Raw genomic sequence first — 144,179 nt, forward strand, 5'->3', positions numbered from 1 at the left:
ATTTAAAGGGCCAACTAAAGAAAGGGCATGCTGGGGGGAAAATTTCTTGTAAGAGGGAAACCTTGCACTAAGGAGGCTTAGCAGAGACCATGAAAATGCAAAGGACAGTGTTCCTGAGAAATGGTTGTTTCTGCCTGTTGCATATCACCACTTTAACACAGGGAAATTACAGCCTTCATCTTTTTCTTACAGTCTCCCTCCCATTCTTATCACTTTCTAGTTGTCCCTTTCTTTTTCTTGGGTAGCTTTCCCTGAAATGCTTCTGGCTTCATGCAGAGAACAGGTACAACTACAGGGTCTGAATCTATGGAGAAGAACATGGTATAGGAGGGAGGGATGCAAATTTATGAGGCACTGGGGAATCCTTTGAGGAAGATTCTTTACAGAAAGCGTGGACTCCATTTTAAACAAAGTGGAGCCAGATTGCTGGCACAGAAAATTGGGAAGATTTGGGGGATTATTTAAACTAGGTGGTAAGGGAAAGGCTGACGGGTTCTGAGAAACATTTAGGTCAGACAAAGACATCTGCTAGGGATGTCAGTAACACGAGAAACTATGCATCTAGCAGTAGAGGAAAGAATTACAACAGCACTGCAGGAAGCAGAAGTTGAAGTCATTGAGGTACAATCCAAAATGATAATGGTGCAGATAAGCATGTTATATTAAGAAAGTACATCCAGGAATAAAGTCTACAGATGTCTATGTGCTAATACAAGAAGATTAAAGGCAAAAATAGCTGAGCTTGAATTCCCAGCAATAGAAAGGACCTCACGAGAACAGATATTTCAAGAGTGAAGTAAGACAATCTAGTTCCCTATGCACAGTGTGACATAAGGCCCCATGTGACTCTGCCCCTGTGGCCCCACCCCTCCACTATGATCCCACTCCCACATGCAATACACATTGGAAAGAAACATTTGTATGACTCATACACCTTCCAGGTTTCTAAATTAACTGTATCAACTCAGGAAAGTGCATAATTGTGCATGACGGAATGAAGACGTCTGCTCAGTGTGCAGCTGCAGTCTGGAAAGCAAACAAGAAGGTACAATGTATAAGGGACAGGATGGAAAACAACATGATAAATATTATAATACCATTATATAAATCAATAATACTGTCTCATCTGGAATATTATGTGCTCCAACCCCCCGAAAGTATATTGTGGCAATAAAATGGGTTCAGGTAAAGGTAATAAAATGATTAAGGGCATAGAAAAGTTCTTGTAGGAAGAAAGGAGAAATATAAGGAGGGACATGATAAAAGTTTATAATATATTGAATGGGATAGCAACGGTAGCTTGGAACCATCTGTTCTCTGTGTCTCACAATACAAAAACAAATGGGCAGTCAATTAAATTAAAAGGTGGCAAAATCAAAACTGCTAGGAAATCATTTTTCCAGGCAACGTATAATTAGAGTGTTGAACTCATTACTACAAAATGTCACTGAGGCCAAACATTTGGCAAGCTTCAAGGGAATGGACATTTATATAAATAACAAGAATGTCTAGTGCTGCTATAATTAATGCCAATAAACTATGGAAGGGATATTAAACCTCATGTTTCAGGGTTTAAACCAATCTCTACCAGTTAGAAATTAGGCGGAGACAATGTTGGGGGCAGATAAAACAAGTATGTTTCAGTCTAGATGATTTATTTCAGATTAAGAAAAACAACAAATTACAGAGTTTCCATGTGAGAGTGAGAGAGTGACTACAGTGAGTGTCCCTGTATCTGTACTGAAATACAAAATGGCAGCTTTCCCCCATCAGCAGGGAGGTGATCTCCCTACATACACACACAACACAGAATGACAGCATCTCCTTCCCGTTACGTAGCTTTATAAAGAACAAATTGGTTTGGGAAGGAAACAATTCAGAACTGACATGATAGAGGTATATATTGTTTACCCTCTCTCATAAGGCAAGAAAAAAAGGCCATCCAATGAAAGAAAAAGGTAATACAGTTACAACTGAGAAGAGAAAATATATATTTTATGTCATGCATGATCAAACTGTGGGACTCACTGTTAGAGTTTACTGGGGCCAAGAAGTGACATTCAAATAAATTAGACACCAACAGGAATAATAAAACTATCTGCAATTATATTAGCTTGCTAAAGTAAACACTCATGCTTCAGGACATAAGCCAACCACTAGCCTTTAATGCATGCAGCTAGGAAGAACATTTCCCCCATAGGCATGTTAAAGTATAATTTTTAATCATATGGATTTTACACCTTCCGCTGAAGCATTTGATTTTTGCCCCTGTCAAGAGACAGGATACTGGATCAGATGGCCTTTTGTTTCGAGTGGTTCTATGCTCCTTTTGTTTCAAGGTCTCCCTTCCTGCTCTACAGGGGTGGTCCCCTCCATATTGTGAACAAATCTCTGCCAAGTTATTACATAGTTATTTATTTTTCAAATGGCTTTGTAGAGCAGATGTTCCCATGTGAGCATTAGCTCTTCTTTTACTTACATTTGCTGTGCAAATTGAACACTGAACCTAACCCAGATCCCATGGAAGTCAATGGCAAAACTCCCACTGAGTTCATCAAGATCAGGATTTGGCTCACTGACTTACATTCTGCTGCCCCAGAATGAAACTAGCAAGCAGTAGACATCAGGGGTGCTGGAACAATTTATATAGTGGGGGTGCTGAGAGCCATTGAACCAAACTGTAAACCCTGGATATGAGGGAAACCACTTCAAGTCAGGGGGTGAGGCAGCACCACCATCATCCCTAGTTCCAGCACCTACGGTGGACACAGATGTTAACATTACTTATGCTACTTTTCAGGCTGTTTAACATGAGAGTTCACAGGTCTGACTCTTGCTTTTGTCTTCCTCCTGGATGAAAACCCTTGTAGCTATTTTAACCTGGTGGTGCTGGACAAACCTTTAAAGATTCAGCAGCTCAGTTCAGATAAACGCTCTAAAATTCAGAGGCCTAGCTGAAGCTTATCTAAAATAGCTAAACTGCTACAAAATTGGACTGGAAATCTAGTCACAACTTGCTTTCATGGGATTTTCAGTAGTGATTGGTTTGGTTGGTCCAGAAATAATAATACATGGCACTTACATAGCACTTTTCACCCACAGGTCTCAAAGCACTTTACAACGGAGGGCAAATTTGATCATTCCTGTTCTATATACGGGGCAACTGAGGCCCAGGGACTGTAAGTGATGTGTGACATTGGACAAAACAAATCAGTGGCAGAACCAGAACTCAGGTCTACTCACTGGCCCACTGCTCCGCCCACTGAAGAAACAGTCTGCCTTTGGGTCTCTTTCAACACTTCTCTTTCCATTTCCATCTTGAAGAAAGAAGTTCAGAGGCTGCAAAAATTAAATTGCTTTTTTTTTTCAAACGTTAACCAAATGTTTCTGAACTTCAAGATCCTCAATTCTAATTTAGCTAGACGTATGAAGAAAGGTCAGAGTATGTTATTGTTTTATATGAACGCATTAACTGGGAGCAGTACCTTCTATTCAGGCATTTTCATCCCTATTTTCTTCAGAGACCCTGTATTTTTGCCATGCTGTTATTAGACTTTTCCTTTCTCCGAGGCTATGTGCCACAGTATACCAAAAGAAGCCTTTGCCTCTGCAGCCCAAACGGCAGTCAAAGCTAGAGACAGATAACTCTCCACAAGCCTGGAGATCGGAATCAGTTCAGATATGCTTTCAAAAGATTTGGGGGGTTTAATCAAAAGATTCTATGGCTTTCTTGTGTGACGTTTCTCGTACTTCAGATCCTATCTAGAAGTGTCACCCAAAAAACCTTTTGTTTCCTATCCCCATTGGAACACCAAATTGGAAAGGCACATGAAAATTAAAGTTGGGGGTGTGCAAGCCTATTCAGAAATTTAAAGAAAGGTTTGGTTCAGGTTCATTTCGCAAAGTGTGCGAAGTTTTGGCATGATGGGTGTTCTTGTTTTCTCTAAAACAATTCACCTGCCCCCATCTCCAAATGATTGCAGCTCATCGTCTGGCAAAGCATTGTTGTGTTGTTTTGAGAATTTTTTCTCATTTTTTGTGCTCATTCCTGAAACCGTTGATTGTGTGGGTAATCTTTATTCACACTAATATATCCCACTGACTTCAATAGTGTGTGTGGGAGTAAGGATTATAGGATCAGCCTATACATCTGTTCAATTACGCTGGCCAAGATCCAGTGCAGAAACCTGTGCATTTGTCTGGCAATGACAAGAAGCAGGAGTGAATTTCTCAATTATAGTGTTAGAAATAAAACAACTTTGGGTGGTTCACCAAGAGATTAAATGGCTCAAATGGAATTATGGCTCCTGTCAATGAGCCCAGGAAGCCTGCTGTTACATCCTTAAAATATACTCAATGATTTGTAACTAACCAGCAGATCTGTTTGACTATGAAATGATTTTTAACCAAGCAACAGGTTTGTTTAGATACCAGAGAGTTTCAGGGCATGGTAGCACTTTCTTTCTTTCTTTTTTAAGAAACATTTTTAACTATAAAAAAGGTAAAGAGATTTTTTTTATAAAACCTTTTTACAGTTTATTTCCTATCATTAATTGTTAAAATATAAAAAATGATCTAACTAAATGAAGCAGGATGTTAAATGGTGAATTTTGACTGTGTAAACAAATAAATAATTATTTACAATCTTTGGCAAAACAAAGTGAAGTTTCATTGATCTCATTCTCTCCCTCCTTTTCTCTCTCACAGGCACACACACACGCGCAAAGAAAAAAGGAAAAGAAAAAAGAAAATCTTCATAAATAATTTACATAGAATAGGAAAATTATGGTACAATCTAAATATTAACATCTTCATCCCCACACTGATGTCTTGCTTTCACAAAACCAAACCAAAAAACCCTACATGTCCATCACAATCATTACATTTAATGAAGTCTCCCCACTTTCTCACTGGGACTTGGGGATACAATTTGAAACAACAAAATATGAATTGCAACAAATTCAAAAAACCTCATAAGGAGGATTTTTTAAAGGGTTTGTTCATATGAAGAGACTGTAAAATGTGCAACTGAATTCTTTCTAATGAATATAGCAGTAAAATCTATTTAAAAGGAAAAAAAGAGCTGAGTCAACATTTGGCTCACCATGCCCTATGATAAGGCAAGAGATACTGTATTATTCCCTTAGTAAACCTCATCTGTGATTAAAATTACACCAGCATGAGTTTTTTTTTTTTTTGTGAACAAAGCTCATACATCTTAAACAAAACAAAAAAGTGTTAAATACTTGCATACTATTGTATAACTGAATAACTGTTGTATCTGGTTAGAATAAACACTGGTATCCCTTCAGCATTATTTAAAAAATAAAACAGTTCTATATACAGCAGACATAGGTAACAATACAAAATACTAAAATTAGGATAACAGTATATATATTAAGGTTCCATTTATAAATTCCTCATTATTATTTATTTAATCATGTGCTACTTTAGAGAATGCTGGATTGTCATGACATAAAACCGCATGTTTAAACAAGTGTGTACATTGCTACAATGATAGCTTCATGGTGTGATACGCTTTAACAGATTGTTCTAGCATTATTTGTTAATGCATTACTAATGCACTGTATGACATGCTTTAAAAATAAATTATCAGAGAAGGTAGCAGTATGTGTAATCATGAGAAATATTAACAAAATATTTATAACTGGAACCTTAATTTCTGAATTACCAAATTAGGTAATGGTAGCGTGGCTACCTTTTCATAACTCTAGATCAGGATTCAGTATGTCAAAGTGCTTTTTGCAGCAGAGATGGGAAAGTGATGCAGGTTCAACTTGTTCCAGATGGTCGTGAAATATGTTTATGAAGAGGAAATGCAAAATAAGATGTACACTGGCCAACTGGAAACCATTTTATAAAAGCCACAGTGGATGGCCTTAAGTGCTTAACTGAATTGTTATGCTTTCTTATATTGATGTTTAAGTTCTGGTTCAATTGTATTTGTCCTGATTTAAGTCCATACAAATAACATGCATTGTTATTTCTAGTGAGACATTATTAGAAACTAAAAATCTGAAGTTTCAGCAACTTCTAATCTTAAAAGGTATTTTTGAAAGAGTTAGTAAAAGCATCTTTATCAGCTGAAAGATCTTTTTGCATCAAGCCATCTTCATATTATGTGGCCTTCACTTTATTCTCCAATGGCTTCTTCATTATTAGGCTAGATATTGTTGGTGTTGTCCCTTTGTTATTTTACCGAAATTAGGCTCAGAGGTTTTGTGTTACTGAGGTCCAGCCCTGATCGGAGCAAGGGAAGTGTCAACCCTAGGCATAAAAAAGTGTTTTTTACACTTTTTTTCCCCACTTGTTTAAGACAATGGATGATACTCATCCCCTTTTTCTCCATATATATATAAATACATTAAGTAATTACACTTTATATGTAAACGTCATTCCTTTGTAAAAAAACAAACAAGTCTTGCTAAGTTTTCACTCTACAAAAATGTTCTAATGTATCAATCTGCTTTTGCTTCAGTGGTGGGTTGGACGCTCACATTTAGGTCCCATTAGTCCTCGTTTTCAGAAGGCACTTGAGCGTAGGATTGGCTGAGCACTCTTGGCAGCAGGGAGGTACAAAGTCAGTTGAACAGAAGGCTGGAGGAGGAGGAGGTACACAGAAAGAGATGTTGGGAGTACCAGGATGTACTGAGGTGTCTAGGTTGCACAGCATCTACAGTACTTTGCTGGTAATGCAGCAACCATAGCTCAGAAATCTAAAGCAAAAGAGAAACCAATATTAATTGGTGCAGAAGCATATTTGGTTCGGAATCCAGTAAAAATGGAACAAGAGCTTAAATGTGCTACAGTAAAGGGAAGCAGCCTGAGTAATACAAAGATAACTTTTCCTGTTCTGAATTCATTTTCTTATAAATGTGAAAATATAGTACTATTTAAAACATTGTGGATGGTTTCATTATATTTTAAAAAAAAATTGGAGAATGCATGAATCACCATATTTGAAGGTTTTTAAGAATAGGTTAGGCAAACACCTGTGAGGAATGGTCTCGTTCTTACTTAGTCCTGCCTTGAGTCCAGGGGCAAGATGACCTATTGAGGTCCCCTCCAGTCCTACACTTCCATAAAATGATAATTGAAAATATCCGCTGAATCCTTAATGCCTCCTTAAAGAAGGGCTATCCATAAATGTGCAAGTGCATGAGTAACCCACTGCTGAATACGTTACAAGTCCTGCTCTGATCAACAGAGGATATGAGTTGTTACTTCTCCCAGCTAGGTAACATTGGCTCTTTAGCTCAAGCTGTAGCAGTTCATACTTTTAGCTCTAGAGATTCCCTGCTTCAGTCCTTGTGTGTCAGACATGAAGGTAACCATCACACATGCAACACGCACTAATGCGCTGGGTATGCACACACAGTTCCAAACAAATATCTCCCTCAGATAATTCCATCTTCTTTTTCCAGGCTGATTGTATTAAGCATGTGTTTGTCGTTATTCAGATTTACATTAAGACTAGTGGGATCCAAGCTATTTTAATGAATCAGTATCTAAATTATGCTGTGGTCCCTTCCGGCTTTGGAACATGTCTTCTGGCTGAAACTTATCAGGACTATTGCTATATGTTATACAGTCATGCCCTGATTCGGGAAAGCAGTTAAGCACATGGCTTAAGTCTATGTTTCAGGACAGCACGTTGATCAACTCAAAATAAACTCCCTCTTGTTTCATTCATAGTTAACAATTGATTGAGTTATTTCAGAATGATTGACGGATTAAGGATTCCATTCAACAACTGGAAGATACTTTCTATTTCCATCATTTCTCCCTAGTGCAGTGGTTTTCAAACTTTTTTTCTGGAGACCCAGTTGAAGAAAATTGTTGATGCCAGAGATGCAATGGAGCTGGGGATGAAGGGTTTGCGGTGTAGGGTGTGGGAGGGGCTCAGAGCTGGGGTGGAGGGTAGGGGTGTGGGGGTGAGGGCTATGGGGTGGGGCCGGGAATGAGGGGTTCAGGGTGTGGGAGGGGGCTCTGTGCTGCAGCAGGGGGTTGGGGTGCAGGAAGAGGTCAGGGCTCTGGGCTGGGGGTGCAGGGTCTGGGATACAGTAGGGGCTCTGGGTTTGCGGGGGGCTCAGGGCTGGAGAAGGGGATTGGGACACGGGCTTACCTTGGGCGGCTCCCAGTCAGCAGCACAACGGGGGTGCAGAGGCAGGCTTCCTGCCTGTCCTGGCATTGAGGACCACGCTGCACCCCGGAAGCAGCCAGCAGCAGGTCTGGCTCCTAGGTGGAGGCATGCAAGCGGCTCTGTGCGGCTCTCGCCTGCAGGCACTGCCCCCCTCAGCTCCCTTTGGCCGTTTGCTGGATAATGGGAATGTGGAGCCGGTGCTCGGGGTGGGGGCAGCGCATGGAGCCCAGTGGAACCCCCCGTCTAGGAGCCGGACCTGCAGCTGGCCACTCCTGGGGTGCAGCGCAGTGTCAGAAAAGGTAGGGACTAGCCTGCCTCAGCCAGGCAGCACTACCGGTGGGACTTCTAACGGCCTAGTCAGCAGTGCTGACCAGAGCCACCACAACCCAGAGCCTTACATGCTCTGACCCAGTTCTGGGTCGCGACCCACGGTTTGAAAACCACTGCCCTAGTGCATACATTTTATGTGCACTGGCCTCTTTCAAATAGTTCTGTTTATCTGGGAGACTGAAGTAATTGAGGCATAAGTAAAACTTTCATAATTGCCTAGTTCACTGAAAAACTAACCTCTGCATTCATATTTGAGGTCAGAGAAGTAGACCATTTCTTGAGAGAAGACAAAAAGACCTAATCGTCCACCAGCATAGGTCTTATCATAGATTGGTCCAGAGTCTACCATGACCTGTTTTCCTTCATATACTAAAACTCTGGAAAGAAAGACATATTTTGGGTTAGTATCTTGAATCAACAGAACATTCCAAGATTGGACATGTAATAACAGCTGTCAGATGATGATATGATGTTGAATTCTAATGCTAGATGCCGTGTAGTACAACTTCATTACATGGGTCATTCCTCTGTTGTACCTCCCCCGAGTCTGGCTGGTAGTCATAGCCCATTTATTGGAAGCCCTGGTGCTGTTCCATGAGTAATTTTATGAACATCATCTGCAAAGAATTTCCCAAATCCTTGTGTTATTACAGCTATGTCTTCTGGACTGTAAAGAAGGAGTGTTACGTTCTTAATGTTGATTAGCCACAAGCCTCTTTATGCTCAGAGGTTAGCTTGAGAAATATACACATAATTGACTCACAGTAAGTCTGTTACCTCCTCACAAATAAATATACTTTAATGACTATTCAAAAACCTATCTAATTTTTCTTTTTTCTATTAGAATTCCCAGTAGGATGAAGGAGCTTCATGGACAAGGACCGTATAACCTGCCACATTAGATTAGGGCAATGGGCCCACTAGAGCAGTATCCTGTCTGATAGTGGCCAGTACCAGCTGCTTCAGAGGAAAGTGCAAGAAACACCATAGTGAGTGTGCAACTGTGATATAACCTGCCCATAACAGGAGTATCTTTCTATACATTATTTAGTAAGAATTCAAGATATTTTATTTAATAATATTTAGTTTATGTAAATACTGAACAGTCCGAATGAAATTGAACACATATGATGTGTGTGTGAGGAGAGAGAGAGAAGTTATTTAAAATCTAATAAAATGTTCCAAAAATAGAGAGACACTCTGCCATGAATGAATCAGCAGCACTGGAATTAACAAACAAACCATTAAAAGCCACTACTTCATTCGAAGCGAAAGCTATATTACTAGGAAATCTGTAGGCACTGAAACACTTCTTACTTTATTAATCCTGTTTTAGGCCTGTGAATCAACTGCCACCTGTAGGCAGTATAATCTTTCCAGCCAACATTCTTGGGGTCATGCCACAAGGTACGTACCTACAATAGGAATACAAATGCTTCGTTAGAAACAGTTTGTACTAAAGCAACTGGATATCTGATCACAGCTTATTTTCTTTGTATCATCAAACTAAAAATCACTTTAAAATTTAGTGACACTGAACTACATTCCCCCCACACTCTGATCACCTATATTAAGTCACATGAAAATTGCCATCTTCAGTTATACATCAGTTACCCTCAAACAAGTAGATTAATTCATAGATTCATAGAGTTTAAGGCCAGAAGGGACAATTAGATCTTCTAGTTTGACCTCCTGTATATCCCAGGCCATAAAATTTCAACCAGTTACCTCTGTATTGAGCCCAATAACTTGTGTTAAAGAATATCCTCTGCTAAAGAATATCTTTCCAGAAAAATGTGAAGATATTAGAGATGGAGAATCCACCACTTACCTTGCTAGTTTGTTCCACCCTCAATGTAAAAAAAATTATACCTAATTTCTAATTTGAATTTGTTTGGCTTCAACTTCAAGCCATTGGTTCTTGTTAGGCCTCTCTCTGCTAGATTAAAGAATCGTTTAGTGCATAGAATTCCCCCCTCCCCACACACACACACACACCTTCCCCAGGAAGGTATTAGACACTGTAATCAAGTCACCTCTTAGTCTTCTCTTGGATAAATTAAACAGATTGAGCTTTTTTAGTCTCTCCCTGCAAGGCATTTTATTTATTACTCAAAGCATTTTTTGGCTCTTTACTTCACCCTCTCTAATTTTTTAGTATCCTTTTTAAAATATGGGCACTAGAACTGGATGCAGCATTCCAGAACGGGTCTCACCAATGCTGCATATGGATGTAACCTCCCTCCTCCTACTCGGTATTCCCCTGTTTATACATCCAAGGAGCACATGAGCTCTTTTTGTCACAGCATCACACTAAGAGCTCACGTTCAGTTGCTTGTCCACTCTGAGCCCTACATCTTTTTCAGAATCACTGCTTCCCAGGATACAGTTGCCATTCTGTAGGTATGGCCAAGATTTTGTTTGTAATGTGCCCAGCTTATCCAGTGATCTAGATCACGCTATATGACTGGCATATCTTCATCATTATTTACCTCTCTGGCAAGCTTTGTGTCATCCAAAAATTTTATCAGCAGTAATTTTATATTTATTTCCAGATCACTTGATGAAAATGTTGATAATTGATGAAAAAGTGCAAGGAAGGTAAAGGTGAGTGGAGACCTGGGAATATATTTTATCTTTGAGTTCTGTACATGTTCAGACACACACACACTCTCACACAACATTCACCCTACAGAACTGATCCTGCTACACTTACCTATGTGAGTAGCTACATTGAAAGAAATGGGACTAATCAGCTGAGTACGGGCTACTGCAAGACTGGCCCAATATTTATTGTACATTGTTTCAGATCTCTGGCACAATAAAACTCTCCAGGAAGGCCCAGACCCTGGAATTAACTGTATGCAGTTGGATCCCTGTGCTTGTGCAGTGCCCCACTGACTTCAATGGACTTCCTTAGGGTCACAAGGGCCACCGTGTGAAGTTATTGCAAGATCCGGATCTACATGGGAGTTTGCGGCAAACTTGCTGAACACAGCCACGTTCAGAAATATAAACATCAGATATATGTGATGCCCCAAAGGTGGGTGTTTAAACACCCATCTGAAGAGAATAAAGCCCATGAAGGGCTTTTAGAAGTAGTGTAACAACAATACTATCTCCAACCTGGAAGAATGACCTGTACTCCTTGTCCTTTGATTTTGCAGGTTCTTTTTAACTACTTTGCATATTCTCTTTTATCTATGTATATTTTGCATTACTGTGAAAACAGTACAAATAAATCAGAACAAAACCACCTAAAAAGACTGGCAATTTTATCCAAAAATTAAAATAATATTGAAAAGTAATTTACCATTTTCCCTACTCTTATTGGCATACTGAGCCTCAATGCCCTTTTTTAATTGGTAACCGTTTTTTGTGTCAGCCCCCTTTTTACAATATTGGTCACTCCTCAATGGTATGAAGACTTGATTCTCTTACCTGTCCAGGTGTGTTTCCAGTGTGCCAGAGAGCATTTCTCAAGTGCTCACCAGTGCCAGTCGTAGAGTTCACTACTTTGAGTGATACCCCTGAATAACCATAAGCCCTGGTGGGCTTGTCCTCCCAGTAGGTCTGTGTGACTTGCTTCCACATCAGGACATAAAATCGACTGCTGGACTGATAACCAAACACAAACCCGGCATAATCGTCATCACGGTCTGTGTTAACGTAGAATGTGCCACTGAAGTCAACAGAGGTGAACTCATCAAAACCTGGTAGGGGATTAAATGTGCAAGATATTCAGTTCCTCCATGTGTTGCAAATTCAGAATGCTTGAAAGCAGACTGTTATACCATTTCTGTTGCTTTGGGCTTTCTAGTTTGTTTGGTGTGGGGGTCTTTTTGTGGGGGGGGGAGGGTTGAGAGAGAGAATGAACTCATATGTACTGTTTATATAGTACTTATATATCTGTTCTGTCTCATTCCTTAAACCGGGATGAGGATAAGATGATATCATCCTCTCTTTGTACCTTTGTTTCTGAGTACTCTTGCATTTCTCTGTCCCTTTCCCTTTTGTAATACCACTGTTACAGAAACAACATGACTTGATAGCCCTTTTAAACAAAAAACTAAGATTTATAGTGTCTTACATTAGGATCCCTTACTGTACCAATTGGGAGCAAGGAGGAAGCATTTGGCAGGAAGAAAAACTAATGTGTTGTATGTTTGCAAGCCTGCCTCAGTCCTGATTTATTCAGATCAGTGAAACAGCTATGCTCCCTCTTACCTATCAGAATTAACTCTATAAAAATGCATGTGGGGGTTATTGTAGGTAGGTCTAACATATAGCAGCTGACATTCCAAAATGAAATGGAATCAAGTAGCTCAACAGGCTTTTCTCTCATATGCAACCTCAATACAGAATGCTTTTTCTTCATCAGCTGAGCAGAGAGTTGTGCTAACAGCAACAGGAAAAAACTCTGACAGGTATATACACGCAGGTACTCTCAGACACTCAGGATATATACTCCCGTTTGAGTAAATGAACCAATCCATGCTATGTTGGGCTTCTATATGAAAAGAGAAACAAGACTATGCAGTTGTTTGATGTGCTACACCAAGTATAATAGAAGTGTGGTCTAGCAGCTTGAACACTCAGGTCACTATGAAAAATTCAAAGTCCTAATCCCAGCTCCGACACTGACTCTGTATTTTAAACCCTCTGTCTCATTTTCCCTATCGGTAAAATGGGAATAATTATACTTACCTACCTAATGGAGTGTTGAAGAGAGTGCTGTAGCTAAAGTAAAGTGCTTTGAAGATAAACAGCACTATATCTATCCTAAGGTCTGGGGCTGTGTATTATTCTGTATGTGTTTCAGCCAGCACTGTTCCAAAGAATCCAGATAATTCTTTTCTCTTTTGATACTCACCTACTGCTATGCCAGGATCAGAGTTGGCAGTCTGCACCAGTTCTTTACCCTGGTGGCGAATAACCCAGTTGGGGTCAATTTGAGCTGTTCCCTTTGGATCCAGGGGGACCATCTGGAATTTTCTGAAGTCAGTTTCACTGATGTCAATATTTTCGGGGCACACGTCATAAATATCTGGGACACTGTCATTGTCAAAATCGTCTTTGCAGATATCACCTCTGCCATCACCTACAAGCAGAACACATACACAGGCAAAAATTGTTAGCATTGTGTACCTCTCTCCTTCTCTATTTATATAAGTCAACAGCTGTTCACATAGGAATTACTACACTGGAAGAGACCAGTAGCCTATGTAGTGTGCCATCCTGCCACCAACAAGGACTTGTTGCAGACGTAAAATGCAGATGCAGACGTAAAATGTCTTTAGTGCACTTGATCACCATTGTATTCTTCAAGCACAGGCTTTCTGACGGGAAGAAGGAGAATGAACCTCAGGAAACAAATCAAAGACTTTCTGCAGTTCAACTTGGTGGGAAAATGGTTCCACATTCCACTGTCTGACAGCCAAGTAGAACTCCAAATTCTGACCAGCTGTGCACTCCTGCACTTGTTTATCTTAACATTTAAGATAAAAAACTATGCATTTCCAACTTTATTCCCTTTGCCAATATCAAAGAAGCAATTCTTGAATCTATATGAGGATTTTAATTATTCAGTGCATATGTTGCTGAAGTTCCCAGTGGTCCTGACTGCTGACAGAGTTGATTTTGTTTCAAACGATATTGAAAGCATTTGTCCAACAAGCCATGTCGTCCACAAACTCTATCCACATCTGCAACTTAAAATTGTGTGGCTCACATGAACATCTTTTGGTTTTAGTTATAGTCTGGCTTTTGCCAAAGTTGAACAAGATTTATTCTGCCGTTGATGATGATGATGATGAGCAAGTCAACCTGTACTATTGATTCTGTGGGATAGTCTTCACAGAAGTGCATTCACACACACACTGGCCTAGACCTCCATAGCCCGGCTGAGCTGTGCTTGGCACAAGACCAGGAGGAGCAAAAGCTGGCTTTAATGGAACTATACTGCCCAAATCCCCAGATCACCCTTGGACTACAGAGGTCCTGATAGAAGTTAGAGCAGCCCAAGGGCTATAGGGCCACTACAGAGATTGGCAGGGCACAGACTTGTGTAAGTCATTCCCTCTTTATCCTAGCCATGGCCCTTTACACCAGGATACTGGGAGGAGAGGAGGTGTGGGAACTGCTATCACTGTTCTATATCACCCAAGGACTTCCCAGTGCAGATAGAATCCTCAGGGGGCTATAACTACCAGCTATACAGCGCAAAGTAACCAGAGCACCAATCGAGAACTGGTCCACTGTAAATGTATCCTCACTATGAACATATGAACTAAATTTTGCTTTCAGTTACACCAGCATCAATGTGGAAGAACTCCAGCAATTTCATATACACTCGTGTAACTAGGAAATATCTCATATGTATTTATTTTGTGGGTCATTACTCAAAGATATATCAAAAGTATATCTCAGTTTTTATCTTAAAGGATCACAAATTGTATTATATAACATATAAAACATATATACATATTATATATATATATATATAGGTAGCACGTCATTAACCACTGAACTGCAACCATTTACATGGTAGACCATTACACCTATTTAACAGTGACCTAGACTACAGCACAACAATTCAGGAAAAGAAATGAAGAAAAATACTGCATCCATTTATGCAAGTGTATGGTGCACATGATCAACACATACCTAAAGTGCTTCCTCTGTGAAACAGTTTTTAGTAGAGTTGGTTGAAAAATGGCAAATATTTTCCATACATATTTACAAATAAATGAATATTTTTCATTTGTTTAAAATGTTATGGAATATTTTGATTCTTTCAATAAAAAACTGAAGCTGAATACCAAAATTTTTCAGTTGTGTTGGTTTTCAAAACCCAAAACAGTTTTTTAAATTAAAAAAAATCTAGTTTAATATTGCATCAAAAATTAACATTTGAAAAGGAAAAAACATTTTCCCAGAAAATGTTTTTTTAATCAAAACTATATTATATGTTTGACAAGTTCTAGTTTGATGCCTTAATACAGTGCTCCAAGTTCAGACATGGCATAAGCAGGAGCAAATTCACTGAGGTCAGTGATATCAGGCCTGTTACCTCAAGTTCAATTTGGTCTGAAATGTCTTATTTCTTTTATCCATGGGAAAAAATATCCTCGGCATTAGTCTATGCATGCACCAGTTCTTCATGTACTTAGAACTGAATCAAACCCACACTACTTGGTTCTTACCATCAGAGTCCTTTTGGTCAGGGTTGAACATGAGCCGACAATTGTCCCTGTCATCAGGAACACCATCATTGTCATCATCGGAATCACATGCATCCCCTTTGCCATCCTTATCATGGTCAGCCTGGTTAGAATTGGGGATGTAGGGGCAGTTATCTTGGTTGTTCTGGTGACCATCTTCATCTATGTCCTCATTGTTGTCACACTGGTCACCAACCAGGTCATTATCTATGTCAGTCTACAGAAAAAAACAGGCAACAACATTAGCCTCTTGATTGTTACAAAGCACAAAATTGAGATGACATGTTTCCTTATTCTCTACATTTCTCTTCCAGTAACTTCCCGAAGAGTTCCTATATGGTGGTGACAAATTTCTATGAAGTAGAAATGTAATAAAATTTCAATTTTTTTCACTCTAATATGAGGAATGTTAATGAAGACCTTACTGAAACTCGGGCAAACATTTTCCGACATGGCTCCTAGTTTACGTTTGTTGGTTGGAACCTACTGGTCCTAACTCACAGGTCTGATACATCCCCTTTACACTGCTGAACCTTGGTCAGATCTAGCCCACAGGAAATAACCCTGATGTAAAGGAGTTCTCTGTGCATCATAGGGTATGTCTACACCGCAAATAAAAACCCACAACTAGCCCATGCCAGCTGACTCAGGCTTGCGGGGTTTGGGCTAAGGGGCTGTTCAACTGCGATGTAGATGTTTGGGCTCAGGCTGAAGTCCGGGTTCGAGAACCCTCACAGGGCATGGGCCAGCTGAGGAGTTTTAAATGCAGCGTAGACATACCCATAGAGTCATAAAGGTCATGCCAGGGATGTGGCCAAGGTAGGAGGTTTGCCTGGAGTGCCACTGCATTCTGGCAATTTTTGTTGCCACGTAGAGCCCTTGGAGCCATGGAAAGCCAAGTGAAGTTCAAAGCAGACCTAAGGCTGCTCTAACTTGCAGTGGGAGCCAAATTATTCTCCAAATGGCACAGGGAGTGAAAATGTGGGGTTAAAGACATCTTTGCCCCAATCCCTCAAGCTCTGCACGGAGTGGCACTTAGCCAGACCTGAAAATCAGGGCTGTTGTTTTTCACATATAAGGAAGTTTAATGCCTACATTGAAGAGGAGAGGTTTTTTTATATGTATAAAATGTTAAAGGTCCAAAGAAGGATGGACAATTCAGATCTAACTTTTCAGTCTTAAAGCCAGCTGTTTGGGGTTTGACTGCAACTGTTATACAATTTAGAAATCTGGGATGGACACTAGAGTATTCATTAGATACATGGCAGGACAAAAATCTGATGTAATTATTTAATAAAACATAGTGCAATGTGATAAAATTCTTCCCTGGAACATAATTAACATTGCATGATATCATATATGCATCTATTTTTTGCTTGCATTTCAGCTGGCCCGACAGTCCCTCATGAGAGTGTGTTACCTCATATTATTGAAGTCTGTGCAAGCTGTTGATCACTTTAGATTATCTTTAGTGACCTGATGATCACTTTAGATAAGCTATTACCAGCAGGACAGTGGGGTGGGAGGAGGTATTGTTTCATATTCTCTGTGTATATATAAAGTCTGCTGCAGTTTCCACGGTATGCATCCGATGAAGTGAGCTGTAGCTCACGAAAGCTCATGCTCAAATAAATTGGTTAGTCTCTAAGGTGCCACAAGTCCTCCTTTTCTTTGTGCAAGCTGTGTAGCTCTCATATGAACTGTCTTGCCCAGACAAGGTTCTTAAGGTATGAGTGGCTGCTATTGGGCTCAATGAAGTTTAGTTATTATAAGCCCTGAGGTGAAGCTAAGTGCAATAACTTTGCATAATTATAAATTCCAAAGCATTCACCTGAACCAAGGCAATATTCGTTGTTAGATCATTGAAAACCTGCAAAACTGTTTTTCATAATTTTTGCTTTCAGTTCATACCAGAACCTGCAATTTACCACGAATACCATAAAAGAGCTGTTCATATATTATGTTGCCAACCAGGGCAGTTTTCTTTTCATGTAAAGTGGGTGGATTGCAGGTAGAAGAGAATTATCACTAAACAGAGTGCATCATTGCCATAATGGGCCTTTATGTTTTATGTGGAAATGAAAAATGAGCAAAATACGGCCTTTTCTTTTCCACGCATTGTTATGTCTCTTCTGTGAAGGAAGGGGCATGATTCTCCTACCACAGGTCTGAGTTACTGTCACTGAAATCAATCACAGTTACTCACGTCCTGTGATAGGAGAAAAGGGCCCCTCCAGTTCAGAAGTGAATTTAGGCTGCATTTTGCACTGGCGGCTTGTGGGATATCAGACTTTTAAAATCACATCATTCAAATTATGCATCTGATGAAGTGAGCTGTAGCTCACGAAAGCTCATGCTCAAATAAATTGGTTAGTCTCTAAGGTGCCACAAGTACTCCTTTTCTTTTTTCAAATTATTCTGTATCCTGTGATAATAAAAGAGCTTCCTGGCCTTTTACCCAACGAGTCTGTACTGTATCTCCCACACCCACACAGAGCAAGCAGCTAGCTAAAGATCATAAAAGGAAGGCAAGATGGTCTAATGGGCAGGGCACTGGACTGAGAGTCAGGAGACCTGGACTCCATTTCTGGTTCTGTTGCTGATCTGAGACCTTGGGTAAGTTAATTAGCCTCTCTGTCACTCTTTCCCCTCCCACCTCTTGTCTATTTAAGCAATACGTTCTCTGAGGCAGGGACTGTCCTTTACTATGTGTCTGTACAGTGCCTAGCTCAATGGGGCCCTGATTTTGGTAGAGGTCTCTATGCTTGACTCTAATGCAAATCATCATCATCATTTAGTTTAGTTCCTTAAACATTTTCTCTCTCTCATTCTCTCCTATTCTGAGGTCAGCATTAATACATGCAGTTAAAAGGTTGCTTTCAGAGTTCCCACTTCAAGAGCAAATCCTCCCACCCATCGCTCCTCACACAAATGGGCTTAGTGTTTACCTGATCAGGATTGTGCACCAATGGACAGTTATCACAATGATCGCCTACTCCATCCCCATCTGTATCTCTCTGGTCAGTGTTGTAAACGTATGGACAGTTATCTCGTTCATTAAAAATGTCTGTGAGGGTAAAAAAATAATGTGACTGAAGCAGATAAGAAATCTAGCATGGCTGGTTCACATACAGTAAGATATACCATTGCAGAGGTCAGGCCCCTACTTAAATTCCATTGAAGCCCTATTTTGAGGGTTAAGTGGCTCTGAAGAGGTTCGTAGCCCTCTGCTGATCCTCTGTCAGATGTGAGTTTTATTCATGGTACATTTTATTTGACATTCCATTAAAGCTGCTTCAGTTTTATTGTACTACCACATCACAACAAGAAATGAAAGAGCTACTGAGGAATGGGTGTACAGTAGAACCTCAGAGTTACAAACCCCAGAGTTACGAATGACTGGTCAACCACACACCTCATTTAGAACTGGAAGTATGCAATCAGGCAGCAGCAGAGACTAAAAATTAAAAAAGCAAATACAGTACTGTACTGTGTTAAACGTAAACTACTAAAAAAAAATAAAGGGAAAGTTAAAAAAAAGATTTGACAGGTAAGGAAACTGTTTCTATGCTTGTTTCGTTTAAATTAAGATGATTAAAGGTAGCATTTTTCTTCTGCATAGTAAAGTTTCAAAGCTGTAGTAAGTCAATGTTCAGTTGTAACCTTTTGAAAGAACAACTATAATGTTTTGTTCATATGAACAACCTCCATTCCTGATGTGTTCGTAACTCTGAGGTTCTACTGTAATTTCACACTGTGGGCCAAATCCTGCTTTCCTTACTAATGTAAAAACTCCCAGATATATTTCAATGGAAGTTTTGCTTTTGTAAGGATGCATGAGCTTTGAAGAATTTGGCCTTTTATATTTGTGAACCTAAAGAAAATGTGTATTGCTAAAAAAGTAGGATTTTTTTTTCATTTTAAATTACTTGGAGTTTTATTGCTTAGAGTTGGAACTACCTCCCCAGAATTTTTGAGTAATGTTCTGCAATAAATACTATATCACAATGGAATTCCTGAGGAATTCTATATAGCAATGCATTGCATGAGTTTATGCTTTAGTGCTAAATGAACTCATCTTAGTATAACATATATATCATTAATTGTACAGCGTTGCCAAATATTCAACAGACACCCTTCCTTCTCATTTTGCAACAAATTGTCCTCTCCTTCCAAAATTATTGTCATGGTGATAAAAAAAAGTTAAGACAGTGTTGGCACAAGTGCCAGAAGATGACACTATGATCATCTCTTCAATTATATGGCTTCTGGAGCTTTATATAAACGTCAAAATATGGAGCCTCAGCCAAAGATACAGAGTTATGATTTCCATTCATTGCACATGCAGAAATCCCATGAGCTCTAGTAAGAATCTGATGTTGTGAGTGATGGGAGAACTTCAAAAGGTTCAGCAGTTCAATTCAGATAAGCATCCAAAAGTTACATGATTACTGAAGCAAATGCAAGACCAGACATTCTTCTTCTATTTCTAACACTCCTGGGTTTCAACCGTGTTAGAAATGCTTCAAGAACAAGCTTTCTAAAGATATTTCAATATTTTTGCTTCCATTTCTGGCCAGAACCAAGACTAGAGAGGTGTGTACAAATAAGCAAAACTCAGAGGGTGTTTGAGTTTGGATTGGTTTGAGCTTTGTATGATTATCCAGGTCAATTCTGATTTTCCCTGGCCCAGATTAATATCCTCTAGATATTGCCTTAACCAATATCTTTTTTTCTCTAGTATCCAAACAGGAAACAAAAGTAGCATATTGATTGCATCCTGATTATTTTTGAGTCAGGAAGAAATTCTTCCCCTCCTCTGAGGGATATTTGCAAGGGTCTTGGAATGGGGTGGGGAAGTGTGATTTATCTAGAATGTTGGGCAGGGATGATCTATTACATTCACGTGAGTACATTTCACATTATTTTCACATAAGATTTGAGGACTTCAGCAACACAAGCCGAGGTTATGGGCCTATTACAGGAATGGTGGGTGAGATCCTGTGGCTTGCAATGTGCAGGAGGTCAGACAAGAGGATCCTGATGGTCCTTCTGCCCTTAAAGTCTTATGAGTCTATAATCAATGTCCTGTGTTCAATGCAAAGCATGGGGATTGGTGGACCTTGGTCTTCCCATTTTTTCCCTATATTTCTGATTGCAAAATATAAGCTGGAACTGATTTTATCTTACATACAAATGCAACCAGCCCATCCATTTGACCATAAGGCAAAGTATTAGGTCTGGAATAGTAACTAATTCTGAACCAGTTGCTGTCTGGTTTATTGAATAAGAACATACCATCACCATCAATATCCACAGCACATGAGTCACCCTCTCCATTATTATCCGTGTCAATCTGAGCAGGGTTGTGCACATACGGGCAATTATCACAGCGGTCACCAACTTCATCCTTGTCATAATCAAACTGACGGGGGTTGAACAGAAGAGGACAATTGTCCTAGCGAGCAGAAGCAAAGGATTTAAGAATATAAATCACAGCTTGGCCTGAGACATTATTTCATGTATCAAGAAGTATTTCCCCACCCTCCCGTCCCTCGTATTCCACTTAGGCAGAAATAAAAGTGAAAATGAAACTAAGACATATAAATTGATGTACAAGTGTACCTTTCACTGATGAGCTTAGCCCTTTCCCTTGTGTTGTTATTTACACCTCTATGAAGCGGGTGCAAAATACTAAGGCAGATTGGTAGGCATATTACACCCATTTTATACAAATGTAAATGACTACCTAATGTGCAAGGCAGTGGAGGATGAGGCCCAACGTACATGTGTAGAGAGGAGACTAGATCTCACAGAACCTTAAGAGAAGTCATTGGAGAATATTTTGCACAATTTTGTTGTTGAGCAAGCATTTTCCATGAAGACAAATTACTGTCTTAATGCAACAGCCAGACTTTACTATTCTGGATGTTCGAGGAAAAGATATAAAGGAAAGGCAAAATATGTCCTAGTTTATCAAATATTGCCATAGGGTAACAAAAAAATAAATGTGCCTGACAGAGAGAAGAATACTCACTTCAGTGTCACCTAACTCGACAATGTAACTGATGGCAATAATTTCTGTAACTGCACATGCAAAATAAATGTTATTGATCAAATGCTTGTTAAACTTTTTTTTTTAAAGTTTCCAAATACAGATCCAGAACATGAAGGCACGCAGCAAACTATACCTCATTTTCCCCTTTGGTTGTTACGTTCTCCCCAGTGCAGACAGAGCAATCAAATGTCATTTTTGATTTAAACCAGAGGACCAGCTCCTGCTCTAGTCAATATACCAAAACCCTAAGATTATGCCACAGAGCACTCAGCACAGCACAGGATAGGGTGAAGGCTTAAATGGGGCATTAGGTCCTCTTTGCCCTCCTGCAATCCTACTCTGCTCTGCACCAGGCTGTACCCCCCCAAGGATAATTGAGAGAAGACAGGACAGTTCAAAGCTGCCCTAATGCAACTGAAGATCTGATCCACACAGTCCTTAATTATTTCTTGTAAGGGAGTGTTATGGGGTGCACTCACCCCACACTGGACAGGGAAGGGTTAACTCCTGACTGTGGGCTGAGAAGCCATACCCCCATGTCCCAACTGGGCGTGCTTGAAGTGTAGCACCCCATTATAAGAGGGAGCAGCCCAGCTCAGTCTGGGCTAGCCGCCAGAGAGGAAGGATGCATGCTGCAGGCTCCAGCCCAGGAGCTGCTAGAGCCTCAGACTGTGGGAGCCGGAGACATTGAGTCTCAGGCAGACGCCCAGGCCAGGACTGCAGGAGTCACAGTAGGAACTGCCTGAAAGAGGGTTCCAAAGAGGATGGATCTAGACTGTTCTCAGTGGTAGCAGATGACAGAACAAGGAGTAATGGTCTCAAGTTGCAGTGGGGGAGGTTTAGGTTGGATATTAGGAAAAACTTTTTCACTAGGAGGGTGGTGAAACACTGGAATGCGTTACCTAGGGAGGTGGTGGAATCTCCTTCCTTAAAAGTTTTTAAGGTCATGCTTGACAAAGCCCTGGCTGGGATGATTTAGTTGGGGATTGGTCCTGCTTTGAGCAGGGGGTTGGACTAGATGACCTCCTGAGGTCCCTTCCAACCCTGATATTCTATGATTCTAAGTAGCCCAGGGAGGGACTAGTCATTGTCCCTAAAGCAGTCAGCATGTTTCACTGCTGACTAAGTGGCAAGCCTACATCTCACTACCAGGGCCTTGGGCTGAGACCCGGTGGAGCCACTACCATGGCCGCTACCCCCCTGGGCCCAACCCTATTGACTCTGGCCTCTAGGTCTCACTTCCCCGAGGTTCAGGGTGTTACTAGGGACTCTGGCCACTAGGCATCACTGCCCTGGGAGCCAGGGTATTGCTAGGGACTCTGGCAACTAGGTCTTACAGCCCAGGTAGTCAGGGGACTGCTGTAGACCCTGACTCCTATGCTACACAGCCCTACAGCAGAGAGCCAATTGGTAGACTTAAACTCTGAGGCCTAGAGGCAGAAGGCGGCTTGAGAGAGAGTGTGCACCCCGCTCTGGACAGGGACCGCCCTCCCCCCATCCCATCATATGCATTAAAATGATAAAAGACTTTTTTTAAAAAAAAAATCAAACATTAAATAAAATCTCATACTTTGTCATCCTCTACCCCATCATTGTCATCATCTTCATCACAGGCATCACCTTTGCCATCCTTATCAAAGTCTTCCTGTCCAGAATTAGGCAGATGGGGGCAGTTATCCTGTCCAGAAAAATCAGTACATTATTTTTATGTTATGTCACAGGCTCGTAACATAGGCTTGAAGATTATATAGCCCACAAGAGGCTATAAAACACATAGCTGAGGAAATCTGTCACAAGTACGTTTTAAAGACTTTGTGTTTGTTTGTTGCCAAAAATATTAGTTCATCCAGTTTTCATGCTGTATAATAAATTAAATGAAGTTGCAAATCACATTCCCCAACTTCCTTCTGTTAAAAGGAATGTTTGGAGTGTATGTTAACTGAGAGCATCTGATAGGGAAAACACACACACACACAGTGTCAGCTCCTTATAGGCAGCTCATGAAGGAACTTTGAAGATTGCAATGTAACGTGGCTGGCTTTGGCTGCCTTTAACCAGAAGAATAAAGATGAAAGCTAAAAGGATGATCTTCAGATGTAATCTGTCATACGGAAAGTTAATGCAACAAAGACATAGACACGGGGTTGTAGTTTTGAGACATGTGTGTCCTTTTGCACTGTTAGATTTCCAAGACTTTTGAAAATAAAAGACAAATGTATCCTTTTTTATTTCTCATTGAAGGTCAGAACTGAGGAAAGGGTGATTATTCCAAGTGAACAGTTTTCTGGATTGGGGGAAAAAATAAGTATAGATTTTCAAAAACCGCGGTTCAAGAAAGCAATTACTCTGATTAACATATGGAGGCAAATTCTGCTCTCATTTACACTCATAGAATCCTATTTAATTCAGGGAGGTTGCATGGATGTACCCCAGTGGCATCACAATGGTGCAAAAAAGAGTAGGTCCTTCAGTCGCCAAATCCTGCTCTTACAATAATTACGTGGGCTTTCTAAATTGGAAATATAAATATAAAAATAAAAAAGTGAAACAATGATCAAACATTTTAACTGCTATTTTTAGTGATGGAGAATCCACCATGATCCTTGGTAAATTGTTCCAATGGTTAATTACTCTCACTGTTACAAATTTATGCCTTACCTTGGGTCATCATTCTGCCTTGGGATAAAGAATGGGTGAAAATGTAAAAAGCCACTCGAACCATTGTCTATTTCCTATCCCAAAACATTTTCTGGGGTTATAAATTGTTCTCATTGCTGTTTTCACTTATTTTCACCTTTCCACTTCTGCTAGAAACCAAAACTGGACATGCCAAAGCACTGCAGAAATATTGTTCTTATAGCACATATATTTGTGTCCAGGATCAGCAAAGAAAATGTTGAACTCTCCGGGAAAGATCTATTCTCATGAGGTTTCCAGCCCAAATTTTCAAGCTCAAGAGATTCTGTTCATCTAGATAAGCTAAGGAAAAAGCATTATAGTTTTTGGATGATTATCAACATCAAAATGAACCTCCAAACTTTTAGGACTCCTTTTTTTGTATATACAGGTGCTCCCGAATGATTGACCCAATCTTAGCCTCCAAAGTATCATATTTATGCTAATGTTTCATTTTTCAGTACAGGAATTCTGGAGGAAAAAAATGTCTATACATGAAAACTTTGAGAGAACCAGAAGAACATTTAAATTCAAAATATTAATTTTATTTAGACAATAAGTTATTTTTCAATCACTTTCACAGGTTAGGAAAAGGATATATATATATTTTTTTAGAAAATTGCTAAACTAGAATAATTTCTAATGAGTGCTACTGCCTGAGAATATTTTCTGTGTTTTAACTAGACCTTTTTTAATCAAACATTTGTTTCTATAAAATTAATGTATGTCTTACAGAAAGACAAGACTGAACCTTTGGGAACAGTCTCCTCTAAATGTGTTCAACATGTTATGTTCTTAATGAAAGCAGATCTTTTGTGTTGCATCTTGAATCAACATGTTGCATGTCCTGATGACAGGCGCCAAAAAGAATATATGAACTGCAAAAGCTGAGTTGGCCAGATCTACAATGAGCTGACAGCAGGCAGCGTGAGAAAGTTCAGCATCTGAGACTAGTGTTCAGCAAGGGTCTATCTAATACACCCTTTCTGTTAATAAGGCTTTGGCCCAAATTCATTCCTGGTGTAATGCCATTGACTTCAATTGACATTTTGCCCCATTTAACACTCTTAGCTCAAACACTGTTAGTCTCTGTGTAAAGTTACTCATTTGTTTACCCATTATGCTAGTTCAGAACTTGACAAGGTTCTTTTGGTTTTATTGCCACTGTCAGAGTGCTAGAAGAGGATGCCATCATTCAAGACAGGTTGGTTGCATTCTCAAGTACATTAAGGACCTATGTTTTTTTAATTTGGGGCAGGAACAGAAATCTAAGAAGGTCACGCTTAGAACTGAAAAAGAGCAATTAAAAGAAAACAGTGCCATCTGTAGGCCTATGCAGCCAATGTCCTTGCATGAAGACTAACTCAGCAAAGTGCTTAAGCACGTGCCTAACTGTAAGCATGTCAATAGTGCAGTGATTTCAGTGGGACTGCTCAAGTGCTTAAAGTTGAGTACATGCTTAAGGACCTTCCAGAGCTGAGGCCAAGTTCACCCATGGCCCCAGACACACCTATCCTAACCATCATCTACCCTTTCTCTACTATCTCAGCAGCCCTGCTCCATCTGCCCTTCAGTCAGCAATACCTGAGCAATTGTAATCCTATTGTCTGTTTTGTTGTTGAGTGAGGTGTGCCAGATCACAAGTGGGGATGGAGTTGCATGGGGCTGCACACTTCTGGCATAACCACCCACAGAATCTGCATTCTGGTGTAGAACATTATTAATATTTGGCTACCAGTACACAAGCTCCTACTGAATTGTGGTGACTGCATGGTTTCAGTCTTCTTAGATAACTCTTTAGAGAAGAGATTTTCATGCAAGTAATGCTTGAGTGATTGTCAAATGATGGTCCACAGAACTCTTTCTAGTGGTCCCCAGAAGACCTCCCAGAACAGAAAAAGAATTCTGCTACAAAGGGGAGGGGACTGACAGTTTGGGAGAAGCAGTGATCCAGGAGTGTCCCTCTTTTTCCTATGAAGTGTTTTACAGAATAGGATCATTGTGTGCCAGTGAAACACAGCATTCCATTAAGGGGTAAGTGAATATACATTCTATACTATCTCATAGAAAGACTGGATACCTTAACAGTTTAAGTCTGCATAGAAACCATCACCAGTTTTATAATGAAAAGTAGTATCCTTAGCTATTAAAAAAAAGATAATTGGTTGCAACATAATGACTTTTTATTGTCACTTCTTGCTTACCTTCATGCAATGGTAAGTAGCATTGGCAGCACAGACCAGGTTGCTATTGGGCCAACCATCCAGGTCAGAATCTTCACCACAGATGCGTCCATCACCAGCATATCCTGTTCTACATTCACACTTGTACATAGGGTCACTGAAATGGCCGAGGTAGATGCACTCTGCAGATTTGTGGCAGCTGTGTGTCATATCTAGGCATGGATTTTCAGGTTCACACACCTACAAGAACAGATCGTCCTCATTCAAACTTAATGACATCAGTAGGAACTTCTGGGTCCTCAGCACATTTCCAAACCCAGGCCAGATATTTAGATGTCTCAAGTTAGGCACTTTTTAAAAAAAAAGTTGGTCTAAGCCACACTTTTTTTTTTTTTGGTCATTTAAAAAAAAGCATAAAGCTCACAGGTAAAAATGGACATTACTCAATAAATAAATTGAAACAATTTGTTTGTGGTTTTTTGGAATTACATCTGCATTCCCCTAGGAGCCATTAATTCTCATCATGGACAGGAAAGACTGCACACGGCCATTTCCTTTCGAGTACTGGTCGTCAGGATATAATGGTCTAAGTCTACCAGATGGTGCGTAGTCATTTTTTTCTTAAACCAGAGAGACAAACAAATTGATTTTAATATCCTGTCAGCAAATGCGCAGTCACTTTCCTCTTTTCTCTTTTGTTTTTCCTGGTAAGGTTTGAGTGGCTTAATTTTAACAGGGTGTTGTACATTTAGACTTCGCATGTTGGGCTAACTACAGCATGGCCCAAAAAGAAGAGCCTGATGAAGTCTCATGGCAGCTGTTTAAAGAAGTTGCCTTAATTTTCTATGAGATAACATTCCTCTGTGTCATTTCCTCTCCTTTCCCCCACCCCTCCCCACACACATACATCTTGACCTACTGATATTTAGAAAGTGAGATCTTCAGACAGATGTTTGATGACTTACTTTGGTGCATTTATCAAGATAATCATCCTAGCTCTCCACTGCATTGAATCTTATGTAGTCTTTTACACCTGTGAAAAGGGATTGTAAACTCTGGCTGTAAAAGGCTATCATTCTGGCCTTGTAGCATTTTACACTCATTTTGCGCAGGTAGAAATGACTACACAAGGTGACGAGCAGTGGATAATCAGGCCCAATGCATCATCGTATTAATAGAAAAGTTGCATTCACATTCAGAACCGTATTTTTAAAGGGATTTTAGGCACCTACGGAACAGTGTGATTTTTCAAAAGCAACTTAGCACCTAACTCCCATTGATTTCAACGAGAGTTAGCCACCTACGAGCTTGTGAAAATCCCACTTGGTGTCCATCTATATCCGTAGCTGCTTAAATACATTTGAAAATCTGGCACTTAGCTATTTGAGGCTATATTTGTTTGTTGCCCAAATCTATTAAATATTCTTTCACAATTTCTTTTTTATGGAGAATGCCTAGATAGGTTTCAGTTTCCATCACATTCCTAACCATTGACCTCTCTTCAACATCACTTACTTGCTTTTCTGTCTTGGCAGCCTCCAGGCCCACCCCAAAAGGCTGATTTCCTTTGTAGCGTGGTGGGCAGGGCAGGCAGTGGAACCCTGGATTTGCGTTCACACAGCGATGTACCTGATTCACCTTAAAACAAACATCTGGCACAGCTATACACTATGGAGAAACAAAGAAGCAAAACGAAAGAACCAAGTTAGCCTGTTGTATAATCACCATACAATCTTTATAAATAGCCTCAAGGAAATGTTTCATGTTGATTGACAACTGAAACAACGCATACCTCATCAAGATCCTCACACACTGTTCCATTTCCAAGGTACCCAGCTGGACATGGGCCACATGACCAAGATCCATCCGGGTAACTGTTGCATTCTGCTCCAGGAAAGCAAGGATTTGACAAACACCCATCTGTCAAAACACAAGCAAAAATGTAAATAAGGTTAGTAGTGCAGAAAGTAAAGAACCATAACCCTTATTAAAGAAAAAAATTCTCCATTCTTTGAAATAGATCTAGATAAAAATGATGGAATGCTGACAATTAAAAATATTTGAATTTTCAACTATATATGAAAGCATTTCCCTTTTGGTTCGTGGATTACTACAAACAGTTGACTATATCAATAATACACTGAGACCCTGATGCAGGAAAGCTTCTTATTCCGAATAACACTTAACATTCAGCACATGCAAAAAGTTTCACTGAAGTGAATTAGACATAAGCATTTATGTAAGTGCTTTTCTGAAACAGGGACTGAATTAGTGTATTTCATACATGTAGACTCTCTAGTATCAATTAGTGTTCCTATCCATGTGACAGGAGGTAAATAACTAGCAATAACAAAGTTTGCAAGCTACATAGCTCACTGCTGGTCATTCAGTGCATACGCACCAATTGGGCAATCATTCTTGTTGCATATATCATGTTGCTTGACATCTCCCACACATTTCTTTCCTCCATATTGTGGCTCTGGGCTGTTACAGAGACGAGACCTCTCATGGATCCCTCCTCCACAGGTGACAGAGCATGCGGACCATGGAGACCAGGGACCCCATCTGCCATTAACTGAAACATGCAGGACAAAGGGCAAAATTAGTATGAGCAACATACTGTAGACAACATTCAATAACGCCTCCTTCAGATCTCTGACTATAAACAGTTTGTAAATGTACCCAGAGGAAGAAATGAAACTGGACAACTGAAAACTGAGGTTACATTATTTCCAGAAAAATACATGGATTTTTCAGCCATTTTAGTCATTGTTGACAACTCATAACAGCATGCAATGCCTTTTCATATGGTATATTTCCAATTAAAGTGATCAGAAGCAGTTTAGGTTGGCTGATGAATCTGGATTTTCAAAGTTCACTGATGAGATTGTTATTAAAACAACTCCTATTATGGAAACATGGCACTGGAGAACACCAAGCATATGACCTGCATGCCAACTCTGAGCTCTGTGACTTCTTCCATGATAAAGGTGACCTGAGAAGTCATTTTGTTAGTAGCCAATTCTGAACCAGCTGTTTCTAATCAGAATTTACAGCTGCAAAAACCCTCAGCTTCCACTTGGTGCTGAGAATCTTTTGTTTACATTTGGTGATGAAGATCCAGCTCAGTGAAATTAACTGCATTTTGGGATCTCCTTCTATAGATAGCAAATGACCTCAATTTTTTACATTCAAATCCCTTCTTAAGAAAACTACTTCTATCAAAACCTGAAAGTAAGTCTGCTAACTTACATGACATGTTTACAATAAAGTGACATATACACCACCTGCAGATTTCCCTCTCGTTTCGTATTCCAAACTGCACCACCTAGCTAACTCAGGCTATAATGGCCTGATTTTGATTTCATGCACCTTTTATGCTAGTACAACTTTGCTGATTTCAGTATAGTTATTCCAGAATTACATTAGTATAAGAACAGAATCAGGACCTAACTTCCCAGAATAGAGACTGTGTGTTCCCATATGCTTTGTAGAGCACCAAGCACCCTGATGGCTCTCAATAAATAAAAAACACCTGGCACTTATAGTAATTTGGCCTCACAGGGAGAGATGAGTAAATTCATTTTGCCTGTTTTTTAATCCACACAAATATACAGTGGATTCAGAAGTTCAGCTTTCACTTAAACATACTTGGGTTCACATTCCATGATAGACTGGAGAGACTGTGAACAGAGAAAGAGAGAGAGAGAAAAAAAACTGTAAAAAATAGGATGAAATTGAGCAGGAAGTGGGCAGAATGAAAAACAAATCTAAACTGACTCTGAGAAAAGAAAGCAATGGAGGAGAAAGATTTTTTTTTAAAATATAAATTATGTGTGTATTCTATATATAGGGCATATAATTATGCCAGCTTTAGGGGGATTCTACTTCCATTCCTAATACATAGCACAGGTTTCCCTTTAGACAGAAAACATATTTATCTGTTTGTTATTGTACATTTGAATTATCCTTGGAAAATATGTCTTTAAATTACAGGAAGGAAAGATTCCCAAACTCTAATTTTTTAAACCCAAATAACAATTAAAGAAGCTTGGAAAGCCTCAGGCTACACCATTGTCACCCATCTATTCTTAAAACACCCCTGTGAGCTAAGTAAGCATGATAATAAGTAAACCAAGGCACCGAGAGGCAATGTGACTTGCAAAAGGTTACACAGTGAGTCAGTGGCAAGGGCACAAGTAGAACCCTGGATGTCCGATTTCAATGCCCCTGATCAACCCACAAGACCACACTGATTCTGAACTTTATTTTCTGTATTCAGTGCCACAGTCCCAAAAATCAAAGCAAAGGAACAGAGCCAAGTGACCACATACCATAGGCTTATACTAGTCCATCTCCAAGCTGCATGTTAGATCCTGTATCATTATCATTTAGAGCAGTGATTCTCAGCTAGGGGTCCAGGGCCCCCTGGGGGGCTGTGAGCAGGTTTCAGGGGGCTACCAAGCAGGGCCAACATTAGACTCACTGGAGCCCAGGGTAGAAAGCCAAAGCCCCACTGCATGGGGCTGAAGCCCGAGGCTCTGAGCTCCACCATGTGGGGCTCAAGCCGAAGCCTGAACAATGTACTTCATGTGGGCCCCTACGGCATGGGGCCCCAGCCTGCCTGCTACCCCCTAACACCAGCCCTGGTTTTATATGCAGAAAAACAGTTGTTGTGGCACAGGTGGGCCATGGCATTTTTATAGCATGTTGGGAGGCTTCAGAAAGAAAAAGGTTAAGAACCCCTGATTCAGAGCCTGCCTTCTTGGAAGACACAATGTAGTTCTATTTGACTTTCAATTTGGGTTTAAGCCCTCAAACTTACCTGGACATGGGACTCCTTCACATTCTTTTGTTTCACGGCCACTTCCTTTACAAATTTTCCCACCCATCTGTGGGATGGGGGAATTGCAGAGACGGATGCGAGTGATGTTGCCTATTCCACAGGTCACAGAACAGGAAGACCAAGGAGACCAGTGACTCCAGCCACCATCTTGACGTACTGACAGAGAAAAAAAAAAACCCACACAACATAAAAAAGTGCTTGTCCCATCTGGGGGCATAATAGCAATTCACTTATGAACCTAGCCCTGCAACAGAGCTTTCCCCATTTTATAATAGGTGTCCCATTCTTTATTACTATCTATTACAAAAGCCAGCATTTGGGTTCAGACATCAGAGACTATCTTACTTATGAAACACAACCATCAACACAGGACTGAAGGGGATGTTAGAGTAGCTCAGTTCAGAGGACAGATATTTTAAAAATAAATATGTTGTAAGAACATAAGAAAATACTTGTCTTAAACAGGTTTCAGAGTAGCAGCCATGTTAGTCTGTATTCGCAAAAAGAAAAGGAGGACTTGTGGCACCTCAGAGACTAACCAATTTATTTGAGCATAAGCTTTCGTGTGCTACGGCATCCGATGAAGTGAGCTGTAGCTCACGAAAGCTTATGCTCAAATAAATTGGTTAGTCTCTAAGGTGCCACTAGTACTCCTTTTCTTCTTGTCTTAAACAGTTGTTCAGGAGTCATTGAAAGTGATCATGACCAGTGTTCCTTTCGTCTAACTTGTAGGTACAATAAATATAAGATTACTTAGTATTTTACAAAAGTTTTCTATAACCACTTAATGCGGGTATTTTTCCCCCATATCCTAAACACTTCTGTGCTTAAGGACTGTGCTGAGAATCATGGCTCCATGACACACAAGCAATTAGCTGCCCCTGCACAGAAGCCAGTACTGTATATATGCTGACTCAAGGCAAGAGGCCCTACTTGTTAGATCTTTCCTTTCACAGAGCAAAAACTAGACTGGCCAATACACATGCATATTAGATTGACAATAAAGGTGAGGAATATTAGATGCAGGAGTAAAGGAACAAAAATATGTCTTGACAACAAGTTTACTAATGCATAAATTAGTATTAAAATATATACAGTTCTGACTATCAAAGTGTGCGTAGGAAATCCAGGCTAGGATTCTTTTTGCTACTTGGTTAGAAAGGGAGAAGCAGAGGGAACATTTATTAGGAGAGAGAGATGTCAGCACTCACTGCGATTGTCACATTTGCCAAGGCTACACGTTCTTGTCTGGATGGACGGGCCTACACAAGTGTTGCTAGTGACATCGCATGACCGTCCTCTCTGCTGTGTTCCAGAGCCACATGTCACTGAGCACTCTGTCCACTCAGACCATGGAGACCAACCATCTTCACTGTCTTTGGCTGCAGAAGAAGCAAAAACTGCTTAACACTGTGAATTCCTTTTGTCATAAGATTTTTGTTCTCACGTGTCTTTCTGTTAGAACGTATTCTTTGCTATTTAGATCTCTGGTTCTGATTTTTATTTTAATCTATCACAGAAAAGTTAGAGAATTTTTTTGAAAAAGAAAACATAGTTCGAGATTGGCCCAGCTCAGATCCCTGGATCTGAACACCCTCACATTTTGTAAATTTAGATCTGGGACTGATCTCTGTAATGGGCTGACCCAATCTCTGGTTCCAGACATCCACATACTTTGGGACCCAGATCCAAAAGGTGAGGCTTGGACCCATCTCTGAACACAACATAACCATAAATGTGATTGAGAGCACAATGAAAACATGTGCTGTATATGATTTGAATAGGCAAGAAACCTGAATATGATGCAATAAATATTACACTTCAGAAAACTGAAACTATTAAAAATGTATTGCAATTTTTTTTCTAAAATAGACCTGTCCAGCCCAGAGCAAGATATATTTCCAGAACTATTCTCACTACAAAGGCAAGCCACAAACTGCAGTGCTATCTTGGAAGAATCCTTTTGTTATTCTGTTCCACATAAGTAAAATATTGTAAGATTCAAAACAACTGAAAGAGAAAAGAAATTTGTGAGACTTTTTGCCTTTCCAACAATTATTATACTGAAACACAGGAAATTCCCATTAGTCTCTAGAATCTAAACACATTGTATAGGGGAATGGCAGATGCACTAATCCACTCTCACTGCAGTCTACTTTAACCAGTTAGTAAGAAAAAGAAAAGAAAAGAAAAGAAAAGAAAAGCATACGCAATGAGAAACCGGAATGTGCAGCCAGGGAAAATGCAGTTAAACCTCATTATCCTGATGCTTAAATAATGATTTTTCTTTGGTTGAGCTGGTTTTTAACTCTTCCTTTACCATCCCTTAAATGAAAAGGTTTTTTAAAACTGCCAAACAGGTGGATTTTCCTTTTGTTAAGTACTTACAATGAAAGCAGACAGGACAGCATTCACCTTCAATAAATGATGGATTGGCACAAAACACTGCTGGGCAGGTGATTTGATGGCACACAGTTTTAGAATTCTACAGACAAGGAAAGCAATATATTGGCTTGTGTTTATGTTCAAATACAGGCAAATTTGTATATCCAGAGAAAATTCTATCCCATACATTGAAGAGATTTTGCTTGTCATAATTTTAAAAAACAAAAATATTTTGTTGAATGGAAATATTTTTAAACCAAGCAAGTTACCAGTATAAGTCTGTAGTATTGTCCATCAGAAACTGAGGTCCTAACCCAAAACCCATTGAAGACAATGAGGAGTCTGTTTATTGATTTCAGTGAGATTTCAATCAAGCCCTGAATAAACGTTGAATGCTGGAACAGGACTGAGTAGCCAAGCTGGATTCAGTCCACTGTCCATTTTGGAAATAGGGGGACTCCTTCTATAGTCTTACCTCGCAGGTACATTTGGTACAGCTATCCACAACCCAGTTTTCATTATCTGAAAAGGCACGGCCATCCTGCCAGCAGACCGACTGGTTCTTTAGAGTTTTGTTAGGCCCAATCAATTCCCACATAATTTGGTTCTCCTCAGACTGAAAGATTAAACAAATAAATTAATTAAATAACTAAAGTGCCTTAAATCAAAAAACAGAGAACCTGTTGCTCAGTCACCTGACTTTAATTTTATGATTGAAAACTTACACTTTTATACATTCATGTACATTAGCCAAGAAGAAAAACACAAGTCAGTTACTGTACCACAGGGTGCAATTCTTTCAGCTAATATTATGATCATGATTACCTAGTGCTCAATAAAACCTACTGTAAAAGGTGGGGTTTTTTTCCAATGTAATTCATCATCTTCAGAAGGGAAAATAATTCTAATCTCATGACATGCAGTAAATTATTAAAACTTTGTTTAGAAAGTATGAACATGATTCATAACTAAGACTTTAAGTAACTACACACTTCATCATGCTGCAGTGGTGAAAGAAAAAGATAAAACTCACATGCATTCATTTGGCCCTTAGCTATAATATGTGGATATCATAAAGATAAACATATAAATTATGTACACAAATGCATAGATATGGACGTACAGACATATGGATATATAGTACACATATGGCCAAATTTGACTCATGATGTTGGGTGCTTTGAATTTTGATTACCAGATCTGAAATATTTTTAAAAGGCCTGATTTTCAGAAAATGTTGTTCTAAACCTGCCCTGTGAAAATCAAGCCCAAGTAAAGTGTCATAGTCAGGCACGCAAAATCATTTGTAGTCACTTTTGAAAATGTAGGATCCCCCTCCCCCAACATCTTTATAGATGTTTAAGCAAAGTGACAGAGGGCGACAGAGAAGACACATTCTATAATTGACGTTTTGTATCTTTTGATTCTTAAGTCCAGAGATACCTACCACTTTTTGAAGATTATCAACTAAATTGTTAACAACAATACGCAACCCAGTGAGCTCAGTGAACATAGTTCCCAGCTCTTCACAGGAGCGGTCACAGAACTCCATCTTCTTCTCTGTCTTTTCACCAACATACTCCGTGGTGACAGCAGGGTTAAGGTGAAGGATTTCAGTACTCTCATTGATAGTGTTCACTTCAGCTGGTAGAGAGAGAGGGGAAAAACAGTTGTGACTACAACAGACTTCTGCTGATTATAGCTTACAGCTGGAATTATAGACTGGCACCTGTAGGTAGGGTTTAACTGCAGCTCTTTTGGAACAGCTTCATGCTAAATTATACCCAAGAATAAAAGAGTGGGGTTGAATGTCAGCTGCTTCCAATTACAGACTTCCCTTTCAAAATTATGAGCCCAGCTCCGTCTCACATAGTCATAATTTCAAGGCACTATTGGCAATGTAAAACACTCATTTATGAAGAAAAGATAATAAAAATATAGAACGTCATAAAAACATACACATTAAGTCCTCTCAAGGCCATGAAAAGTTTTGCATTTTTCATGAGGCGACAAGGACTATCCTTTTCGTTTGGGTCACAGAGACAGGACTCTTCTGCTAATGAGGCCACCACTAAGAGGCCAAGGTGGCTTTTAAGCCACTTCTGTGCTCCCCCAACTTCTTGGCCTTCTTCAGCCCCATGCACATCTCATAGCAGCCTTGTGGCTTGTCTAAATTTAACCGGCTGGTAACAGCTTCTTTGGGTATGTGTACACTGAACCTAAACACCCACAGCTGGCTGGTGTCAGCTGACTTGGGCTCACAGGGTTCAGGCTACGGGGATGTTTAATTGCAGTGTAGACTGTCAGGACCAGGCTAGAACCTGATCTCTGGGATCTGGGACCCCCCCCACACACACACACACCAAAAAACACTGTGGTCCAGTCAATCCTCTCTCCCCATTGGTACAACCCTCTACATCCAGAGAAGTAGTATAGCCGGCTGTACTGACCAGGATTTCGTCCCAGTTCCAACGCCTAGGAAATGCTGCTAGGATAACTTGGATAGTTTCTCTGCTTGGATAACTTTTCCAGCCCCTTTGTGGCACCAGACCGCTAGTTATCTACTGAATAGCAATAGAATGGTCAGTGTTTCTATCACTGGTGGAATAAGTGGAAGACCAGAGAGTGTTCGCTGCCACCTGATAGTTAATGCCGCAGCTCACATAGTATCTTAGTGTTTTTTCAGCTTCACCTTATGGCTGGGTGAAACTTTGAATAAACTCCTTTACTACAAAAACTATGGAGAAAAATAATTAAAGCCAAACACTGCTCTGGCTGAAGTTGGAAGTTTTGTCATTCTCTTCAACAGAAACAGGCAAGGACCCTTAGGGCACATCTACACTGCAACTGCGAGTATGTTTCCCAGCACCGGTAGACCAACACTCACTACTAGTCTAGCTAGTTCACAGAAAATAGGAGTGTAGCTGGGATAACCTGGGTGGCAGCTTGAGCTAGTACAGACCCAGTGAGCATAAGTGGGTTTGTACTCCAGCCGCGAGCCCAGCTGCGCTGCTACTTTTAGTGCACTAGCTAGAGAAGAGCTAGCTCATCCATCTAGCCGAGCCGGGAAGCATGCTCCCGGAGACAGTGTAGATGTACTGTATGGGTCCTTGCCTGTTTCTGTTGAAGAGAATGACAAAACTCTTATTATCTTCAGCTGGAGCAGTATTTGACCCGACTTCTTTTTCTCCTTAGTCTCTGTAATGGCAATTGTTGCAAACAGCTTTGTGTATTTGTGTGACTGAGAAGTTTTGTTTCGCTAGCAAGAAGTTTATTCAAAGTTTCACCCATGAAACCAGGCAAAAACACTAAGACACCAGCTGAGCTGCTACATTTACTAACGGGTGGCAGTGAAAACTCTGTTCTTCTACTTATTCCACCAGTGATAGAGTGTCCTGAGGTCTCTTAGCTAGTGTACCATACCCCTGAGTGTGAGGTCTAAGTAACCCAAGGCTTGGTTATTAAACTGCAATGAAAATTATGGCAGAAAGAAAGGAGACAGCTAAATATCACTGAAAATCAACAGCGAAAAATGGCTTTTGGCATAATCCTGCAGTCCTTGTGCAAACAAAATTCCCATTTAAGTCCCCTGGAGTTTTGCCAGTGTGAGGACTACAGAATCAGGCCTTTTTTGTTCCCCCCTCTGAGTAAATGAGGGAACAACATGGTCCAATACTGAATGGAACCGAAGGATATCTTCCAGTTACAGTTTACTTCCCAAATTACTGAAGGTGTTAGGGCCAGACTCTTAGATGTTTAAGTGCAGTGCACTTCTAAGGGCAGGGAGAGTATAAGCAGCTTTTGCAACCTTTCTGCCCACTCAAGCCCTAGTACTGCCTGAGTCTAGTTCAGGGACCAGTGCAATTTATAGAAGTCTCCAGTCTAGTCTAATGCTATGTACACACTGTAGCTTACGTTGCTATAAGTTACGTTGCTCAGGGGTGTGAATAAGCCACCCCCCCGAACGACGTAAGTTACACCAACCTAAGCACCCGTATGGACAGCACTATGTGGCAGGATTGCTCCTCCCGCTGACACTCACGGGAGCTGGAGTAATTAAGTCGACGGAAGAGCTCTCTCCCACCAGCTTAGAACATCTGCCCTAGCAGTGCTACAACGGCGCAGCTGCATCCGTGCAGCTGAGCTGCTGTAAGCTCTGTAGAGTAGCCATAGCCTAAATTGTAATGGCTGGTGACAGCCCTCATAGGAGCTGTTACATTGACATGGAAACTCTGGAGTGAACTGTAGGCCCAGCTAAGACCAGGCTATAAATTGGCTCCGGGCACTTCAAATGTCCCCGAAGAAGGCAGAGGTTCTACAAAATGCACTCGATGGTGCATTACGTAGGGATAATTGAACAAAGGCTTGGGAAGAGTTCTGAAGTCACAGTTTAAAAGTTCTCCCTGTGCATAGCAAATTGCTGGAAATCAGCATGACAGAAAACAGCAGAAATAATTCTTCCAAACATTTTGTGGCAAGACGACTCTCTTTCTGCCAAAAGATTTTATTTAATGAAACTAGTTTTTTTAACAAACAATAATTTGATAATAAACGGGGACTAAAATCCTTCTCTGCACCACTGAGGTCCTTACTCAGTGTCTATTCGCTCCATAAATAGGTAAAGCTCCTTTTGACTTCAAAGGGAGCTTTGTGTGAGTAACAGCTACAGGATGTGGCCCAGTATTGATCTCAGCTATATGGAAAGCTTTACTTCCCTGCCTTTCAGTAAAGATTCATTTACCATATTTAGTGTCAATATAGTACCTCAATCTGGTAAGGTGAACCAGAGCCTAACATAGCTTAGAGAGATGATTTGAACACTCTGCCCTTCCTTAAATATTCCAAAGGAGAAATGCATCCAGTGATTGCAATATAGCATATGATCACAAATGCATCAGCACCATTCCTCACTCTCGGCTCAATAAAGAGCCACACGAGGTGAAAGGAATTTTAAAAAATGCAGCGAGGAGGCTGATTTTATTCTTGGTTACCTCATGGTTGTGAATACCCTGTGACACAGTCAACTTTGAATTGTTTCCAGTTATCAAATTTTAAAATATTGGTATCTTAGCAACTAGGACAGAAAGAAACTACATATGTGGCACGATGGGCCAGAATCATCTGTGGTGTGACTCCCTTTACCTCAGTTGCCTTTTGATTCCTTGAAATGAATGCCGTTTTCTTACCATGAGGAAACATTAGGCTTCTATGATTCGCCATGTGATACTTTTCAAATCATTAATTTCATACTTGTCAAGTCAATGGAGATTTTTGACTTGACCTGAGCATTTTAAGAACATTATTAAATCTGTAATCTCAACAGAGAGTGCAGCCCTAAACTATGTTAGAAGCATTACATCTACGCTCCCTACTCCCCCCTGGCAATCTGCGAAAGAAGACACTTGGGAATTTCTGGGGAGTCAGCTCTACAGGGCTGGCTTCCTGCTCATTTCTTTAGGGCTAGATGACTCGCTTTGGAAGGTAAAGGTGCTGAAACTGCAAATGTTAATATACAGGTAAAACCGTGCATCTTTTCCCAAACACAACTCTCATTCCTCTGACCTGGCCGTGGGTGGGATTTTATTTTATGTATTTATTTACTTTTTTAAACATGCCTCTCCAAATCTCTGGGCACATGTATAAATCATTTTTTAAAATGCACACAATGCACACATTATAGTGAGGCTCCCCCACCCATCAACCCAATAGCTCCCTCCTGGACCACCTCTCTAGTCAGCCTTCCTCTCAGAAAGGGTTTAAAAATATATAGGCCTTGCCCTGTGCCCTGAAAGTCAACAAATGCAGGCCCCTTTCAGAAAAGCAACAGGAGTAATCCCAGAGTTGAGGGCATTTCATTGACAATGCCTGCCCCCCTCACATTTAAATCTGGAATCAATTTGCTCAGGCACCTCAGCTCAGCTGTCATGTAATCAGCGAAGGAGAAAGGAAGGGCAGCCTTCTGTTTCGCGCATTGTCCTAAAGCTTGCAGGATCCCAGCCCTGCCATAGACTTTCTTGGGAAAATCATTTAATCGATCTGTGACTCAGTTCTCTTCCTGTAAAAGGGAGATAATCACATTCCCTTTCTCCTACCCTTTGTCTGTCTAGTCTATTTAGATGGGGGCATGGATTCTCTCTTCCTATGTGCTTGTACAGAACCTAGCACAATAGAGACCTGAACCGGGTTGGATTCCCTAGATGCCACCATAATACAAATAAATAATAATAACAGTAGAGGTCTCTAGCTATTAAAGGTTTCATAAATCAAAACTAACTCCTTGAATTGCACCCAGGAAAATAGTGGAAGACATTGCCACACACTCCCAGCAAGAAACTCCTCTCAGTAAGTGGACAGCCGCATCCTGCAGTAGCTGAAGTTCCCTAGAGTTCACTAGAGATAGCCTCCAGTAGTGTACATTGCAGTAATCCAATCTGGAAGTAACACAGGCATGAATAACTGTGGCAACTCATGGTCCAAATTCTAAAGAATAGGTTGCAAGCTAATCAAGTGTAGACGGGACAAAGATTTCTTGGTCACTGCTGCTATCTGAACATCTAGAGGCAACTGAGGATCCAAAAAGACCCAATGCAGATCCATACGTCAGTCACATTTGGTCAATGTTCGGACAGACTAGCATCTGGGGCTTGATCAAGGTGTGTGGTGTTAATTGAAAGTAATTTGTCTTGGCATCAAACCATACCAAGGATTAACTAGTTGTTTTCTTATCTGAAAGTACAGCGATTGTCTAAATAGAGAATAGCCTTATGTGAAACCTAATTTAGATTTGTGCTGAAATACCAAGGTTCTGAAGTATAATCTGAAAGTTTGCTCCATGATGGATTTTCATAGATCCCAGAATGTGTTTTGCAAGAATGTCACAGGTCACAAAGGTTGAGACTATCTTCATGGTAGTTCCACGCAAGAAGCAACAAGAACTGCTAATATAAGGCTCCCCGGGTGCAAAGAACAGTCCATGGAAGTAGCAGGGCCATTCTATATTCCTTTCTGCTCAGTGTTCCCATGGACATGGTGGTCCAGTGTCCTACACCTCCTGCCTCTCTCCAGACTCCAAGTGATTAACAACCATTCCTGCCTCTCTCCAGGCTCCAAGAAAACATCCCTCAACCTTTCTACTTCCCAACCTTCTCAGTTCTCTCAGCTGTATTTTAAATGGTTTTCAAATAAAATGTTAAATTGTCCCCAAACAAGTTCTGAACCTGCCAAACTTGATCAAATACTTCTAGTGTGTAGCATCACCATGCTCAGTTAAAGCCCTAGCCTTGTTCTTTCACAAACCTCCCGTAGAAGGGTGCAATCCAGCCAAGGGGAAGGGCAGGAGCACAAGCCAACCTGGACAGAAACCATGCTGCTGAGCTTGCAGGCAGCTCCCGGCACATTTGCAGAATTCCCTGCCAGTATCAGTAATAGGTGCTAACCCAGAGCTGCAGCAGAAACAATCACTTTCTGTCACAAATATGGACCAAAAGTTCATAATGGGAGGTGGCCCTTGTCCATATAATAATAGGCCAGAACACCAATATGGACCTTAAACTGGAAGAGGCACATACAGGCTTGGCCTGAATAGCAATCCAGTGTTCCCTTTCATGTCTTTACTCAACATCAGATCATTAAGATGATTTGAAATACAGAATGTTACACCCCCATCAATATGTTGCAGTGCATTAAGGAATGCAGCACAGTGTGGCATGTGTTAAACTTGTTAGTCAAGTGAGTAGTATATCACCAATGGCTTTTCTACTGTGGTAATTAATCTACATGGGCAGCGTCATGAAGCTGCTAACTACAACCACGTGTGTGGCATGTCTCATGTTACTCACATGCATGCCACAAAATGACGCGACTTCACCTCATGTATTTGAATGAGGAATTTCCATTCCATTGTGTTCAATTTAGGGTTGTAAAATAAAAATAAGAACATTATTAATTGGTCTGTTGACCCACCTTCTTCCAGAGAGGGTGAAAAAAAACAAATTTGTGTAATGTAACTGATTTGTAGCTGTTGTGTTTGTACCCCAAACATAGCTGACGGATATGGTTGGGGGAGGAACACCTGTAGCAAAACAACTCCCTAGTTGACTAAACAACTGCAATTGCTGAAGTGTGCAAGGTATTCCAGCTAAGGTTAGTATCAGCATGCAGTACTGTCATAATTTTCCTTCTACTTTCTCTTTATAGTATGTTTCCATGGGTTTTGGCATGATCCAATCTACTTTTAATGATACTATTTCCCTTCTTAGTAATCTTCCAACACAAATAGAGAAGATCTGGAGATCCGCTCTGTATTGGCACAACAGATCATGCCATTATATCCTCACCTAGGTGGAGAGAGTTCTGTCAGTCCCTTAATTACATCAATTACTCTAGATTTCAGAGCTCTGCCTTGTGGATCAGATGGTTTAATGTGGTCCTTGGTGTCCACATGAGCTTGATATTTACAAAGCTCACTCTTTGCTGGGGAATGAGGGAAGTGATGCCTGAACTTTGGCATCCTGGAAGCCAGCCTTCTGCTTTACTCTGAATGCACCATGGCATAGACCAAAACAAGATTTACACTTTCTCATACCTGTCCCTTCACCCACACATGTCCTGCCACTAACAAGGGAGCCATGGATAAAACTGATCACAGGTTTTGATTTGCTCTCTATTCAGAATGGAAACATTAGCAATGAGATGTTTCCCCTCCTACTCCCTCCTCCCTTTTACCATTCAGCAATGGTGGGAAAGGTAGGTATGACTTATGTAGAGTTCTCGCCTAACCTGAGCAAAGGAACCTGCTTAAATGAAATGTGCCACAATGATCAAATGATAGGAGGCCTTGATGCCTATGCTGCCTAAAGTAAGATACTCAACTATCAAGCCTACAAATGTTTAAAACACCCATCACTACAGTATCTAAGAACTCGAACCACAAGAGGACTTAGGTACCTAGCTGCTACTTTAGGCACCACTGAGGTCCTCAAAACCCCTGCTCAGCTGCCACCTAGTTTTGTAGATTGCCAAAGCCCCTAGGCACCTAAATTTCCACCATTACAATTCCCTTGGGGACTGCTCCTTGTTGTTTGCTTTGGCAATGAAACCATTTGCCACAAATATGAAAAAAACAGCCCCTTGGCAAAGGGCATTAAAATGTATTCTGAACTAGAACACAAAATAGCTTTGTATGCTGACGATACCTTGTTGTATTTTCAGGATCCAGAAGCCGCATTAAAATTTATAGAACAATTGACTCCAGAATTTGGGCAGGTATCAGGCTTCAGAATAATCTACAATCAATCTGAAATGTTAGGAATTAATATTCCCAAAAGGGTCAAAACAAACTGTTGTCAGCTACATAAATTTAAACAGGCAAGAAATTGTTAAAATATTTAGGAATAAATATTGTGGAGAAATATAAAAATCTTTTTAAGGCAAATTATTCTCCCTGTGGAATACAGTAATAAAAGACTCGGAGGAATGGAACAAATATTAAATTTCTTAGCTAAATAGGTAAAAATTAATATTCTCATAGAGTTACTATTTTTGTTTCAGTGCATCCCTACTGGTATCCCTGCCGTGACATTAAAAACACGGCGAGATACACTATTAAAATGTATATGGAAATGGAAGAGACAAAGGGTGAGTGCTATAGTTCTGTGTAAGCCTACAAAGTGGGGTGGACTAGTGTGCCTCAATTTGGTTTATCATCATTATGCATTGAAATAAAAGGTGTGATTGATTTGGTTAACAATAGACCATCCAAACACTGGGTAAAATTCAAACAAAACTGGAAGACAAATATAGCTATTCATAGTCATTGTTGGGTTAAAAAGAAATATCACCCGTTCATCCAAACCACCACAGCTTTGGACAATGTTTTTAAATTCCTGTTTTTAAAGTCCTGTCCTCTCCCTTAGCTACTTTCATTAATAATCAGGAATTTATCCTTAGGAAATTTCAAAGTGGCTATTTGTTGTGGGTAACAGCCGATATTACTCAGTTTGGACAGCTGTTTCTAGGTACTGATCTGAATGATACCAACAGATATGTGATGTAAATAATATAAACAGATGGGATTTTCATTATTTACAAGCCAAACATTTTATTGTAAATCTGGACACAGGGCAGCTCTGTCTAGACTTTCAACTATATTTGAGGAGTTGATGCAGGAGCAAGCTGGAACAAAAGGTTTAATTTCTAAGATACATACAATTTTGATTGAAAAGGCTGTTCCTGAAAAAACAACCCAGAAGAAAGATGGGAGAGGGACCTGGACAAAGAAATTGATCTGGATGAGCAGGTCTCTGTATGAGGAGGGGATATACATTTTCAATTTGTGTGGTTCATAAAGAACATTTTAATAAATTATTGCATAAATGGCATTTTGGCTCCAATTAAGAGCCATCAGATTTTTGCTGCTAGGGAGACACTCTGTTAGAGGGGTTGTGGGGAAAGAGGAACATACTTGCACATATGGTGGTTGTGTCCAGGAATTAGAGAGTTTAGGGAGGAAATTATTTAAAAGATTCTTCTTATGATAAAATGCTGTCTTCCTAGAAATCCCCTGGGCTTCTTACTTAATGTTCCAGTACAGGATCTCTCTTATAAACAGAATGACAATTTCATTTCATTTTTTATTGTTAGCATCAAGACTTTGAATTGCACATTATTGGAAACATCTGACTTCTCCTGTGGAATTAATCAAATATGGAGTGTCTTTGTAGTAGAAAAGTTTCATACCAAGTTCACACACAAGAGAAGTGCCAAAAGAGGATAGGTATTTAGACATTTGGTCACCTTTTTTAGAGTACTCAGTCGAGGAGGTCTCCCCAGCGTGCAAGCCAGAATCTTTAGCCAGGTTCTTTGAATATTAACCTGATCCTTAATAAGTGATGTACGATGTACTATGTTAATGTTTTATCATAACTTTGCCTTAATAAAATGTTTCAAAAATTCCCTAGGTGCATGCAAGGTCAATCAGCTAGGCATCCTAGGAACATATCTAACCCCACACAAAGTGGCTACAGGAGGAGTTGGTGTCCACTTTATAACTTTTAGCCTAGTGGTTAGAGCACTCACCCAGCATGTGGGTTCAATTCCCACCTCTGCCTGATATGGAATTTGGACTTGGGTCTCTCCCCTCTCAACACAATTCTTTAAGCACTAGGTATTCTAGGGCAGGACTTTCTCAGCCTCTCTTGATGGAACTGTTCCACCACGTATAAATAACTAAATATTCATTGGTGTGAGGGGACACCCCTAAGCGGCACAGTTATACTGACATAAGAGCAGGGCAGAGTCTAAGTGCCCCACCGACTCGGCCAAAGCGTCATTCTCACTCACTCTCTGGCCCAATTAATACTTTTTTTGAATCACAACCGACGAAGATTCAGCCACAACACCCTTTCAATAATATCTCCAATAGATTGGGCACCTAACAATTTCACTTCTTTAAAACTTGCCCAAGGTCACACAGTGAGCCAGTCAAATAGTCAGGATTAGAACCCGGACATGTGATTGCTAGGTTGTCTGTACTACAGCAGCACCTGTACAGCTACGCTACTGTAGCGCTTCTGGTGAAGCTGCTCTCAGCTGATAAGAGAGAGCTCTCCTGTCAGCTTAATATCTCCTGCTTCTGGGAGAGGCGGTAGCTATGTCGGCGGGAGAGCATAGCACTGTCCACACCGGCACTTATGTCAGTATAACTTATGTCACTCAGAGGTATGCATTATTCACATAAATGACGCTGAAGTGTCGACATATCCCCAATCCCTTGCTCTAATCATCGGAGAACATTCCTTCATGGAAGTATATGGATATTTGCACATATACTAAAAAAATTTTTCCAACTTTCAATAACTTTCTCCTTGGTCATTAGCTTTTCCTCAACCTGCACATAAAGAACCAAAATTCTAAATTTGAGCAGCAGGGATAAAAGATCAGAGTATCTGGCAGAAGCAATATTTTGATTATATCTATTCACTACCTTCATAGCAAAGTTTACAACAATTTGCTTCGCTTGTCACTGCCAAACAATGTTCATTGCCAGCAATTCCAAACCTTCCAGAGACATGTTCTACCTCTGCCCCAATTCACGCTGGCTTCAATGGGAGCTATGCCATGGTTTGAGGTTAATATATGAACCTTGGGCTTCTTCATTTTAAGACTCAATTGAACACTGATAGTGTGAAAAAATATACGTACTTGTCTGGCTCCTCTGACATCCTTTGTTACGCAGAACATCCTCTACTGAAGTATCAAATATTAAATAAATATTTTGAATTAGACCCTGTAATTAAAGAAAACAACTTTCAGATCAATTCAGGATTAAATTTATAGCATTGGGATTTTTGTATGTATTCTCCTCCACCTATCAACCTCCGCTGTCTATTGGCTGGATTTAATCTCACGTAAATACTCAAAAATAATTTAGGATACAATCCATGAGAAATACATACTAAAAGTTAACTTCGATAACTTAGTTACGTTATTATTTATTATACTAATGAAGTGCAAAAGGAAGCGTTTTTTTCAGAATGAGTCATGATAAAGTAATATTTGACTAGATTTTCATGCTACTGTCTTGTGAGTTCGAATCTCTATTTCCATACAATTCGTAGCACAGTGGGTTGCAAGACACTGGCTTTTCAACTCTGGAGACAAGAGTTCATGTTTGATTTCAGGTATAAAGAATTGGACGGCTCAACCTATCCCCTAAAGAACTTTGTACAAATCACTAGAGCAGGATAGGAGCTGGATTTTTCATTTTGCAGGAAAATCCACAATTTCAAAATGTTTTCCATTCTGAAATGGAACAAAATCAAAAAATTTGAAATTTTGCTTGAAACAAAATCCCCCCCCCCCCAGAAATCTTGGGTCAATCAAACTGTTTCATTCCAATTTTGACTTTGAAAATTTTATTTTATATCAAAGAATTTTTTAAAAATTGAAACAAAGTCACTTAAAATTAGAAAATCAAAAATGTCCTGTTCTGAAAAGGTTGAAATGGAATGTCTCAACCTTGTCTAAATGTTTTTTAACATTTTTCTTTTGAAATGAAATTTCACCAGAATTGACACATTTCCATGAAATGTTTTACTTTCACTGATCCAGTGTTTTCTGTCAGAAAATGTTCTGCTGGAAAATTTTTGACCAGCTCTAAAATTCACTGCAAAATATGGCATGCTTGACATTCTGCTATGGGAAGCCTCACAAATTGGAAAAAGGGCTGTTGGACACTGCATGGGGAAACCTATACAGAGATGGAGTGCATTTTGCCTGGCTCTAGACTGTGCTGTATCAGTCCTTCACTTTCATGAGCACTAAGATTCATATAATTCACCCCAAGCAACCAACTAAAAGACACACTGGAGCAAATTCTGTTCTTTCACCCATGCTTCCCCATTGACTTTGGAGTGCATGTGAAAGCAGAATTGGGCCCATTGTCTTCTAATATTAAATATAGCTAAATTCTTTACCTCACCACTGACCCTAACACTTTCACGTTACCTACCCTGAAATGGTTCTCTCGAATGGACCCCTTTGTCACATACATTCTACTGTTCTCTGCTTTCAGCTGCTCATAGAAAGGCTCCTCCAGGATGAAGCTGTCAATAAGGTCACAACCAACATAGAGGCTGTAGTTCTCTCCTGTTACTTGCACTGTGATGTTCTTCCACTGTGAATCTGCTAGGTCCACATCTTCCAAGGAAATCACATTCTGGGAGCCATCTGCCCAATAGATAAGGTCCAGGGTATTGGCTCGGCCATTGGAAATAATCTCAAACTGTCTCTGAGAGATGCCAGGGCCCTCTAAAGCAATGATAGTACCTCTGGATTGCCTGTCCTGCCTTAGGGTGGCTGAAAGAATAAAGCCCTCATTTTTCCGGATGAGTTTAAGAATCTGTTTGAATTTCTCTGGGTTAAATGGAGGTATGAAGTCAAATCGGATGAAACGATATGCCGGGACGGTGGGATTTGGACCCCGAAATAATTTTGCTCCAATTGTCTTTCGGTTTATGTTACTGATTTGAAATAAGTCAAACGTAGTCTCATCTTCCTTGTTACCATCTGCAAAAGTCAACAGCATGTAGCAATGTGAATACAAAAATGGGCATAAGGGAAAATAAGCGTGCATAGTACACCCAATAATTCTAACAATTTGATAGACACTAGCATGTTTGCTACCTGTCAGGCACAATAAACCCATTACTTCCAACTGCTTGGAAGATAGAAGCACATGTGCTATATTTGGCATGGCACAATAAACAGCATTTCCATCTATTTAGCACTTTCATCTATTTGGCAACTTTATATGTAAAAAAAATCCTCAGTGAAAGTGAACAAAATTCCATATACATAAACATGCTTATTTTTACAAGGACAGGATTTCAAGCTACCTACTCTAACTCTCAGTGAAGAAGAATCAAATTATGAACACCCACCATGTTACAACAGGTTAGCTCTCAAGAAGAGGGTAGAGTTACACAAGATATGAATTTTGCCCAGGAGGCCATCTGGAAATTAATATCTGGCATTGTGCCATTTTACACCCAGCCTGGATTTGATCCATAGAGATTTTCTTCTCTCTAATTTCTGAGAAAGCAGCTCCCATCCACTCAGTCCATTAAGTCTCATATTACATACACATTACAGAAGGAAATCATTTAGCAATTAAGAATAGGTAAATTTAGGTCAATGCTCAGTAGGGGAAAACTATTTTTATATATTTCTTTTATCAGTAATAGGTAAATGTTACCATCCAAATGTGCCAGTAGTAATAAGACTTATCTTAAAGTTTTTGCAAAAAGAAAAGGAGTACTTGTGGCACCTTAGAGACTAACCAATTTATTTGAGCATAAGCTTTCGTGAGCTACAGTCCCACAAGTACTCCTTTTCTTTTTGCGAATACAGACTAACACGGCTGTTACTCTGAAACCTTAAAGTTTTTGTGTTACTTTGTTCATTTTAATCAGGTTTTCCTTAGATTATGCTCCTACTGGATTGTCTCCAGTGGTTTAGCCGTCTCATTTTTAAAGTCAACATTTAGCTTTGCAAATTACTGTCATTTCTCCTTGCTTTCAAATGCTTCAAGCTTCAGGAAGTTACGAAGTTTAAGGACTTACCCTGAGCATTTGAAGAAGCCCACAAAGTTAGCAAGACAATTAGCCACAACAGCCTGCTCCTCTGTAGCATAACTCCTATGAATAAACAAAAATATCAGTTAGGAAAATGTTCTTTTTCTATTGTAAAGACCTTCAGATGCCTCATGGACTGTAATGAAAAAAAACTTAGACCAAAAGCAATTCTGTTTATATCCAAACAGCACATATAATATACAATAAAATCTCTAATTCACAGTATTTCTCTTCCTGTTTGTTTGCGGTTTGCTTGTTGGTTCATTTTAAGATGAAACAGGATGTTTGCGATTAAGAGTTCTGCTGCTTCTCCCTTATATGTGGTCATGCTCTTATGTTTATGACATCACAGTTGTGTGCTCTGGACTTGATTTTTGACATCAAATGCAAAGCATGATGATTTCAAGTGAATTCTTAAAAATAAAGATCCTGTATTTACGCACGTCCCTAACAATAAAAAAGGAAAGATATACAGAAAATCTATGCTATGTGAGCAGAATTTTCCTCAAGGTTTTTCCATGAGACATCATCAAGGCTTTACATGACAGGATAGACAGTATACTAGTTGTTCCATCTTAACTCCACTTTGAATCACAACATATACCTGAATTCTTTGCAAGATAATGGAATTTCATGAGTTCTATTCAGCTTTTTAACATGCCACTTTAGAAAGTCACACACACAATATTTATCTCAATGCTGACTTTAAGGTAGATAGCAATCCCTTTAGGTATTCCTGTATGGTTACAGAGATGTGTAAGCAGTATATCTGCATTTTCATCTAAACTTGTGTGTATGTACATGCATGTCTGTTAAACAGAGCAAACCCAGTTTGCCAGCTGTACTGTATAGACACACAAATTTCAAGATACGAGTATGCTACCTTGACACTTTAAAAAATGTCTAACCTACATTTCCAAAAAGCTCAGGGACATTATCTTTTACACAAAGACAAAGTTTCAATATAAAACTATAAGTGTTTGCTGCTCAGGACATTACTACAAAACCACTTATCTGCAAAAAAAAAATTTTTGGGGGGGGGTAGCTAAAAATCCTACTTCAAGTACATTTTGACAGATGCAACACCAGTCATTTACAAATATTTTCTTTTCTATCTAATGTACGTATTATGGTAGATAGGATACAATGAGCAGTAGTATAACAAACGTGTTTACATCCCATTTCTAAATGCTGTTTCTGTAATCGTATTATCTACCTCACTAACCATCACCAGGAAAGATGTCCTATACTCTGTTTGTGCAAAAAATTAACCTGTACTGTATGTGCACAAAGCATGAATACTAGTTAACACGAAGTACTTAAGGGACAAAATTCCCAGCTATCATCACAGCTGAAAAGATAGTCGTCCGAAAGAAAGGTGGATTGAATAACAGATGCTCTAATACTGAGCTAAGCAGACCTAAGAGGAGATGGAGGGACAGAGAGATAAGCAGACAGACAAATCCATCACCCACAGCTAATAACAGCAGTTTTCTGCCAATCGCGGCATTTACAGATGTGAAATCTTAAAAGGTGCCCCCCCCCCCTTACCCGGCATAAAAGGCTCTGCTGCTGCAGCTCGTTTATCGTTCACGCTCCGAATCAAATCCAAAAAGAAAGAGAGCGGGAGTTATTTGAAAAAGCGAAGTGCAAACTCCAAGCTTCCTCGGGGCTGCAGAATCCGCCGTAGTCTGGCTGAGATTTCTTCCAGTGCCTTGCGAGGGGCTGCTCTCCGCTTTTATATACTCTCCTTCGCATGTACTGCTGTCAATCAGCCACACGAGGAAGCGCTTGTGCATTCATTCCTCCGCAGGAATGACATAATTCCCGTTTCTGACCTGACAATTTGCTCCCGTCTACCTGGAAGGCGATCCCAGCTCCAGCCCCCCAGCGCCATCCCGCCCCGCCCCCTCTCCTGTTTCTACAAGGGACGGTCCTACACTGGGGCAAGGGAGGAGCAAGACGAAGCAGAAAGGGACGTCACTCTCTTACTTTCCCTAGTCTTCTGGCAGGACAGGAAGCGCCCTGCATTTCCCTCCTCTCTTGGGAAGAGGAACCCGGCGCCTCCAGCCCTGGCTGTGGCGAGGGTGAACGCGGCGGACGCGAGACGAGGCCACCGCACGGCGCCCTGCCCCCAAGGGCGGCCGAGCCTCTTATCCGGCGTCCTTCGCCTCAACGTCTCGCTTGGCTCAGACCTTCGCCGTGCGCCCGGAAATCGGCCCGGCTCTGCCGCGTCCCCTCGGGTCGCCCCGTGCAAGCACCGCATTTCCCCCGCCCCCAGCCAGAACCCCCTTTCTTTTTATGACCCGGAACCTTCGTTTTTAAACACACCGCAAAAGTTGGGTGCCCCCCTTAAGTCGTTTAAAAGGCACCGGCAACCGATCTGGAGAACGGACTGTCTGAAAATAGAAGGCAAGAAAGCCAGAACGGGCGCAACTGAATCGGCCCTGGCCTCCTTGAAAAAAAAAATGGGGGGAGTGGGAGAGGGGAAGGGGTCCTTTCGGGTTGTAAGTCTCTTGAGGGCTGCCCGGCGTTGCATTTGGAGAAGACCTCAGCCCCCTCACACGTGGGAGCCTTTGTTTTCCGGATCGGAGAGAAGAGGAGCGCTCGAAGCTGTGTGTTGCCAGAGAAAACGGGTCGATGGCTAAAGTACTGTATCCAGTATAGGACTCTGCTGCCTATATGCAGTGCAACGGGATGGTCCACACACACTTCATAGCGCAAGCTGTGCGCGTTAGACAGCCCTGCCTGGGGGTTATTTAGTACATGCGTATTCATCGGTTGCAGTGCTGTGTAATATTGCATGTAGCCCAGCAGATCTCTCTCTCTCTCACCCCCCCCCCCCACCCCCCAAATGTATGCACTTTGAAAAAAAAAGATAGAAAGAAACGGAAAGTCGTGTCTGACGTGAAATTCTTTCCCTTCTTCTAGCTACATTGGCTCCTTGGCAGCCGTACTTGCGGAATAAACCTGGCCCTCATTAGCTGGGTCGGTGGATGGCTGGAGGCCCGCCAGCAGCAGCCGCCGCTCTCCAGCTCCAGAGTCAGGCTGTGGATGGGGGTCGAAGAACGGGGGGGCGGCGGGGGGAGATATATGTTTCACTCCTGGAAACCCTGGCACGTTCCGGGAACTTGCACTGCAATGTGACACCAGCGCCGAGACAAAGCCAGGGAAAATACCTCAAGGTGCAAACACAGTCATGCTCCCCAGGACATGGCGGGGGGGGGAAGCTGCAGGCAGGAAATTCTTCACTTTTCCTCCCCCCACCTCCAGGAACAATTTTTGGTTGATTTTATGAAGCTGAGTACCTTGAATAAAGTGGCGGAGGAATTCACCTTTCCTTTTGCCATTGTTTACCTTTGATGCTGCTGGTGATTGATTGTGATACTTTTCAAGACATTGGATATACAGGAGGAGTCTTCTCCACTGCTGAAGACCATTGAGTCAACAGCCTCCTAAGCGATCCACTGTATGTCTCTCCTGTAATGTAAGCCATGGGTTAGTAGAGCTCGAGTTAGCAGACCCAGCCTCTACACTCATTTGTAACCCCAGGCTCGGAACTGCTGAACTCTGAGTCCCAACCTGGCACTCCAGGGTCTACACTGCTTTATGGGAGCCTGAATCCAACTCCAGGGTAGCTGCCCTGCTCCTGTTCCCATTTAAGTCAACAACCACCAGTCTCCTATTATCATCATGGAAGCATCATCTGCTTTTTAACCTAACGCACCCCTGCAAGTGGGTCCCGCACAGGAAAGTTAAAATCTGTACACAGATCACCCTTCCTAGGCAACCTACTGTTTTGAAAGACCAACTCAAAGTGGTCTCCAAACATGACTACTATCCTACTCCACTTTGATTAGAAGACCCCATGCTTTAAGCAACAGATTTTTTATTAGACACCTCACCATCCAGGTTAATTCTCAAACAACAAAGTGAATAGTCAGCAGTCTGCAGAACCTTTCATAGGGAACAATATGAACAACATTTTGAAAACCAAGAAGTGGAAGATGGGGTGCCAGGTGGTGGAGTGGCTCCTTGACACTGATTCTGCCACTGAGCACCTGAGCCAAAGCCCACTGAAATCAGCTGAAAGATTCCCATTGGCTTCAGTGGGCCTGGGATCAGGTCCAAAGTGGTGTTCAAAATGAAGAAATTGGAGAACCACCCATATGTACCTTTATACAGGAGATACTATGATAGAAGTAAGAACTGGTCAAAATATGGAGAGAAATTATGAAGATGTCATCAGCTATTTTTGTTGAAATTCAATTTCAGTGAAAAAATGTTGAAATTTCAAAATTAAAAATAATCAGGAACAGCTGTGTTTGAAATTAGACCTCAGAGCAAGGATCCCTGCCTTTCTCTTTGCAAGAGAAGCTCCTCCCAGATTGGGCTCCCTCTACTGACCCATGTGAGAAGTGTGAACCAGGGAACTTTCCCCTTTCTTTTTCTCCCAGGGGCCAAGGGGGGAGGGGGAAGAGGGAGAGAAAGCTGCTGTTTGTTTGTTTGTTTTTTTCCAAATGAAGGACAGACCGAAGCATTGGTTTCAAGTGACTTCAGAGTATCCTTAGTAGCAAATGGGATAACGCAGCCTGTTTGTTGGTACCTGTAGTAATACTGTTTTCAGTAGAAATCTGCAAATGTGTAAAAAAGACATTTTAGTGGGCGGAGAAACAAGGAAATAAATCCAATAAGATTCCTTCTAACCAAGTACCATATAATAAAACCTCCTTTCGATCTCAGTATGCTTTGTAGGACTCAAGGATTAATAAAATCTTCTTTCAAACTGAGCCATTTATATATAGGGTGATGATCATTTATATATAGGGTGATGATTATATATAGGGTGAGATTGGCTCCTATCTATTCCACAACCTTGCAAATATTCACTATTCATTCTCCACTTGACAACTTCAAAATAGCAAATGCCATCTTCAGCCCAAGAAGCTTCTTCCAGAGAAAAGGGGCTATGCTCCTAACCCTGTGCTGGCTACTCACACGCTCACAAAACCAGGGATTACATCCAAACCTTTTCCATTTGCCTTCTTAAAAGGGTGTCTGTGTTAAACAATTGCTGAGTAAACCGTAAAAGTGTCTAATGCCAATGAGAGGGTTCAAAATAAAATCTACTAACATTTAGAAATATCAGAGATTTAACTGCAGGTCTTATATTAAGGTTTGAAGCAAAACACAAGGAAACCCCAAGGAAACTGTTAACTACTGAACCACAGCAATTCCCCTTTATAACTCTAACCTAAGCAGTAGCCATCTTCTCTCCCTTTCAGTTTTTGTCTATTTCTATTGGTTGTTTTACGTTTGTTTGTTCTGCTCCACCAAGAATTCGAGTGTCTTCATTTTGGATCAGGTGAGAATCATGACATTCAGAATGGATTATTTGCAAATCACTGTAAGGTCTATTCTCTTCAGACTGCCAACAAGTGCAACTTGCAAAATCAAAATCAATATCTGCGCCTGCAGCTGGCCAGCATGAATGTGTTGTGTGTGTGAGTATAACTGGGCAAATAAGGGAAGCAATAAATCAGCCCTCAGTGCTGCTCTAGTTCACCCTTTGTTTGTGGTTATTTCTTGGCTGGTTCCAAGAATGGGTAACGCATCTCATCAAGACATGCTCTGAGCAGGTGTAAAAGAGCCTTTTCTATACTAGCTCTCCCACTATTGATCTTAAAGGGCATGAGCTGCCCAGTAGGGTAAACACGAACCTTCTGCATACTGGATGAAATTAATCCAGAGGGTAATACTGCTGACGTCCCGTGTTGTTACATCAAGAATGAATCTGGCTCATGGAATTTAATCTTCACCAGATCAAAGGTTATTGAAGTATTGTCTTTGGAGCTGTTGGTCATTTCAGAAAAACAAATGACTGAACTCAAAACACTGGTAACTGGGTACAATTGTATGGCCTGTCAAGTCAGACTAGATGATCTAATGGTCCCATCTGGCTTTAAAAATCTACGAATATATGAAACATCCTCTCCAAATGTTACAGCAATAGCTGAGGATTGATGCTTTAGTGTTACTGCCACATTTCAGATCTAGGGCTTAGGTGTTATCTAGTTTATTTGCTCTTATTTTGTAAAGCCAAACAAATAAACATTTTAAAATGTGGGAGGAGGGGATTGTCAAGCAAGATTTAATTTCCACAATCTAGTGTCAATCTGGGCCACAAAACTAACATATCTGACTACAGAGCAGACTGTGACACAGCTATACAGTTTCTGAATGAGTTTGTGCTGCTATCCAGGAATATTTGAGGGGAGGGGAGGTGTTCTTCAGATGTCCCTCTGCAACTACTCCAGTTAAAAGATGAATGTAGATTTTGGATTACTGGAGTAGATTATTTTACATGATAGGGGTCTTTGCCCTTGATGAGGGTAAAAGTTGTTTTTACCAAAGTGTGGTATATGATTAATTTACCCTCTGGTACAGGAGGAGCAGGGGGAGGCTAAACGTCACAAACCTAAACAGATTTCCATGTTTGTCTTTCTTTGACACATAAGGTGAAGTATTCTATTTCCAACTCTCCCTAAACTATTTCTGGAAGCTAAATGTATCCAGCCGTGAGTTAAAATAGTAATACTGTGAACTTGTATAACACCTTCCAGCAGAGGATCACGATGTGCTTTACAAACATCAGCTAGCATATCCTAACCACACCCTTGTCAGCAAGAAATCATATTACCCCCATTTTACAAATGAGAAAATTGGGTCAGAGACCGATCAAGGCCTCAATCCAACAAACGCTTAAGCATATAAGTAATGCCGTTGAAGTCAACAAGACTGCTTATGTGCTTAAAATTAAGCATATGCCTGAGGGCTTTGCTGGACCAGGGGGCCTAAAGGCTAGACACAAAGGATTTAGGCACCTAATTGCCACTTTAGGCACCTAAGTCCAAAATCTAGTCTTCAAAACCCGTACTCAGCTGCTGCCTAACTCTGGAGGTGCATAAATCACTTAGGCACCAAGATAATTGTCAGTAAAGTCCCCATGCCTAAATTTCTGCTGGTGGGAATACATAAAGCCACCTAAGTCCTGATACTACCAAACTGTTCGGCAGCCAGCTCATGCCTAAGTCTTGGCTGGATTCATAAATGAGGTGCTCCCCTGCCTCTCTCACCTGTAGAGCCTGAACAAGTAGGCGTTTTCTGAGCCTGTCTAACCCACACACCACCTTATTATGCCATACCCAATAACCTAGCAGCTAGAGCACTCACCGAGAATGTAGGAGACCCAGGTTCCATTCCTTACTCTATCTGCGCAGAAGCAAAGATTAGAACTCAGGTTTCCTCTCTCCCACCTGAATGTCCTAACCACTAGTTTATGCAGTATTCTGCAATGAGTCTCTCTCAGTCTCTCTTGTTGGAGCTGTTCCACTTTGTATAAAATACCTAATGAGCCAGTAAAGCAGAATTGGAACCTGGGTCACCCAGATACGTATGCTAACTACTAGGCTATGGAATCATTCTCACTCTCTCAGGCCCATTGAATAAGTATTTTAAGAGGAGGGCTTTTCACAAGGAAAGGCTGACCCGGCTTAGGCACCTAACTCCAGGATAGGTTTTATGGCTGTGACTCTGGAGCAGAGATAGGCAGCACCCTCTGGCCCACAGTTAGGTGCCTAACCCCCTTTGAGGCATCACCCATCACTTCAGAATTTCCTACTGGCTAACTTCAACAGTTCTCCACTCAGCTGGCTGGTTTCTGTGAATCCCTTTCTTAGGCACCGAATTCTCCCCGTGCATTGTTTAGGGAATTCAGCACTGTGAACTCCACTGGACCTAATATCAGGTGTTGCAACGTGAAGCCTGTCTCCTTTGTGTATTTAGCCATAAGTGACTTGACTAAGACCACGTAATAAGTCACTGGCAGAGCCAGGAACACAGCTCAGAACTAATAATGAATATTTACCCACTAACAAATAGTTAAATATTTTCTTATCCTCTTTGTTGGATTTTTTTGTATTTTTTTTCACCAAGTGTGCACCACAGAACACATCAGGGATGCCAAAAAATGTCAGCATACAATAAGGAATACTCCCCCACTGAGAGAGTTTGCTATGTATATGTGTATTGGAAATGCTCAATGGATCCCACATTGTTGCTGTGGATTCTACAACATATTTTCCATTAGTTTGAGTGGTTTTATTATTCCACTTCATATTTTTATTATACTTTTGCTACATAGTTCCTCACTCTACCATGAAGACAGTGTGCTGTATTCAATTATATCCATTGATGACAGCATCCATCACTATACTGTAGACTTTGAAACGCACAAGACTATCTTCATTGTACAGTATTCAAGCCATAATCTTAATTTTGTTTTCATTTTAGCACTGAGTTGACTTTCTCTATGTCAAATGGAATTTAATCATATTATATTTATGTGTAAAAACCAAACTTATGTCCTTACCAGTTTATACTCAATTCTTACTCTCGGGCAAAACATATTGAGGTAAATTGGAGTTTTACCTGGATAACGACAGAGGACAACTAAGTGAGAACTTCAATACATAGCCCAAGAAGTTGGTCATTTCCACCATGTGCAATAAAAGATACATCATCCACTGGAAACAAAAACCAATAAGAAATGAGATTTGGATAATCTTACTGTGAAAATAGCTTTTGATTACACAGAGGGCAGCACTCCAGGACTTTCAGTGAGATGTAACTGTGTCCACATGGAGCATTACTTCGCAGCAAGCTGGCGTGCTGTAGATTCACATCCTAGTTTGTCACATGGTAACTTGCCGTGTAGCCAAACCCCTAGACTCACTTTGTATGTGTATATATTAAAAAATGAACAGATTACTTACCCATATTACTGTTGAGATAGGATACCCCATCTGTAGGCCTAACTGTACTGCTTGCATTTAGTTATACAGGGACAGATTCTGCAGTGACTTTATATGGGTGCACAGGGGGAGGGAGTTTGAAAGGAGCCTCTCTCTTGCGCACTCCATGGAAGGACCTGTCAGAATTGCAGAGCCTGAGTCCAGGGGAAACAAGGGTACTCCCTCTATGTCCCGCCAGGAGTGCACTTAACTCCCGAGGCTCAGCACCCAGTCGCTGCCCTGGCCCACACATTTTGGTGTGCATGCAGGAGGGTGTATTGTGCACCCAGAGGAAGTCCTAGGGAAGTGTGGCACTCCACTGTCCCAACAGGTATGGAGCACCCACAAGACAGAGGATTCACATATCTTTTTAAAAAAATCCAGAGGAACAATTGACTGAAGGGAGGGCAGTACTAACAGAGTGAGAAAAACATTCTAAGAATTGAAATTGTTTCCAAAAAGTGGAAAAACCACAAAAAGCAGTCAAGGGACCTAGTTTTTATCCATATGCACACAACTCCCAGAGAGAAAAAGACAGATAGTAACAGATCACAAAGGATGGGCATAGAGATAAAAGAAGGAAATTCATGAGATGGATATGGGACCCCAAAGAGGAGAAAGGTCTTCATCCAGCTCTGGTTTGATAATGATTACGTGATTAAAGCTGAGCAAATACAAATAATGTGTTTGACTCTAATTGTTTGACTCTTTTTCTGCACCCAGAACATCCACAAACAGATCATAATTTCCTCTAATTTATTCATTACTTGAATGTATTTGCAGTTCTTTTCTTTGTATTGATCACAAACAATCAAAACTGAAGCTCTGTTGCTTAGTTCTGAATGGTCAGATAAATCACACGGATCTGTTTCTGTTCCCTGATTGGATGAGCAAGCAAGCCCTCTCAAATACTTGCATGCACAAATTAAAAATTTGGCCTCTGACTATTTTCATGCATCCAACTTGGTCATTTGCTTTCTGCAAACATTTGTGTAAGGAAACCTCAGTGACACACTGTTCACAAAACACAAAAGCCATGGCAAAGAGTGAAGATGTTTCAAAACTTGAAGAAATATTTGTTGACCATCTTTGCCTTATTCCTTCTGATCTGATGCTGCTGCAACAATTATTTGGTCCTCATGGAAAGCAACCAGAAAGGATTTTAATTTCATTGTAACCTTCTACCTCACTAATTTAGTATAGCAACATGATGAGACATTGGGAAAACTGCAGAAACTAGAAAAACCTCTACAGCTGAGTTTTAAGTAATAAGGAGATAACAGTATCTTAATGACTTTTCCTCAGTGCTTGCTTTCTGAGCCTCCGTTTGTTACAGTTTGACCCTTTTGCTTGCCTGATCTATTATGTTTCTTTGTAAAGCTTCCACTATGACACATATAAGAACTTTACCATTTCTTGTACGCTATTGGCCATGCTTTAACTTTGCAATTGATTCTGCGTTCTACCCCATTCAAGATCTTACTGACTTCGGATCAGTCAAGACTATCAGGAGACTGCAAAGATGTTTTTTCCCTACATGTATGATTCGCCATGTGTTCTTTTTTTAGATGTTAAGCTGATATACAGTGACACAATACTAGTGACACACTCTTTATTGATATTAATATTCTTGCCCATTTACTCAGTGTTCCACTGGGATTGTATATCATGGCAAATGATGACATTCCTCACTAATGACATCACTTCAATCATCACTCTGCTTTCCTGTTGCACACGCACCAACACTGATGTGCTAAAATGAGAGGGCGGGGGAGGAAGAAATCATATCAAGATGGATGTTAATGTTTTGGGAACAAAACTTTGCATAATAGGCAATTATGTAAGAAAAGGGTGGGATCTATGTTTAGAAAGCATGTGTGTTGAATAAATCCTGGTTTCTGTTTTGTTTCCTTCTTTTCTCAGTTCAGTATGTCACTTGCCTTGAATTTTCATTGATAGGTCATCAAATTAAGAAAGAATGCATGGGGTGTAGGGTAGTGCATGTTTGCATATGGGCATGAAAGCTTCTATGGAGGTAGATGTGTGTTTATTCATGTAGCTATTTGGGGCAGGGGTGCATGTTGATGGGCTGGACATGTACTCATGCAAACACATTTGTGTAAGCACGTGTGTGTGTGTAACAGTTTCTGGGTTTGTCTATCGCTATTCCATCTGTTGAATTCAACTGATACACCAGTTTAAAGCAGTTGAAAACCTGATCCAAAGCATCCACTCACTTAAGGCCTAAGAATGTGTAACTTTATTTCTATTCATATTGCTTGATCTTGTACCTCGTTAATCCTTCCATCATCCACCTTTTTCATATATAGTGAGTCCCCCTTGCTAATACCCCTTTAATCTGGTTCTAGAATCATAGAATATCAGGGTAGGAAGGGACCTCAGGAGGTCATCTAGTCCAACCCCCTGCTCAAAAGCAGGACCAGTCCCCAATTAAATCATCCCAGCCAGGGCTTTGTCAAGCCTGACCTTAAAAACTTCTAAGGAAGGAGATTCCACCACCTCCCTAGGCAACGCATTCCAGTGTTTCACCACCCTCTTAGTGAAAAAGTTTTTCCTAATATCCAACCTAAATCTCCCCCACTGCAACTTGAGACCATTATTCCTTGTCCTGTCCTCTTCTACCACTGAGAGTAGTCTAGAACCATCCTCTCTGGAACTACCTCTCAGGTAGTTGAAAGCAGTTATCAAATCTCCCCTCATTCTTCTCTTCTGCAGACTAAATAAGCCCAGTTCCCTCAGCCTCTCCTCATAAGTCATGTGTTCCAGACCCCTAATCATTTTTGTTGCCCTTCACTGGACTCTTTCCAATTTATCCACATCCTTCTTGTAGTGTGGGGCCCAAAACTGGACACAGTACTCCAGATGAGGCCTCACCAATGTCCAATAGAGGGGGACGATCACGTCCCTCGATCTGCTCGCTATGCCCCTACTTATACATCCCAAAATGCCATTGGCCTTCTTGGCAACAAGGGCACACTGCTGACTCATATCCAGCTTCTCGTCCACTGTCACCCCTAGGTCCTTTTCCGCAGAACTGCTGCCTAGCCATTCGGTCCCTAGTCTGTAGCTGTGCATTCTAGCTCATCCTTCTGCAAAACCCCAAAAACTATTCCTTTAATTTCAAGAGTACCTACTGCTCTCCTCTACCGGACAGAAAGTCTAGGCTAGAGGCACTATGAGTTAAGTGCTCTCCTTAAATTTAGATATAGGCCTCTACATGTTTGAACCAGCTTCAATTTTTCATTCCCAGTTGCAGATTCTTCATAGACCAAACTGTGGTTTAAATTGTTATTTGCATTTCTCTCTTTCCTCTCTGCTGTTAGAGATTTAAAGTGCATTTGATAATGTCTCTCCCATAGATCATATGCACGTGGTATGAAAAATTGCAGTAGAGATACTGAATAAGGAAAAGGAAAGGAAAGCATGGCCTGAGCACAGGAAGTGGTAGCTTTCATAGGGGGAAAAACAGAGGCGTTTGGAATTTACTGCAGCCTTGAAATCAGGAAAAATTAAGCAGAAGTTGGTTTTAATTAACAAGAGAATAGCCAGAATCTGGAAAAAGGGTTAGAGGTTGCTTTCACTTTAAGCGTAACCCTTCTGCCTGTCAGAGTTGGCAGCAACAAGGGACGGGTTCAATATCTAGGGAATCCATTCCAATAACACAATGCAAAACCGGCTTGAGCCCCCACCCTGTGACCTGGGACAAATATATACCACCCCCGCTGGATGCCTCCAAGAGGCAATACTTCCCCTCTCGCAAGCACAGAGTCTGAGTGTGGCAAAAAGCCTTTTAATAACAGAGAGAAACAATGTGGCACTATGTTGGGGAAACACCACCAACAGGATTCATAACAGAACCCATGAGCAAAAACCCACCCCAAGCAAATTGGGTCATGTCCTTTCCCTTTGGTTCTTGAGTCCAGCAACCCAAAATCACCCAAAGTCCCAAAAGTCCAATGACCCAAAAGTCTCTGTCTCTGGTCAGGGCAGCCCCAGAGTTCAAAAGTTTATCTGCAGAGTTTTACCTCCCAACCTGGGTGGAGATCGGGGGGGTGGGGGGAGAAGAGAGGTAAGGGGCACCTTACATGATCTGAAGCTGACTGCCCCGCAGCTCCATAGGGCTCCGCTCCACTCCACTTCACCAGCTCCGCATCCCACAAGCAACTCCCAGCGGTCCACAAACTGCTCCACTCCGCTCCCCACAAGCGGCTCCCACCGTCCTATGAACTGCTCCACCAGCCTGTCCACAAGGCACTCCAGCTGTCCCGCAAACTGCTCCACAATATATCTTCAGGTTCCCCCACTACTTAACACAACACTCAGTGATTTCAGCTTAGCTCTTTGGTGAATTCAGCTTGTAGTAGGGAAGCCTCAGTGCTGGTACACTATTAGCCCAAAGTGAGCTCAGCAGCCTGTAACTAGACTCCTAATGGAATCAAAATTAGTTCTGATATTCCACAGTGGAGAGAGAAGAAAGTGCAATTAGCATGTAAAGCCCTCACCAAGGGGCCTATACCACCAAGTATTAATACTTATCCCCAGTCTTTCTCAATTCACAGAGTTTTGGAACCCATGACCCTTGCCTAGCGAGTGCTACTCAGTTGATGGTGAGTCCCTCCATCATAACAAAAGACCAAGTACAATTCCAAGCACAGTTCCCATAATCAGGGTAATAACAATTTATTCTTCCTGCCCCAATAACAGAGACACTGGGGATCATACAGCAGCCAAAGTGACCATTTGGGCAGCTATGTCCTCATTCTAGGCGGAGTGGGTGTGCCTATGCAAATGAGATCAGCACCTGAAGTTTTTTTCCACAACTTGCCACACCTCACCACCAGATGTCAGGGTGGAGCTCATCCTGACTCTGCTTACAAGTATCACTCAGTTGATTAGATAGGCGATCAATTCAGTGGAAAGCCAATCAACCAAGTATGTAATTCATCAGCTTAGGAGCTATTTTGGCAGTCAGAGATTCAAGTCAAATGCCCATGACAGAAGTCATGTACTGCAGACATGAAGCCAGGACCTATGAGCTAGTTGAGAAGACCCAGTGCAAGGGAGCTAGACAAAAGTGGAAAAAATGTGTGAGGAGGACAGTAAGAGGCAGATGGCAGGTGTACAGAAAAGCATGTTTACACCATTACATACCATTTTGAATTTTGAGGGATGGTGACTTATTTTTAATGTACCAGCATTTTCTTTTTGTCTATTATTGGGTCTTTATTGCTGCTAGGTCACACCAACTGCACCAGCTGTGATATTGATTGTATTGTGTATAATGGCATATATGCCCCGAAGATTATAGGTACACTTCAAGAAGAGGACAATAAATCAACCAGTGTGTTTTCAAGTTGCTAGCTAAAATCTTGGGTCAGACAAGGAGAGTCTTTCCAAATGATATTCCACTATATGGGCAATGAGCCACAGCATCTGAGCAACAGACTCTATCCCAGCCAATTGGATAACAGCCAGGAAAACAACCCGCTGCACTAATTATCTAGCAGTCAAACAGAGTAACACAACTCAACAGGGAGCCCAGGTCATTCAAGATATATTAAACTGAAAAAGTGAAGAGAGATTAAGGCTTCAATTAAACAATGACAACAGGATTCCTTTGGAGCACCAAGGTCTTACAAAAATTTTACTATGGTCCACGTATGCAAAAAGACAGAATAACAGGCAGGTCATCCTTCTAAATAAAAGCTGTACATTTTGTTTATGGAAATAGACAGGAATGTATGCACCATTTCTGGCAATCCCATTGATTAATCTATGCAATTACTCTGCCTCTGTCAGCGGGTGCATTCTTCAAGTTTGTTCTTCTTCTGTGGGAACTGCTTGACCTCTTATTTTGACATGAGGGCTTTCTGAACCACTTTTGTCATCTTACAGAGTATTTATGACCATATCTGTGTGAAATTATTGGATCACATTCTCAGGTCAATTCCATTTCATTTGCAACCTTCCTGGAGTGCAAAGGGAGCAGAAAGCTCATACTTCCCCTGCTGGGTATTCTCACAGTGTAGCAGAGTTGGAGGAAAGATGGCAGAGATGGCTTTAACATCAGCCCCTCCCCTTCAGCAGCCTCTTGTCTAGGAGTGTATTGGAGACATGGCTGGAGTCCAGTGTGGTCTAGCAATCCCAAGATGGCATACAGAACAAAGGAACATGCCCATAACCTCACCTCTACCAAGGGTGGAGTTACAAGAGGCTATCACAGAGCATAAAATGAGCTGCACTGGCTGGATCAGAGATATGGCCAAGGAAGCTGAGGCTGCAAACATCCCATGCTCCTGACAGCTTCCACCACTGTTCTAGCCACAATTTAAGTGGCTACCACTGCCTATCCTCCCTTAGGGTGAATATGCCCCTTAAGCACCAGGGGCAAGGCTGGTGAAGGGGGATGTAAATTACACCCTCTTGCATGAGCAACAGTGAATCTGGCCCAAGGATTCTTAACTTACTTCATATCATCAACCAAGGTAGCATTGCCCCAGAAACTACAGTTGTTAGTAAGCAGTGGGAGCTTGTAAATGGTCATTTTATGGGGGCAAATACAAGTTATGGCTGTTTTATTTTTCTGTTTTAGAAACATCTTTGTGATGGTGAGTTAAAGCATTCTAAATCACTATTTAAGGACCCAGAGGAAATTCTCCACCCTTATAACTTATAAGAGGGCTGATCTGAAACCAAAAGTACATGAGAGTGGCTCCATTTGTGTTCTAAAAAGGGAGAGGAGAGTGACAGCTTTTCTTTAATGGGTGGAAGCATGTTGCAGGGTGAATGCAAGTCACAGGCATGCAATGGATAAATGGAAACGTGTACAGTTTTTGCAGTCACATGCTTCTAAGAGACACAGCTGGTGATGTAATGTAGCTAAATCCTCACACACTAATTGGTGTCGGCTAGCCAATGAAAATAAAAGAAATCTGAACATTAGCCAGTGACAGAAAATAATGGATATTTATCCCGATGGAATAAACACATAACCTTGGCACTGACACAAGCATCCAGTGTGCTGTATGTTCACAGTTGTATTTTGTCTAGGACGCCACAAAAAGACACAGTAAAATATGGAACCGATATAGGAGATTGTTTGATCGAGTACTATTGATTCATATAGGCATGCATGTGCATTTAGTGCTCATTAAAGGTGCCAGACTGATGCCCCTGGCAGTTGACATTAACTGTTGCATTCACTGTATAAAGTACAGAAGGGAGGAAAGCCAACTTCTGCATACTGACCTGCCACCAAACCTCAATCTGGATTGGGAGGGGACATTTTTAGGGATAGTTCACGCTCCTTGACAATTAAACCTTTGGCATCAAATGCTAACATGGTGCCAGATCCTTGGTCAGCAGCCAGAAAGCCCACATAACCAGATGAAGTGAGCTGTAGCTCACGAAAGCTTATGCTCAAATAAATTGGTTACTCTCTAAGGTGCCACTAGTACTCCTTTTCTTTTTGCAGCTACCTGAAGATTCCATGCTGTATGGGGAATCCCCATGTGGCAATGTGGCATACAGCTGGCCCATCATCTCCCACTCTCAGTCCCCAGGACAGGTGGTGTGTCTGGGGAAAATTTGAAGGAGGAATGTGGCCAAGGAGCTAATAAGATCTGGTGATCCCCAGCTGCTGGAACAGCTTCTTGGGGCAACTTGGAACAGGCCTGCAGCTGCTCTAAATTGCACTGGGGACTGAGTCAGACCCAGATTTGGTGGCAGGACTATAAACATGCAGCATTAGTGCAAGCTGAGGACACTTTGCTTTTAGGAACTGGAGTGAGACCACCAAGCTCAATTCACATTTATAGTTTCATAGATTCCAAGGTCAGAAAGGACCATTATGATCACCCAGTCAGACCTTCTGCATAACACAGGTCATAGAATTTCACCCAGCAATTCCTGCATCAAGTCGAATAACATCTGATTGAGTTGGCCCTGTCTTTTGGAATGACATCCAGTCTTCTGATTTGAAGTTTTCAAATGACAGATAATCCACCACACCCCTAGGTAAACTGTCTTAATTGTTAATTACCCTTGCTTGTACACTTTCTTTCCAATCTGAATTTGTCTAGCTTTAGTGCTTAGCCTTTACCTCTTGTTATGCCTCTGCTAAATTAAAGACTGCTCTACCATCAGAAATCTTCCTGATTATGATTGAGTCATCTCTTAACCTTCTCTTGGACAAAAGAAATAGATAGATCCGCTTAACTCTCTCACTGTAAAACAGGTTTTCCAGATCTTGAATCATTCTTGTAGCTCTTTACTGAACGCTTTTCAATTTTTTAACATCCTTTTTTAAGTGTGGACACCAGAACTGAACACAGTATTCCAGTAATGATCTCATATGCTAGATAGAGAGTTAATAATACCACATCTCTTTTTATACTCTATATTCCCCTGTTTATATATCCAAGAATCATATTAGCTCTCTTAATCACTGCATAGGAGCTCACGTTCAGTTGGTTATCCCATCTTAACCCTTAAATCCTTTTCAGAGCCAGTACTTTCCAGGATAGTCTCCTATTCTGTAAGTGTGACTTATATTCTTAGTTCCTAAATGTATGACCATTCATTTGGCTGAATTACAATACATGTTATTCAAGAAAGCCCAGCTCACCAAACAGTCCAGACCACCTGTAGAACAGTCCTGTCCTTATCATTGCTTACTACTCCACCAATTTGTGTCATCCATGAACTTAACTAACAATTATTTTATATTTTCCTCCACATTTTTGATAAAAACATTAAATAGCATTGGGCCAAGTAAAGACCCTGGTGGGACCACAATAGAAATGATGATGATGCTTCCCAATTTACAATTACTTCTTGAGATCTATGATGAATATGCCATCCAACAACCACCAGACAATAGTACCTCTTATAAATGAAAGAGGAGGATTTTCCAGTTTTTCCAGAAACTCTTAATGACTGTCTTAATTCCATTTTCATAGAACATCTGAAGCTCTGCTCTAGAACTGGTTGAAAATTTTACTTAATTTTTATTGTGATTTTTATAAAAAATAAAAGGAAAAATTGAGAATATTTTCACTAAAAAATTATATCCTATTTTTGACCAGCTCTAATCCTCTCTATTACATATGATAATTTATTACTTTCAATAATTCTTACCTCCCTGACAGGGCTATTGTGCTCCTTAGTTCATAAATGTGTATAAAATGCTTCTAGATGATCAAGTAAAAACTGTCATAGAAGTAGTCACTTCAGTATTATTAGATCACGTGTGACATGTGACCTTGGGGAATACCAAAAGAAAAACATACACAATCTAAGACAACAGCAACATTCATATAATACATTTAAATGTCAATCATGATTTAATAAAAACTCTCTTCTTCAGCACAAAGTTAAAAGGGCAAAAATTGCCACCAATTTATTTACTACAGGAGAACTGAGAAAATACTTAAAACATTCTCTTTTGAGATGCTAATAAACATTGTTTTTATACAAGAAAGGTAAAATCCAGCATGCTCTCAGAAGCTGGAAAATTCACCAGTCCAAAAGCTACTGAGGTAGATCTATCAATGCTCCAAATTTATATCAGGAAAAACAAAGATGTGAAGGAATTTTCCATATCTACCTTTAAGGACAGCAGTTTCCAGGGCTTGGAATCTTAACTGAGTATAGGCCTTATGTAAATTAGAATTTGATAACTCATTCAAATCCTTCAAAAACATGTGTTGTCTTCAAAGTAGAAAACCAACAGAATAATGAAACTTAGAATAATGAATCATAGGCAGATGTTCTGGTTGGGTAATATCGGTCATTCTCTGTTTAAGTAGTTCATTCCATTGATTAAAAGATATCAACAATAAGTGAGTAATAGAAAAACCCAACTTAGCTATAATAAATTGGAGGGTCTTATACCATGGAAATAAGGAGCACACAGATTGTTCCTCCATATCATGAAGGCAAAGAGGGCAAATCTATAATCTGGAACAGTACAGATATTAGACCGCAATTTAAGAAAAGTAGTACAAGATGTACTACCAACAGAAAAAGCGGCCCACCTTGGCTCGTAAAGACAAGGCAGGGACAGAAGTTGGGAGAATAAAAGGTCTCCTCACAAATTTTTTTGAATGACTTCTAAGGCCAAAATTTGGCTTCTGAATCAAACTTCAGCCCCTTAGAGCACCTGTGACATTCTTTTAGCATTAAAAATTCTTAGCACTGGGGCAACTCTGTTTTCACCATATAAGCAGGTAAAACACAGCACCCCCTGAGCAAAGCTAAAGGCCTTTTGTTTTAAGTTTTTATGATAAAGGGGACCAACAGCCCGAATGACAAAACTTTATCCCTAAATATATAAAAGCAGACACCTGTTCTACAAGGCAGCCTTTTGTCTTCCACTCAATTTGCAGGGGGTTCTTCCCAAAAATCATGAACTTTGTCTTATTATAACAACTAAAAACTAGCTCTTGAGAAGAAAAATGAGATAATAGTATGGAGGTCTCTTGGCATTTGTGATCAAACAACCATATCATTGCCATATTTTTACACCGGGATAGATATACCCTTAATTTGTGTCAGAGACACATTATCTTTCTTTAAAATATCCACCACTTCATTAATATATAAATTAAAAAGAAGAGGCACTAGAAGGCTTCCCTGGTGTACTCCCCTAGAAGTAGAGAAAACAGTACATTCTCCACAGACTTTAGATCTTACCCTAGCCATATTGCCCTAATATAGAGCCTCCAAAATAGACAAAAAGTGTAGCTGGATATCCATCCTCCTTAATTTCACCCAAAGTTTGTCTCGGTTAATAGAATCAAATGACATCTTTAGATCTATGAAAGTACCATACAATCTAGTACCCTTAACCACAGTATATTTATAAATCATATAGGATAAAATAAAATAATTATCATTTGTGACTCTACCAGCCCTAAAGCCAGATTCCTCTTCATATAGTAAATTAGCCTCTAAAGCCCATATTTCAAGTTTAGATAGTAAAAATCTGGAAGAAATTTTCCCTGCCACATCTGACAAACTAATAGGTCTGTATAACATAGGATTCTTTTGGTCCTCTTTTTTAAAAATAGGAGCTATCACACTAGACTTCCAGCCACACAACATCTACCCAGTACGATTGATGGCAGTAAACAATTTAGCCAAGACTGGAGACCCCCAACCAAGATTTCACTGAAAAATTTCAGCAGGGAAATAATCATCCCCTGGGTTTGTTTGTTTTTCGGTCATGGGGCTAAAATAAATTACTAGACTTCCCTGTCCATTACTGAAGGCCAGAATGGTAAATCAAAGAAAGAATTCTTCATTTCATCAACTATGGTAGAATTAGATTTTTTTAAAAACTGATTGAAGGGGAATTATTAAAAACCTAGCCAAAATGTGCTATCCGGGTTTCATTGTTAATATGCAGTTCCTCAACTGGAGTATATCTACCAAGCCACCATCTTTCAAAACATGGGGAAAAAAATTAGTTTTAACTGCTGCTTCGAAATCCTTCCACAAGGAACTAAGACAGTCTTGGGTTTTATAGTATAATACATCTTTATATCTTCTTCTGGCAACTACTAAATTCTGAAGTAAATAAGAAGAGGGATTGTGTTTTACCCTATTAGCTGTGTACACTAGAACAGACTTCTCCACCAAGTCTGCATCACACCAAGTGCACTTATATTTGAAAGCATTTTGGGGATAATTAAAAACAAAATCAATTTGTTTACAGACAAGTGGTTGTAAGATCTTTCCAGCAACTCATATGATTCACAAATTTGAGAGGAATTCTTGGAATTAATAATTAGGTCTCTGAAAAATCTAACATCAGAGTCCTGCAATCTCCGTGAGGACTTGTTCTGAATGGCTGGGGTACATTTTAGACTTTTACAACCACATTGTTCCAAAGGGATAATTAAGGCATCCTCACCCAGCAGAAATAAAATGCTTTCTCTAAAGGGCACTTCATCCATAATTATAGAGAGAAGTCACTATCTAGCCAAGAAAGTATAGAGAAATCCCTATAGAAGAGCCAATTAATTGTAGAGAATAATATAATACTATCACCATGTAATATAAGTAAAATGCCCTTCTCTATCTCCCTCACTTCTCCCATTTACAGGTATCAGATTAAACTTATCTAATAAAGCCTTTAATTTTTGTCCAGAGATGTTAACCACCTGACCTCTAGAGTTTTGAGGGGCAAGTTAAAAACCTCCTCGATATTTTTTTCCCCTGATACTTAGTTAGTTGGAGTACCTATTCAACATCAAAGTCTTCCACAATAATGAGTCATGCCATTGGAAATCGAAGTCCTGCCATATCATTTTGCTCGTCCTGGCATACCCACAATGAATCAGAATAAAAAGGGGGCGGATATGAAGGGAAAATAAACATTTAATACTAAAATTGGGAGATCAGGCGAAAAAATTTAAAATATTGCCTGAATGTCCAAACACTTTGGGCGTTCAAGCGTAAGGAAACCAAGGTGCCAAATCTTCCTGATGTACAACTCCTTTTTGACAATTGACTTCCTCCTTAGAGAAATAATTAAAAACCCGGAATGATTTCAGAGTCAGATAACCACGTGTTAGGTAAAAGAATCAAATCACAAGTTTCCAAACATTTAAAAAAAACCTCCTCTTATTTTTATACTCAGATAAATTCGAGGATAAAATACATAAATTGTACTTGCAAAAACTCTCCCTGGATGGAAGCAAAGTAATTGGACAATCTAGTCAAATATAAAAAATGGACCCAACTGCCTAACTGTAGGACTTTGATTAATCTCCAAATACCACATTATTCTAATTAGTAATCTGCATGGAGATTGTGAACATAAGGGTGGAGGGGAATCCTCTTGAAACTCTATCTCAAAGCTCCTATAAGAGCACCATTTTGGGAAAGGGGGAATGGTAAAACTGTTTGGCCTAGAATAAGAGATCAGAGGATCAAACATGGGAGACCCAGTTAAATCAATAGTACAAAAAGTTCTAGAATGTATCTGAGAAAGAGTTGATGTAAACCCTAAAATATATTCTCATAAATTAAATAATAAGAACCAGCCTCTTCTTGTAGATGCAAAGAATTATATTTTACATTATTTGAGAATGTGCTGTAGAGTAAGGATATTGCAAGAGTGGTTTCTACTCTAGAGATGAAGCCTTAAATGTTTCAGAGCTTTGGAGCCTTAACTATTTTCTCACATTCCAAATTCTAGAAACTATATGCCAATAAGAAAATTCTACCTCACAACTCTCATGCACATATTGAGAATAAAGGTGCCTTCTGAACTTAATAGTTAAACGGTGACTAACCTTATTAACCAATAACTGGTTTAGATCAATATCTGTAAGGGTCTGTGTGTCTGAATATAGTCCCCTTGAAAATCTAAAAAATCAACACAGGGACCCATTTATGTCAAGTATCAGAGGGCCAAATTTTCAGCTTTTTCCAAGACACACATATTTGAAGAATTTCTAAGGGAGGGGGAATTATTCCTGGAAGTATTTAAATCAACAGACAGGATTTTTGAAACCTCAGAGATCCTGTCTGTGGTAAACCAAGAAGAAGAGGAGTCAATTTCTCTTCAGTTAGCTTTAGGAACATTAATAAAGCACTGTATATTCCTACCTTGAGTCAAATTATCTATAATTTTAGGTCTTTCTATCTCCAGATTAGATTTAGCTGTGTGTGGGGCTGGAGTGGGGAGGGAATCTAGTTTGCCAGTTAGACCAATCCTCCCATAATCCACCCAACAGAATTTTAAATTCAAAGAGAGTTCTTAATACTCTAACTCCTCCACAAGAGATTTCAACAAAGATAAAACCAATGAGAACTTGGAATCATGAAAAGGAGAGTCATAGTCCATTGAGTCTGATGATACAGGTTAGTAGATCTTGCTTCTACTATTCATAAGTTCTAAGTCTATAAGAGCCTTAGTCTATAAAGATACTCAGTCAATAAAGATACTTCCCTCAGACTTCAAAGTAGCAGGAAAATTAGAACTAGTGTGTGCCACACTCCTGGTGGTGAGGAAGAAAGTTTGCTTCTTGAAGAAGTCAGTTAATTGCAATAGATGAGGATACACAGGTCAAGCTGGCAGGAAGCAAACAATCTCTAAGGCAAATGCCTACTACATACTTCAGGACCTCTCACAACTGGGGGAAGAGTAGAATAGACCTCTCAGCCTTCAAATCAGGGCCATCCCGCTATTCCCAACACAGTGGGAGAAAGGGCTCCTTCCCATCTTTTTCCAGCTTATTCGCCACTCAGCAATCACCACTGTGATATTGCTACTTCCTATGGAGGGGAGAGGGTGAGCTCCTTTCCAAATCAATCAATGCCAACCAACTGTTGATTTAAAAGTTCTATTTAAGCTTCACAAATTCCTGTCAGGGAGGAAAGACTCCACACCAGTCAGGCCTCTGTCCAACATAGATGATACTACCATCTTTCACAGCTCCCAGGGAAGACAGCTCCCCACTAGAACTCTCATCTCCACAGTCTTCACCCCTGCAGCAGACTGAGGCCCACTGCACCCGCCACTTCTTTCAAATCTCCAGACTCTCCAAGGCCACAGAGCAACACTACCACATAGAGGAAGCTGTTGCTTATTACCTCAGTAGCACAGACTCCCAGCAGCTCCTCCACTGCTCCCCAGCCCAACAGGTTGGGCTGCTCAGACACTGCTCTCCCTGCACCCCCATGAGCAGCTCCTCACTCCGGGTGCTGAGCTCACTGTTAGTGGTTGGGTTCACTTCACTCCCAATGACTCATCCAAGATGCCAGTCTTTCATCACAGAAGTACAAAGCATTGTTGTTATTTATTATTACCCATATTATCAAGGGGGAGTATGAGGTCTTGCAGGCACAGGTCGACTCTGATCTCAGGTCTATATTGGACCTAAATGGATGTAATTGTCTGGGTAAAGATTACTCACTTGAATAAGGATGACAAAACGTGCCCTATATTTTGCTAGCTAATTAGAGATCTCTTGGCATTATTTTACATGAAAACAGATTCAAATTTCCCTGCAAAGCAAGTACTTACTAGAAATTTGGCAAATGAATAGCACATTTGTCAAACAGCACAATTAGTATCTTTGTTCAGCAAGTGAAAAGATTTCCAGTAGCAACTGGAAAATATTTAGCAACCAGATCTTTGTGAGCATGTGTCCCTAACTGCAGGTAAAGGTTAGAAGTAGGGGTGAGACAGAGGTTTACAAGTGTAATGAGAGCATTCCTGGAATTAGACTCAAAGCCTAATTTTACTCCGAGTGAAGTAAATGGCAAACTTCCCATTGGCTACAATGGTAGCAAGATTGGCCCATCCGTTAAATGTCAAAAGTTGATTCAGCCATTTTTCAGACTTTTCTCAGTGCTTTTGGGTCCTAGAGTGGCGGAGGCAGTTGGATGCTCGCCGTGATGGTAAAGGAAAATATCTCATTGTCATCTCAGGGTTCCCAAATTTCCACACCAAGTGAATGAAAAAAGCTTCATGTCATTGCATGATGCCTGATTTCATAACTGACAGGTACAGTGCTTAGATCACCCTTTTTGATACCTGTAGTAGTAGTAAGTAATAACAGTAATAAATCACCAGCCTAAGTTTTCAAAAGTGATTGTCCATTTTTGGTTGCCTAATTTGAGCCACCTTAAAGGGGCCTAATTAGAGGATAATTAAATTTTCTGTCGGTTTTTGACCACTTAATAGAATTTTTTTTAAAAAAAAATTAATATTCCTGCTATAGAATTTTGAAGACTGATTAAAAAAACCTCCATAGATGTTTAGAGTAATTTCTATGGAACTCTTTAGATTTCATCCCTATTAAAATCTCAAAGGACTTTTTCATAAGGATTATCTAAAATTATTGCAAGTATGGCCTTGCTAATTCTGTTAATTTGAATTCGCAGGAGTTAGATCTTAGAGAAATACTTATGATCAGCTGTAATGCAATTATCTTTATATACTGAACATATAGACAGTAAATCTTAATCCCTACCAGAATATCTCCAACTAAGAATCACTCTTAGGTATAGCTATAGCTGTAGCTACAGGTTATACCCACACAAGCAAGCAACATTCCATGACGCCACGTCTTTATAGATAATTCCATAAAAAATCCCCTTTTAACATAATATAAAGGTACTATTTGTCTTTTAAAACAGATTAAAACATTATTAAATGCTTAACAGTTGCTTGTTTTCTTTATAGGTTTCCAAGTAATTAAATCCTTATTTCCTTTTTTGGAATTAGTCAACAGCCAAGACACTCCTTTTGGGTTTGAGTTTCTAAAATACATTCTATTAGTGTAATTTGGCTGGCTGCATAAACTGGAGTATTTGCACATGTAAATAGTCTCTTAAATGGATAAACATTCATTTGCCTGTACAATTGTGTGTGAAAATTAGATGTGCAGTTGCTTGCAGATTTTTGTGTGTGCAACTGTAGAAAAGCAAGCTCTTAACATTTAGAAGAAGAAAATCTAACTGCATGCCAGTTATTTACAATGATTTCTCTCAGATTACATGTACATGGGATAAATTCATCCACCACCTCTGTGGGTGTGGAAGTCACCTTAAAATGGAAATGGTACAATCCCACTAGACAAATCAGGGGAGCTGCACATGGGGGCTCCTTGAATGGTAGCACATAAGGGTTGATTCAGGGCCATAGCACATTCTGCTATGCAAAATCCTTCCAACCCCCCATCATGGAGGGAAGTAGGAGGGTGTGTATACAAATGTGCAGGTTTACTTCAGCCATTTGGTTTAAGGAGATTTTACAGACCTGCTCCATAGACCTGAAGGACACGTCATCTTTCACTCTCTCTTTCTCTTAAAGAAATGCATCTGCCCAGTGTGAGTAAAGTTTGTGTGGTTTGGGGGAGACTTGTCTCTGCTGGTTGTACTAATGAAAGTGGCTAAGGCTTTGCTTTGCCCTTAGCGTGAATGTCTTTGCTGTACACACCAGATTTCCCACCAAATACTGAATTTGTTAATTTTAATTCTGTTGTGTCTGATCCTGGAACTAAAACCCAAGCTCTTTAAATTGGTATTAATTGGCAACCAGCAACAATTATTAACCACTAAAGCATCAGGCTACAAGAGTCTATGGAATTAGTTCATAGTTTTAAGGGTCTTCTAAGAGCCAAAGGATTTCCATTCAGCCCACCATCATGGGAGCTAGGTAACTCAAGGTATCATAGTGTGGCCATTGAATTGGAACTGCACATATACCCTGTGAGTTTGATCCCTACCCTTGGGATTCACTTTCAGAGAATGTGCCGTGTGCGTTCCTTGTATTCTTCAGACATTCTCTTTGGAAGTTTTGCCCAGAGACCAAAATTTCTGGTTTAATAGCAAAAATTTAAAGTGCTCAATAATCCACATAATAGATGCTGAATTTATGTTAACAGGCTTGTCAAGGAAATTAGCATTACTTAAATAGAGGGAAGTTGAAAGACCAAATAAGCAGCTGGCATTATGTAATCATCCTGAATAAATGAACAGAGTAGATCAAATGAAAGCAATTTGCAGAGGCATTTGGTCAAGGTGTTCCTGATACACAGTCCCCCTTATATGAGTTGCTTATTACATTTCCAGATTCTTATAACTCTTTCGGTGCAAAGCCAGGGTCTGGCTGGGGGAGGATTGAGCAGAGAGGGGAAATGTATGGGGGTGTTGGAGGATGCAGATTCAGGAGTGGAAGGGAATAGGGCAAAGTTAAGGTTGCATTGCAGGGGTGTTATGTACCTTAGCACTGTATGTCCTTCTTTTCAGAGGTTCTGAGTGTAGCTGAAAACATTATGGAAGGGCACTAGGTACCACCAGGCAACCTAAACTCCGTGTTAAGGTTTTTGGCCAATAAATAAAAAATTCAGTAAAAAATTCCACACTTATCTCTCTGCCTCAAATCTTCAGCACATAATCTTCAGTAAAGCTTTAATTTTCTGAGGTATTTCAAGAAAACTGGTTAATTCGTTTCCAAGTTCTAATCAAATGCATATTAGCTGAGAAGTGACATTCTGAGTCACGTGCTTTTTCAGGTCCCTCTAGCTTAAAAACTACAAACTGTGGAAAGTTAAAAGTCAGTAACTAGTGAGAGGGTAGTGGTCTCGCTGGAGTTATGTAACAAATAGTTTAATTACCAGCAAGAAAAAAATATAGCGTTACTTGTCATAACTGAATTTTGTGTGTCACAGTTGAGGAATTGAAACAATTTTCTCCATCAGCTACTTCCTTTCTTCAGTGTGGTATGCAGAAGCCTTTTAAAATGGATTAGAAGAGGGATATAAAACTGTCCTTTGACATCTGCCACCAGGAATTCTCCCTGCATCCAGAAGCGGGGGATAGTATGGTGCATGGAGGAGCCAGTGAGTTAAGTGGCATATGTGTTGTGTCCGGGATTTTCATAAAAATATAGGCTACTTTGCAAAAGACCTACTCATCTGTGTGAAATTTTTCATTTTGGGGGGAAATGGGCCATTTTTCATAAAAGAAAAATTTGTTAAAAGAATTTCAACCCATTCTACTGTTTACCTAACCTGGAAAGCCATGAACCAACTGAACAATTTAATGGAGAGAAGGACCTGCAACAGCAATATCTCCTGTCATGAACAACAGGATTTTCATCAAAGAACCTCGCTGATTTAGGAGTGTAGTAGGGTCCTTGGTGGGATGGGTGGCCGAGCGGTTGGCATCCACTCAGCCGACAGGAAGGGGGGTAGTGGTATGTGAGCCCGGGTCCCCACACTCCACTGGGCCCTGACCTAGGCCCCAGGAGGGTCAGCAGTCTTGACCCCTGGGGAAGGTTGTGGACCGTTTGCATTACCTTCCCTGGGTCACTTCCTACTACTGCTCAGTCCCAGATAAGGAGAAAGAAAATATAAAAGGGAAACCAAACCATCTGCCCCAACCAGGCTCAGTATACAGTCCTTGGTATCTCAGGGAGGTGTCTCTATTCCTTTCACAGGAGCCTGCAGGGTACTCTGCACTCCTCACCATCCTCCACTTTCTGAGGTGGGTTGCTCCCTTTTCAACCCCGTCTCCACTTGGAGCATGCTCTGCAGGGTTGGAGGGGTGGGGCTAGGTGGGCCCAGTATAAAGTCTTTTAACCCCTTCCATCCCAGCGTGGGGTTTGTATACCCCATCACAAGGAGCGCCATTGCTTTCTGGAAGATCCTATTTAAAACATTTTGGGAATTAATGCACAAAAACCCTGCATTTTGTGTCAGTTAAGGTGTCTCTACAACTAACACAAAACCTAAAAAGCAAGGAACTAAAAAGTTAAGGTTACCAACTAAACATACCCTCTACTCCCCCAGCCACACATACATAACAACTAAGAGAACACCACACAACAGGGAATGCATCACAACCTTAATTCTGCCCCGCTGCTAGTCTTCCTTCATCTCTTCCCTAATTCTACCCACACAAACAGAACAGACTCTTCCCCCACCACACACACACACACACACACACTGTTCATTCTACCCAATTCTATGAAACACACACGCCCTCAGGTTTGAGGCAGGGGGAGCTGGAAGGCTGGGGTGGAGTTAAAGTTGTGGTGCATTCTCTGTGGTGTGTAGTGCTTATGTTAATGGTCTTCATAGATTCATAGATTCCAAGGACAGAAGGGACCACTGTGACCACCTAGCCTGACCGCCTTTATAACAAAGGCTCTAGAACGTCTTTGAAAACATTCCAAGAGCATATCTGTAGATTAATAGATAAGTGAACGGTTATGTGCATGTCTCTTGGTGAGGGAGTAGAGGGTGTGCACTGTTACTAGGCTTTTTTCATTTCCTTGCTTTTTAGGCTTTCTGTATACAACAACCTTGGCTGACACACAGTGTTTTGTGTATTAATAGAACAGAACCTCCTTCAGTTCCCCTCCTGTCTTTACATTCAAGAATACAGAACCTGTCATTCCTTTAACTCTGTTTGCTTTATCTGTTCATCCTTCCTTTTGTTAGTTATACTTACCAAAGCCCAGATCCTTAAAGGTATTGAGGTGCCTATCTCCCACTGGGTCTAAATACCTTTGAGGATCTGGGCCCAAGTTGCTAGTGCACTTTGTTTACAAAGAACCCCTCAACCCAACAAAGTAATTTATGACTGGTTGAGCAGTTTCCATGCTGAATATAGGGCTCTGATTGGTTTTGTTATGTTCCCTCCACCTTTGGTCCCAGTTGCCTTTCATTCCATTTCCCCTCCTAGATCCATGTGATATGATGGTGGATCTGGGTAAGTGATTGGAATTTAAGAGCCATGTCTCCTATGAAATAAAATATGTTCTTTCAAACCAACACATCTGCTGCTTCGAGTTTATTTTATTTCTCATTAAACATGTCAGTTTGTGACGTGAGTTGTTTGACTTTTGAGAGGATTCTGCTGCTGGGAAGATGATGATACATAGAAATGACATTCACAAACTTCTCTGCTTTCCCCAGATGAGACTTTTCTCACAATAATGCAAGAGGCTGGGATTCCAGATCTCATTGTCTCTGAAGAAAATAAGAGCTTCCGCTTTACATGACCCAGCACACTGTGTTTCACTTCAGCAAACACTATTTTCTGACAGGAGTGCAGTATCACATCAGTGCCGAATCCCAAAGCCTTAGGGCTCATAGTAGATGAGACTATAAAAAAATCTGTTGGTGAGTGAACTGCAGTTCAATGATTCAATTCACATTATGCTGAAGCTGAACATTGAAATTCAGTTAGGAAGTGACTGATTCTATCTAAACCCTGGACGCCCTCTTAAGGGAAAATAGTTCAGGTTTTTTAAAAACACCTTGACTGTCTTAAAGTTGACAGATACAGGGCTGCCCTCTGTTAGAACAAACGTAAAATATATGAACAAGTCGTACTGGGCAACTCTGAGACTGTTCAGAAAAAGCCAATTGTTGCTCAAGATATGTGCAACTGAAAACTAAAAATAAACATTTAGACCAGGCAGTTAGATGTCTAAATGGACATGTGCACATTTGATTACTGTAGTTGTTTTTTTAAATCACGAGTGCAAGCACATATATTTGCACATGCAAACAATTATGAAAATTTGGACCTTAATAATTCAGATTCTCAGCTGGTGTAAACTGGCATAGTTCTAATTACTTTGTGGAACTCCCCTGATTTACACTGGGGTGAAGATCTGGCCCACTGTGCTTTTCACAGAAAATAAAGAGATTGTCTTAAGTGCAAAACAGACCACAAGCCTAAAGATGTCATCACAGCAGTGCCGCCGCAGTTTCTATTCTAAAGTTCTTATACAGTATTTTTCATACTACCCTAGCACCTTCCAAAATGTTACTAATGTATAGGAGTGGTCTACAGGGGACCTGATTCTCTGCTTCTTCCTGCCCAGGTTCAAGGAGGCCAGGGTCACAGAGCGAGAGGTAGGCTAGCTGTTGTTCTTCGATGGGCTTGAAGATCAGCCTAAGACTTTGAACAAGGTTGAAGAAGCCCTGGTCTTTAATGTAACTGTATTCTAAATGTTGAGATCCACAGGAGCATATGCACAGACCCAGTAATCACTGCTTTCTAGGGCAGCAGTCCTCAAACTGTGGTGCCCAAACCACTTGCCAGTGCTCTGAGGAGAACTGGCTGCTCAAATGGTGCTACCTCCTCATTTCCAATTCCTTTTACATGTATCTTGGGTCTTCATTACAAAGAATCTGCCTCTGCTAGGGGCTGAACCTACAAAAGGGGAGGCACTGAAGAAGTATGAGGCACCCTCAGGGACTGATGCCTCTAGTGAGAGAAGATTATGCAGGACAGAGGATGACCAGGGCAGAGAGAGAAGCATATCCATGGGAGAGAGATGGGGAATGTGAGGAGAGAGAAAGTATAGATGGGAAAGGAAAACTGTTCTTCCACCTGACACACACATACACTATGTTTCATTAAAACAGTTAACAATGTGAATACTTTCCCTGTATTTGTCCATGTAAGCTACTCTGGTAGTTACTACAGACCCACGTTAGTAAACTCAGGTCCTGAGCCAGTGACCTCAGGGTCTCCTATGCCTGGTCATCAGACCACGCAGCTAGAGGTGCTCAGCCAGTGACATCACAAGGACCATGATGCCCAGAGTGTGATGGGAGACCGGGAGGGGAGATGGTCTGGCTCTGTATAAACATGTGGTCCATAATATGGAAAATTTTGCACACCCCTGTTCGAGGGGTTGCTGGCTCAGCGCCAAGGGCACAGGCACATCCCTAAGACTGAGGATCTACAAGCAATTCTAGAGAGCGGATTTCTTCCTAGCAAAGGAGAGGATGATGGGAGGGGAGGGGCGGGAGAGAGGTGCAAGCACGTCAGACAAGTTAAATCATTGGAAGCAAAGAGAACGTTAACAAGACAACTGGTATAAGGACAGGAACCCCTTACGGTTGCCAGGATTTCTTTTGCTATGTACTATTCAAGGAAGATATTTCTCTGGCCCATGGGAAAAGCGATGTCATTTGAGAAATACCAGGTGTAAGAAATCAAATTTCTTTATTTCATTTGTGCAGACTTGGAAAGGAAGTTCTAAATGTCATTCTTTCCATTCAGATTTTTGTTGAATGGAATAAGACCCTCTTTCTCTTACAGGCTCAGTTAAACACACTGCTGAGATCATGTTATTACGCAGAGCTGTTTCTCAACAAAAGCTATTCCACCAATGAGCTGTTCACATTGCTGCCTTAATACCTAACCCAAATGAACCACAAACATCTAATTTTGACTACTTATCACTAATAACCAATGCCTGAACATGATGCTAGTGGACACTAATATCTACTATCAGATGAAATGTCTGAACTGAGATTCTGATCATATCCTGTTATTACATACTCCATGGTACTGTTTTTAAGAATATGTGTTAACTCTGATGTACTAGCCAATCCAATTTAGATGCAATTTTCTACCTGAAGCTGCTGCACTCAAAAAAGTTGCTTCCAGTTTCGTATATAATATTGGTTCTTGGCATTCTTGCTTACAGCTGTATACAATCTGTAATATCTGTGCAACCAGAAGAATCTTTTTAAGTGTGCCAACTGAAATTCTCCCTGCAAATTATTATTCAGTATTTTGTTTTTTTCTGTAGTAGAGAATATTCTGGAGACCAAGTTTCCCTGGATGACTTGGTACTGAGGTAAGAGATGCCTTTTTCTTCATTTTCTATCACTCCCCCACCCCAGTAGCTATGCTGTAGGATATGTGCTACTCTGGAAATTCTGGACCAAAGTCTTTCCAGTAACACTGGTGTAAATCTGGAGTTATATTAATGGAGAGGAATTTAGTCCTTTTTCACCAGTGAATGAACCTGCTACATCTGGTGGCACACAGAAGCTTATTTTAAGGTAAGATACCCCTTGAACATCAGCATAAAATGCAGGACAGGAGGGGAAAGGAAGTAGATATTGTGCTCTGGGGAAGTATGGTGCAGAGCAAGCACTACAGGGTGTATAGTTCATGCTTTTCCAATCTGTCCACTTTCTCTCCTGGCACCCTTTTCAAATGAGGAATTTGAAAGTGTTAAAAACCATGACATGTGACCACTTCTGCAATTCATCGCAAATTCAAAATTGGTTCTGCTTTTACAGGGTTTTTTTTACTGATACGGAACCATCTGGAACCAGAAATTGAGATCATTCTTCAGCAATGCTGTTTTCTTGTTTTGCATGTTGCTTGTAGACAAAATACAGTTTGGAGGAAAATGTAATAAAAACACTAACATTTGGTGGCAGTAGAAAATTTCACAAACATTTTCAACACAACCCTAATTCTCATCTGCTCTCCAGCCATGAGATTATTTCCATTAGGTCCATACCACTATTTACCAACTGGTGGCGGCAAGGGGATTTGTGTGATGTTTCCCTATCCTCTCCCAAGTGTAGTCATTAACAGCTGCACAATGAATAACAAGTGTGTCTAAACACTACCATACTTTGTACAGTGGAAAATGACGATATCAGGACATACCTTTTTATTGCATATGTCTTTAGGTGTATTGGCTGCTTCTAAACCAAATGGTGGTGGTGAGATATTTTTTCCTAGTCGAGGGAGCCTTCCTATGATCCTGTTTTTAGAATATATTTGACTAAGTTTGTTGGCTTTTTAAAATTTCTCATGTTGATAGATCCTGGTTGAATGCTGTAGGGCAAGTGACACGGGTCAACTAAAAGCAGAGCAAGTGGGCCTAGGGTTTCCTGAAATGATGACTCTTCATGGGGCAGATGGGAAAAGGGATCTTACCTTGGTAAATCCCCTTTTTCCTCAGTGAGAAATTCTCGTTTGGCCAGTAGGAAAGGATTGCTCATATTCTGGTTGAATAATGCCACAGCCATTGAGAAGACAAATGACACTCTTCATTATATAACGGAGCATTCCCCAGCTTTGATGTGTAGCATCGAGACCTGCTGGCAATTATTCCTGAGCCTGTGGCATGGTACAGATGTTTGTTTTCACAGTAGCCCAGAAAATTAGAACCGCTGTGCCAGTAACCCCAACAAAGTCTGTGCCTTGGCTTCAGTCCTGCCAATGACAGGTGCTGAGCCAGAGACTCCAGAAGTTTGGCCATCAAATAAGCCCAACAAGGTAGAGTTGCTGAGGTGTTAAAGTTGACAGTCCCTCAGTTTGCACTTCTGGGAACTACTTACATGGTGCTTTGGGTGAAGGTCCCTCATCTTTGGAACTTGCTTTCTCCCTTTGGTTCAACAGAGCCTGCATTTGCATGCAGATAACACAGTGATGGAACCCATGAAAGAACCTAAATAGACCAACAATCAGAGCATGCTGCAAAGCCAGTCCAGCCTTTCCTAATGGAGTAGGTTAAGTGGGTGTGGACATCAGAGGCCAGAGTTTTATTATGTCACTTTTCTTATTATGTCAGTCTAGAGTAGACTAAACATTAGAGATAGTCACTATATAAATTAGAAAAATAAAAAATATATTAAAATGTATAGGTACCTTACTTATGGAGAAAGTTATGGTTTTATTGTTTACATTGAAAAAAAAATAAAATCCACATGCTTAGAAGAAAGCCGCAATAACAGTCAGGTGTTCACCACAGGCAGCCAAACACATGTAAATAAGGGCACAAGCAATGTCATGAAGAGGAGAAGCTAATGTTACTTTGGCCACTGCTTCCTTTGCTTACATGGCTACTTACAATTGCTGGAAAATAGATGGCAGCATGAAATATTTAAGCAATGAGAAAAGCCATAAAAAGAGCAAGTGTGGAAAGCAGAGTTCCTGAAAACACTGCAACATATTTTTAGTTTGGTTAAGAAAATTTTGGAGAGACAAAACAGGCATATTTTTCACAATAACGTGCCTGGGGAAACAATCCTCTTGCACCACACTTTTTCCCCTTCAGAAATCGATTGCTAAAAACAAAAACTAGAACATTCCTCAGTCTGAAGAAAAATGGTTAACCTTTCTGAGTGTAAATCATCATCTCCCTCCACCCCATTCCCCTCCCCACCGACTGCCTCCAAGCCAGAGCACCTGCCTTTGCTTTGTCCGGCTCAGGCTGCACATTAAAGCTACTGATTTTTCCCGAAGATGGAATGCGTCTTCCCTTCAAACTGCCCTGCAGTCAGTACTGTGGGTGGAAAATAACCTGAGAAGTACAGGCTCTGTGAATCTCCACAGGGCAAAGTGATTTCCTAAATTACACATTGCAGACTAGTTTTATCGCTTTAAGAATACAAACCAAAACCTCCCTTGGTTACAAAAACAACGAGGAGCAGGGGCAGCTCTACCAATTTTGCCACCCCCAGCAGTCGCCACCGAATTGCCGCCGTGCCCGGAAGAGCGGCGGAGCTGCCGCCGAATTGCCGCCGCGGGACACGGACTGCCGCCCCATTCTGAATGCCGCCCCAAGCACCTGCTTAGAAAGCTGGTGCCTGGAGTCAGCCCTGACTAGGAGTCCAGTGGCACCTTAAAGACTACCAGATTTACTTGGGCATACGCTTTCATGGAAAAAAAAACCCACTTCTTCAGTGAAAATTACTGATACAAGCATATGAGGAGATTGTGGGAAATCCACAGAAATGGCACTGAATTAACCATACCAATGGCATAAGCAGCTATATGGCAATATATACCACCACCACCAAGTAGCTGCCTCTCTCCCTAGCACGGCCACTACTCTCTGAGCTCAGCTCCATGCAACAAAGAGGATGTGAAGAATCGTGGAAGAGTCTAAGAACAGCAACTGTATGCAAAATGTTCCTCTCTGAGAGCTGTGGAACTTACCATGCAAATTGCATCCTAAGTCATTGCTGACCTCTATGCCTTTACAAACTGTAGAATGTGGGCACATGGCCATGGGCAGGGACAATAGCTATCCTGATGGTGATGGCTATAGTCTGGTCAGACTTTGGCCTATTCTACACCTACAATTTAGGTTGACTTAGCTACATCACTCAGGGCTGTGAAAAACGTCATGCCCTTTGCAGCGTAGTTAGCTTCACTTAACTCCTACAGGTTTCAGAGTAGCAGCCGTGTTAGTCTGTATTCACAAAAAGAAAAGGAGTACTTGTGGCACCTTAGAGACTAACCAATTTATTTGAGCATGAGCTTTCGTGAGCTACAGCTCACTTCATCAATGAGCTTTCGTGAGCTACAGCTCACTTCATCGGATCCGATGAAGTGAGCTGTAGCTCACGAAAGCTCATGCTCAAATAAATTGGTTAGTCTCTAAGGTGCCACAAGTACTCCTTTTCTTTTTGCAAAAAGAAAAGGGGTTCCAGGGGTGTGTCTGTGCAGATTTGTTCTTGTGCTTTTTCAGGGAGTTTCTTGAGCAAATGGTGTAGTTTCTTTTGGTAACCCTCAGTGGGATCAGAGGGTAATGGCTTGTAGAAAGTGGTGTTGGAGAGCTGCCGAGCAGCCTCTTGTTCATATTCTGACCTATTCATGATGACAACAGCACCTCCTTTGTCAGCCTCTTTGATTATGATGTCAGAACAAATCCGCACAGACACACCCCTGGAACCCCGACCTGGGGTATTTTATCTGCTACCCAAGATCCATAAACCTGGAAATCCTGGGTGCCCCATCATCTCAGGCATTGGCACCCTGACAGCAGGATTGTCTGGCTATGTAGACTCCCTCCTCAGGCCCTACGGTACTAGCACTCCCAGCTATCTTTGAGACACCACTGACTTCCTGAGGAAACTACAATCCATCGGTGATCTTCCTGAAAACACCATCCTGGCCACTATGGATGTAGAAGTCCTCTACACCAACATTCCACACAAAGATGGACTACAAGCCATCAGGAACACTATCCCCAATAATGTCATGGCAAACCTGGTGGCTGACCTTTGTGACTTTGTCCTCACCCATAACTATTTCACATTTGGGGACAATGTATACCTTCAAATCAGCGGCACTGCTATGGGTACCCGCATGGCCCCACAGTATGCCAACATTTTTATGGCTGACTTAGAACAATGCTTCCTCAGCTCTCATCCCCTAACGCCCCTACTCTACTTGCGCTATATTGATGACATCTTCATCATCTGGACCCATGGAAAAGAAGCCCTTGAGGAATTCCACCATGATTTCAACAATTTCTATCCCACCATCAACCTCAGCCTGGACCAGTCCACACAAGAGATCCATTTCCTGGACAGTACAGTGATAATAAGCAATGGTCACATAAACACCACCCTATACTGGAAACCTACTGACCGCTATTCCTACCTACATGCCTCCAGCTTTCACCCTGACCACACCACATGATCCATTGTCTACAGCCAAGCTCTACGATACAACCGCATTTGCTCCAACCCCTCAGACAGAGACAAACACCTACAAGATCTCTATCAAGCATTCTTACAACTACAGTACCCACCTGCTGAAGTGAAGAAACAGATTGACAGAGCCAAAAGAGTACCCAGAAGTCACCTACTACAGGACAGGCCTAACAAAGAAAATAACAGAACGCCACTAACCGTCACCTTCAGCCCCCAACTAAAACCTCTCCAACGCATTATCAAGGATCTACAACCGACCCTGAAGGATGACCCATCACTCTCACAAATCTTGGGAGACAGGCCAGTCCTTGCCTACAGACAGCCCCCGCAACCTGAAACAAATACTCACCAGCAACCACACACCACACAACAGAACCACTAACCCAGGAACCTATCCTTGCAACAAAGCTCGTTGCCAACTGTGCCCACGTATCTATTCAGGTGACACCATCATAGGGCCTAATCACATCAGCCACACTATCAGAGGCTCATTCACCTACACATCTACCAATGTGATATATGCCATCATGTGCCAGCAATGCCCCTCTGCCATGTACATTGGGCAAACTGGACAGTCTCTACGTAAAAGAATAAATGGACACAAATCAGATGTCAAGAATTATAACATTCATAAACCAGTCAGGGAACACTTCAATCTCTCTGGTCACTCGATTTCTGATCTCAAAGTGAGTATCCTTCAACAAAAAAACCCTCAAAAACAGACTCCAACGAGAGACTGCTGAATTGGAATTAATTTGCAAATTGGATACAATTAACTTAGGCTTGAATAGAGACTGGGAGTGGTTGAGTCATTATACTAAGTGAAACTATTTCCCCTTGTTTATTCCTCCCTTCCTCCCCCCACTGTTCCTCAGACGTTCTTGTTAACTCCTGGAAATGTGCTGGAAATGGCCCACCTTGATCATCACTTCAAAAGGTTTTCTCTCCCCCCACCCCACTCTCCTGCTGGTAATAGCTCATCTTAAGTGATGACTTTCCTTACAATGTATATTTTTCATGGTTTTTTTCATGGTCTGTGTGTATATATAAAATCTCTTCACTGTACTTTCCACTTTATGCATCCGATGAAGTGAGCTGTAGCTCACGAAAGCTTATGCTCAAATAAATTGGTTAGTCTCTAAGGTGCCACAAGTACTCCTTAATCCCTACAGTAGTCGCACCTAGATCGATGAAAGAACTCTTCTGTCAAAGTTCAGCCACGAATCAAGTTGGGCCATTTCCAGCACAAATCCAGGTTTTCTCACCCTCCACCCCCCACACACACACAAACTCACTCTCCAGCGAGAAACTGCTGAATTGGAATTCATTTGTAAATTGGATACTATTAATTTAGGCTTAAATAGAGACTGGGAGTGGCTAAGTCATTATGCAAGGTAGCCTATTTCCCCTTGTTTTTTCCTACCACCCCTCCCCAGACGTTCTGGCTAAACTTGGATTTAAACTTGGAGAGTGGTCAGTTTGGATGAGCTATTGCCAGCAGGAGAGTGAGTTTGTGTGTGTGTGTGTGTGTGTGTCCCGAAAATAAAAAGGGGAGGGGGGTGAGAAAGCCTGGATTTGTGCTGGACATGGCCCACCTTGATTACCATGCACATTGTAGGGAGAGAGGTCACTTTGGATGAGCTATTACCAGCAGGAGAGTGAGTTTGTGTGTGTATGGGGGTGGGGGGGTGAGAAAACCTGGATTTGTGCTGGAAATGGCCCACCTTGATTATCATGCACATTGTAGGGAGAGAGGTCACTTTGGATGAGCTATTACCAGCAGGATAGTGAGTTTGTGTGTGTGTTTTTTGGAGGGGGGTGAGGAGGTGAGAGAACCTGGATTTGTGCAGGAAATGGCCCACCTTGATTATCATGCACATTGTGTAGAGAGTTGTCACTTTGGATGGGCTATTACCAGCAGGAGAGTGAGTTTGGGGGGGGGGGGCGGAGGGTGAGAAAACCTGGATTTGTGCTGGAAATGGCCCAACTTGATGATCACTTTAGATAAGCTATTACCAGCAGGACAGTGGGGTGGGAGGAGGTATTGTTTCATATTCTCTGTGTGTATATAATGTCTGCTGCGGTTTCCACGGTATGCATCCGATGAAGTGAGCTGTAGCTCACGAAAGCTCATGCTCGAATAAATTGATTAGTCTCTAAGGTGCCACGAGTACTCCTTTTCTTCTGTCAAAGTACCTACCACCTCTTGAGTGGGTGGATTTACTAGAACGATGGAAAAACCCTTTCCATCACTGGAACCAGCACTACAGCTGTGCCACTGTAACGCTTGTTGTGCAGACATACCCTGAGAGCTGTGGGGAAAGACTTTATTATTCCTGCAGCTCTATATGATCCATAAAACTGAGGGCTTGTCTACACAGGAAAATTTAGCTCCCCATGTGGACACACTTATTCCAGAATAGCCATTTTGCTTTAAATCCACAGCCTACCTTATTCTGGGATAACTTCCCCAAGTAGAGACGCCCTGAGGGTCACACCCCCTCCATTCCATTCTGTTGCCAGTCCTGTCTCCCAGAGAGAAAGATATGGTGAAAAATGTCAGGACCTGGGAATCACAGATCTGCTCTTCTCTTTCCTGTTTTTTCATATGATCTCCCCATACATCGCTCTATTGTTTCTTATTTTTTATATTTTGTATTTGTCAAGCTTTACTCACTCTTTAATCTCTGTGTGTTTTAAATATTCCAAGTGGAAACAGAGCTTTGGAAGAACAGCTCTCCCCGTTCCCCCTGTGGTTTTTGATGGATGTTTTTCTTCATTTTTTCCTTATTTCACTTCCTAAAATGTGGCTGTTTAGTCCTGTAGTGCTGCCACATTCCACTCCAGAGATGGCTGCAGGGTGGCAGGACATGGAGCCCACATACCACTTTTTGAAAAATTGTCCCTATTTTCACATGATCTTTCATGTTAATAGGAATACATTCCACAATCTAGTTACATGATTAACTACAGCAACATGGAAGTAGAAAAGTAATGGGTATGGGTTAGTTTAATTAAACCAGATATTCATACACCCAAATATTTCCTCTCGGGCTCCAGTTCAGCAAAACACATAAGCACATGCTTACATGTAAATATGTGAGTAAGCCCATTGGTTTCCGCGGGACTACATATGTGCTTAAACTTTAGAATGTGCTTTAGAGCTTTGCTGAAGCAGGGCCTTAATTACTAAGCCATACTGACTGTTATAGCTACTATATGTCACTTATTAATGTGTATTTTAAAACATAATTCTCTCAATATGCTGCTAACATTCCCTAACGGGTGAGAGGGTAATACCTATGCCATTTCCAAACATCTGATGTATGCCCACTAGCCAGATATGATGCTTGAGTTAAAGGAATTTGTTAAGCAAGTTTTTTCCGCTTAAATTATCACGATTTGAAACTTGAAGAGATTTGACATCTCCAGGCATTCATGCATCCAAGTTTGGATAGGCAGCTGCCTCCCAAAAGGGATATTATTTATGTCCCAACACATGCACACCTGGAGTGGAGGGGTTGGGGTCACCAACACTGAATAAAATTTTGATCTGAGAGAAGGAAGGTTTAATTCTTCAGATCTGAAAGGATGTGTAAATACAGAGAAAATTCAGAGTATATTCCCCACACAGAAAACTTTAAGGGAAAGTAAAGGTTACAGGTACATATCGGGGGGTTGAAAGTAGAGCTGGGTGAAATTTTTTCAAAAAATATTCTTTTGTTGTTGAAAAAAGCATTTTTCAGGTAACAAAACTATTAGTCAAATTAGGGTCGAATTCCGCAAAAGGTTTTGGTTGAATTTCTTTTTGAGAGAGTCAAAACTTTTCATTTCAACTATTTTGAAACATTTAAATTGAGCTGTTTTGTTTCAAAACATTTCATTTAGAAAATGTTGAAATGTTTTGACTTTTACTTTTGGCCAAGTTAAAAAAAAAAACAAAAAAAGGCAAAAAACACCCCAAAGGCCAATTCAAAATGAACACTAAAAAAATTCATTGAGTCAAACCAAAACCACAAAAACTAAATTTTGAGTCAACTTCAAATGTTTTAAGTCACCTCAAAATGATCGTGTATGTCTCTGTGTATGTTGTCACTTTCACTAAAAAATTGAGAAACAAAAGACTTTGGTCAAATTGTACCGGAATTTTTTCAGATTGTTTGGTTACGCTCTCCACCCCCCCACCCCCAAACAAAAAAATCCATTATTCACTTGGGTCTAATTGAGAGTTTTAAAAAAAGAAAGTTATAAAACCTGGAAACCCAGAGTTGAGGGCCAGATTCTGATCACCTTCATCGAACTGAGATGCACTTATTCCTCATGTAGTCCCACTGAGTCCATAGACTCATAAATACTAAGGCCAGCAGGGACTATTGTGATCATTTAGCCTGACCTCCTGTATAGCACAGGCCATAGACCTTCCCAAAATAATTCCTAGAACAGATCTTTTAGAAAAACATCCAATCTTGATTTTAAAATGGTCAGTGATGGAGAATTCACCACATAACAATGACCATACATAGCCAGCCAGTCAGGGAACCGCACAGACAGCTGCAGCATCACAGGAGCCAGCAAACAGAGCTGTAAACAGGGGAGTTTGAGTGGGAATTTGTAAGGGGAGTTTGTCTTGTGGTGCTTGTTTGGGGTTTGTGTTTGCTGTGGGTGATGATGTGGTGTGGTTTGTTTCCCAGATTAACAGGGTTTAGGTGGGAAGGCTATGACAGATACAGAGGCAGCAGTGGGAGTGACTCATGTAGTGGAAGACACCATGAAGATGACTGGATGTGGAAGCTGCGGTATGTACATGATCCTGGAGGGGGTACCTGGTAAGAGTTTAGTCTGTGTGAAATGCCGCCTGATAGAGCTGATGGAGGGAAAGATCCAAGGTTTGGAGATGCAGGTGGAAAGTCTGGTTGAGTTTAGAAAGGGTTTTGAGCAGATTATGAAGCAAAGACATGAGGTATCTGAAGGGAAAAGCTCAGACTTGCAGATGGAAGCAGGACTGAGGAATTCTGAGGGGAGTCTGGGTGAGGAAAGTGGTCAGTGGAAACATGTGACTAAAAGAACCAGGCAGAGGAAAAGACGGGCTAGTGAAGGAGAAACAGAGCTCAAGAACAGGTTTGCAGAGTTGGGAAATGAAGAAGGGGCACAGCAGGTGGTCACTGAAGGTGGAAGGGCAAGGAAGAAGAGAAGAGCGGATAGTCCTATAGGAAAAGGGGAAAAGTCAATGGAGACTACACTAAATATGAGCCCCAGGAGGATACAGGATGGGTTGAAGAGGATTAGAAGGGAGAATAGGAATGGAAAGAACTTGCAGCCAGAGGGAGCAGGGGATAGATTGGAGAATAGCACCGTCACCAGGAAAAGGCAGGTCTATGTGATCGGGGAGTCTTTACTGAGAAGAATAGACAGGCCTGTAACCAGAGTTGATCCAGAGAATAGAAGGGTATGCTGTCTTCCAGGTGCTAAGATATGGGATGTAGACCTGAGGTTGAAAAGGATTCTAAAGGGAGCGGGAAAGAATCCCCTAATTATCCTTCATGTGGGAACAAATGATACGGCTAGATTCTCGCTGGAAATTATTAAGGGAGACTTTATGCTACGCTGGGGAAGACGCTTAAGGAAATCAAGGCTCAGGTGATCTTTACTGGGATTTTGCCTGTTCCTAGAGAAGGGCAACAAAGGTGTGACAAGATTATGACTATCAACAGACGGCTTAGGCAGTGTTGCTATAAGGAGGGCTTTGGGATGTATCACCACTGGGAGGCATTCCTGGACAGAGGACAGTTCTCTCGGGATGGACTTCATCTGAGTAGGGAAGGAAATAGACTTCTAGGATGGAGGCTGGCACAACTGATTAAGAGAGCTTTAAACTAGGAACTTGGGGGAGATGGTTGGGAGATGTCCAGGTAATCTCCATGCCGGATTTTAGCATTGAGAGGGAAGAAAACAAAGTAAGAAAGGATACAGCCGTGGGTAGGAGAATGTATATAAGGAGGAAGGGCAGTGTGGATACCAGTCTAATAGGTCATACTGGCTGTAGAATGACAGCGCCTAATAGGGTACAGAGTGTGAGCGAGGCCAAACAGCAAAAATTAAGATGTTTGTACACCAATGTGAGGAGCCTCGGTAACAAAATGGAGGAACTAGAGCTACCGGTGCAGGAAGTGAAACCAGATATTCTAGGGATAACAGAGACCTGGTGGAATAGTCGTCATGACTGGACTACAGCTATTGAAGGGCATGTGCTGTTTAGGAAAGACCGAAATAAAGACAAAGGTGGTGGAGTAGCACTGTATATCAATGATGAGGTAGAATGTAAAGAAATAAGAAGCAGTGGAATGGATAAGACAGAGTCTGTCTGGGCGAAAATTACATTGCGGAAGAAAACTATTAGAGCCTCCCCTGGGATAGTGCTTGGGGTGTGCTATAGACCGCCGGGATCTAATTTGGATATGGATAGAGCCCTTTTTAATGTGTTTAATGAAGTAAATACTAATGGAAACTGCGTGATCATGGGAGACTTTAACTTCCCAGATATAGACTGGAGGACGAGTGCTAGTAATAATAATAGGGCTCAGATTTTCCTAGATACGATAGCTGATGGATTCCTTCATCAAGTAGTTGCTGAATCAATTAGAGGGGATGCCATTTTAGATTTGGTTTTGGTGAGTAGTGAGGACCTCATAGAAGAAGTGGTTGTAGGGGATAATCTTGGTTTAAGTGATCATGAGCTAATTCAGTTCAAACTGAACGGAAGGATTAACAAAAATAAATCTGCAACTAGGGTTTTTGATTTCAAAAGGGCTGACTTTCAAAAATTAAGGAAATTAGTTAGGGAAGTGGATTGGACTGAAGAATTTATGGATCTAAAGGCAGAGGCGGCTTGGGATTACTTTAAATCAAAGCTGCAGAAGCTATCAGAAGCCTGCATCCCAAGAAAGGAGGAAAAATTCATAGGCAGGAGTTGTAGACCAAGCTGGATGAGCAAGCATCTCAGAGAGGTGATTAAGAAAAAGCAGAAAGCATACAGGGAGTGGAAGATGGGAGGGATCAGCAAGGAAAGCTGCCTTATTGAGGTCAGAACACGTAGGGATAAAGTGAGACAGGCTAAAAGTCAAGTAGAGTTGGACCTTGCAAAGGGAATTAAAACCAATAGTAAAAGGTTCTATAGCCATATAAATAAGAAGAAAACAAAGAAAGAAGAAGTGGGTCAACTAAACACTGAGGATGGAGTGGAGGTCAAGGATAATCTAGGCATGGCCCAATATCTAAACAAATACTTTGCCTCAGTTTTTAATAAGACTAAAGAGGATCTTAGGGACAATGGTAGCATGACAAATGGGAATGAGGATATGGGGTAGATATTACCATATCTGAGGTAGAAGCGAAACTCGAACAGCTTAATGGGACTAAATCGGGGGGCCCAGATAATCTTCATCCAAGAATATTAAAGGAATTGGCACACAATATCGCAAGCCCATTAGCAAGAATTTTTAATGAATCTGTAAACTCAGGGGTTGTACCGTATGATTGGAGAATTGCCTACTTAGTTCCTAGTTTTAAGAAAGGAAAAAAAAGTGATCCGGGTAACTACAGGCCTGTTAGTTTGACATCTGTAGTATGCAAGGTCTTGGAAAAAAATTTGAAGGAGAGAGTAGTTAAGGACATTGAAGTCAATGGTAAATGGGACAAAATACAACATGGTTTTACAAAAGGTAGATCGTGCCAAACCAACCTGATCTCCTTCTTTGAGAAAGTAACAGATTTTTTTAGACAAAGGAAACACAGTGGATCTAATTTACCTAGATTTCAGTAAGGCGTTTGATACCGTGCTATATGGGGAATTATTAGTTAAATTGGAAAAGATGGGGATCAATATGAAAATTAAAGGTGGATAAGGAATTGGTTAACAGGGAGACTACAGTGGGTCCTACTGAAAGGTGAACTGTCAGGCTGGAGGGAGGTTACCAGTGGAGTTCCTCAGGGATCAGTTTTGGGACCAATCTTATTTAATCTTTTTTATTACTGACCTCGGCACAAAAAGTGGGAGTGTGCTAATAAAGTTTGCGGATGATACGAAGCTGGGAGGTATTGCCAATTTAGAGAAGGACCGGGATATTATACAGGAGGATCTGGATGACCTTGTAAGCTGGAATAATAGTAATAGGATGAAATTTAATAGTGAGAAGTGTAAGGTTATGCATTTAGGGATTAATAACAAGAATTTTAGTTATAAGCTGGGGACACATCAATTAGAAGTAACGGAGGAAGAGAAGGACCTTGGAGTATTGGTTGATCACAGGATGACTATGAGCTGCCAATGTGATATGGCCGTGAAAAAAGCTAATGCGGTCTTGGGATGCATCAGGTGAGGTATTTCTAGTAGAGATAAGGAGGTTTTAGTACCGTTATACAAGGCACTGGTGAGACCTCACCTGGAATACTGTGTGCTGTTCTGGTCTCCCATGTTTAAGAGGGATCAATTCAAACTGGAACAGGTACAGAGAAGGGCTACTAGGATGATCCAAGGAATGGAAAACTTGTCTTATGAAAGGAGACTCAAGGAGCTTGGCTTGTTTAGCCTAACTAAAAGAAGGTTGAGGGGAGATATGATTGCTCTCTATAAATATATCAGAGGGATAAATACCAGAGAGGGAGAGGAATTATTTAAGCTCAGTACCAATGTGGACACAAAAACAAATGGATATAAACTGGTCCTTGGGAAGTTTAGACTTGAAATTAGATGAAGGTTTCTAACCGTCAGAGGAGTGAAGTTTTGGAATAGCCTTCCAAGGGAAGCAGTGGGGGCAAAAGACCTATCTGGCTTTAAGACTAAACTCAATAAGTTTATGGAGGAGATGGTATGATGGGATAACATGATTTTGGTAATTAATTGATCTTTAAATATTCATGGTAAATAGGCCTAATGACCTGTGATGGGATGTTAGATGGGGTGGGATCTGAGTTACTACAGAAAATTCTTTCCTGGGTATCTGGCTAGTGAATCTTGCCCATATGCTCAGGGTTTAGCTGATTGCCATATTTGGGGTCAGGAAGGAATTTTCCTCCAGGGCAGATTGGAAGAGGCCCTGAAGGTTTTTTGCCTTCCTCTGTAGCATGGGGCACAGGTCACTTGCTGGAGGATTCTCTGCTCCTTGAAGTCTTTAAACCACGATTTGAGGACTTCAAAAGCTCAGACATAGGTGAAAGGTTTTTTGCAGGAGTGGGTGGGTGAGATTCTGTGGCCTGCGTGGTGCAGGAGGTCGGACTAGATGATCATAATGGCCCCTTCTGACCTTTGTATCTATGAATCTATGAATGACCATACATAGTCAGACCAATGGCCCAGCTAGTCCAGTATCCAGTCTTCCAAGAGTGGCCAGGGCAAGGTGCTCAGAGGAAATGAACAGACCAGGGCAATTTATCGAATGATCTATCCTTTGTCATCCAGTCCCAGCTTCTGGCCATTGGAGGGTTACGGACACCCAGTGCATGGGGCTGCATCCCTAACCATCTAGCTATTGACAGACTTATCCTCCATGAATTTATCTAATTCTTTTTTAATCTAGTTATGCCTTTGGCTTTCACAACATCCTCTGGCAATGAGTTCCACAGGTTGACTATGCTTTGTGTGAAGAAGTACTTACTTTTGTTTGTTTTAAACCTGCTGCCTATTAATTTCATTGGGTAACCCCTGGTTCTTGTGTTATGTGAAGGGGTAAATAACTTCCTAATTCACTTTCTCCACACCATTCATGATTTTACAGACCTCTATCATATCTCCTCTTAGTCTTCTCTTTACTATGCTGAACAGTCCCAGTTTTTTTAATCTCTCCTCCTATGGAAGCTGTTCCATACCCCTAATCATTTTTGTTGCCCTTCTCTGTACTTTTTCCAATTCTAATATATCTTTTTTGAGATGAGGTGACCAGAACTGCACACAGTATTCAAGGTGTAGACATACCATGGATTTATATAGTGGCATTTTGATATTTTCTTCCTTATTATCTATCCCTGTCCTAATGGGACATAACATTCTGTTCGCTTTTTTGGCTGCTGCTGCACATTGAGCAGATGTTTCCAGAGAATTCTTGATTCTTTTGGTAAATTGTTCCAATGGTTAATTACTCTATTAAAAATTCACACCTTAATTCCAGTCTAAATTTGTCTAGTTTCAACTTCCAGCCATTAGACTGTGTTATACCTTTCTCTGCCAGATAGCCCATTATCAAGTGTTTATTCTCCATATAGATACTTGTAGACTAATCAAATTCTTAAACCTCTCTTTGTTAAACTAAATAGATTGAAATCCTTGAGTCTATCACAATAAGGCATGTTTTCTAATCCTTTTATCATTCTCTTGGCTCTTCTCTGACCCCTCTCCAGTTTTTCAACATTCTTCTTGAATTGTGGACACCAGAACTGGACATATTATTCCAGCAACAGTTGCACCAGTGCCAAGTACAGAGGTAAAATAATCTCTCTACTCTGACTCAACATTCCCCTATTTACACAGACAAGAATTGCATTTCAATGAGACCACTCAGGGAGTAAAGTACTCAAAGACTTCATCTACACTGTGAGGTAAGGGTGTGATTTACAACTCCTGTACACATACTCATGCTAGCTCTCTTCTGAGCCAACACACTATAAATTGAACTGTAGCCGCAAGTGTAGCCTGCAAGGTGTGAGAATCCCAGAGCTTGGGCTGCAGCCTGAGCTTGACCACCTACACTACAATTAAACAGCCCTGTGAGCCCAAGCCCTATGAGCCCATATTGGCTGGCGTGGGCCAGCTGTAGGTGTCTAATTGCAGTGTAAGCATACCCGAAGATGCAATTCTCTTTTTCCCCTTACACTCCCAACGTTTCATGGCAATTAGGTCAGCACATCACCTTGCTACATAAACACATTATATTACCATACACCAAGGCAAAAATGCTTGCATTGTCTCAAGGAAACTGTAAGAGGCCAGACATTTCTGAGATTCTAAACAGAATCATGGAACTATTACCCACTGGGTCTAGCTTGTACAGTAGAAAGTGAGCCTATAAACAGAGTATGAGTTTTCTTAGACACTTCATCCAGCCCCAACTGACGTGATCCTGGATCTCTCTGATGGTTTGCCCCAGAATGAAGCTATATTGTGCAGCATCACATTTATTTTTATGCTTAATTCCTTGAATGCAACAAAACTTTTCAGGGGTCTCCAAGCAGAATACATTTGTCCTGCTGTTTAATATGTCAGATACACCCATCTCAACATGCTACTAAAATGGAGTGTTTCATTTATGACAGTAGCTATTAACCCTTCCTTCCCTATTCTTAAATATTCCTTTATCCTTTTCATGGGTGGATAGTGAATTGCAACGTTTTCTTGATATTTTAGTTCATTTAATGTGTTTTAGTTGTTTTGTGTGAAAAATCATCATCAAAGGCTAATAAATAAAGTCATCAGATTGCAGCCCATCACTCCCTTTGGGATACCAAGAGGGCTGATCTGTGCCCTGCAATCAACTCCATGTGCAGCAGTTTGGTTCTCATCATGGGTGAGCAGACCTGCCCATCTGCCACCATGTTCTTTTAGCCAGCTGCCCATACAGGTGCAAACAAAGGTTTAGCGGTGGCCAAAAATTTGAAAACTTTCTTCATAGTTTGACCAGCGCTAGTAAGGTGAATTACTTTGTTTAAACTTTCACATCCCTTACTGAGCTTTTGGATCCTTGTGATCTAATCTATGCCACCTTCAGAGGGCTCCTCAAGAGGGAACCATATTCACCTGCATTGCTAGGCTGTGATAAGCCATTCAGCTTCATGCACATATGATGGGCCAGAGTTTCCAATGGTGTCTATTGCCATAGCTGCAGACAGCTAGTCTGGTTTACACCAGATGAAAATCTGGGGTACGATATGCCTTTGCAAATTATTTAAAAAAAATAAAAAGTCATCAACATCAGCAGAAAGAATATGTATGTGTAACTGTGAATCCTCCTGGCCACCACAGGAGAGGAAAGGCAGTTAGACTCTGAGTCAGAAAAGCATTTAACCACGTGCTTAACCCCTAAGCAAGTGCTTGCAGTTAAGCATGGGTTTAAGTGCTTTCCTGAATATGGATATTTTCCTGAACCAGGGTCTTGATCATCTTCTTTATGTGTCAGACATGTTTTTTTTTACATTTTTATTTCCTGTGGATAATGGAGAACTTTTTATGGGAAGACATTAAAAGGACTCAACAGAAGTTAAAGTTTCTACATTGGAAATTTTGGAGTAACCTGAGAAATTCAAATGCAGTAAATAACTGATAATACTTAGATACCCATACATTTATAGATTTTAAGGCCAAAGGGGGCCATTACAATAACCTAGTTTGACCTCTTGCAAAACACAGGCCATACATTTTTACATAGTAGTTCCTGCACCAAGCACATAACTTGTCCGTAAACAACAGGATATGTTTTAAACCTGACAGAGATAGGGTGACCAGACAGCAAATGTGAAAAATCGGGACAGGGGATGAGGGGTAATAGGAGTCTATATAAGAAAAAGACCCCAAAATAGTGACTATCCCTATAAAATCGGAACATCTGGTTACCCTAGACAGAGATGGGTTACTACTGAAAAATCTAAGCTAGGCAGAGACCAGTGATATTCATCTGAGACTCCTAGAGGAAATAAGGAGTGAAATGACTGAGTTATTCACAAAAATCCATATTGTAATCTCTCTCTAAATGGAGCAACTATTCCTGGAGAACACAAGCCAGTGAGCTTCTGAGGAGTTAACATTCTTTTAACTCTGATTTTCTTCAGAGAGAGAGATTTCAGAGTAACAGCCGTGTTAGTCTGTATTAGCAAAAAGAAAAGGAGTACTTGTGGCACCTTAGAGACTAACCAATTTATTTGAGCATAAGCTTTCATTCTCTTCAGAGAGAGAGTGGAGGATGTTCATCATGTCACAGGATCTGGTCCATAGATTAGGATATCACCAATGAGATGCCTATTTTTTAAGAGCCACAAGTGATCCTGGAAGTTACAGACTGGTGGCAGTCACCTTTGTACCAGGCAACGGTTTGAATCTAATTTAAAACAGAACAGAGTTATACATAGCTAAGTACAGTATAACCATATAGGGTCAAATTCCAAGCAATGAGATATTGAACAAAGGAATACATACTTTCACTGTTCAAATGGATAAAGTTTATGCTTGAAAGTATCCCATTAGAATTTAGTATTTATCAACCCAGAGATCACCCAGAAATTTTTAAATCAACATGGGAACCATAAGAGTTTAACTTTGATATACGGTAATAAATACCATTATATTAATTATTATTATTATTATAGTTCTTTGTGGGACTTTTGATTCACTAAGGAATGAATATTGTTTAATCTAATGTTTGTTTTTAGAAGGTGCATTTCTGTGTTATTTAAGAAAAATTACATACACATCTTTTATATGTAGAGAGAGATAAAAACACTGTTTCTGTGTAAGAAAATTGTGTCCCTATAACTTTCTTTAAGTTAATAGAACACTAGGAAAAAGTAATCCAGGAGGATATAATTTACTTGGCTTTTCAAAAGCTGCCAATAAAGTCCCACCATAAAAGCACTATAAGAGAAAATAAACTACAAGGCAAGAAATAAAGTTGTGCTGTTGACCATTTTTTAATCCACAAAGTTTACCTGAGATCTAAAGAGAGTCTTGTAGTGAACAGCTTATCCTCCGAAAGGAGCAAGGCAACCCTATCAATGGTGGCCCAGCATGTTTGCTGAATGGCCTTTTATTCTTATAAATGTTCATTTGGTTAAAAATTATTGACATTTCCCCATGACTAACTAGGATTGGTTGGCTTAGTTTTTGCCCGTTTTATGCAATAAATAACTCAATGTGAATCAAAATATTAAACTTGAAAAAAAAATTCTGTTGATTCAGTCTAATGTAACAATGATTAATTCAAGTCGACAGCATCTTAAGGTTACAGTCTTTTCTTTCCCTACCCAAATGTATTTTATGTTGATTGAATCGGGTCTTCTAAGTGCCAGGGAGAGATGCAACTCTTTCACAGACATAGTGTAAGGACTTGGCAAGAACTAGGGACTGCATTTAGTTGCGTGTGGTGGCAAAAGTACATCTAAACTCACTATTTCATTGCGTATCAAAGAAAAAAGATTAATACATTTATAAAGTTTCAGCGCAGAAAGGACCTTTAGATCTAGTCTGACCTCCTGCATATTATAGACCATTAAATCTCTCTCATTTATCCCTGTATTGAGCCCAGTAACTTATGTTTTGCTAAAGCATATTTTCCAGAAAGGCATCCAGTCTTGAAGACACCAAGAGATGGAGTATTCTCCACTTCCCTTATAGTTTGTTCCAATGATTAATCACCCTCTGTTAAAAAATTGTGCCATATTTCTAATTTGAGTTTGTCTGGCTTCAATTTCCAGCCATTAGTTCCTGTTATGCCTTTCTTTGCTAGATTAAAGAGCCCTTTAGTACCCTGTATTTTCTCCCCAAGATGGTACTTACACACTGTAATCAAGTCACCCCCCAATCTTCTTTTTGATAAGCTAAACACATTGGGTTCCTTAAGTCTCTCCCCTCAAGGCATTCTCTCCAGCCCCCAGATAATTTTTGTGGCTCTTTTCTGTAACCTCTCCAATTTTTCAATATCCTTTTTAAAATGTGGACACCAGAAATGGATGCACTATTACAGTATTCATCTCACCAGTACCATAGACAAAGGCAAAATCACCTCCCTACTCTTACTCATTACTCCCCTGTTTACGTATCCAAGGGTTGCATTAATCTTTTTGGCCACAGCCTTTTTGGCCATTAGGAGCTCATGTTCAGGTGCATATCCACTATGACCCCTAGATCCTTTCAAGACTCCCTGCTTTCCAGGATAAAGTGCCCCATTCTGCATTCCTTGCTCCTAGATGCATACCTTTGCATATGGCTGCATTAAAACATATTTTGTTTGACCAGGTCCCGCTTTCCAAGTGGTCCAGATAACTCTGTGGCTACATCTACACTTGGAGCTGGAGGTTTGATTCCCAGATCTAGCAGACATACTTGTAGCGTGCTAAAAATAGTAGAGTAGCTACATGGGCAAGAGCAAGTGACAGTAGGCACTAGGTGTCCCGGGCACAAAACCACCCAGATCCCCACAGGAACGTGGATTAGGCAGCTAGCCTGAGCCACTACTCACTGCTGCCCATGCAATCATGGCTACAGTAGGATATTTAGCGAACTAGTTTGATGAGAGCTGATGTGAGTATGTCTACTCGAGCTGGGAATCCCAGCGTATAAATGTAGACATAGCCTGTATGTGATTTTACATTTCCATCCAGATCATTGAAGAAAATACTGAACAGCCTAGCACTGATCACTAAGGAATGCCACTAGAAACACCTCCCCCCCCCCCACAATCAATGATGATTCCCCATTGACAACTACTTTTTGGGAAAACAATGAGCAGTAAAACTTCAGTAGGTAGAAATATTTAGCCACAAGGATTAAGTTGGGTGGGATGGCCCAGCTATAGCCAGGAGAGGAATAGTCATTACATGGGCTTGAAGGGGGCTGGTAGTTGGTGAGGAGGCAATGATATTAGCAAAAAGGGAGTGTATTATTGACAATATCCAACCCATCCTGGGTGTTTTAATTTCCTGCTTCTTTCAGGACAGAGTGACAAGTATAATTGAGTCCTAATGCAGAGGTAGGGCAGAGGAGCATGCAGTGAACATGTGTTTTGTCTGCGTGGGAAGTTGGTAACAAATTATCTGAATTATTTTGGTGTGCATTGTGATTTGACTGTCCTGTACACCATGTAACTTCCCTCTCTTCTTTCAAATCTCCCCTCAAAGCCTTCTCCTTTCAACTACCTTTTCTTCACTTATCTCGCCCCCCGCCCCTGCCTTGTGTCACGTCAACTCAACTACAGTAAATAATTTTTTTAATAAAGAAACTCACCTACTAGGTTTTCAAAAGGAGGTTGGACACAACAAATCCTGCATCTTGGCAGGGCGTTAGCCTAGATGACCCTTGAGGTCCCTTCTAACCTATGGAATGAGGCATTCAGCCCCTCACAATACTGGGACATTAGATTTTAAGCTTTTGGGCAAAAACCATAGACCAGATTCAGAGATAAAGTTAGAGGGAGTATGGGATGATGTAACCTGTAGCCTCTTCCATCCCTTAGAATGACAGTTTCTAGCTTCCCTTGTTTTCCCTTGGATCCACTGACCTGTTGTGTAACTTGCACCCCACTATACAGCACATCTAAATTTGCCCCACTGTGTTTGTGTGTAAAGTTCCATGCACACTCTTGGCATTGAATCATAGAATATCAGGGTTGGAAGGGACCCCTGAAGGTCATCTAGTCCAACCCCCTGCTCAAAGCAGGACCAATTCCCAATTATCCCAGCCAGGGCTTTGTCAAGCCTGACCTTAAAAACCTCTAAGGAAGGAGATTCTACCACCTCCCTAGGTAACGCATTCCAGTGTTTCACCACCCTCTTAGTGAAAAAGTTTTTCCTAATATCCAATCTAAACCTCCCCCACTGCAACTTGAGACCATTACTCCTCGTTCTGTCATCTGCTACCATTGAGAACAGTCTAGAGCCATCTTCTTTGGAACCCCCTTTCAGGTAGTTGAAAGCAGCTATCAAATCCCCCCTCATTCTTCTCTTCTGCAGGCTAAACAATCCCAGCTCCCTCAGCCTCTCCTCATAAGTCATGTGTTCTAGACCCCTAATCATTTTTGTTGCCCTTCGCTGGACTCTCTCCAATTTATCCACATCCTTCTTGTAGTGTGGGGCCCAAAACTGGGCACAGTACTCCAGATGAGGCCTCACCAATGTCGAATAGAGGGGAACGATCACGTCCCTCGATCTGCTCGCTATGCCCCTACTTATACATCCCAAAATGCCATTGGCCTTCTTGGCAACAAGGGCACACTGCTGACTCATATCCAGCTTCTCGTCCACTGTCACCCCTAGGTCCTTTTCCGCAGAACTGCTGCCTAGCCATTCGGTCCCTAGTCTGTAGCGGTGCATTGGATTCTTCCATCCTAAGTGCAGGACCCTGCACTTATCCTTATTGAACCTCATCAGATTTCTTTTGGCCCAATCCTCCAATTTGTCTAGGTCCTTCTGTATCCTATCCCTCCCCTCCAGCGTATCTACCACTCCTCCCAGTTTAGTATCATCCGCAAATTTGCTGAGTGTGCAATCCACACCATCCTCCAGATCATTTATGAAGATATTGAACAAAACCGGCCCCAGGATCGACCCTTGGGGCACTCCACTTGATACCGGCTGCCAACTAGACATGGAGCCATTGATCACTACCCGTTGAGCCCGACAATCTAGCCAGCTTTCTACCCACCTTATAGTGCATTCATCCAGCCCATACTTCCTTAACTTGCTGACAAGAATACTGTGGGAGACCGTGTCAAAAGCTTTGCTAAAGTCAAGAAACAATACATCCACTGCTTTCCCTTCATCCACAGAACCAGTAATCTCATCATAAAAGGCGATTAGATTAGTCAGGCATGACCTTCCCTTGGTGAATCCATGCTGGCTGTTCCTGATCACTTTCCTCTCATGCAAGTGCATCAGGATTGATTCTTTGAGGACCTGCTCCATGATTTTTCCAGGGACTGAGGTGAGTCCGACTGCAGAAATAGTACTATTGTATGAAACCTTGGGTTTAGAAATCTTGCAATTTGTTAATCAGGGCACCCCCTCACCACCCCTCAGATTTAGCTGTGTTTCTACTCTGTGCCTATCCTTGGCTAGTCTTGCATCAGTCCCTGATCGGCAAGTTCAGCCCATTTCACCTGGCTATTCACACTACTTCTTCCACCTATTGTTAAAAAACACTTCCTTACCTCCACCCCACCGCCCTAAAAGGAATCAGCAGCATTATAAAAGTCTTTAAACAAAGGTGTGCAAACCAAAGATTGTTATAGCCATAATGATTGGCGAGGACAGAGAAGGCCCTGTATGTCTTTGAGAGCACTTTAATATGTGCATTATGAGGTATGCATAGCCAAAGGAAATTAGCAAAGGGAATGCCATTTTTCTGCACAAATAAATGATAATTTGATGGGGCTTAGGAACAGTGAAGTGTTGATCACCTATAAAGCACAGTCCATTCACTTTAAATTATTGTGCAGTGTCATTGTCTGGATTAGGTGAGCAAGAATGCAAGGCTGGCTGAACAGATTATTAGTCATGCTGGAAAAAATGCAGCTAATGATTAATATTAACTGAACATTTTAGGAACTTTCTTCGCCATCCTCAGCTTGCTTGAGTTCCAGGAAGTTGAGCAACTTGTGGGCCTAGCATTATTCCTTCAAAAAGTTCCAGGCAGTAGCCATGCTTATAAAGTATTACTAGAAAAGAGGGGAAATACAAATTCATATGAAATATATTCAAATCTTATGATAACAGGGCAGGATGAGAAAATATTACAAAATTTGGTGGGAAAGGGTGGGAGGTATCTTGCCTTTAGGCTTTTAAGATATGAGTAACAATAATTCATGTTCTCTCTTGATAGCTTTAGTCCCCACTTGGGAAAAAACACATTGCATTCCTGTTTTGTGGAAGCCTGACTAAGGTCAGGGAAAGCCTCACACACTGGCTTTCACAGATTCAGGCCATGCAGAAGTGAAGCATAGCGTAATGGCTGATCCAAGCATTGGACTGGGACTCTAGAGATTTGCGCTCAATTCCTAGCTCTGCCACAGACTTTGTGTGTGACCTTGGGCAAGTAAATTAATGTGTCTGTGCCTTACTTCCACATCTGCTGCTTTTAGGTTGGATATCTTTCTCCCACCTTTTGTCTGTCTTGTCTATTGAGACCGTTAGGCCTTTGGGGCAAGGCCCATCTCTCCCTGTTTGTACAGCACCTAGCACAATGGGGCCGCAGTCTTGACCGGGGACTGTGGCAAAGAATAAAGCTTTCCTTCAGTCCCAATATATAAGTGGTTACTAGCAGCACTCAGGTTCCCAGCCTATCACATGGCTCATCTGGGGTGGGGCTACACAAGGAAGCTGCTGCAGGTGTGTTACCCAAAGGAAAGGTCATGTTCTCTCCCCTCCCAGCTTTCTATAAGGTTGAAAGGCCTCGGATAGCTGTTACAACGTTGTCTGCAGGATTGCCAGCCCCAAGCATTCAAAAAACCCACACCCAAAAAAAAAAATAATGAAAGTGGTTTTAAAAAGGCCTGAGATTTTTAAAATACATTTTTGGTTCTTTTTATGTTTATATTATCCACGCATCTGATGAAGTGGGTTTTAGCCCATGAAAGCTTATGCCCAAATACATTGGTTAGTCTCTAAGGTGCCACAAGTACTCCTCGTTCTTTTTACAATAATGGCAATGTTCTTATCCCAGGTTTATAGCAGTGATGTTGTAGACTGCTGGCTTGTACAAACCAATTAGTTTCTTCTATGGTCCACTGTGAGAGTGAAGTGTCCTTAATCGGCAATCAAGCTTGAATAGTCCATTCACATTGTGCTGGTGAGACTGGACTTAAACACCTGGGTGTTATCCTAGGAACAAACACAATGGTGATACAAGTACATAGCCAATATTCATAACTTCAGATACAAAATGATACATGCATATAAATAGGATAATGATACTTAGCAAATCATAACTTTTCCATTGACACCTTACATGACATACTTTGAACAAGATCTGTTGCAATTGCCAAACAGTGGCAATATTATTGATATAAATGGTCACATTTCAATCATACAGCACCACACCTGGTCTACACCTAAAAGTTAGACTGAGATAGCTATGTCAGCTAGGGGTGTGAAAAAACACCCCCGAGCACCATGCCTATGCTGACCTAGCCCCAGAGTAGACACAGCTATGTCAACAGGAGAATGCATCTGTCAATTTAGATACTGTCACTTGGGGAGGTAGTGTTCCTACGCCAACAGAAATACCCCTTCCATCAGTATATGCTATGACTACACTACAGGGTTATAAGAACCTAGCTACAGGAATCTAGCTATGCTGGTATATTCTCCGTGGTGCAGACATACCCATAGAAAACAAAACTTACTACAGTCTCCAGACTTAGACCTACACGCCAGAGACTATGCCGGCATAAACCTGTAGTGTAGACACAGCCTACAGCAATGGAAAGTTTTCCCCCCATTAGTGTAGGAACACCACCTCTATGAACGAAGTTTGCTTCCATAGGTGTAGCTTGTTTCCATCGATATAGATGCATCTACATTGGGGTTTAGGTCGGCACAGCTGTGTTGGTCAGGGATGTGGTTTTTTCACACCTCTTACCAATGTAGCTATGTTGGTCTAACTTTTCTATGTAGATCAACCCTAATTATGAGTAAAAAAGTGAATCTGACTCATCTATTTGCATTCTCCAAACCGAGACATTCAAATAGCAAGCCACCAGCAGTAAAGATGCAAACAACTGTATTACATTGAACAACAAGATTGATAGGATACTTTTACTACAAGTAAACATATTCAGCTTTGTCAGAACTGCATTAGTGACCGTGTTTTCTGGGGAAGAAGGGGTAGAAATAACCAAAAGAGGCAATCCAAAAAACCAGTGGGGGCCGACCTTATGTTCCTTGCCACACAGCATGACAGAGTGGGAGATTATTATGTGTAATGCAGCAGTTAGTGCAGAATTAAGTTGCCAAGCCAATAGACAAAGAGATTAATGTTTTCTTAGAACTGGACTCTTCCAGAGATTTCATACAGACAAGAACATTGTGAAATAGTATTCTCTGTCTACTTGTTCCAGTTCTCTGATGCTATTATGGAAGGCCTGTGTAATGATCACAACAGCTCGGAGATTAGTGTTCAAACACCTCTGGAGGCTTTAACTGCCATTGCTTAGGTAACAACAATAAAATTAAAAGTTTTATATTGTATTTGCTAAATGGCTATCGCAGGTCAGTAACAACTAAATAATGAAAACACTGTCAACCACACAAATATCTTTCTTAAATCTAGGCAGAGTGGTGGGGATTGTAATCCAGATTGAGACACTTTATTCATTGTATCGGGGCATGGCTGCAGTCATATCTGTGTGGGAGAATTCCCAAACTTGCATCACTGTAGCAGTAACACATTTTTTAGCATTAGATAAAAATGAATCTTTTCTTCAGCCAAAGTAAAAAATAAATATATATCCAAGATCTGTAACATTTTGGGTCAGACATTTTCTCTACCATCGCATGCTGACAATCAGTATTGGCCTGACTCAAAGGCTACAGAAGTGAGAGTCTTTCTATACCCTTCAACGGGCTTAAGGTCAGAAGCCATCTCTGGTTTCCTGCATTCTGCTTTCTTTGTACATTTCTTTCTCCAGCCCTCCTCCTTGCACTCCTTTTTACATGTTTTACATTCTATATGATCTTTCATTCCTTTCCCTCCCCTCCCTCACCTTTAGGTGAATGTTTTCCTTCATCTTTCTATCCCTCTTTCGAAGGTTATGTTCCAAGAAGTAACTTGTTACAGAACAGATCTGATCCCTGTGTGTGTGTTCCAAATCAGATTTGTTTAGTTTACTTACAAATACATGTTTTATGACTCCAATCGAAGCTATCTAGAAGTGTTACTGGCCCATAAGAGCAACGAAGCTATTTTCCAGCAGTAGCCGACTGAGAGATGACTAACTGAAAAGGTCCTTAAATAACTATTTTAAATGCGATCAACCCCCCACCAAAAGCATCACAGGGATTGAAAGAGGGGTGTGTTTGTTCTCCCTCTTCTGCTTCTCTAAAGTAGGGATAAAAGTTCCTTTCGCCTCTCTCCGCCCGCCCCCCCTTGATCTCTCTTGTCTATTTGGGCCCCAACCCTGCAAATATTTACATACAAAGCGATTCCATTGAATTAAACAAGCTTATCCATGTGCATGAATGCAAGCACACCAACTTATTTGCAGGATTGGGCTCTTAGACTAAGTTCTTTGAGGCAGGGACTCTGTCTTGCTATGTGGCTGTATTATGCCTATCACAATGGGGTCCCAGTCTCTGCTGAGGATTTCAGGTGCTACCATATTACAAAATAATTTTTTTAAGGGAGAAAATTTCACCCAGAACAGTTCTACAGTTTTGATTAGTGTATGGCATTTGGGAGGATTATTACTTTGAAAAGCACCTGAGGGCTGTGAGTCACGAGGGTGACCAGATATCCCGATTTTATAGGGAAAGTCCAGATATTTGGGGCTTTTTCTTACATAGGAGCCTATTACCCCCCACCCTCTGTCCTGATTTTTTACACTTGCTATCTGGTCACCTGTCACCTTGTTACCAACTGCCTCCAGTGTGAGGGAGTCAAGCCTGTACTATCTGGGTGTTAGCTCCCTAGCACCACCAGCCTGCTCAACTACTCTCCCCTGGGCTATGGCAGCCCTGTGTTTGCCTTGCAGGTTGATAACAGATGCATCCCAGCCCCAAGACCCTTCAAAATATCCCCCTGTAGTATCCAGTCCCTGATCACCAGATACTCACAGAAATCCCAGATCCTCTGTTCTCAAAGGAACAGCATACCACATCTTACCAGTTTCACCTTAAATCCGTACGCCTGTATTATGCACAGCACTTGAGTTCAGATATAAAAGGAAATTTATTTAAGAAAGGCTAAAGATTCAAATACACTGAGAATTTGAGCTATTTAAGAGATGGGAACAAATGGTTACATATAAAACACCATGACATGCATTTTAAAGCTTAAGTTTAAACAACCAGTTATTCTCCTCTCTAAAGAAGTTTTCCTCACCCAAAGTTCTGTTCCGTGTTTTCAACCAAGCCTGGTTGAGATCCCTTTTTCATGAAGCAAACTTGCTGTCAGTTTACTTACAAGATGAAGGATGCCAGGGAGTCTTTTTACACCCCCAAATATAGCAGAACAGATCTTTGATGTTCACCTCCAGACAGGGCTCCCTCTTCCCCTTCCCACCAGCTGTTTACCCCTTCCTGTTAGTTTTCTTCCAAAGTCTCTGCCAGCTCTTCATTTCCATTTGACTTAGAATGTTAATAGACATACAATACACGATGGTCCCCCCCAGAGATAAGTGTCTCCTACCCAAACTCCTCCCATCTGGAAAACTTTGTCTCAGGACCTGCTATTTTTGAGTGACCTGTTTTTAACTACAGAATATAATGTGTAGTGTAGATATACATAACTCCTCACACATTCTCCATACATACATCTCACCATGGTTATGACCACCAGTGTGATACAGGTTTTCATTAGAGATCTTATATTACATTCTTTTGGTGAATGGAGGGTATCTCTATACCCCTATATACTCCAGTGCCTTCTGCCAGTTGGCAACTAGACATTCCATAATAGTTCTACAGTTTTGATTTGTTTATGCAACTTTGGGCAATTATTGCTTTGAAAAGCACCACAGAACTATGAATTATCTTTCTTGGCTGACACTAAATAACCACATCCTTAGAAAGCCACCAGGCAAAAGTCTGCCAGTGTCCCATAAGTGAAGATGCACTGAAAGCTCATGTATAACAAACTATACCCACAAATACCAAAATCTATTTCTTATAAATACTCAACCCACTAATTGTCCCCCAAATCCAAGTCAGATGTCGGCTATGCAAGTTAGCTTTGCTACTAGCCAAAGCAAGATTTTTGCGCACAGCTTTGCAGCCAGGGAAGAGAAAATTTGGTTGGAAACAAACATTAGATAGCCAGAAAACCAAGGAGGGTTAAATAAAGCTTACATCTGTGCAGTATGAGTACGGATAAACCCTAGCATTGTAGCTGGAGGCACTGTACGTTCTGAGCACTAGTATTGGTGTTGTGGTCCTGCCTGTACATTGTGGCACCTGGGTCAGGAAACACTCCTGCCTGCAGGGAGTGGGGGAGTTCTACCCTGACTCTGGATAACCTTCATAAGGAGTCTCTGGACTGAGGATTGAAACTTCTCTGTTTTATAATGAACATGTCTAATTTTCATCAGCCAGTTTGCATCTAGAGTGTTCCATCCACCCGATCATTTAATTCGCTGCTTCCCCACCCCTATTTCATTTTCACTTGCTGCCCACACGATGTCTGCATATATATGTACATCCCATTATACTTACTGTCCTCACACCCTGTCCCCCAAACCCATCTCTTGCCCTGTTGTCAGATGTGAAGTGAGGGGACATTAGTTTCATGTGACAAAGCCCCATCCAGCTACCTTACAGCATTTTGTATCAGGATCGCTTACAGTGATGTCATGAAAACAGATAGAGCCAAATGGTCTTGGTCAAGTCTGCAAAACAAACTCTGGCCTTGTGGTCACTCCATCTATTTTCCAGTCTCTGTTACCAATGGACAATGTGATTTTTATTTTTCTAAGCTAATTGAGTGCTGTTGTGATCCCTAGAGACTGAAGTTTTCTAGATAAAACATGGTCACCAGCAGAGCGACCTTCCCTTCACCTCTCAGCTAATGAGATACTAATGCTAACTTCTACTGGTAAGAGGGTAGTTCAGTCTCTATTTCCATGTCATCATTGACCTTTCTGGTAAGAATGCAAACAGAGTTGCCAGTTAATGTTGTTTATGTCTTTCCACAGTGTCACCTCTGGGTCAAAAATCAGCTGTGTCAGAAGAACTAAACTCATGGCTATTAAGAAGCTAGTTTCTTTAGAATAACTTCACAGCCGTCACTCAAGCTCACACAATTTGCATCCTCACTCTAATAATTCTTAGGGGTTGGAATACGATGTGGACATAAGTGATCATCAAAAATCCATTAGCTGGTACCAACCCCACACAACTTCCAAAAATTGTTTGTCCTTATACAAGGCACGCCTTTCAATTGCCATTTTGCTATCATAACATTTCCTTTACTTAGCAATATATTTCCATCATGTTCTTTACGTGATCATCAGAAACCTCAGCTTTTACCAATTAGCTTCAGCTACCAACTTCAGAGCCATTAAACCCATTTTACAGGATTAAGTGAGAAGAGAAAACAAGCTATGTGGCTGTAATATAGGGTGCCTAGTAAGATGCAAACTGTCATTTTATGTGGTATTGAGAGTTATTAACCAAATTGTCCATCCTGAGAAGTCCTATTACTATTATCATTACCAAATGTGCAATTAAAGACAATGAGACAAATTCTTCTTGCAGTTACACTGGTACAAACACACTGGGCTGTAACGAAGTCAGAGCAGTGTAAGGTAGATCAGCATTTGGCCAAATGGCAGTTGTGTCCAAATAACAGACCAAAATTGGACCCAATAGCTGTAATTTTAATTTAAAAAAATCTTTTCACAATTTAAGGGAGGGACAAAGATATCGGAAGTGGGGAGCACATTCTTGGCCGTCTTCCTGGTTCTTGATTTAGTACAGCCATGTTACAATGTGGAATATCTAACTGAAGATCTTCTAAAAATTATTTTTTTTTAAAGAATGGTGATGAAGACAGATAAACCTAGCAATCTGGTAGAAAATTGATATATTGGGAGTTTGAAGTAAAAAAAAAAGCTTTTTTAAATCCTCCAGACCAAATTCTGCTCTCATTTTTGCTGGTGTAAACACAGATAGTTGTGGGGTAATGGAGAGCAGATTCAGTTCAATACAGTATGTTAAAACAATCACTCGCTAAAGCCCAGGAGAAATAAAGCTAAAATTAATATAATTGCAAAGTAACGTAACAGTCAATGGAAACTGGGAAGAAGCTGATAGCTTGTAGGTCTGCAGTTAACATGACAGACAACACAGAACAAATATTTGGTTGACATTACATAAATAATGAATATATTTTAGATTAGTGTGCTGGCCTGGAATAACTTTTCCTGACTATAATTTAGCCTAACAGTATCAGTTGACATATCATCTATTTGCTTTGGCTCTCTAGGTTTACTGTTGATGACATCATGGTGGAAGTTGGACTGCATTATGTTTGCAAGGGTGAATGTTATGGCACCCAGTTCATTTGCCTAGTTTTTGATCTGCCTACACATCTGACTACATTTAAAGAAGCTGCTATGCAGTGAGAACAATGGCTATGTGTCCTACTCATCTCTTGAAGTTGCAGGGATAAAGTAACTGGTATGATTAAAATAAGGGTTCACACATATCTTTATAAAAAGATAAGGAGTACTTGTGGCACCTTAGAGACCAACCAATTTATTTGAGCATAAGCTTTTGTGAGCTACAGCTCACTTCATCGGATGCATACTGTGGAAAGTATAGAAGATCTTTTTATACACACAAAGCATGAAAAAATGGGTGTTTACCACTACAAAAGGTTTTCTCTCCCCCCACCCCACTCTCCTGCTGGTAATAGCTTATCTAAAGTGATCACTCTCCTTACAATGTGTATGATAATCAAGGTGGGCCATTTCCAGCACAAATCCAGGGTTTAACAAGAATGTCTGAGGAGGAGGAGGGGTAGGAAAAAACAAGGGGAAATAGGTTACCTTGCATAATGACTTAGCCACTCCCAGTCTCTATTCAAGCCAAAGTTAATTATATCCAATTTGCAAATGAATTCCAATTCAACAGTCTCTTGCTGGAGTCTGGATTGAAGTTTTTTTGCTGTAATATCGCAACTTTCATGTCTGTAATCGCGTGACCAGAGAGATTGAAGTATTCTCCGACTGGTTTATGAATGTTATAATTCTTGACATCTGATTTGTGTCCATTTATTCTTTTACATAGAGACTGTCCAGTTTGACCAATGTACATGGCAGAGGGGAATTGCTGGCACATGATGGCATATATCACATTGGTGAATGTGCAGGTGAACGAGCCTCTGATAGTGTGGCTGATGTTATTAGGCCCTGTGATGGTGTCCCCTGAATAGATATGTGGGCACAGTTGGCAACGGGCTTTGTTGCAAGGATAGGTTCCTGGGTTAGTGGTGGTTCTGTTGTGTGGTATGTGGTTGCTGGTGAGTATTTGCTTCAGGTTGGGGGGCTGTCTGTAGGCAAGGACTGGCCTGTCTCCCAAGATTTGTGAGAGTGTTGGGTCATCCTTCAGGATAGGTTGTAGATCCTTAATAATGCGTTGAAGGGGTTTTAGTTGGGGGCTGAAGGTGACGGCTAGTGGCATTCTGTTATTTTCTTTGTTCGGCCTGTCCTGTAGTAGGTGACTTCTGGGAACTCTTCTGGCTCTATCAATCTGTTTCTTCACTTCCGCAGGTGGGTACTGTAGTTGTAAGAATGCTTGATAGAGATCTTGTAGGTGTTTGTCTCTGTTAGAGGGGTTGGAGCAAATGCGGTTGTATCGCAGAGCTTGGCTGTAGACGATGGATCGTGTGGTGTGGTCAGGGTGAAAGCTGGAGGCATGTAGGTAGGAATAACGGTCAGTAGGTTTCCGGTATAGGGTGGTGTATATGTGACCATCGTTTATTAGCACTGTAGTGTCCAGGAAGTGGATCTCTTGTGTGGATTGGACCAGGCCGAGGTTGATGGTGGGATGAAAATTGTTGAAATCATGGTGGAATTCCTCAAGGGCTTCTTTTCCATGGGTCCAGACGATGAAGATGTCATCAGTATAACGCAAGTAGAGTAGGGGCGTTAGGGGACGAGAGCTGAGGAAGCGTTGTTCTAAGTCAGCCATAAAAATGTTGGCATACTGTGGAGCCATGTGGGTACCCATAGCAGTGCCGCTGATTTGAAGGTATACATTGTCCTCAAATGTCAAATAGTTATGGGTAAGGACAAAGACACAAAGTTCAGCCACCAGGTTAGCCGTGACATTATTGGGGATAGTGTTCTTGATGGCTTGTAGTCCATTTTTGTGTGGAATGTTGGTGTAGAGGGCTTCTACATCCATAGTGGCCAGGATGGTGTTATCACAGGGCCTAATAACATCAGCCACAGTATCAGAGGCTCGTTCACCTGCACATCCATCAATGTGATATATACCATCATGTGCCAGCAATGCCCCTCTGCCTTGTACATTGGTCAAACTGGACAGTCTCTACGTAAAAGAATAAATGGACACAAATCAGATGTCAAGAATTATAACATTCATAAACCAGTCGGAGAACACTTCAATCTCTCTGGTCACGTGATTACAGACATGAAAGTTGTGATATTACAACAAAAAAAACTTCAAAAGCAGACTCCAGTGAGAGACTGTTGAATTGGAATTCATTTGCAAATTGGATACAATTATCTTAAGCTTGAATAGAGACTGGGAGTGGCTAAGTCATTATGCAAGGTAACCTATTTTCTCTTGTTTTTTCTTAACCCCCCCCCCCTCCTCAGACGTTCTTGTTAAACCCTGGATTTGTGCTGGAAATGGCCCACCTTGATTATCATACACATTGTAAGGAGAGTGATCACTTTAGATAAGCTATTACCAGCAGGAGAGTGGGGTGGGGGGAGAGAAAACCTTTTGTAGTGGTAAACACCCATTTTTTCATGCTTTGTGTGTATAAAAAGATCTTCTATACTCTCCACAGTATGCATCCGATGAAGTGAGCTGTAGCTCACAAAAGCTTATGCTCAAATAAATTGGTTAGTCTCTAAGGTGCCACAAGTCCTCCTTTTCTTTTTGTGAATACAGACTAACACGGCTGTTACTCTGAAACCTGACATATCTTTATGAATATTATCCTATTTAACTTTTTTCTTTTCCCGTGCTTCTGTACTCTGTATTCGAGCTGGAAGTACATTTGCAAGTGCTCAAAATCCTGTGCATTTAAACCTTGTTCTTGCAAGATTTCCAACCCAGTTTTGCAGAACCAAGCCATCTTGAGAAGGTGAGCATCAGCTTCCAAACTTTTCAGGTTCTTATTCTAGATCAAACTCAGAAAACTTTAAGAGGTGTTTAACATTGATGTGGTGCCCAAATGGAAGAAATTCTTTACTTGAGTCAGAAGTTTTTTGGCTGATTTTTTAATGCCATCATCTTCTTTGCACAAATACCACCAGATTTTTTCCTTCATCACTTGCTAGATAATAATCTCTTCCATAGCATTGTTCAAATGGATAATAATTTGGATTTATACTCAACAGTGCTCTGTTGTCTTGTTCCCTCCTTAGTCTTCTGCTTCTAGCTCCTACCATTGCTTCATGATACTTCCACTTCTTCCCATTATTTTTAACAGTGTGGCACAGTTTACTAACCGGAGATGATGAAAACAAAAATAGCATTTGTCCAAGTTATTCCTGTTAAACAGTTTCATTGTTGTGTACTGAAGACTCACAGGTAAGTTTTTAGGTAGAGTTACCTTATATATTGCACTGAGATTGCTCCCCTGCAAAGAATCCCTGAAACACATGCAAATGAGTATGGCAATACGAAGTAAAAGAAAATGTTGTGGGTACTTTAATTTGCTTTCTTTAATAATTCCAAAGCCATCAATCTTCTGCTCTGCTATTAACTCTAATAATCATCTAATGAGTCAGTTTAAACAAAATGTTCTTACAACTGTTCATTTATGCCGCAACGTTCCCAAAACTCTGTTCCCTAATGCACACTGAAATGCAACATGTCCATGTTATTTTTTGGACAGGAACCCTTCTCTCAAATTACAGGACTACAAAACATCAGAGAGTCGACTAAGACAAACCCTGGGACTGAACAACACTACCAAGCTATGGAGGGGTTGGGATCCAGGTCTAGATCACAGCTTCACATCTGCTCCTTAAAATGAGCCAGACCAAAACCCCCATCCCAAACTTTACAACTTGGGTTACTCCCTGAGACATTTACATAGAGATAGACTGCATCTTCTAGTAGCAGCTTTTATTTCCACTATAAAATTGTTTACAACTCAGGGAATGGCAAAGAGATCCTCAGATCAGACTATGGGAATTAGTGGTCCAGTCCCAGATCTCTTCCTGAGGATTTTCGTCACTGTGTGCTTTCAAGGTTCTGAAGACAATTTGCAGTTCTGGGCTAAGGGTAAAATTCACTCCCATGCAAAGTGCCAGTCATCACTTCAGTATCCTTTGAGTTCCTCCCCAAATTCGTAAAGAAAATACGTCCCTTCCCATTTTAAGGAAGGAGTGTTGTCAAGAATTCAGAAGCCTGGCCCAAAGGTCTGAGCACAGCACTGGAAGCCAGGCACTCTGTGTGACAGACTGATAAGATCCTGCAATATCCTGGACCAACCTTATGGAATTAAGAAACTTTGTTGAAATAAGTTAAACCTTACTGAGTTAGGTTTGGTACCTTTGGGTCCATTGCATTAAGAATGCAATTGTGTATGTGTTTTTGTGGCATTGTATGTAACTCCTCTAGTAGCAGGGGGATGTAAGTGTAATCCCCGCCCCGCCCCCTGATTATCAGCTCTTTGCAACCACCCCACTGGAGAGGTGTACATACACTAGTTAAAACTGGACTCTCCAGGGATCAACAGACAAAGAAAGCATTTGTGGATAAATAGCCTGGTTTTAAACAGGCTCAGGGCATTCTTGCTGATCCAGCGATGGACAGGGACCCCTGGTCCAGGGGGTCCTGAAACCCTTAAGGAAGAATTGGAAGGGCTGGGCCTACGGGGGCCCCATACAGCTATGTGTTTGTTCTGAGCTGAAGCTGTCATAAAAATGGAAATGACAAGGAAACCCCTGGGGTGGGGCCTGGGTGATCTCTGGTAAGCCTATTAGCGTGTGTGTAAGCTCTTCTGTTGTTCTTAAAGTTTTACGATAAAACGCTGCAGAGAAAAATAAAATACGCTTGCAGAGAAAGAGCTCCATGGTATCTATAGCTGAGGGCAGTCACACTGTTAACCATCTCGGAAGAGAAAGCAACCAGAGGCAGGGAACTGTGCAGCTTGGAAATACCCCAGTTAGAAGGGAGAGAAACGCAGGTCTCTGTACAAGAAAGGCAACAGCTGGGGAGCTGGAAGCCTTGCTGGGCGTACAGGTGCAGCTACCCTGAACTGTGAAACTCTTGAGTTATAAATCTCACATTGGCTAGCCCTCTGGCCTTTGGCAAGTTACACTAGCATCTCTTCCTCAGTCTCCCTAGCTGTAAAATGGGAATATTATAGTAGAACTCCTGTTTGGCAGCCGCACTCTCTCGATTCCCCAGATCTCATTTTCTTATGAACAATCAACTTCTGTCCCTGTTCTCATGAACTGCCTGATTTTCTGAACTCCTAATTCCCCACCCCAAATGAAAAAATGTTCTGCCTCCAGTTCCCCCAGAGTTCATATCCCCCATTCTTGGACTCCCCTGTCTCCCCATGGTAAACTGTTCTGCAGGAAATACTGCAATAACCTCTACAGTCACTGCATGGTGGAAGACAGAAGCAGGATCCATGGAAGGCCAACCAGTGGGGGGGAGTTCACTGGGCAACTGTGCAGGCCCCACCCACAATGCTATTAAAGGCTAAAAGGAGATCAGGACTCCTCCAAGTTTATATCAACAATACCAGCATTATTTTTAAAGATCAGGAGCAAACACAGTTACCCACAGTAGCTACTAGGTACCAGCATCAGACAACAGGTAGTTCTAGTGCATTGGTGGTCATGGAATTAAAAATAAATAAATAAATGAAGGAAGAATTGCAAAGTGGCATTTATTTTTTTCCATTATGATGAAACAAGCCTAGGTTTTCTGTAGCTTTAAGCAATGGCAGATTTGCAAGTCCTCCAAACAGTTTTCACTGTTGCACTTAGCAACAATCCACCAAAACCAAGGTGATAAAAACAGTTGCAAAATTTTGCTTTTCTTTTTCCATAATATTTGTCCCATAAGAGATTTGGAAACTCATGATAGACCCGACTAATTTGCAAACCTCTTGCATACCAGATAGCTCAGAAGGTAGAAGATATTATAAATTCACTTTAGAAGCAAGGTACCGCTGGACCCATTGGCTAAAACCTAATCCTAACCAGTCCCCTTGAGCAAGAACTGTTAAATTTCAGAACTAGACAAAGATAAATATGAGTGCACACTAAGGCGATTAACATCATATACTTTTCAAGGCTCACTGTGCTGTCCTGCATATTCCAGACTGGAAAGCTACATTCTTCACAGAAAAACATGGCACTTGGGGAAGAGTATCTAATCCATCACTACAGTTCAAAGCATCAGTGTGCCATTTATATTCAGCCAAATGGAAAGTGTAGATAAGGCTGGGGAATACCACTAGAAAAGTCAAAAACACTTTCCCCTTAAAGTCAAAATCATTTATCAGATTCAATTTTTGGATTATATTTGATGCTCACACATCATTAATTTTAACCTAGCAGAGACTAGCTATGTCATTATATTTTGTACATATTTAACTTCATATTGTCCAGCAGCTGGTACAGCTCAGACTCTACAGTAGCTTTTGCCTTGAATAGCTATTTTATATTCCAGGTAACTTCTTTTGCAACAGATATAACCCTACACCCATCAATGCACAAATAGCACATTGAAATTTTGGATAGTTCAAAATTAATTTGAAAGACTGCAGCATACTTCAGTGTTTGGTGCTAGTTATGAAATGTGCCATTTTGTCAGTAACAAGAGAAGCACTCCTCATTCCTGGCATCAAGGTGTTAATGCCCATCAGACCTGCATCCAGGTCACATCTGACATGTGCAGGATTTGATATGGGGCATTCTGTGACTGATTGAGAACAGCTGCATTAGCACTAGAACTAAGTGGGAGTCACTGTACATGAAATCCTCTTTGGGGGGGTTGTTTCCATCATCGACAGCATGAACCACTGCCAAAGATGAATAACTGTGAAAGGGTGCTAGGAAGACACTATAGGAAGAGGTGACACATTTAGCAAGCTAGGAAAAACTATGGCATGCGGGACAAGGGGAAATCACAGAAGACAGACTATTCTAGTATCTGTCTGGTATGCTGTGCTGCATTTTTTGTGAATTAGCGGATTATTTTCCACTTTTCAGATGTTAAATCAATAGGATAATTTAATGTGTGGCCTGAGCACCTATAGCCTGGTATTTGTAAAATTAATAATTCCCCATTCATGTTCTGAATCCCAATGCAACTCAAGTTATTAAATACCCCTGTAACATAAGAACAGCCATACTGGGTTGGACCATGGGTCCATCTAGCTCAGGATCCTGTCTCTGACTGTGGCCAGTGCCAAATGCTTCAGAGGGAATGAACAGAATAGGGCAATTATCGAGTGATCCATCTCTTGTCCAGTCCTAGCTTCTGGCAGTCAGAGGGTTAGGGACATCTGAAGAATGGGGTTCATCCCTGACCATCTTGGGCCATAGATGGAACTATCATCCATGAACTTATCTAATTCTTTTATGAACCGAGTTATAGTTTTAGCCGTCACAACATCCCCTGGAAATGAGTTCCACAGGTTGACTGTGCACTGTGTGAAGCCCTGCCTTTTATTTGAGTTAAACCTGCTGCCTGTTAATTTAATCAGGTGACCCCTAGTTATTGTGTTAAGTGAAAGGGTAAACACTTTCTTATTCACCTTCTCCATACTATTCATGATTTCATAGGCCTCTATCTTATTGCCTCATCATCTCTTTTCTACTGACCAATACCAGTCTTTTTAATCTCTCCTCCTATGGAAGCTATTCCATACCCCTCATCAGTTTTGTTGTCCTTCTCTGCACCTTTTCCAATTCTTATACCTTTTTTGACATATGGCAACCAGAACTGCATGCAGTATTCAAGGTGTGAGCATACCATGGCTGTATACAGAGGCATTATGATATTTACTGTCATTATCTATCCCTTTCCTAATGGTTCCTAATATTCTGAGAGCTTTTTGACTGCTGCTGCACATTGAGCTGATGTTTTCAGAGAACTATCCACAATGACTCCAAGATCTCTTATTTGAATGGTACCAGCTAACGTAGATCCCATCATTTTGTATGTATAGTTGGAATTATTTTCTTCACATGTAAGTTACTTTGCACTTATCAACACTGGGCAACAAAATGGCAGATAAAATTCAGTCACCTGGTTTATTAAGATCCCTTGGTAAATCTTCACAGGCAGAGTTGAACTTAACTATCTTGAGTAAATTTTATATCTGCAAATTTTGCCATCTCACTGTTCAGCCCCTTTTCCAGATCATTTACGAATATGCTGAATAGCACAGGTCACAGTAAAGACTCTTGGGGGACCCAACTATTTACTTCTCTCCATTGTGAGAACTGACCATTTATTCCTACGCTTTGTTTCCTATCTTTTAACCAGTTCCTATCTTCTAATCAGTCCATGAAAGGACTTTCCTTCTTATCCCATGACTCCTTACTTTGCTTAATAGCCTTTGGTGAGGCACCTTGTCAAAGTCTTTCTGAAAGTCCAGATACACTGTACCCACTGGATCACCCTTGTCCCCATGTTTGTTGGCAGCCCTCAAAGAATTCTAATAGATTGTTGAGACGTGATTTCCTTTTACAAAAACCATGTTGACTCTTCCCCAACAAAAATTGTGTTCATTTATGTGTCAGATAATTTTGTTCTTTACTATAATTCCAATCAGCCTGCCTGTCACTGAAGTTAGGTTTCCCAGTCTGTAATTTCCATGATCATTCTGGGAGCATTTTTTAAAAAAAAATAGATGGTACACTAGCTATCCTCCAACCATCTGATACAGAGGCTGATTTAGGCTATAGGTTACATACCAGTTGGAGTAAATTTAATGTAGCATTCAGCTACTTAACGTTTCAAACAACTTTGCTGGGATGATTTAGTTGGTGTTGGTCCTGCTTTGAGCAGGAAATTGGACTAGATGACCTCCTGAAATTAGTGTTTAACAGTGTCTGTGTTGCAAAGGAAAACTCCCCAGCAGATGTCTACTACTTTTGAAATGAAATTCAGCAGGCAGAAAGGAGCTATTTGTAGCATGGTTCAGACCCATGGTTCCCTATAACACCAAAATCTGTCATGCAATCCACTTTGATTAAAGGTATCCTGTTCATTTGAGATGTTGACTGTTATCCCATGGTATATCACCCAGAGCACACGTCTATTGTATCTCACAGGGAATGCTGGTGCACAGTCACGTATTCAAGAAGCCCATTATGTTTAACGGAATGCAGATTATTAGTCTTTATTATCATGGAGGCACCACAGCAGCCCCACAGTTAGGTTTGCATTGAGAGTTGCACTGAGATACCACAGTAGCAGATAAAGACAAAAAAATCCATTTAGGGCACTGAGACTGTCTGGGAACCAAGATTAGTGTAGATCACTAAGCAATGGACTGATGGACATTCCAGTTCTAATATGCAGCACAGGGTACAAGAAGCAAACCACCCTCCCAACTGGCAGCCTTTTTGGAAGTCTCAGAAAAGAAGCCAAGGAATGGCAGGGACTGAACATCTTTCTCACTTTGAGAAAGTCCCTCTAGAGCAGCGGTTCCCAAACTTGTTCTTCCACTTGTGGGGGGAAGTCCCTGCCAGGCCACTTTGTTTACCTGCTGCATCCGCAGGTTCGGCCGCTCACGGCTCCCACCGGCCGCGGTTCGCTGCCCCAGGCCAATGGGGGCTGCTGGAAGCAGCAGCTGGTATGTCCCTGGGCCTGCACCACTTCCAGCAGCTCCCATTGGCCTGGAGCAGCAGACCGTGGCCAATGGGAGCCGCAATCGGCCGAACCTGCAGATGCGGCAGGTAAACAAAGCGGCCCGGCCCAGCAGGGGCTTTCCCTGTACAAGGGGAACAAGTTTGGGAACCACTGCTCTAGAGCAAAATTAGGGTGCAGTGGCAATGCAATGTGGGGAGGATTACACTGATGCTGCTGGAGCCGAACCCTGTTCTGTGGGCATATATTCTGCAGGACTGCCAAGCCAGAACCTTTCACGAACACCAAGAGGCACTAAAAAACCAAACCAGGAGTTTTCTAAAGCACCATATTGTGTCTTAATGTCTGGAGTTGTCTATAAAGTGGGTTTAAATAATAAAAAAGCATCAGCGCATGAAGTGTGCCCTTCTTGGCGTTAAATTTCATCGCTCCATTCTGATCAGTGAAGGACATTTAACACATTTTATTGTTGAAAGGCCACTTTCTGATCTTTATTATACTAGTATACATCTGAGTCACTTTAGATTTACAGGAGTATAAATGAAATCAGAATCTGTCCCTTAACCTAAAAACAGTGAAACCATGCAAAATAGCTACAGCTTCTAAACAGAACTGCTGTCTCTGCACATAAGCTACTCCAAGGCATGACTAAGTGAATTCCTACCAACAGACTGGCTTTAACATAATTGGCTATATGTCTAAATATCCCTTTCATACAAAAGCATCCAAAGCAGACAGTATATGAGTATCATTTCAGAGATCAGATAAATATTCAGTTTCTTAAAGTCAGCTGCATTTCTGGCATAAGAAATCTCCTTAAGGTATGAGCAATTAGCCCTGCTTATTTAGCATAGACCTGTGGACTACAGAACTAAATTTACTGGGGAGGCACTAGAAACAACTAGTTATGCTTCTTCAAAGTCTTCAGTATAATTATGCCTCCTTCTGTTCTCTTCAGTTTTCTGCATTTCATGTGCCCCTCTCCCCGTGCTATGGTTATCTCCTTTTGCCACATCCAAAAAACAAGTTTGGAGGAGGAGCCATGCCAAATTTTCAGTAGGTACAAACACAATGTGGAACACAACATTTTGCAGGAAGTGCCTCCTTCCTCAGACTCGAGTGATTTTCCTCTTCAAGCACCCTAATCGTTCCCTTTCAGGTTGATTTCCCTTCGAGAAAACTTCAAAAAAGGAACAAGAAACCACCTGTTGTGTACAGTGAATGTGTTCCAGAGGCATCCTGATCAGACTTTCAAGGCACGCTGAGGTGTGTTTGATAGAGAAGCCCTGATCAGACTTTCAAGGCACGCTGAGGTGTGTTTGATAGAGAAGCCCTATGTGCACTTTGGACAGATCAGGCAGTTAGTCCTAGCACACAGACAGAGTTGCCAGGCCTTGAGTTTTAGATTTCTTCAAGATCAAAGAGACTCGTAGGGTTGTTACTGAATAAGGAACTGATACAGTAGTGGATAGGAATTGATAACACCATGAAATAAGGGGCCTTCTGAGGTGAAGTGGTAAGAGGAAGAACTTTATTTGAATCCAAAGATTCACTGCCAAAGAGATTGACTAAAGAGTCCAGAGTTCTGAATACACATTACTTGGGTTATTAGGTATTGGGTTTGTGTACACCTTTGTCACTTCTGCATTGTCCTTTTTTCACCTCAATCTTCTTCGTGTTTCTGGGTCAGATGTAAAGACAGCTTCCTGCCAAAACTACTTTTCTTTGGCCCCAATCTAGGGCTGCTGATTTGTTTGTCCAGAAGCAGCATATGTTATTGACTGATGACAAACACTGCTTGCAGTTGGTGTAAATGAGCTTGGCCTGAAGAGGGAAATGTCAAAACTCAGGACATTTGTGCAGACAGCAGGCACAATACTGGCCAAGTATCCTTTGATTACAAAAAATCAGACAGAAAAGTGTCGTAAGCCAAGAAAACTGAACTCAATTACCCAGTTAACAAAAGTATAGTGAACATCTTGACTGGAAAAAGCAGACAGAAAATTAGATACTCTGCAGCTTTATAGAAACTCAGAATCTCCTCAGCTATGGAAGCAAAAAAGTAGCAAAAAACTTCCCTGTAATGCTGCATATAATTGAGGCTCTAGGAGAAAGATTGGGAAGCAGAAGGAGGTGGGAGGTCAGGAAGTGGACCCTCTTGGTCCAAAGCTACACAGAGAAAGAGGGAGGTTTGGCGGGGAAATTGAGGCACAGCCCATCTAATGCTTAACATCTGGGAGCTCTGGTTACATCCAGTATGCTGTGGCTTCTGAAAAGCTCCCATTTCAGTGGGCTGCATGAAGTATATTTACTTCATTGACTAATGGCTGTTTTGGAAGGCAATTTATTTTTAGCAACAATAAAAAATTGTTTTCCTTAGTATATTAATGAACAGAGTGGCATGGAGATGCAGCTGTTGGAGTCCTTTGTTCTGTTTAAGTACAAGACACCAAGAAAGTCAGACTATATATAACCATACAACTGTGTTGCATTAAAGGTATTGAGGATCCAATGTTAGTAAAGACATTGTTGGATACTTGGCATTTTTAAACATCAGGCCCTTTATAACTCCCAAAAGTAGCTTATTCTAAGGCAACTGTCAAAATAAGAAGGCAGGCTGGAGAAGATTTAGACTGCTGGAATCTAATGTTTATTCTTATTCTAAAAGAAATTTTCAAGGAATTGGTGCCTACAAAATATGCATATGCACACAAACAGGTAACTGCATGTAAGAGCATATTTGCACCTGCAAAATGTGTTACAGCACAGACACCTGGGTGCTTGTGCATGCCATTACCAGTTATCTGCATGCAGTTTCTCCTTTTGCATGAGCATTGGTGTCTTATAGGTGCAGTCACCTATTTGTGTGGTCACACACTCCTTTTGGAGGGTCAAATTGCGTACTAAACCTCAAAATTCCCAGCAGTGGTCTGGTGACCTAATATTCACTTTGCTTTTAGAGATTAAAACAATAGAAAAACTGGATACAATAAATTAGACTTTTCTTGCTAGGTCAGCAGTACTCTTTGTTTTTTAAAGGGGTAGTGGGTTGAATGCTTGGAGAGACAGACACAGTGGTATATGCTTAATCTGTTATCCACGCCAGCAGACTGCTGACACATCACTTAGCTTCTGCGTACAAACATTTTCTTTTCTTTTTCCTCTAGGCAATATGGGCTTGGTAATATTAAATGTCAAAGCTATTTGCTATCATGAGAGGTCTTGCTCCCATTGTTCCTTTTGCAGACCAAAAGTGGCAGAAAGAAAACAGATTGCAGGCACTGTACTCCAAAGACTTCTCTCCAAAATAATCTGGACTGTTTGCCACATGCATATTTGCACGTGAAAGACTTACAAACAGTACCTAAAGGCGTAAGTGACTATGAACCAAATTCTGCCCTCAGTGACACTGATGTAAGCTAGAACAAATTTCGTTTTCTTAAATAAGGGTTGGACGAGATGACCTCCTGAGGTCCCTTCCAACCCTGATAGTCTATGAAAAGAAATCACGCCTTATTTACACCAGCGTCTCGGAAAGCAGAATTTGGTGCATTGTCTATGAAGCCTTGCTGTACTGGTAGCATTTCCTGGGAGAGAGGTTTTTATTACATACAACAGATTCAGAGATTCCAAGGCCAGAAAGAACCATTATGATAATCTAGTCTGGTCTCCTTTATAACCAAGGCAATAGACTCTCATCCAGTAATTTCTGCGTCAAACCCCTAACTTCTACTTGACTCGAGCAACAAAGACATCTGGTTTTCATTTAAAGACTTCAAGTGATGGTGAATCCGCCACATCACGAGGTAATTATGAATGTATTGGTCTAATTCTCTTCAACCTTGCTCTAGTACATGGACATGAAATAACAGAGCACATGGCAAACACAAAAGCAGGATCAAATGTCCAGTAAATTAATAATACAAATCTGGTGTCAACTCGTGTAATCCTCTCCTGACAAGCATCTTGTGTGACTCAGAGTTGGACAAAAGCAAGGACTACAGATTTTGTCCCAATAGTATTAGAGTTGGACCTGTGTAGTAAAGACATACCTGAGCAAAGTTCTGATTCAAGTTTCTGGATACTTAGGAAGTATTTGGATCCTGCATTTTGCTGTGGCCAATTACAGACAGGGGCCTACCAGAATGTTTGTATTAGCATCTGGATAAATAGTGAAGGGAAAGGTAGTTTCACTACAAATATTATTCTGCTTAAGAAAGCTTTTCTTTCTCAAGTTTCAGAGGAACAGCCGTGTTAGTCTGTATTCGCAAAAAGAAAAGGAGTACTTGTGGCACCTTAGAGACTAACCAATTTATTTGAGCATGAGCTTTCGTGAGCTACAGCTCACTTCATCAGATGTTTACCGTGGAAACTGCAGCAGACTTTATATACACACAGAAATCATGAAACAATACCTCCTCCCACCCCACTGTCCTGCTGGTAATAGCTTATCTAAAGTGATCAACAGGTGGGACATTTCCAGCACAAATCCAGGTTTTCTCACCCTCCACCCCCCCACACAAATTCACTCTCCTGCTGGTGCTAGCCCATCCAAAGTGACAACTCTTTACATAATCAAGTCGGGCTATTTCCTGCATAGATCAAGGTTTTCTCACATCCCCCCCACCCCCATACACACACAAACTCACTCTCCTGCTGGTAATAGCTCATCTAAACTGACCATTCTCCAGGTTTAAATCCAAGTTAAACCAGAACATCTGGGGGGGGGGGGGTAGGAAAAAACAAGAGGAAACAGGCTACCTTGCATAATGACTTAGCCACTCCCAGTCTCTATTTAAGCCTAAATTAATAGTATCCAATTTGCAAATGAATTCCAATTCAGCAGTTTCTCGCTGGAGTCTGGATTTGAAGTTTTTTTGTTTTAAGATAGCGACCTTCATGTCTGTGATTGCGTGACCAGAGAGATTGAAGTGTTCTCCGACTGGTTTATGAATGTTATAATTCTTGACATCTGATTTGTGTCCATTTATTCTTTTACGTAGAGACTGTCCAGTTTGACCAATGTACATGGCAGAGGGGCATTGCTGGCACATGATGGCATAGATCGCATTGGTGGATGTGCAGGTGAACGAGCCTCTGATAGTGTGGCTGATGTTATTAGGCCCTGTGATGGTGTCCCCTGAATAGATATGTGGGCACAATTGGCAACGGGCTTTGTTGCAAGGATAAGTTCCTGGGTTAGTGGTTCTGTTGTGTGGTATGTGGTTGTTGGTGAGTATTTGCTTCAGGTTGCGGGGCTGTCTGTAGGCAAGGACTGGCCTGTCTCCCAAGACTTGTGAGAGTGTTGGGTCATCCTTTAGGATAGGTTGTAGATCCTTAATAATGCGTTGGAGGGGTTTTAGTTGGGGGCTGAAGGTGACGGCTAGTGGCGTTCTGTTATTTTCTTTGTTAGGCCTGTCCTGTAGTAGGTAACTTCTGGGAACTCTTCTGGCTCTATCAATCTGTTTCTTTACTTCTGCAGGTGGGTATTGTAGTTGTAAGAAAGCTTGACAGAGATCTTGTAGGTGTTTGTCTGAGGGGTTGGAGCAAATGCGGTTGTATCGCAGAGCTTGGCTGTAGACGATGGATCGTGTGGTGTGGTCAGGGTGAAAGCTGGAGGCATGCAGGTAGGAATAGCGGTCAGTAGGTTTACGGTATAGGGTGGTGTTTATGTGGCCATTGTTTATTAGCACTGTAGTGTCCAGGAAGTGGATCTCTTGTGTGGACTGGACCAGGCTGAGGTTGGTGGTGGGATGGAAATTGTTGAAATCATGGTGGAATTCCTCAAGGGCTTCTTTTCCATGGGTCCAGATGATGAAGATGTCATCAATATAGCGCAAGTAGAGTAGGGGCTTTAGGGGACGAGAGCTGAGGAAGCGTTGTTCTAAATCAGCCATAAAAATGTTGGCATACTGTGGGGCCATGCGGGTACCCATAGCAGTGCCGCTGATCTGAAGGTATACATTGTCCCCAAATGTGAAATAGTTATGGGTAAGGACAAAGTCACAAAGTTCAGCCACCAGGTTAGCCGTGACATTATCGGGGATAGTGTTCTTGACGGCTTGTAGTCCATCTTTGTGTGGAATGTTGGTGTAGAGGGCTTCTACATCCATAGTAGCCAGGATGGTGTTATCAGGAAGATCACCGATGGATTGAAGTTTCCTCAGGAAGTCAGTGGTGTCTCGAAGGTAGCTGGGAGTGCTGGTAGCGTAGGGCCTGAGGAGGGAGTCTACATAGCCAGACAATCCTGCTGTCAGGGTGCCAATGCCTGAGATGATGGGGCGCCCAGGATTTCCAGGTTTATGGATCTTGGGTAGTAGATAGAATATCCCAGGTCGGGGTTCCAGGGGTGTGTCTGTGCGGATTTGATCTTGTGCTTTTTCAGGAAGTTTCTTGAGCAAATGCTGTAGTTGCTTTTGGTAACTCTCAGTGGGATCATAGGGTAATGGCTTGTAGAAACTCGTGTTGGAGAGCTGCCGAGCAGCCTCTTGTTCATATTCCGACCTATTCATGATGACAACAGCACCTCCTTTGTCAGCCTTTTTGATTATGATGTCAGAGTTGTTTCTGAGGCTGTGGATGGCATTGCGTTCCGCATGGCTGAGCTTATGGGGCAAGTGATGCTGCTTTTCCACAATTTCAGCCCGTGCACGTCGGCGGAAGCACTCTATGTAGAAGTCCAGTCTGCTGTTCCGACCTTCAGGAGGAGTCCATCTAGAATCCCTCTTTCTGTAGTGTTGGCAGGGAGACCTCTGTGGATTAGTATGTTGTTCAGAGGTATTTTGGAAATATTCCTTGAGACGGAGACGTCGAAAATAGGATTCTAGGTCACCACAGAACTGTATCATGTTCGTGGGGGTGGAGGGGCAGAAGGAGAGGCCCCGAGATAGAACAGCTGCTTCTGCTGGGCTGAGAGTATAGTTGGATAGGTTAACAATATTGCTAGGTGGGGTGAGGGAACCATTGCTGTGGCCCCTTGTAGCATGTAGTAGTTTAGAAAGTTTAGTGTCTTTTTTCTTTTGTAGAGAAGCAAAGTGTGCGTTGTAAATGGCTTGTCTAGTTTTAGTAAAATCCAGCCACGAGGAAGTTTGTGTGGAAGGTTGGTTCTTTATGAGAGTATCCATTTTTGAGAGCTCATTCAAGAACACTATCCCCGATAATGTCACGGCTAACCTGGTGGCTGAACTTTGTGACTTTGTCCTTACCCATAACTATTTCACATTTGGGGACAATGTATACCTTCAGATCAGCGGCACTGCTATGGGTACCCGCATGGCCCCACAGTATGCCAACATTTTTATGGCTGATTTAGAACAACGCTTCCTCAGCTCTCGTCCCCTAAAGCCCCTACTCTACTTGCGCTATATTGATGACATCTTCATCATCTGGACCCATGGAAAAGAAGCCCTTGAGGAATTCCACCATGATTTCAACAATTTCCATCCCACCACCAACCTCAGCCTGGTCCAGTCCACACAAGAGATCCACTTCCTGGACACTACAGTGCTAATAAACAATGGCCACATAAACACCACCCTATACCGTAAACCTACTGACCGCTATTCCTACCTGCATGCCTCCAGCTTTCACCCTGACCACACCACACGATCCATCGTCTACAGCCAAGCTCTGCGATACAACCGCATTTGCTCCAACCCCTCAGACAGAGACAAACACCTACAAGATCTCTGTCAAGCTTTCTTACAACTACAATACCCACCTGCAGAAGTAAAGAAACAGATTGATAGAGCCAGAAGAGTTCCCAGAAGTTACCTACTACAGGACAGGCCTAACAAAGAAAATAACAGAACGCCACTAGCCGTCACCTTCAGCCCCCAACTAAAACCCCTCCAACGCATTATTAAGGATCTACAACCTATCCTAAAGGATGACCCAACACTCTCACAAGTCTTGGGAGACAGGCCAGTCCTTGCCTACAGACAGCCCCGCAACCTGAAGCAAATACTCACCAACAACCACATACCACACAACAGAACCACTAACCCAGGAACTTATCCTTGCAACAAAGCCCGTTGCCAATTGTGCCCACATATCTATTCAGGGGACACCATCACAGGGCCTAATAACATCAGCCACACTATCAGAGGCTCGTTCACCTGCACATCCACCAATGCGATCTATGCCATCATGTGCCAGCAATGCCCCTCTGCCATGTACATTGGTCAAACTGGACAGTCTCTACGTAAAAGAATAAATGGACACAAATCAGATGTCAAGAATTATAACATTCATAAACCAGTCGGAGAACACTTCAATCTCTCTGGTCACGCAATCACAGACATGAAGGTCGCTATCTTAAAACAAAAAAACTTCAAATCCAGACTCCAGCGAGAAACTGCTGAATTGGAATTCATTTGCAAATTGGATACTATTAATTTAGGCTTAAATAGAGACTGGGAGTGGCTAAGTCATTATGCAAGGTAGCCTGTTTCCTCTTGTTTTTTCCTACCCCCCCCCCCCCAGATGTTCTGGTTTAACTTGGATTTAAACCTGGAGAATGGTCAGTTTAGATGAGCTATTACCAGCAGGAGAGTGAGTTTGTGTGTGTATGGGGGTGGGGGGGATGTGAGAAAACCTTGATCTATGCAGGAAATAGCCCGACTTGATTATGTAAAGAGTTGTCACTTTGGATGGGCTAGCACCAGCAGGAGAGTGAATTTGTGTGGGGGGGTGGAGGGTGAGAAAACCTGGATTTGTGCTGGAAATGTCCCACCTGTTGATCACTTTAGATAAGCTATTACCAGCAGGACAGTGGGGTGGGAGGAGGTATTGTTTCATGATTTCTGTGTGTATATAAAGTCTGCTGCAGTTTCCACGGTAAACATCTGATGAAGTGAGCTGTAGCTCACGAAAGCTCATGCTCAAATAAATTGGTTAGTCTCTAAGGTGCCACAAGTACTCCTTTTCTTTCTCAAGACACTCACTACTCAGAAAAGTCTCCATTTAAATCCCCCACCAGACTGATGTTTGTGGCCAAACCGTGATGAGCTGTGATCTTGTTATAACTTAATTTCTAAGGAAATTCCAGAAGACTAGAAAAGTTCTAATGTGGTGCCTATATTCAAAAAAGAGCAAGTGAGATGGCCCTGGTGCCTGTAGGGTTGTTAGCCTGACATCAATCCTGGGCAAAAGCAAAACAAAGGAAAAACTGATATGGGATTTAATTGTTAAAGTATTAAAAGGATAGGAATAACTTAATACCAATCAACATGGTTTTATGGAACATAGGTCCTGTCCAACAAACCTAATTTCCTTCATTGATGAGATTACATATTTGATGGGAGGGATAGCTCAGTGGTTTGAGCATTGGCCTGCTAAACCCAGGGTTGTGAGTTCAATCCTTGAGGGGGCCATTTAGGGATCGGGGCAAAAATTGGGGATTGGTCCTGCTTTGAGCGGGGGGTTGGACTAGATGACCTCCTGAGGTCCCTTCCAACCCTGATATTCTATGATTCTATGGAGAAGATTATGAAGATATGATAGACTTTTGAAAGGCATTTGATTTTATACTACACAATATTCTGATTTTAAAATTATCAGTATACAATATCAATAAAGCACATTTTAAATGGACTGAAGAACAGACTGACAGATCTGAAAAAAGGGTGTTGGGGAGTCATCATTGAATGGGTGTGTTAGTTTCCACAGGAATCAGTTCTAGGTCTGATGCTATTTGCATTTTCAATGGTCTGGAAGTTAATATAAAATCACTGCAGATAAAATTTGCAGAAGTCAAAGATTAGTGGAGTGGTAAATTATGTTGTGCGACATGGTCAGGCCAGATGGCTATAGGAGAGTAATAGAAGGCAGATATATTAGCCCCAGGCTAATATAGTCCCTTTTCCCTGGGTAAGGTAACAGGGAAGGTTCCAGAACAATCAGGAACCTTCTGGAAACAATTAAGGCAGGCTGATTAGAACACCTGCAGCCAATCAAGAAGCTTCTAGAATCAATTAAGGCAGGCTAATCAGGGCACCTGGGTTTTAAAAAGGAGCTCACTTCAGTTTGTGATGTGCATGTGAGCAGCTGGGAGCAAAAGGCACTAGGAGTGGAGAGTGAGAATGTGAACTTTTGGAGGACTGAGGAGTACAAGCATTATCAGACACCAGGAGGAAGGTCCTATGGTGAGGATAAAGAAGGTGTTGGGAGGAGGCCATGGGGAAGTAGCCTAGGGGAGTTGTAGCTGTCGCACAGCTGTTCCAGGAGGCACTCTAGACAGCTGCATTCCACAGGGCCCTGGGCTGGAACCCAGAGTAGAGGGTGGGCCTGGGTTCCCCCCAAACCTCCCAACTCCTAGTCAGACACAGGAGGAGTTGACCTGGACTGTGAATTCAGAAAAACGGTGACGCTGAAGGCTGCCGTGAATCGCCAAGGCGAGCAAATCCACCAATAAGAACAAGACCCACCAAGGTAGAGCAGGAACTTTGTCACAGATGATAGAGCAGTCATGCAGAGTGATCTGGTTTGCTTTGTCCCTACATCCATACAGTTTCCATAGCACCTACACTCAAACAAAATGTGTTTTAATACAGCCAAATGTAAAGTTATAAGCCTTGGAACAAAGAATCCAGGCCTTACCTATAGCATGGGGAACGATAGCCAAACTGGACAGTCTTGGCTCAAAAGACTAAATGGACACAAATCAGATGTCATTAGAACATTCAAGAACCAGCTGGTGAACACTTCAACCTCCCTGGACACTCAATTAGACTTAAAAAGTGGCAATTCTTCAACAAAAAACTTCAAAAACAGACTCCAACAAGAAACTGCAAATTGGAATTAATTTGTAAACTGGACACCATCAAATTAGGTGTGAATAAAGACTGGGAGTGGATGGGTCACTACAAAAACTAAAAAAAACAACTAATATCCCCATGCTAATTTGCCCCTACTGTTACTCACACTAACTGTTTGAAATAAGACACCCGGATTACCACTACAAAAGTGATTTTTCATCCTGTTGATAATAGCCCACTTTATTTGAATTGTCTTGACCCCCCACTTGGTAAGACAACTCCCATCTTTTCACGTACTGCTATATCTTCCTACTGTATTTTCCACTCCATGCATCTGATGAAGTGGGTTTTGGCCCACAAAAGCTTATGCCTAAATAAATTTGTTAGTCTAAGGTGCCACAAGGACTCCTCGTTGTTTTTGCTGATACAGACTAGCACAGCTACCACCCTAAAACCTGTCATCCTGGAAAGCAGTAACTGTGAAAAGGACTTAGGAGTCATAGCAGACAAGCAACTGAACACAAGGTCCTGGTGTGATATTGTGACAAAAAAGGACTAATGCAGTCCTTGGATCTATGAACAGGGGAGCAGGAGTAGGGAGGAGAGATATACTGGAATAGTGCATACACTTAGTGTTCACTTTTTAAAAAAAAAAAATGTTGAAAAATTGGAGAGGGTGCAGAAAAGAGCCAAACAAATGATTTTAGAGCAGGAGAAAATGCCTGACAGAGCAATAGAGCACTGAATCTGTTTAGTTTAACAAAAAGAAAATTGAGAGGTGAGTTCATGATAATGCAGAAGCACTTTCACAGGGGAGAAATTAGTGCATACTAAAGAGCTTCTTTAATCTAAGAGAGAAAGGCAGAGCAAGAACCAGTGGCTGGAAGCTGAAGCCAGAAATACTCAAATTAGAAATAAGACAAATTTAACAGTAAGGGGAATTAAGTATTGGAACAAGTTACCAAGGGAAATGGTGGATTCCCCCACCTTGGTGTCTTCAAATCAAGATGGGATGCCTTTCAGGAAGATATGCTTTATTCAAACACAATTTACTGGTCTCAGTACATGGGTAACTGGGTGCAATTTTGTGGTCTGCGATATAGATGATGTAATGACCCCTTCTGTGCTTAAACTATGAATTTTTAAAGTAGTATCAAGATTGATCATCACTTGGATTGGAGACTGCTGTGAAATATCCAGATGCTTTACACTCTTGATGATTCCCTCTTAGCACTAAAACAATGCTCACAATGGCCCCAGTGCTATGGAGAAGCACTACCTTTAAGATAGGATCATTTTTAGAAAGAGCTTTGCCCATTTGTTATCATTAAAGACCCTATTGCAGTGTTTGTAGGATCTTATCCCTGGCCAAATTTCAATGTGGGTAAATACATATAAATATAACTTTTATTGGAGAAGACAGTTTGTGTTTCCTGTACTAAACTGTGTATTCTTGCTGAAGCCAATATCTGGATGCTGCATCCTACCTCAGTGGTGGAAATATAGTCTGTAAAGTGCTTTGGGTCCCTTCAGATGAATGGTGCAATATAAATTGAATGTGTTGCTTTTTATCATTATTTTTATTTAAAAAAAGGTATGTCAAATAGAACTTGCCTATGACCGAAGAAGCAAGGCTGGGGGAGGAGCTGGCATAGGAGTATAGAGTCAGGAAGTGAGCACAGGAAGAGGATGTGGGGATGAGGTCAGTAGTGACTCTTGAGAGAAAGGGAGTTGGATGGAGAAGGAGGTACTCTAAGGGAACAATAAACTCTGGGATCCTGTGTGGGACTAGGGAGTCCAGCCAGAGGCCAAGAAGGATGCAGCAGCCATGGAGAGCAAAGGAAGCTCTGGTGGAACTAAAGATAGACTAGGTGATAGAGGTGGGGCAGGAAGAAGCTCAGGGAGAAAGCAGTTGAGACTGAGCAGTCCTAGATTGCTAGTCATAGGTTACCTGGACTGGAACCTGGAGTAGTAGATGGGCCTGGGTTCCCCTATCTAGCCACCAGCAAGGTGGTACAGGACTTGGGGTTGGAACAGAAGGCTGTCCGAGACCGCATACGGACAGCTTGTGTAGTAGGACTTTGGTACCCTGGATTGGAGGGGGAGACTATAGTGACCTAACCAGAGGGCTGAGAAATGAAGGAGCATCCTGAGCCATGGAGGGAGAAAGATGACCTCCACGCAAGCAACTTACAGAAAGGGGGGCCAGATGGGGTGAGAGCTAAGTCCCAGGCTTGGCCACAAGGAGGCATACCTGCAGTGAATGGAACCCTTTTCCAGTGTCCACATGCCAGCACAACAGGTGAATGAAATATTCAATAAAATGTCATACAATGGGATAGTATATGGGGTGTGAACCTGGGAGTTTCAGACAGATCAGGGTGTGTGAGACTGCCATTCCTTTCTTTAGAAGAGTCTGTTGAAACAAACAGAGGGTCATTGTATGAGAAACACAGAAATAAAATTTACAGATGTGTTCACAATTAAAGGTAAGAAACTGATTTAGCAAAATCTTTGCACCACTTTTGATAATTATATTGTATCTACCTGAGGCTCAGTTGAATTGACTGCCATTATTTTTTAACTTCAAGGGCAACAATATCCTTCACCCCTGAGAGAAATGCTGTTGTGTTTAAATTTTTGGTTGTGATTTGAAGATCCTCTTGAAATGAGAAACCTCACAATTTGCACAAGAACCTTCATAGATGAGGCATGTTCTGTGCAAACTTTCCCAGCATACAGCTCCACCATAGCACCTACATCCTGACCTACCCAACACTTTTTATTCCATTCCTGAGGAGACTGCCAATCATACCAAATTGTGTGTCTACACCAGGGACTTGGTTGAGGAGATCAAAGGAATGTTTCTTTTCCTGAAAGAGCTGTCTTTCTAAACAGATTTTCTGTTCCTTTTCAAGAGTTATTTTTGTAATGTTACTGGTACTGTTAGCATTTAATGCATGTTCTGAATGTATAATATGTGCAATATTTATTGGCTTCTGGTTGAGGTTATCTTGGGATTCTTTGAATTACTACATTTCATATATTGCCTATAAAAGGGCATGTGCAGTTTTCTAGTGTCTAGTTTGAACAAGAAAATCCTCAAGTTATTTGCCCAGAGCAAAGGATTCTTCATTCATGGAATAAACGGTACATGGAAAGGGTTGTTCTTCCAACCAGCCTTGAAAAACTCAGATTAAGTCAACAAAGATGCCATTATTATCTCAAGACAAACTATTCTGTTATGGCAAGATGATAGGGATACTGGGCCGAATACTTCCCCCTCCACAGTCTCACCTCCCTCCCACTCACCCACCCCAGCTCCTGGTGAACAGACTTAGAAGCCCAACTTTGGGCACCCATTTTTGAAAATCTTACTCAATATTTTGAAACATTGCAACATGAAATAAGCTCAGGTGACTTATAAAGGAGAAAATGGGTGTGTACTCTTATGGTGTAAACTGAAGGCTTGAAAGGGTTTGGTTCTTGCTTTATTTATCTTTAAGAAAAAGGTTCCTTACCTTAGAAATACCAGACAAGTCTGGTTTCCCCTAGCTTTGCTGACGTATTTAAAGGGGGCGGGGCAGGTCAGGTCTGTTGAATCTTTGCCAAGGACAGCTTTCCTTCCACCTGTGTGTTCAGGAGTTTGAGCTTAAACAGAGTTTGAAACAACTGGTCCGATATATATATTAAAAAAGCCAACTCTTTCCTCTCAGTGAGTTGAATTTCTGTTGCATGGTATGTCTGATGGCATCTTCCTATCAGTTTTCCAGTCAGGCATAGAATCATTTTAAGCACTGAAGAAATAATAGAATTGAAAGCAGCTCACAGTATAGTCCAAATAAAATATCTGGATAATATTTTTGAAATGTGTTAAATGCCAGTTATATCAGTGTGACTCCAATGTATCATTTTAATGAACTTCCTGTGCCAGATTAGGCACCACGAAGGAGGAACAGGAAGCAAATTGACTCAGCCATCTTTCCACTACCCTTATCTGATTCTGGGGCAGATGGGTGCTGGAACAGCCCCAGCACAACAGAACTTTACACGTCTGCTTTAAATTATTCTGGCTGCAACGCTGAGGTAGCACAAAGCAGGCAGAGTTAGGGCCAGATTCTCAGTCCCATCTCTATAAGCCTTTCCTTTTTGTGTATTTTTCCTCCTGTGAATGTTTGGCCAAATGTACAATTTGTTTCCCTTTACATTCTATTTAAGTTTGAAGAACTTTCATTGTAAAGTGGGTAAAGACAATCAATTATACAGAAGGGTGGGTTCATATATTACAGCAAAGATGACAGCTTCTTGTGAATTAGTACTGAATTGATTTATTCCAAACTTAAAATTAGGCATTGATTAACAGCCTCAACCACTAGACTGTAGTAACTTAAATACCTTCACACCCTGATAGAGATGAATTCTTTAAAATAACTCAACCTTGTCTATATAACCCTTCTGCCCGTCAGAGTTGGCAGCAACAAGGGCCGGGTTCAGTATCTAGGGGTTTTGTCTCAACAATGCAAAACCGGCTCAATCCCCCACTCGGTGACCTGGGACAATTACATACCACCCCCCTGGGTGCCTCTAAGAGGCAATACTTACCCTCTCAAAAGCAGAGTCTGAGTGTAGCAAAACCCTTTTAATAAAGGAGGGAAACAATGAGCCATTATGTTGGGGAAACACCACAAAGAGGATTCATAAGACCAACCATGAGCAAAAGACCCACCCCCAAGTAAGTTTGGCAGTGTCCTTTTCCCCCTCAGGGTCTTCAGTCCAGCAACCCAATAGTCACCACTGCCCCGCCTCACCCCACCCACAGTTTGTCCTTGGTCAGTGCAGCCCCCCAGAGTTCAGAAGTTCATCTGCAGAGTTTACCTCCCAGCCTGGGTGGAAGTGGAGGGAGGTCTGAGGGTCTCTTACATGCTCCACTTCTCAGAAGAACAGCCAAGTTTCATGGCTCTCCATGGGGTTCTGCTGCAGTCTTCACCACCAGCTGCACCTCTCCATCAGCTGCCCTGCTATCTGCTCCATTCCACTCTGTCTCCACCCTGCTGTCTGCTTCTCTCCACCAGCCACCCAGCTATCCACTCCACTCTGTGCTAGCCATCCTGCTGTGCACTCCCAACTTGTCTCCAGGCGCCCCCCCACACACACACTTAACACAGCTTTCAGCAACTTCAGCTTTTTTGTTATTTCAGCTCTGTGATTTTTAGCTGGTAGTAGGGGGAGCCTCAGGGCTGGTGCACCACCAGCCCAAAGTAGGTCTCATGCTTAGACCTAGGTGTCAGTGATTTCAGCTCCACAGCATGTAACAAGACTCCTAATGGAGCCAGCATTAGCTCTTTTATTACACTGTGGAGAGAGGAAAGGTCAAAGTAGCATTTAGGGCCCTCAGAAGGGGCCCACACTACCTAGTACACACACCTATCCCCAGCCTCTCTCAATTCCCTGGGTTTTGGAACCCATGTCCCTTGCCTAGCGAGTGCTACTTAATTGAGGGAGAGTCCCTCCATCATAAAATGCCAAGGACAGTTCTACTGTCCTTGATTCACATAACCAGGATAACAGCCCTTTATTACGCCTGCCCCAATAACAGAGACTGGGGATCCCACAGCAGCCAAAGTGACCATTTGGCCAAGTAGTCCATCATGCTAGGCAGGGTGGGTGTGCCCATGCAAACGAGATCAGCTCCTGAAGTCCTTTTCCACAGCTCGCCACCAGATGTCAGGTTAGAGCTCATTCTGACTCTGCTTACATCTACATACAAAAGCTGTAGGGATTCAACCAAATCAGCATGGACACTTACATGTGTTTGAATGCCTTATATTAGTTTAGTTTGATTCCTTATTGGGTTTACTTAAAGTGATACAAGACTCTCAAACAAGATTCTCAAACCAATTGAATAGAGTGTGCACACAAGGAGATTACTCTGATTTTATGTCTGTTTCTAAACGGATTTTGTTCAATTGGTCAAACTTATGAAATTGCCTCTTAGGCCTTGTCTAAACATATCAGAGGCCAGATTTGGCCCGTTGTATTCTGTGGCAGATATGCTGGCAAAGAGTGGATCTGGCTGCCTGAAGATTCTCCCTGATATGGGTCTATCCATGAATGGGATAGTCATATAGCAGCATCTGCTCTGCCCTCCCCCTCAAAGTAGGGGGCATGGTTGGGGGATGAGGCCAGAGCATCTCTATGACCCAGCAATCTCTAGCTGCCAAAACAGTCACTTGGGAATGTGGGGAGCTAGGTTAACAGAGCAACCCAGAGTGGAAGAGCCTGGATCCAACTAAAATCAACTGCTGGAGGAGGAGGAGGAAGAATCTTGCTACCGCCACTAATAGCCACTGCTGCCTAAGGAGAAAAAACAAGAGTCACCTTCCAGAAGGAGCACTACCAGCTGAACTACAATTCCTTTCCAAAAAAAGGTCAAAAAAACAAAAAAACACATCTTTTCCGTGTAAGGAACTGCTGTAGACATCACTGCTCAGGCCCTACAAAAATCAGTGGGAAGGGAGATGGTACACTTAGAAAAGGAATGGGAGGGGAGGTCACCAAAGCAACTTCAAAGTTAAAGAAATTGGTAACAGAAACCTGCGAAGAGAGTATAGAGGCTTATATTTCAAACCTCGGAAAATTATCCAGCCTATATTTTAAAGCCTCTCTGCCTTCAGTGCAATTTACGACCATTATGTGTTCACTGAATGCTCAAAAGTCTTCTAGGTGCAGTAGGGACAAATACCGCACACTTCTCCCACCCCCCTTTGTTGCACTTTTTCCCCCTACTGAATTGGGGAAACTACAAATACCAGGTCATATATAAAAAAGTGTGAGTTTGAATGCCTTGTGAAAAGGTGGCTGGAAAAGGAGACTTTTCCCTCTAACAATATTGGTACTTCAGTAATTTGGAACACTGCTTTGGCGTACCACATTAGACCTTTTGCTTTATGCTAGTCTTCAGTGAAACTAGAAACAGCGGCATCAGCTGCCAGCTGGCACATATGGTAGTGATGTGGGTGGAGGAAGAGATTTCTTTTTCCTCAAGAAAGGGACAACTATGGAAATGACGACATCACAAACAAGCTTTAGCAGGTGATATAAAACATTGATATGTTTACACAGGTTACATGCCATAGAGCCAAAGTCACTCTGACCTGTTCCAATGATAGCAGCTTTAAAGTACAAAGGTTTGATAAGCATAACTGCAATTAGTAGAGCAAAAAAGTGTGTTCACTGGAGTTCTCCTCCTCAGAGGAGAACGTTTGACAAACGTTTCTGGGCTACAGCAACCAACACTTGTTCTTCTGACGTATTCTAAAGCGATTTGGAACAGCAGCACAAAAGCAACAGGGGGCTGGTCCTCCATCTCTCCCTTGTAATTACATTGCTTGCTATTTCATTTTTCTTCCCAAAAATATTTTCTTTTGAAACTCCCGCTTGGTTATTTTTAAACCCTTTTGACCACAGCACAGGCTTTCCTTCCCTTATTTAATCCTATGTATTATATTCCCCAACTCACTGAAAACCATACATGGAAGTAAATTCACTAGTTAGAGAGGAAACTGGTCCTGCACTTAGGACGGAAGAACCCAATGCACCACTACAGACTAGGGACCGAATGGCTAGGCAGCAGTTCTGTGGAAAAGGACCTAGGGGTGACAGTGGACGAGAAGCTGGATATGAGTCAGTGTGCCCCTGTTGCCAAGAAGGCCAATGGCATTTTGGGATGTATAAGTAGGGGCATAGCCAGCAGATCGAGGGACGTGATTGTTCCCCTCTATTCGACATTGGTGTGGCCTCATCTGGAGTACTGTGTCCAGTTTTGGGCCCCGCACTACAGGAAGGATATAGATAAATTGGAGAGTCCAGCGAAGGTCAACAAAAATGATTGGGGTCTGGAACACATGAGTTATGAGGAGAGGCTGAGGGAACTGGGCTTATTTAGTCTGCAGAAGAGAAGAATGAGGGGAGATTTGATAACTGCTTTCAACTACCTGAGAGGTGGTTCCAAAGAGGATGGTTCTAGACTATTCTCAGTGGTAGAAGAGGACAGGACAAGGAGTAATGGTCTCAAGTTGCAGTGGGGGAGGTTTAGGTTGGATATTAGGAAAAACTTTCACTAGGAGGGTGGTGAAACACTGGAATGCGTTGCCTAGGGAGGTGGTAGAATCTCCTTCCTTAGAAGTTTTTAAGGTCAGGCTTGACAAAGCCCTGGCTGGGATGATTTAATTGGGGATTGGTCCTGCTTTGAGCAGGGGGTTGGACTAGATGACCTCTTGAGGTCCCTTCCAACCCTGATATTCTATGATTCCTTCAACTACCTAGCACTAAGGGCTGAAAAAGTGAGTTAATCTTTAGGAAACTTGTGTGGATAGAGCTTTATACAGCAAGACATACAAATATTAAGGGGTAAAGGAGCCAGGGGGATCTCTTTATGCCTTAAAGCATGGAAGATAAGTCATGAGGCACATTCCACTTCTAAATGGGAATTACTTTTTTTTCTTTGTTTGCTTTTTTAAAGGAGTTTGAGTGGCTACATTTCTTATGATTGCACCACCTTAAAATCAGGTTAATACACAGGACGTCTTGTCCTATTAAAATAAAACTGGGAACTAGCAGACGATGTAGTTCAGTCTGTAATGCAAAACAGTATCTAATCTTGTGGAGCATCTGCCACAAACTGCATTCCAAAGTTCTTTATAGATTTAAATAAAACTAGAGAGGCAAATCAAGAGTAAAATGAGAGAAATTGAATAAGCGAGGAAAGAAGATTTCAGATTCTTTGAAGAGGGGGACATTTGAAGCAGAGATACTGCAAGGCTCTCACAAGTAGCAGGAAGTGCAGCGAAGATGGCTCTCACCTCATAGTGGTGAATCTATGTGAAAGGACAGGGAAGAGGCCAGTATTAGATGAGTCAATGGGTGAGGGAAAAAATAGAAACAGATATCTGTTATTAGAATGTTAAACATTGATGAGCACAATGCACTGAGCCCATGTTTAAGAACATTTTCTTGATGCAGTTAAAATATTGCCACTCCTATACAATCACTTCAAAACAAAATCTAGGTCAGCTCCTTAGATTTCATTCACCTGTGAGGGCCTAGGTTACAGACTTCACATTCTAGGCTTATGGTACTTATGGGTTCAAAAGTTTGTACTACAAACAAAAATCAGTGTTGAAGTGTAAAGGCAACAAAACTTTTAAAGTATGTTGTTTCTTTTAGAAATCAAAATAATCAAAAGGAAATTATACTAGAAAACACAAACTCACACAAGCTGAGGGGAAATTCTGGCCTCATTGATGTCAATGATAAAACTCCCGTGGATTTCAGTGAGGCCAGGATTTCACCTTAAGTGCGTAAAACTGAAACTCTCAAGTTCATTGGGAGCTCCAAGTGCTCAGCACTTTTGAAAATCAGGCTACTTGTGTAGGCTCCTAAATCCATATTTAGGCACCAAACTCAGAACATTCAGATTGAGATATTTAAAGCATTTTAATTGTTATTTCCATGAGAGCTGTCTGGCTAAATCCTTGCGTTCTCTTGGGAAAAAAAAAAATCACACTTTAAAAAAATCTTGATCACATTCATGCACAGACAGTGACCCAAACTTTCAAATGGGGCCACTGATTTGAGGGGCCCTGTCCCAAATGCCTCAAATTGAGCCAGCCAAAAAAAATTAATGGTCACTTTGAAAATGTGTCCAAATTTTCAATTTCATTCAAATAGATCTCAAACACATTCATATTTTAGATATGACCAGCTTGCCAAATCCTCATGTCTTTCCTTGGTCCCCACTCAGCCCTTACTCATGCAAAAACTCCCCTTGAAGTGAATGCAAGTTCTGCTGAGTGACTTGTCTACGCTTACCAGGGTTCAACGCACAGTGATCAATGCATCAGTTGATTTAGTGGGTCCAGTGAAGCCCCGCTAAATCAACTGCTGATTGCTCTCCCGACGACTCCTGTACTCCACCTCAATGAGAAGCACAACGGGCGTTGATGGGAGAGAGTGTCTCCAGTCGACATTGTGTAGTGTGGACCCCGTGGTAAGTAAACTTAAGTACGTTGACTTCAGCTACATTATTCACATCGCTAAAGTTGTGTAACTTAGATCACTCTCCCCCCGTAGCGTAGACAAGGCCTAAACAGACTTCAGGATTTGGCCCATAGTCATTCAAAAATCACAGCTGGCCTGGGATTTCATGTGCCAAGATTTTAGCCTGGAGCAAATTTTTTATAGCCATGTTTGAAATCTCTGAAAGAGAAGAGATGTTATAGAAGGAGTGTTCTAATGGAAAGGCTGGCATAACTTCAACTACTGTATAGCAGCTCAAAAGACCATGAGGCTGGGAATTTAAAATGCTCCTGCCAACTTTCACTCCGCTCAAATACGGGAAGTCATGGTAAAGCATTTGACTGTTTAAAAAAAAGCCTTCACTTATTCAGAGAGCCACCACTTATAAAAGTGTATCTGCTTTGCACCTGGGCCTAGTTTGTTTTGTTTGTGCCACAGAGTTTGGGTACTAAGTAAAGGGAGGTGTTGGAAGCTGCACTTTAAACTGGAGTCTGACTCTGGCCAGCTTGGGTCTCACACTTCACTCTTCCAACAGAAAGGGAGAATGGTATGGACCATTCCCCAGTGACAGAGGCGGGAGTCTAAATATAACCAGGCGTACAGTCCCAGAACTGGCTTCCAACAGCAGGGGCTTACAATAACACTGAAGCTGCTGCTGCAGAAACAGCCTAAGCAGGGGGAGGGAATGCTCCGCTTGTTTTTCAGCTGGAACCTTGTTCTTCACTCAGCTGTTTGCTATTAGGGCCATAGCAGTAGCAGTGAGAAATTCATTGCTGCTAAGTCTCCGAATTCTGAGTCCCAGCAAAAATCCAGCTAGCCACATCGACAAAGGATCAAGGGAAAGGAAAAAGGAGAGAAACAAAGGTTTTACTTATTTCCCTCATTTATATAGCACCTTTCATCCCCAGGGATCCTATTCACTAAGGGCCAGATTCTGCCTGGCCCTTATGTAGGTCCAGTTTGTGTTGGGGCAGTGATACAAGGAGACTTTCCTCACCCTATCCCCTCCATATTCCTTGCGTGGCCTGTGTAAGAGTCAGCAAGAGTTGTTGTGAGCACAGGGGCTGCTCTGTCCCTCATCCCCTGCAGATGCACAGCACAGAGGACGGAGGTCATGGCTTTGTCAGGTACAGCTTTGTACCGCCTCAAAGGAGTATAATAGTGGGCATGCAGCCTCTCTGAGCCCAGAACTCTGGGAAGCATTCTGCCTCCTCCCCAAGGCAGAAGGTTCCCCAATGCTTCCCCTGGAGAGCTGTGGCTCTGCACCCGACTCTGGGCTGCGCCCAACTGCCACAAAAGTAAGCCTCTAACTCTATTAAACCGACCCAGTGGATATGATAGATATTGGGCCTGACTCTGCTGTCATTTACACTGATGTAAAATGAGGAGATAGCAAAAGAAAAATACAGGGACAATCTTGTTTTTAGAATATAAAGGAGATGCTGACTCCACACTGGTTTTACAGTGGTGTATGTCCATTTACGGCAATGGAGTTAGTACCAACTTACACAAGTGTAAGGGAGATCTGGATTAGGCCCTCTATCTGCAGAATGAAGTTAGCTTGGAAGAGACTGCATTGTGATGACTGGACTGTGTGAAAGAATCCTTGCCTGTGTGGCTTCTCCAGGACATCAATTATAGGGCAAATGAAATTAGTCTTTGGAACCTACCCGGGTGCAGGAGGTCTGTTATATGTAAAAAGAAAAGGAGTACTTGTGGCACCTTAGAGACTAACCAATTTATTTGAGCATGAGCTTTCGTGAGCTACAGCTCACTTCATCAGATGTTTACCGTGGAAACTGCAGCAGACTTTATATACACACAGAAATCATGAAACAATACCTCCTCCCACCCCACTGTCCTGCTGGTAATAGCTTATCTAAAGTGATCAACAGGTGGGCCATTTCCAGCACAAATCCAGGTTTTCTCACCCTCCACCCCCCCACACAAATTCACTCTCCTGTAAGTGACTCACTACGTTTCAGGATAGGCTTCTTAGCTGCTGCAGTCAGAAAAGCTTTCCTTTCCTAGCTTAGGAGAGTTCAGGAGGAGGAGCCTTGGCTTGGGGTCCCTGGGTACAAAGGGTGATTTCTGTTAGTTCTGTACTACAGTGTTACAGCTGAAAGGCGGATGCTGGATACACAGAGTGTGGGTGAGAGTTCATGCTGAGAAGCTGGTAGCAGCAGTGGAGTTAATTTGCTTTCATTCTTCTGCAGTGTATTTACATTTATAAAGTAAAGACAGTATGTAAGAACATAGGCACTTGT

General features: G+C 41.4%; 1 protein-coding gene across 1 annotated transcript; it reads right to left on the reverse strand.

The window, feature by feature from the left end:
* Positions 1-4,531: 4,531 nt before the first annotated feature.
* On the reverse strand, positions 4,532-50,832 carry THBS2 (thrombospondin 2). The gene is made up of 22 exons (XM_073337960.1): positions 50,551-50,832; positions 48,988-49,062; positions 47,376-47,932; positions 46,067-46,151; positions 35,313-35,509; positions 34,341-34,481; positions 33,869-33,965; positions 32,692-32,862; positions 31,460-31,636; positions 29,036-29,209; positions 28,427-28,554; positions 28,150-28,302; positions 26,656-26,874; positions 23,346-23,453; positions 21,016-21,175; positions 18,666-18,784; positions 15,700-15,934; positions 13,368-13,595; positions 11,936-12,207; positions 9,812-9,909; positions 8,732-8,871; positions 4,532-6,737 (listed from the first exon to the last, which is right to left on the reverse strand). The coding sequence occupies exons 1-22, from the start codon at positions 50,555-50,557 to the stop codon at positions 6,730-6,732; spliced, it is 3,549 nt and encodes a 1,182-aa protein (XP_073194061.1). The 5' UTR covers positions 50,558-50,832; the 3' UTR covers positions 4,532-6,729.
* Positions 50,833-144,179: the final 93,347 nt, after the last annotated feature.

The sequence above is a fragment of the Lepidochelys kempii genome, chromosome 3 (assembly GCF_965140265.1).
Source record: "Lepidochelys kempii isolate rLepKem1 chromosome 3, rLepKem1.hap2, whole genome shotgun sequence".
Lineage (NCBI taxonomy): Eukaryota > Metazoa > Chordata > Testudines > Cheloniidae > Lepidochelys > Lepidochelys kempii.

Excerpts from the sequence above, each read along its gene's own strand:
- THBS2 (XM_073337960.1), bottom strand. Across the intron at positions 35,510-46,066 it reads ATGTCAGAGGAGCCAGACAA|CTGAAGTGAACACTATCAAT; the intron begins GTACGTATATTT and ends TCTCTCTACCAG. Across the intron at positions 26,875-28,149 it reads CTGCCAAGACAGAAAAGCAA|GTGTGTGAACCTGAAAATCC; the intron begins GTAAGTGATGTT and ends CTGTTCTTGTAG.